The sequence below is a fragment of the Gordionus sp. m RMFG-2023 genome, chromosome 2, assembly GCF_954871325.1.
Source record: "Gordionus sp. m RMFG-2023 chromosome 2, tfGorSpeb1-WG-v2, whole genome shotgun sequence".
Lineage (NCBI taxonomy): Eukaryota > Metazoa > Nematomorpha > Gordioida > Chordodea > Parachordodidae > Gordionus > Gordionus sp. m RMFG-2023.
The window spans coordinates 10,838,751-10,973,775 of NC_088776.1; the positions used below are offsets into that span (position 1 = coordinate 10,838,751).

At 27.4% G+C, this 135,025-nt stretch overlaps 5 protein-coding genes and 1 long non-coding RNA gene across 12 annotated transcripts; 4 read left to right on the forward strand and 2 right to left on the reverse strand.

Annotated features, from left to right (window-relative positions):
• Positions 1–19,891: 19,891 nt before the first annotated feature.
• Positions 19,892–39,991, forward strand: LOC135925083 (uncharacterized). Its single transcript, XM_065460247.1, has 8 exons — positions 19,892–20,037; positions 24,199–25,032; positions 26,675–26,881; positions 35,904–35,960; positions 37,654–37,746; positions 38,051–38,152; positions 38,404–38,490; positions 39,322–39,991. Exons 2-8 carry the CDS (start codon positions 24,250–24,252, stop codon positions 39,454–39,456), a joined length of 1,464 nt encoding a protein of 487 aa, XP_065316319.1. The 5' UTR covers positions 19,892–20,037; positions 24,199–24,249; the 3' UTR covers positions 39,457–39,991.
• Positions 39,992–44,296: 4,305 nt separating this feature from the next.
• Positions 44,297–50,328, forward strand: LOC135923616 (uncharacterized). Its single transcript, XR_010571254.1, has 5 exons — positions 44,297–44,475; positions 44,519–44,694; positions 49,586–49,676; positions 49,714–49,758; positions 49,803–50,328. It is a non-coding gene; the product is annotated as an uncharacterized LOC135923616 (long non-coding RNA).
• Positions 50,329–59,794: 9,466 nt separating this feature from the next.
• LOC135923893 (uncharacterized) lies at positions 59,795–61,648 on the reverse strand. Its single transcript, XM_065458884.1, has 2 exons — positions 60,339–61,648; positions 59,795–60,288 (listed from the first exon to the last, which is right to left on the reverse strand). Exons 1-2 carry the CDS (start codon positions 61,566–61,568, stop codon positions 59,836–59,838), a joined length of 1,683 nt encoding a protein of 560 aa, XP_065314956.1. The 5' UTR covers positions 61,569–61,648; the 3' UTR covers positions 59,795–59,835.
• Positions 61,649–68,000: 6,352 nt separating this feature from the next.
• On the reverse strand, positions 68,001–68,775 carry LOC135925005 (uncharacterized). Of its 2 annotated transcripts, none has more exons than XM_065460139.1 (6): positions 68,618–68,775; positions 68,489–68,572; positions 68,381–68,446; positions 68,285–68,341; positions 68,179–68,244; positions 68,001–68,137 (listed from the first exon to the last, which is right to left on the reverse strand). In XM_065460139.1, the coding sequence occupies exons 2-6, from the start codon at positions 68,553–68,555 to the stop codon at positions 68,043–68,045; spliced, it is 351 nt and encodes a 116-aa protein (XP_065316211.1). In that variant the 5' UTR covers positions 68,556–68,572; positions 68,618–68,775; the 3' UTR covers positions 68,001–68,042. The 2 variants fall into 2 exon arrangements, with proteins under 2 accessions (XP_065316211.1, XP_065316210.1); XM_065460138.1 differs by having other exon boundaries at positions 68,381–68,452.
• Positions 68,776–68,983: 208 nt separating this feature from the next.
• On the forward strand, positions 68,984–110,487 carry LOC135924070 (mitochondrial tRNA methylthiotransferase CDK5RAP1-like). The gene is made up of 11 exons (XM_065459118.1): positions 68,984–69,233; positions 69,273–69,376; positions 69,419–69,560; positions 69,610–69,862; positions 69,909–70,029; positions 92,169–92,546; positions 97,884–98,037; positions 98,193–98,323; positions 104,268–104,429; positions 105,543–105,746; positions 110,144–110,487. Exons 1-11 carry the CDS (start codon positions 68,984–68,986, stop codon positions 110,246–110,248), a joined length of 2,004 nt encoding a protein of 667 aa, XP_065315190.1. The 3' UTR covers positions 110,249–110,487.
• A 641-nt stretch (positions 110,488–111,128) lies between these two features.
• On the forward strand, positions 111,129–126,940 carry LOC135925522 (RNA cytosine-C(5)-methyltransferase NSUN2-like). 6 transcript variants are annotated; one of them, XM_065460895.1, is made up of 19 exons: positions 111,143–111,197; positions 111,244–111,278; positions 115,433–115,555; positions 115,597–115,691; positions 115,828–115,917; positions 115,964–116,069; positions 117,453–117,524; positions 120,403–120,496; positions 121,219–121,570; positions 121,772–121,846; positions 122,049–122,179; positions 122,660–122,733; positions 122,853–122,977; positions 123,580–123,746; positions 124,588–124,834; positions 125,353–125,656; positions 126,274–126,412; positions 126,467–126,557; positions 126,698–126,940. In XM_065460895.1, exons 1-19 carry the CDS (start codon positions 111,158–111,160, stop codon positions 126,873–126,875), a joined length of 2,538 nt encoding a protein of 845 aa, XP_065316967.1. In that variant the 5' UTR covers positions 111,143–111,157; the 3' UTR covers positions 126,876–126,940. The 6 variants fall into 6 exon arrangements, with proteins under 6 accessions (XP_065316970.1, XP_065316967.1, XP_065316969.1 ...); XM_065460897.1 differs by having other exon boundaries at positions 126,719–126,940; XM_065460896.1 differs by having other exon boundaries at positions 120,403–120,490.
• The last annotated feature ends 8,085 nt before the right edge of the window (positions 126,941–135,025 follow it).

Here is a 135,025-nt window from a genome sequence, read left to right on the forward strand (position 1 = left end):
ATAAATATTTGACAGTTTGCAAAGTAAAAAATCAGCATGATTGACGAAACCCTATACTCAAGAAAGATATTAAAAATTCACAAGTTATCATGAAGAAAGAGAAGCATATCTACCTTTTCAGGTTGAAGATTACTTTTTCTTTCTTCAAGAATTCTCCCAGTAGTGGAAAAATTCCGCTCACAGCTTGCACTTAAAGCAGGAATTGCCAATTTTGCTAAAATTGGAAATTCGCTTTGATGAGCGGCCCACCACTCTAACAAATTATCCACCTTAAATGTTTTATCTATTATTTATGTAATTATAATATTCATCATCGGGTATTGACATATTACCAGAATTACCATCGCCCCATTTGTCATAAAACGATTCAGTTTGTTTAGGAACAGTCGTATTTTGACTGGTCGATGGTATTTCATTTACTTCCTGAGTCTCTTGTAATTTAATATAATTTTTTATAAAGTTTTCCGTCATTTTGCGATCTGTCCCTGACTAGATACGTAATTTCTTGAATTTGTGACAGAGAAAAAGAGAATAAAATGATACTTGTGTATTCTAAAAATTTAGATATGAATTATAAAAAGATATATTAATAATACTTGAATATTGGGGCTTATTTAAGATATTCCTTTATTTGATTGTTTTGGTAAAATATGTTGTAAAAATTTATATATGAATTATAAAAAAATATATTAATACTTTGAATAAATTTGCAGGAAATTAATAATTAGATCGATCTGTGGGTTGTTAGGTAGTGTTAACCATCACCCAATATTATATTAATCATAACTATAATATAATATAATCTTATAACAATTAACTCATAATGTAAAAATTTTTATAATAATATTAAGGCCCGGCCCGGCCGGTTTAACTCTCCGGCCCGGCCCGGATATATTTTTAAAAAAAAATTTAGGCCCGGCCCGGATATGTTTAAAAAAATTTTTAGGCCCGGCCCGGGTATATTTAAAAAATTTAAAAGGGCCGGGCCGGGTTTAGGCCGGGCCTGCAGGTCTCTGTTATTTATATTAGCAATTGAGATAAGTATGTTTTTATATTGCCGTGAGTAGAGTTGTTAGAGTAGCAGACTACAAATATGGCGCTATTTTTTTAAGTATCGGTAGCTAATAGCACCCTACTTTCAAAAATAATAGCAATAGCGGTAGCGGTAGCGTACTTCTTTTTGGATAAGTAGTGCTCTAATTAGTTACTTTAAAATTTTATATAGAAAATATATAATTAATTTTAATATTATATTATTTAAATTTAATTTTGAAATCTGCTTTATAAATTTTATATCTAATTTATCAAGTAATTTAAAATATAAAATGCAATGGAAGAGAATTTTGAGCAGGGACGCGAACCTTTATATAACAGTTCAGTTTGGTTAGGGTTCAATATATATAAATTCATAATGGTTACGTTTAGAAAAAATCATAAAAATTCGGTTTAGCTAATTGTAAAGGTCTACAAAAGTTCATTATGGTTATTAAAATTTTTTTAAAATTATTTTTAATAAAGTTACACCATCATATATGATGATTTCAGTTATTAATTATGAATATTATTTATTTAAATTTTTCCATCATTCAAGTTAATATATTGTTTATATTATAAAATAGATAAAATTAATTAATTTTTTATTATAATCTATGAAAAATATATATAAAATATATAAGAATCCAAACTCTGTACAAGAATTTATTAATGTCTTTTTACCCATTTTCAACCTGATCATAGAGTTTAATGACCGCTCATTAGAAATATTATGGATAGATTTCGATATTGATGGCAAAATTAATTTGAAAAGTTCAAATTTTGTTATAGTTAAGAATTCATAAATGAGCCATATGGCCACCTTTAATAATGATTTTGCTGTTAGCTATATTACAGGCTGATTCATTTAAGAATTAATAAGACTCTGATGCAGACCATTTAAATTCCTTCTAAAGGAAAATAAAGTGAGTGAATTTTTATATATTATCAATGCGGCTCATTTAGTCGACTCGAGTTAAAGTCGTTTTATCCACTAGTAACTAAGCTCGAGTCGCAGCTAAGCCGACTCAGCTTAGCCGTTTAACAACACTAGACTGATCTTAAAAATTTCACAATGTAATTTGGATAATTATCGTTAACTTGTTTTCATATTAATGTTAATTTTTACATTATCAATTTTTGATATTGTTAAATAAAGGATTTGAAGGGAATTTTATAGTTAATGGGATTTACTATCAGATTAAGTATTGACAGGGTTGAGTGTAAGGGTTGTTTAATTATGTTCTTTACAGTATGAACGCTATTCTAATTGGATTTTTATGCCTAAGATAATTTTTAGCTATCTTTTATTGATTAAAAATTTAATTGTAATAAATATATATACGCTAGATGGCGTCTTACATTTATCATTAATATTTGATTATAATTTTTTTAGTCAAAGAAATACCAAAATTCACATGTGATTTAATATTTTGATTTATAAAACTAATAAAGAATAATTTAACTTCATAAGGTTTTCACTGCATGGCGATTAAAGTATTCTGACCACACTTGTGTAATTGTATAGGGTCAAAATATTATTTTTGGACTCATCCTTTTAACATTCAATAAACCGTAAATAATCATTTTTCATTATAATAATCATATCTAATGTCATTAATATATATCTTTTAATTTTTTTAAGGACACTTAATTCTTGTCCTCCATGGTTTTATGTAATTCACCAAACGTTAGGTTTCGTAAATCTTAGACCATCTCATCCTTTCCTTTTTTTTATTTGGCGGGTCGTCTTTTATGCTTACCTACAATTTCAAGTCTAGTATCCCTCCTCTCCTCTTTAACTAAACCTACGTGGCCCACTTTCCTCTAACTTAACCTTAAATGGGGCGATCGTATATGTTGTCTTATTGGAATCATTCCTCACATGCCAATATGGTTTCCATAGCATATATGAGCATTTTCATTTTGTTATGTCCAGTATCTTTTCTTCTGACTTTTGTTGAATCATTTGATTCCCAATATTAATGCCAAGCTGCGTTAACTAGACCATTCTTAGATCTTTTTAATAAGATTGGCTCATAACTCTTCATTTTTCTTAGGCTATTTTGTCCTTCTTAAATACTTATCGTTTTGTAAGTCCAATTAGAAACTTCAAGAAAACGTCTGTGCCCCACAAATGATCATGCTTAGGTATTCTTTTATGTTTATACCAAATTATATCTCCCTTTTCGTAAAATTCAAACCACCAATTCAGTTTTAATCTTAAAATAAACATTTATTAATGCACTGTTTGGAGTTAATTTTATCCCTTTTTGCTTATTCGACTCTAACAAGTTATATCGTCAGTATTTTCATTACCCGACTATTAAATCTTTGTAAGCTAGGGGCAACTGAAGAAATTCATATAATTTCTCACTGAATTATATTCCAATTGTGAAAATAACTTAGACTTTTCAGAATAACCTTTGATATTTATTTTATCAAAAAGCTTCGGATACAAATATTTCACATTCGTTTTCTTTTTTCAGTAGAAAACGTATGGTCAAACTATTTATCATTTGATCAATTATAGGAGAAATTCATAATCACCATACAAGTCTCTGATCTGTGATTACCAAGTTGATAAAAAATATAAAATTTTGATTGCATATATAATGAAGCTGCCTCGTTACTTCAAAAATTTACAAAAAAGTAGTGTTGTAGTGAACGAAATTCGTTTTTTTGAAAAAAGGTGATGAACGGCGTTCCTTTTTTTTGACGAACTTTGAACGTGAACGCGTTCCTTTTCTTTGATGAACGCGTTCAATTTTACGTTCGTTCAATTATAAAAACACTTTTTATTTTTATTTATTTGAAAAATTAATATTAATCCGCATTTTTTAACAAAAAGTCTTATATTTTTATTTATTTGAAAAATTAATATTTAATCCAATTTTTTAACAAAAAAGTCTTATATTTTTTAATCAGCTGTTTTTACTTTTTCCTCTTTCATATTGCAATTAACGTACCATAACGTGCTATTGCTAGAGAAGATAAGATTAGAGTTTATTAATTGCATGGATATAAATATTTCATCATCAGATTCTGAAAATCAAAATTCAATATTAGATGAATTAGAATTAACATGGCCCAAATATCAAAAATATTTCACTGTTTTAAAATCAAAAGGTAATTCAATAGTTTTTAGTATAGCTAACGCTGTATTAACTGCCAAGCGTTCATGCCTATCAGATGAAAATTTTGAAATGCAATTATTATTAAAAATCAATAAGAAAATTTTTTTATAAATTTATTTTTTTATCGCTCTATTATATTGTATTTATAATTATATTATCAAAATAAAACTATTATTTTTTATCATGGCTAATATATTGTGTTGAAAAATATAAGGCATTTATTTATATTAAATTAAATTTTAAAAAAAATTTATCATAAAATTTTGAACGCATGCGTTCCTTTTTTTGAATTTGAACGTGAACGTGAACGCGTTCGATTTTTGTCAATAAACGTTGAACGCGAACGCGTTCGATTTTTTAAAAATGTTTACAGCACTACAAAAAAGTAAACTAAATTTAACGTTTTAAATTTAGAGCAAATATAGGACAAGGGGTGTGCCTTCACCATATAACCATTGAGCAAATTTACGTATCCACCTTCTTGTTTCCCCTATTTTGGTACATTCGCAGCTTACTTTTCCCGGATAAATTATTTTGAAGAATAAAGCATCTATTTTGTTTGATTCGTTAAGATCAGCTGATGTCTTGTATACTATATATTTTCAAAGAAAATCATTTGCTATGATTTTCATTCTTTATATTAACTTATACTTATTTATTTTTTAAAATATGATTTATAATGATACATTGTGTTCATTTTTTTTGTGGAGAAGAGGTGGGTTAAGCGCTGTAGAAATTTTTTTATTAGATTATTAAAATGATATTTTCGAAAATTGTAAAATACTAAAGCGAATTTTATCATCCTACCTACTCCTTGGTTAATGCCATGTCCCTCAGGTTTATCACTAGCAAGTTACAATCCAAGGTCGTTTTTGATATAATTTGACGATTTTTGTGAGTCTATATTTTATTTATTTGACACAATTTATTGGCTTCCCAGAGAATTTTAAAAATTTTAATTATATATTGCTCAAACATAAAGTTTCCTATTTTCTGAGTTAATTATACCAACCTTATAAATCTATTAATAGTTAATAAGAATCTTAATTATCAAAAACTCGAAGAGAAAAAAATAATTCCTTCTAAAATTCCATTTCACCCCAAATAATTTTATATGTAAATAAATAACGAATTTATTTATAAAAGGGCTAAATCAATATTACCGATTTATTTTGAGTTTGTAGTATAAAGCAGATACAACGATAAAAAAAATTGACACTAAAATGAGAAAAATGGCGTATGTCCCCAAAGTCTAGTTTAGCATTTATAATAATATGCAATTGAGAGTATTAATTAATAAGCATGTAGATAATAAATCATAAATTCAACATAATATAAGAAAAGATGACAATATTATAAAGGACCGGATCCAGGCATAGACTTTTTATATATTTTCTTGGAACGGCAAAAAAAATTGTTATTTTTAAATGTTCTAAATCGTTAAAATGAGAAACTCGCTCATATCTCTTAGAAAATTTTTAAAAATAAAATTGGGAATATGGATGATATTTCTTCCATTTTAAGTAATTTTTTTTAAAAACTCAACTTAAATAAAAGTGTTTACTTCCTCTATTAATATTAATTTCAAAATTAGTTAAAAAAAATTTCTAGGAGATATAAGCGAGATTCCTAATTTTTAGCGATTTAAAATGGGAACCATTTAGGACTGCATTAATTTAAAAAAAAAATTAAATAGAGATTAAAATATTTTCAATTCTTTTATAACATTCTTTTAATATAAAAAAAAATGCCCGAAAATTTTATTTTGGATGCAATGTAAATCTCTGGGAAATATGGATATCGACTATATTATGTCCCTTTGATTTAGGATATAGAATTCTAATTTTAAATCGTTAGAAGGGCTAATGAACTAGAAAATTCTTTCTTTGACAGGAAATATATTCCAGCATGTATGAATCATCCACACGGTGATTTTCAGGCAATTTTGCCTAGGAAGATTTGAAGTATTTTTAATTTTTATCCATTTTTATAAAGGCTTTTTTTAAAATGTAAATCGTAAAAATGCGCGAAAAGGTTATTGGCAAAAATTGTCTGAAATATAGGGTAGGTTAACCTACACATGCTGAATTCTCATTTCTGGTGACAAAACACATTAGCCAAAGTGCAAACCATAAAATGCACTAAAGCTGACTCCCATGTATGGAATCTTTTAATTAATGAAACGTCAATTTAGCAGTATATATACACATCATTAATAAGACATATATACTGCTTTGTGAATAATTAAAATTTGAAGTCAATTATTTAAAAAAAAATGATTAAAACGAATTATTGGAATAAAATAAATTATTCGGAATTTATTTTTAAATATTAATAAAATTGTATAATTATTATTTTTAAGTAAATTTATACAGAAATATTGGAATATATTTATATTTTCATAGTTTCCTTACACCATTTTGAAACCGTTTTTGAATTTTATTATAAATTTTATCCAAAAAAACAATAATTCAATAGTATAATAAAAGCTTTTGTATAAAAAAAAAGAATGGTTGGTGAAGTAATATTCAAAAATTATATTAAGAAATATTTTCATCTAATATTTAGATCTGCTCGATTCAGGTTACCTTTTTAAGATTAACAGCCCATTTTATTGGTGAAAACTTTAAATTAAATTATATAACATGATAGTTCAAAATTTTTTTTTAACTAATCAATTAAATTTTATTATTCGTACTAATACGAATTGTAAAATAACCTTTTAACTTCTCATTTCATAGTTAGCGCGATACGCTGTATTTTTATATTCTTCGCCGCCAATTCGCGCTAGGTTACCCTGTATTCACTGTTAGCACGAATTTGTTGCGAAATATAAAAATATGCTATATTATTATGTATTTTTATATACTTCGCCGCGAATTTGCTCTACTGTGGATGCGGGGTAATGCATTTTAATGTAATCGATCTAGGTTAGTATTTGTCATTGGGTCTAATCATTTTATATAATGAAAGAGAAGAGAAGAGAAGAGAAGAGAAGAGAAGAGAAGAGAAGAGAAGAGAAGAGAAGAAGAGAAGAGAAGAGAAGAGAAGAGAAGAGAAGAGAAGAGAAGAGAAGAGAAGAGAAGAGAAGAGAAGAGAAGAGAAGAGAAGAGAAGAGAAGAGAAGAGAAGAGAAGAGAAGAGAAAGAAAGAAGAGAAGAGAAGAGCAATGAAGATACGAAAAAAACAAAAAGAGTAAGTACAGTCTATACTAAGAAGCAATAGAATAGAATTAAGTAGGACACGGCCTTAATTAATTTTTTTTGACATCCCTATTTGTCTATTTTTTGTAATAATTAAAAAACGCGATAAATCTAACATTTATTTTGTTTCACAGTAGCAGGATTTATTAATATTCCAATTTGTTTTACAAAAACGAATTACACACCATTTATAATATCATTTGTCACAGTTTTTTTAATGCTCAAATATTGCAAATATAACTGAAATATAAAAATCGTTTTATCTATTCTATCCGTTTTTTTTCAAAGAGGAACTATGAACATTTTGCTAATTATTAACTTTTAATTTTCTTCGGGAAAGATTTGGCAAATCTTTAAAAAAAAAAATCATCCTCTTTTTAAAGGTTTCTAGCGTAGCTATTTATTAATTTTTTTATCTGTGTTTTGTGAAGGGTCGAAAAATTAAAAAAAATATAATAGCTCGATTTGGGCAACACAACCAGGGACCCGAACCGTTATTTTTAACAGTTCAGTTTGGCTACAGTTCAGTATGTAAAAAATTATAATGGTTACGTTTTGGTTACGGTTCTTAAGAAGAAATTTATAATGGTTCGGTTCGGTTCATCTAATTATAAAGGTTTATAAAGGTTCATTATGGTTAGAAATTTTTCTTTATTGAAGCAACACCATCTTCTAATTTATTTTTATTACAAGCATCTATGAATTATATATAAAAAATAATATATAAGATTCAAAATAACTCATTTTTAAATATATTATTAGAACGTATAAGTAATATATTTTCTAATATAAATGAATTCCTTTGTGTTCGTTGTGACGATAACACAAATTTTTCCCCCGAAAAAGCCCTTTCTACAGAAACTTGTGTTGCGGGAATCGCCAGTACTATAAGAGCAAGTTTATATAATTCTAAATATTCAAATTATTTCCATTTCTAAAATATAAAAACTGAACCAGTTTAAACCGTCTAAACCGGTTTAACCGTTTTTTATAAAGGTTCTTTTTACTCCTTCAAAAAACAATTATATCGGTTCGGTTACGGTTATTTATAACGGTTTATAATGGTTTAAGGTTCGTTACGGTTAACCCGGGTCCCAGAACACAACACAAATCATTGTTGAAAATTTTATTTATATGATAATTTTTTTTTATTACATTATCTGTCTGTAATTTAATTCATTGCCTTAATAAATTTTTGTTTTAGCAATGATTAGCCATTATATTATTTCGAGTATTTCTTTAAATCTGAGATATTTTTGGCACAATTATTATTTTTCTGTTATATCTCACGTCATTATAAGTGGCTGAGAGCTCGAATGGGGAAGGGCAGTCCTTGTATCTTTAATAAGGACATCGGCTAGCTCAATTATAATATATGGTATTGAGGGGGCTGAAGTATAGAGAATTCGTAGGGGAGATTGTGAGCCTGGGTAAGCGGCTGATTAAAAATAGGCAGGACACACATAGTAAATAAAAACATAAATTTACCAAATTATAAATAAAAACACAAGAATGTTATAAGATAAGTGGTCATTTTACCAAAGTGTAAAAAACTGAATATTAGTTGTTGTAAACACACACAACCCCAAAAATCAAGAAGACCGGAGTTATATAAAGAGCGAAATCCAGCAGGCTCATAGTGGCTATGTCATTGGATCAAACAGGTGTGATATTTTTTATCCATTTTACAAGATTTTCCTATGGGGGGGGGGGGGGTAAGACCTATAAGGTGGGTTTTCCCGTCATAAATTCTATTGTAAGTTCTTAGGGCCCGGCCACTTATTGTAGGCCTTTGGCTATTTTATATTTTTATAAAAATAATTTTATGTTTTAACTTTTGAATATAGTTATTTGTTATATATATAGTTATTTATATTTTTATAAAAAATACTTTTTTTCTAAAAATTTTGAATTTATAGTTCGTTATTTTTAAAAGTTATGAATTACTAAATTTTTTTCAAATTCTTCTTTAGAGCTATGTAAAAAATTTTGGGGGAGAGGGGGAATGGGTGCAGGTGGAAAATTTTTATTAAAAGAGGACAGACAAATCCCCCCCCCCCTTCCCACCTCCCTTTTGTTACGCGCTTGGAACCTTGTTATAAAAAAATTTGCATTACCGGAGCCAGTTTTTTTTTAATTTAAAAATTTTTTAATGAACGAATCACAAATATTTTATTTAATTAAATTATATATTTTTTTTAAATTCTACTACTTACCAGGATGTTGTCTAGCATTTATTTTTTTGTAATTAACCCATTTATTTGTGTACAATAAAAGTGAGGCTAGATTCTAGGAGACCGGGGTAAAATGATTGACGGGGTAACAATGTTTACGCGAATAACTTTCTAACCCTTAAGTATAAATACCAATTTGGTGTGAATATTTTTATATCTAATTTCTTACCTATGTTCATTTGAAATACTATCCTGGTTTGACATATTTTGCCAAAAAAACCTATTTTTATATCTAAAAATTTGCCCTCCTAATTATTTTATTTTTGGCATAATATATTATGCCTCAGAATTTAAAATTTTGTAGAGTTCCTTAAAGCCATAGATATGAAGTAAAATTTATCGGAAGTTAATAGCTCAACTAGAAATCACGCAATAACTATTTTTACAATATATATCTCCTTGGGGTAGTTATGGGTAAGGCGGTTCAGTTTGATTTAAGCAAAAAGATCATTTTCAAATTTAAACGTCTACACCGTATAAAAAGTTAATTTTGAGCAAAAAAGAAAATTAATAAATAATTTGTGTTATTTGAAATTAAACTTTAAGTATAGTTCGCTAAGGGAAAGAATAATTGAAATGTTCGCTATACCTAAAATGGGCATATTCAAATGTGCTATTTTTGATATATTTTTTCACATTCTTATATTGTATTGATTAGTTTATATTAAAAGTGATGAATAGATGTCAAAATGGCAACTATTCAAGTAAACAATATCGTTATTTTCAAATTTATTTTAACCACTTTAACGTGATTTAGCCACTTTATTAGCCTGGGTATGAGGTAAAATGGCAAAAATGGCACAATTTACATAATTTATCATAGCTCCTAAAGTATTATAGGCAAAAAGCTACACCTATTTTTTTTATTTTGAGGAATTTGACTTAGTGATCTGCATCGGGCCTAATTTTTCAAGCCCGACCCAGCACGAAATTTTTTCTAAAAAAGTTTTGCCGGCCCGGCCCGAACCCGAAATATATTTTAAAAAAATTTACCGGGCCGGCCCGAATTTATTTAAATATAGAAATTAATTTTTATAATTACTTAAAATAAAAGACATATGTTATATAGCGTTTAGTTTCAATAAATTAAATCAAAAATTTTTATTTTACATAAAAAATTCAATATAAAATTGATAAATTTAGATATATTTAATAAAATTTCTAAAGTCCGACCCTACCCGGCCCGAAATTTTTTTAAAAATATCAGGCCCGGCCCTGCCCTGCCCAAACCCGATTATTTTAAATAGAATTAGGCCCGAGCCCGGCCCGAAGCCCGTTTTGGCCGGACCAGACTCGGGCCGGGTACGAGCCGGGCCTAATTTTGCAGATCTCTAATTTGGCTACTGTTAAAATAATTTATAATTTGTTGTTTATGTTTCAAAATTTTATGGTAAAATTTTAAAATATAAAATATCCATAAATAATGATTCATCATTTTCTTTTTTTTCTTTCTTTCTTTCTTTCCTTCTTTCTTTTCTTTCTTTCCTTCTTTCTTTCTTTTCTTTCTTTCTTTCTTTCTTTCTTTCTTTCTTTCTTTCTTTCTTTCTTTCTTTCTTTCTTTCTTTCTTTCTTTCTTTCTTTCTTTCTTTCTTTCTTTCTTTCTGGATCTGTCATAGGGCCCCGGGCCGGATATGAGGGGAAAAAAATTGTGCAGATCTCTAGAACAAACATTCCTTTATAGGATTGATTAAATAGTGTCATGTTCCTCTAACATCTTCGTTTAAAAAAAACAAAATCAAATATTGAATAAATATATCTATCGCCTTTTTCCAAACTAATTTGAATTTAAAAACTATTTTTAAATTTATAATTGTGCTTACGCACATCGTAAATAAATATTATCTTTAAATTGTTTCGATTTCGATTTTTTTATCGTGCAACAAGCGCAATTCTATAAATAACTAATTTTAAACAATTTTCTAAGGTTCATTGTGCATATAGGCATTTAAAAGGTAAATATGAGAGTATATAAAAATACTAAAAAAAATTAGCTTGATTATTTGAAACTTTTTATTTTTGAATTTATTCAACTTTCATTTTCCACTATACAATGACATCAGGAGTTTATATCTACAACATATTCCTAGGCTTGATATGCCTTGCTATCGTTGATTTAAACACCGGGCTCACCATTCAGAGAGGTTTTGAAAAATTTTGTTCATAATTTATTTAGGTAATAATATATATATAACAAAAAATTAGTCAATTTATTAAAATTTAAGAGTCATGCCATTTTCAAACATAACTAACGATCAAATGGCTTATGAAATCCTCCAGATCTTTTTTTCAAAAAAATTATAATATTATATTTAAAAGAAATTATAACGACAAATTATTATCCTTTATTTGTAAATAAAAAAAAATTACTAGAAACATGCCTTAAAAACCGTTTTGAAAAAACAAACAAACATGATGTCAAGAAATGGCTTTCTTGAACATAACTGTTTTAATCGTTTCATTGATTCTAGTGAAACAGAAGAGTATTTTTAAATTTTAAAAATTTGAATGCTTCATTATTTTGAATAAAATATATTTTTAATTATTTAAATCTTCACACCATATTGAAAATTGCAATAGAGGCACTTATACTCGAACCCAATAGCACATGCTGTGAAATGCGATATGAGTCAAAGTATGGAATAAAAAATTTAAAACTCGAGTTACATGATACTGGCGTTGATAGTACTTTCACCTATAATTTAATGGCGACATTTATAGCTCCTCTATCGTTGCTTCCTCATCACTCACTCGAAGGCTATTTTTATACATTGTACGAATATGCAAATAACGGAGTCAATCTTGTCGAAATGATTGAAAACAAACAAGTCCCATTAGAAAATATAGATGAAGTTTATTATTATTTTTTTAAATATTTAAATTAACATAACTATTATTTAGTGATATATTATATAATATAAATATATTATTTTTTTGTAATAGATCGAACAAAAATTCCTTATGAGAGATTTAGAGAAAAGCGTAAAATATTTCATAATAGTCTCCGTTCTTTATCACGGTATCAACCCTATGATACAGTTTTCAGCTATGCACACATTCAAATGTATATAATATTTATTCATTCTATATAATTTTTTCTAAAACAAAATATCACCTATATTGGTAAAAAAATATTTTTTATAAATTTTAAAAAAATATTTAAAGAATTCCACATTTTAAGAATAATAAAATTAATCTATTTTTTTTCTAAATTCCAAGGCCTTTAGAAATTCGATAAATTGCTGGTTAACAAAAAAAAAATTTAAAATTATAGGTGAGTCCTAATTTATAGAAACGCGCTCGTTATTTACTTAAGCCAATAAATAGGTATAATTTATAAATTGTTTGCGTTATTTCACAAAATACTAACGCCAATGTGTCATTGTTAACCTTATAAAGAATTATCTGTGATTTCGATAGTGTTTAAATAACGCAACGCTAACGCGTTTAATATAAATTAGGCCTAAATTACAATTGTTTGTTTTTAAAGGATTTGAATTATACGTTGTAAAAAGCAATAAGTAAATTTTATAATATATATAAATCATTCCGTTCTGGTTATACATAAATAAATTTTTTAAAAATCAATAATAGATTTCAAAACTCAAATTTAATATATTTTTCAAAATTTAATTAGAAATATTATTTTTTTTAAATTACAGATCAAAACTCACCAAATGAGATCAAAATTGGTAAATCAAAAATATTTAAATATTTTTTATATATATATACCACGTAATCACATTGTCAAATTATAAATTTCCAATATGCGTTCACCACCTCCATAGACACTTCTAAATTAATAAAACATTTTCTAAAGTGATGACCATTTATTAGAAGTAACCATAAACGAATGGCAATTAAGTAGTCACCTAATGAGGATTTAACTATTATATTACATACATAATATACGTGTGTTATTTACAGATAATTTCGCGCTTTCTCCTAAGATAGATGTCGCAGTAGTCAAATTATATCTAGGGCATAATTACAATGGACAATTGGGCATATTAGTACATTGGAGTATTAAACACTTAGAAAACAAAGACATATTCAAAAATATTGTCCGTTACCATATTGAATTGTTACCTACCCGCCCAGACATGATTTCACATAGACAAATGGAGAGTGTAGAAGACGTAAATAGCAAACTTTTATTTATAAATTACCACTAAATGTCTCTATATCACGATGTATAATATTAAACTAAATTTATTAAATTCGATTTAAAGATAGTTCCAAATATTAGCTTTTTTCAAAATTTGTAATCCTGAAATTTCACATAATTTATGAGGACATAAACTCAACATAAATTTATTACGCTTATCATTATTTATTTATTTTTTTTAACATTGAAAGAAATCTGTGACATCTTTTACATTTCCTAAAGTGACCCCACATCTCGAATACAGAATCTCTTTGGCCCTTGAATTCAAAGATCAACACAAAAATATATCCTTCCAAGACCATACCACTGACAATGTTTTCATAACCGTTCCTTAAATATTAAACCAATTTCATTTTCATTAATTAGATTTTAAACTTAAAAGAGATTATTTAATAATATATTTTTCTCGTAGTTTTTTACTTAAAAATTGTATATTTTGTTCTAAAATTATATATTTTTTTAGTATAAATACAAAATAAATAAAAATTTATATACATCATCATTCTAGACTGATAGATAACCCCGAATTTATAATGGGTTATAAAAATGTGTCTAATACGTGATAGGAATACAAAAACGTTAAGATTATAAAAGATTTAAGAAAATGAAATTGAGTATTAAAAACCGATTATTGATCCAGCAAGATAGGATGACGAAAGTTTAATAATAACTGTATGAATGTCAATCAAAGGATGGATTTATATGAACTCCAAGTAAAATTGTTTTAAAGAAGGCTGGGACATGTAATAATAATACGTTTTTTGTAAAAAAAAATTATTTAAGCTTCATTAAGAACTTATAAATAATCTAAAACTACATATATTTTCAGTGTGCATCCTTTTTTATTTTTTTTTAACATTAACTTATTGGCATGCTGAAATGGTAAAAAAAAGAAAAATACAAGGACCTCCCTATAGAGTATATCTTTCTTCTGATTAAAGCACCTCTAAAAATATTTTGGTAGAAAAGGTTGTAGGCTTTAAAAGAGCTAGTATGATTTTAAAAAAGAAGGATTCGAGAAAATCTTTTACCTAAGGTATCAAAAACAATTTGGTAAGTTTAGCTTTTCTTTACCCCCATACAAAAATGAGAGGGAAGATACATTAGTACTGGGTATTAAACAATCATATAAAATAATGTGCATTGCTAATAATAAAGAAATAATTTATAAAATAAAACCCTTTATCAAGGCAGTGCTCTTTATCGTTTTAAGCCAAAGATGCTAGAACCTCAAAGAAAGTACCCTATTATGTGGACGAGCCTTTATACTCCTCCGAGGCTAGCCCTAATTTGATTTATATTATAATCTGCCATGCGCAATCTTACTGCTAGTTAACATTTCAAACTGCAAATTCTCTAATAAATAAACGTTTATTGTATAGTATATAATGTAAAATAATAAAATTCCATTTTTATAACATACAAAACCTGTCTAATTTGGACAGCTTTTGGATCAAGAATTTTGTTCAACTTAGAAAGTACTCTAATTTGTCAAGACTTTAGTTTCTAATAGTAGTTATTAGGAATTTGATTGGGATTTAAAATTTTAATTAAATTAGTCAGTTTCCAAAATTATTAAGAGCACACAATCTTAAGCTTTTCTTAAATCACTAATAAATGTTTAAAATAAAATATAAACTTGTCTAGGTTTGGGCTCTTGGTAATTCGGGCAATTCCATAACCGACCAAAATTTTGAGTCCCAATTAAATTCCTATTAACTACTATTCGAAAGTGAAAAGTCTTGATAAATTGAGCAACTGTCTAAGTTTGGCAAAAATCTTTCTCCCAACGGTGCCTAAATTATACAAGTTTTACATAGAAATTAGCCCCAAAATAATAAACGCCATCTGTATTTTTCAATAGATATAATTTTAAATTAATTGTTTATAAAATTACATATTCAAGGAATATCAATGTAATTAAACTCAATGATAAAACAAAACCCCTTTTTATATGTACTCGTCGTAGTCTAGTAGGAAAACAACTAAAAAGTTATAAATTTATAAGATGATTTTAAATATATTAAAGATTTATAATAGATTAAAGGGGATGCAGGATAATTTTTTATGCCAAAATATTAATGATACATTCGATTAAGGGATAGGTTTCTAGACATCCACTCTATTGTCTTGTAACCAGATACAAATATGAAAGGTAAGAAAGAATAAAATTATCCATGATTCATTATTCAAAGCCTATGTCCCTACACATCTCGAACCACAAGATACTTACGTTATCAATAACTTGCGACCTAATGAACATATATTAACCTCCTGGAGGGACTTCAAATGTATAGGCATTTTCGTCTCATCAAATAATTATGTTGGAGGTGCAGTATTGGATACTGAATCCTCATTGCTGTGCAAGCTAAAACTAGTTCAAAAACGGTTCAACGTTAAGCGCTATATGAGCTGTCGAAGAAAAGATGACCATTTTGAGACAACCTCACGAGAAATATGTGTTAACAAAGGGTGAGAGAGTTCAATCTGAATAAGAAGACAATGTGATGAAATTCCTTCCATCCAAGAAATGGAGCGAATGATTTAAGAAGGTTCTAATGTTCATGGTGATCAATATGATAATTTGAATTAATGATTATGTTATGTATATATAATGGTAATATAAGGATGATTATGGTCATGATTAATGACTATTGTTAAATGTATGATTAATGATTGTTTTGCCTAAAATGATAAATCTTTAATTGGAAAATATAATCTCTATCCAAACATTCAAAATAAAATAAATAAGATATAAAATAAAGTTAAATAAAATTGCTCTTATAAAACCAAAATATATTATAACGTTAAAAAAAGCATGCCATTTATATTGAATTAATTATAGGTAAAACTCAAATAATATAAGATTATCCTCCCCATGGAGGAAATCTTTCAGTAGGCCATCTAATTTTCATAAGGTAATGTAAAAAAGGTAGTACATATGATTCCGCGAAAAGTTCGAAACTTGGGGTAGTATATTAAGGAAGTAACCCGCGTCTACATGATAAAAAATTTTTATTCGCTATAACTAAAGACCCCTCCAAAATATACTCCTATCCAACTAAATAAATTTGCGGGTTTTGGTCGCCTATTAATAAATAAATTTTATAATGAGTCATTATTTGTAAACTCCCAACTAAATCTTAATTAAAATTCTTTTAGGTATCTGTTAGCGGCAATGTGTTTTCTCAGGCAAGTGTTATTTTTTCAACTATTTTCTGTGCGCGTTTTTTTTTTAAATTTTGAAATCTGATTTTGCCGGAAATGTATTCCAGCATGTTTAGAATAACTATCTTATGAATTATAGATAATTACACCGTTAACTTTTGAATCATTTATAATTTATATGAAAAATCTATGGAAAAACTAATATGAATCGTATTAAGTTTAATTTTTCATGGTAAAATTGTCTAATATTTATATGATAGATATTGCAAACATGATGGAATACATTTCCGATAGAATCAGATTCTATCATTTAAAAAAACATGCAAAAATAATTTAAAGTTAAAAAAATAATACATTGTCGAAAAAAACACATTTCCGCCATAATTTGGGCTAGAAATAACAAATAAACATTAGTTAGAGATGATCAACTAATTGTTACTAACGGTAATCTGAACCCAATTCTGGTCGATTTAAAAAAATGGCCCGATTAAGATTATAACCAAAATAACATTATGTAAGCCTAAATATTTTGCTAGGCTTTTTAACAAAACTAACTAAAATAATATTTATGAATGAATTATTTAAAATTTAATTAACCATTAGAATTAAATTAGTTTCTATATATAATCGCCAATAAATGTCAATCAAATTTATCCAATAGAATTATTTATAGGAATATTCATTCAATAATATTAAATATACTAATATTTTATATGTTACATTTTGTAAAAAAGAACCACAATATCCAATAATTTAATCAGAATATTATGATATTTGATATAGATGTCTAAAATGGGAGGCGAATTTAAAAACTTTAAACATTAAACGGCCGTTGGGCTAGTAATTTTAAAACGATGACGGGGGTGAATTTGATTTTTCTAAAGGAACAACTGAGAGTATATATACAGGGCCATATCCACGGAGGGGGGGGGAGGGTTGGATAGCCCCCCCCCCCCAATCTCTGGCCTGTAACCTGGCTCCTCGAAAAGATTTTGACCCCCAAATTAAAAAAAATAATTTAGTTAATAATTAATTCACTATTAACGATTGGATCTAAATGAAATACAACCAAAATTTTAGAAAAATAACATATAGTTAATTTATACAAACTAATAAATAATGGAAACCTGAGCATAATTACTCGTTAAATTAATTGTGGAGAAATATAACGAAATTTAAAAGGAATAATTAATATACAATGTCTTTCTTCTGAAAACATTAACTAATTTTATGTTAAAGCAACTTAATGAATTAAATATTGTTTCATCGAATATAATAAGCCTAGCATATGAAGTGCCTACAGCATCTCTAGCCGAAATAGAGGAGTACAAACCCTCATTCAAATTAAATTAATAAAAAAAGGGCCTTATATACATTGATACAACCACAAAATGCATGTGGTTTTAAATTGATATAATAATATTATAATTTCTAATTTTTTATTTTATCAAAGCACTGGAGGTATTCATTTAGAATCATCTTCTATCATAGAATCTTAACGCTATTGGTGAAATATTATTTTAATATTCTAATAGAACTCCAAACTCAATGGTTTCCACTCATGAATCAGTAGAAGCATCTCGTCTTTTATCTCAATAGCTTAATATAAATTACATTATATTGGCCATTTTAAATGAGATATTAATAATAATAATAGATTCACTAAATAAGTATCTACAGTTAGTAGGTACTAATATATTGGATGCTAAAAATTGTATTGATTCCACAATTATATTAAAAAATAAAACAAGTGATAATTCTTTTGATTCAATAAGAATTAAGGTGAAGAACCTTCATAAAAATTTATTCTCATCCCCCAAAAATTATTAAGGGTACGTAAAACGAATACAAATCCTCAAGATATTTTAGTCAATACCAAATTGCAATTTATTGTAAAGAGGGCTTTGATTAGAGGTTTTTAAAAAAGAATAATTATAAAATTTTTGATTACTTTGTAAATCGTTTTTAAATAGATTATCGCAAGATTATTTTGATCTTCGATAGTGTTTTAATACATTGTCTCCCTTGATCCTGATTATTTTATATCAGATTAAATACCCCACTAGAATCATTATCAAACTTAAACATGGATACTCTATATCATGAAATAAAAATAGCATGGATTATTAGCTGCAGTAAAGAAGCATAATTTATAATATATCATATATATTATGCATAAAAAACATATCTTGAATTTAAATAATTGTATAAATGTACTCAGCAACCATCATCATGTATCAGCAGCTTTTTGCGAGGCCTTCTCTACACTAAAGAGAGTTCTTTTAAGCACTAGAGAATTGATGAAAGATCGAAGTAAACAAAATTTAGCATTAATGACTTATGGAAAAAATAATACAATTTATTTAATTCGTTTTTGTTAAAATTTAATGATTAAAATCATCTACTAATTTTTAATAAAAATAGATAAAATTTATATGCATGCCTAACTATTTATTTTATTTCAAAAAATATTGGCCCCCTTAAGTAAACAGTTGCCCCCACCCCAGTTAATTATTCCTGGCTATGACTATGTATATTTATTAAAATTATTTCTTTATTTCATAATATTGCTTAATTTATTATATAGATAAATAACTAAACTAGCCATACAGATAATTTTAAAAAATAATTGGGCAAGGCGGGTGAGTTAAATATATTTATTAGATGAATATGGGGAGTGTTAATTTAAAACTGTGGGCTGATGATCAAATTATAAAAATTTAAAAAAATATGTGAGCGGGCTCTTCGGTTATAAGTCGCCTATTACACCTATAATTTGATTCTAAAACTCGTCGATCATGATTCGCGACAATTGTAGCTAACATTTCAAAATTCCTATAATCTCTTTATTAAATGGATTGAATCATTTTATTTTCGTACAGTAGTATTTAGTATAAATTAAAATTTATAAGCAAATATTAGAGACTGCATTTTATTTTAAAAAATCAATAATTTGAGACATAACTCCTCTAGGGGGATTTATATGTAGAGCGATGAAAAAAAAACTTTGCCAATTCATTCAACATGTTAAATTCTTAACTGGGATAAATTTATATTAAACTTTTCCTTTTCGCCATAATGTTAATTCAATATTCACAGGTATTATTATTATTAATTGATCTAATGTAAATTTATATGGTCTATTTTTATTCTACAACCATAAATTTTATTTTAATTTTAAAAATTTAATCCAGTTTTTATCTCTTTTCCTGAGAATAACTTATGTAGTTATATTTTATATAAAGTTTTAATTCTAAAAATTCAATTCCAAATGTTCTTGAACTATAATTTACAAGTAATTATTTTCCGATATTTTTCAATCCATATATAAAAATTATATAATAATTTGTTATCACCTTGATGTCTATAATAATTAATTTTATTTATAATAAATTATTTTTTTTATTTAATTACCAAATTTTTTTACTACACAAATATAAAAATTAGATATATATATATTAGTATAATTCAAGCTTTTCAGTTTGTCTGGCTCAATGGGTGCTCAAAATCTAAAAAAAATTAAAAACAAATGCTTTTTAAAAAATTCCTGACATCAAGATATTTAATTTTTAAAGGGTTTTGATTCCCCAATCATTCCTCCCTAGTAATATCAATATTGCCATATGGTGAATATCTTGTAATATAAAAAAATGTAAATGAAAACTATATGATAATAAATCTAAAGAAATAGGTGCTAATTTTGTAAATTAAGTGTAAATTTAGAATTTTTTTTAAAAATTACATTGTTATTTTTCATATTGATTATTGGTCAATATCAATACAGTGTTAGTATTGGTTTGGGTATTAATATTGCCTAAAAATGTATGCAACTCAGAATATTTTTTTAAAATAAAAAATTGACCCAATTATGGAAATATATTACTTTTATAATATTATTTTTAAGGTCAGGTCATGATTGCTTCTATAGTGTTGTATCTTTTACTGAAAGATGTTATTATAGTAATAAAGATTTATAAATGGGTGTATTCCTGTTTAATATTATATAGGCAAATAATCTATGATTTTTCTCTTTTTGAGAAGTTTATTAATATCGAATGTAGCCTTTCTTAATATTCGCTATTATCTTGGTCTATAGTAAATGTTCAATAATAAATATTTTGACCTAGGGCTTTATATATTGAGTTTTTATATTGGTTAAGTTTCTTCTGTATTGGGTGATAGTATAAATGTCTAGATATCGCTTTCTTAAGGATAAAGCTGTACATCATCAGGTAATACCTATTTGACACATGCCAAATTTAAGGGTTCCGTATCAATTCAGCAAAACTTTTATCACAATTGACGTTTATTGCGAATAGATTTTATAGCGGAACTTTTATCACAAATCCACATTAGCAAATACTATTCCGTGAGGGCAATATTGTGAAACAAATATCGTGGATTTTTCATAATAAAACCTTTAAAGCGAATATATTACAGCCAAACGTCGCAAATCAATAATCGCGAATGTTTTATAGCGGTCATTATTGTGAAACCCAAAGGGAAGACAATATAGTAAAAACTATTTCTTGAACATATATCACTAAGATATTATGGCGAGGTCAATATCGCGAGTTGCTAATAGTTACTATTTTATTTTGAAACATTTATGAACATATTAATTGAATAATATTTTTTTAAAAATAGGTACAAGATTTATTCGATGATAGAGTTTTTAATTTTCTTATAAATTTTTGTAATGATTAATAAATTTTTTTTATTGGAATAAAATTTTTTTGCGATCCTGTCCTATGCTTTTTTTCTAAGTCTTATTAATAAGCACTTAGGAACAGGCTCATTAATATATTAGTCATTGAGTTTATCTGTTAAACCTTGATCCTTACTGGCAAAATTGATATCTAGGTTATGTTGTGACTAGGACTATGCTGATCCACATATTTTTTACCAATCCAATACTGATTTAATATTTATATTGATTTTATATCACCCCCCTTTGAACCAAATGTAGCTAAAAAATCTATATTTTTTATGCAAAAAATCGAATTATGTATTTAATTTTATTTTAATAATTTTATTTTTACAACGAAGACTATAATTAAAAAAACAATTATATTAAAATAGATAAAAAAATAATATATATTTAATAATGTATCCATTTTATTTTGAATAATATATATATCTTAGTATGAATTATAAAATTAGAATATATTAGATTTTTTAAAATAATTATGAGAGCCTCTAGATTTTCTGGCAATAAATTTCTACAATGTGGACTATCCATGTGCTTGATATTTATAAATTCATCAATCAGTTTTCTCAGTCATTTACCAAAAACAGAGGTATAAGCTAAACTCACATTACTCATCAGTCTTTATCGAACGATTTAAAAATAAATTATATTTAAGTGAAAAGGGGATTTCCCCAATTTCAAAATATTTTTGAATCTTATGATTTTACGATCTTTATATATATTTTTTTAATCTTTTCTGTTTACTTAGATAAAAAATATTAGTTATATTTTCAAAATATTTTACACAAATCTGAATCTAATATTAAGACATAGCCTTATGTAAAGTTTGCCAAACTTTGGGAAGCCTTAATTCGGAAGTTTAAAAAGATATGTAATTCCAAAAATACATGTAGGTTAGTGCTTCAATATATATTATTTTTTTCTTCATAATTACTCAGAATTAAAACTACTTAAAGTATTTTTCCCTGAATTCTCAAAAGTGATTTTGCTAAGTAAAAATTTTAATTTTCTCAGAATTGAATTTCTCATAAAATATACATTATCTCCCAGAAATACTATTTTTTTATTTTTAAGTGCATAGGCATGTTTTTTTGGGAAAATTAATCATACTCAATATTTGCTGGTTCATGAAGGGGTGGGGGTAAACCCTTTTCAAGAAAATATCTAGACAATGGTATCAAATGGAAGCCAAATTCTGAGTACTATTAAAATACCCATCACTCTATCTAGGCTAGCTCGTATCAAGGTTTGGAAAGATTTAAATTATTTTTGCAAGAACTCTCCAACAAGGACATAAAATGAAAGCGAATAAAAATATTTTTGAATGCTAATATCCCTCTAGGTTCTTTGATCTCTCATTGAAAGGGGTTAGGAGGGGGAGGCGATGTAATAACCTACTTTGAAATAAATTTCCATAGAGTATTAAATGAAAGTTAATTTTAAAAAATATATTTAATTCATAGGGGATAAAAATTATAACATAATATCTCGACGTGAATTTCAAATAAAAATATCTTTCCGCTGTTTTGTTAATCATCTCCATCACTATTAATGATAAGGAAAATCAAATTTTTTAAAACTTTTTTCATTCATGGAAGGAAGGAGTATTTTGAATGACACGCGTTTATGATTTAAGGAACTTTTGTGAGTAATTATTATTAAATATGTTGTTTTCCTTTAAATGCATTTACAATGTATTAATTTTTTTCGCGGTAATGACTTCACTCATATACATTGGCGGTAGAAAATTCGCTATAAAAGGGTTGCGCTAAAATATATTCGCTCTAGTATTTACGGTTAAGGATTCGCGATATTGTCTTCATTATAAATGTTTAGAGGAATTAGTTTTATTACCTTCACAATAAACGACATTCACGATAAAAGTTTCGCTGAATTGACCGGAGAGGAAACTTAAGACCTATAAACATAAACACCTAGGTTACATGGAAATTTGCACGCACTTCATTGCTTCATATAATATATGGTCACAAATAGACTTAGCTCTAGTTGTTAGATCGATGATATAAAGGTACTAACTACACAAGTTTACTTTTTTAACATCATTAAATAATAAAAGCCATAAGGGGTCACGCCATAAGCTTTCCACTCTTTCCCCCCCCCCCATAGTGATAGCACATATAGAACAGGATTGGTTTATAACTACATTTTTAGTTTCCGGCTAAATTCGGGTTGATATCAACAAGCTTTACAACGCTAATATACCTTATCAGGAAAGAGTTCCTCATCCGTATTTTTAAGAAGGGATTCTGGTCCCTAAGATTTTAAAAAATATGTTCCGGTTCCAAGCTGACAATCAAAAAAATTTAAACAATAGATAAATCCTCTAAAAATGGATAACACATCATTTTGAAACAATACGATAAAATAATTACTTTCACTTTTGTTAAATACGGATTTTGAGCCGGTTCCTATAAATTTTAAAATGGATTCCAGTTTTTGGTTCCTATAAATTTTTTAAAAATGGTTAATGGTTCCGGTTACAAACAGGCTGATTGCTAAACTGCTTAAAATATTTAATCGTTTTATAGAAATAATATATTCTCCTTCGAGACTCTTCATTTCCTAGTACATCTGACATCATGCCTCACAAAGAAAATCTATTTACCTCTTCTAAAGATAAAAGTAAAAAGATCTCTATGACCATCGATAAAACATCTTGTAACGGCAAAAATTTATACGAAGCAGACCGCAATGTCAAAAAAAAATTATATCATCATCTAGGAAAAAATAAAAAAATGGAGACAGATCTTAAGAATCTTGACAGCATTAACAAAACTTACGGTAAAAGAAAGAAAAAAGATTCTTTTTCCACTCCTGCGCATATTCAAAATGGCGGAGTTACCTATCTTTACAATAATAATCATGAAACTAAACCGAACTCTAATAACATGACCGATAACTTTATTAAAAATGACGGCACTCGCAGTTCTAAGATACCCAGAGAATCTCCCAATAGAAAAACGCCGTTAACCGTATCGGTCAAATTTTTCGAGACTTTAATATGTTGTGTGAAGTTCAAAAAAATAGTAGCCAGTCGACGAAATTCTTCTTCCGAAATAAAAATTAGAAACGTTACATGTAAATTCAACAATAATGAACATATTAAATCTACTGCAAATGCTCAATCACGCTCAGTTATCGTGTCCGGCTATTCAAAAAGGAACAGATCTCTACCCAATTCGAATTCCGTAAATCAAAATGTAAGTTCTGAGCATCCGGTGGATGATCGTAGTAGATATACAATCTCTAACTACAATAATGATCAAACTAATCCTCCTCGTACGATTCACATATCTTCATCTATCCCGGCAAACCAATCATATCTCATCAACTACGCCCCCGAAATTAGCCTCGATTTGAAGGTATTAATTAAACTTTTTTTAACGATTACTTTATTTAGAATATAAAAGTAGTATTTTGCAGGTACTTAATAACTATCCCCACCCCTCCTTCCAGCAACTAATAAAGTTTAAAAAAAGAAATACAAATTAGCAAAATCACACCTCCTACCCCTTCCAATTTCAATGACGATATTAGGTTATCCCTCCGCTCTTGTTAGAGATGAGATGTCTGTTTTATATACTTTAATATTCTTTCCTGAAACCCTTTAGCCATATTCTAAATTTTATTTGGTATACTATTATTATTGAATGAATGATTTCGATATCACTAAAAAAAATTTTAGTAAAACATGGCATCTTTCATTTAAATTCGCTCTTTCGTTGAAAATCTAATTTAATTTAGATACATCATAGATATAAGTATCAGAAAGTAAATTAAAATAATGGGGAAATAGATCTAAATCGAATATAAAGAATAATTTAATTAAAGCTAAAGAAAAAAATTTTTTACGAAAAAAAAACTGCCAAAACTGTTTTGGAATTATTTGATATTCTTGTGTGCCTATAATTGTGCAATTTATTTTAAATTTATCCCTCAAATTGTGTTATTTTAAAAAATATAAATTACGATTTTTCGCACCTAATCCTAAAAAAATAATTAAATTTTAAATAATCTGGTATCGTATGACACCATGCCAAAATATACTAATCTAAATTTAGTTAATATAAAATATGCTAGCCTTTTTCTAAAAAAAATTTTTTTATTATAATATAATTTATTTATTAACACTTTTTTTTGGCTTTTTAAATTATTTTTTTAAATATCGATTTTCTAGTATAACAAATAAAATACAAAATAAGCAGGGATATGAACCGTAACGACTAATATCGGTTCAGATAAAAATAACGGGTTTCGTCAAGGTCGGTTAGGATCTGATCAATTTTTTTTCTTGAATTTATTTATTTTGAAAATTTATTTATGCAAGTATGTTGATTAAAGTATAGGGGAATTATCTCGAGAAATATCGCGCTAATTATTATTTTTCTGTCTAATAAAAGTTTTGCTATCGTATTATTGTTGAAAATCTCGAGTTACCCCTCATCATTTTTTGTATTCTTCTCCGCGAATTCACGCTAACTTGAATGAGAGGCTACCCTGTATTCATAGTTAATTAACAGTTGGCGCGAATTCACGGCGAAGTATACAAAATATGCTGTATTTTTGTTTATATACTTCGCCGCGAATACGCGCTAACTGTGAATACAGGGTTAGATCTTTTTTTTAAAAAAATGGCATCAATATTGTATCCAAAAATATTGCCTAGGTCTCGAGATTTAATCAAAAGTAGTCCAAGCCTATCTACCATTATGCGAAATCTAGAAGCTTGTATAATATTTTTTGACTAAAATCTTGATTTTATTATTTTTTAAAAAAGCGCCTAAATAGAAGTTTTTGACAACATATGTTATATTTGAAAAAAAACCAACGATAACTAGTTAAAATTTTTATGATTATATGGTCTAAAATTTTTAATATCGAAATCAATGTAAAAACGCTCATAATTAGGCCCACCTCCCGTCGCCCATTATAAATTTGTATACCTTCGAAATGTAATTTCATTTACTATTTTTTATTTATTATGTATTATTTACAATACGTCAGAAAAACGATCTTATATATTCCGTTTCTGAAACTAATCAAAACAACCACCTCACGCTTAACTCAAACTACAATGGGAATGTTTATTATTACGACGATTATAAGGAAGGGCTCCAGGATAACCTATTACCAAGCGCGAACACCATGGATATCAATAAATTATGCATGGTTATCGATTTGGACGAAACGCTAGTTCATAGTTCCTTTAAAGTTTGGATCTTATAATCAAATCCCCCCCCTCCCCCCATTTTTACACAATATCCATTTTATCCAATCCATTCTATTCTCTCTTTGTGTTTTAAATTAATAATTATAATGATTGATCATTCGATGTTTTTTATAATCATTTCTAAAAAAGAAATATTGATATTTAATTATAATGTGGCTAATTAAATCATATTATGTCTTATTGGTTCTATCTACGCTCTTGTAAAGCTTTTTTTTAAATTAATTTTATTGGAGCGAATTTTAAACAACCGTATAAAAATAAAGATCAAAGGATTTATGCCTTGTGTTTTTAAACATCTTGTATTAACTTTATATAAACCTGTAGATGAGATGGGCACAGGTTATTAATTATTTAATTATATATATATATATATATGTTTTAGATGGTTATCCCAAAACTAAATATAATATATCGATAAACACATCATTAAAATGCAAATTTAAGGATGATTTCAAATATATAAATATTTCTCATATAAAAAATAAATTAATTCCAAATTATTACTCAAATAGCACAAGTATTTTTTATAAACAATGCAATTTTTTTTTTAAATAATAAAAAATAAAAGTTTTATACGAGGATGTTTAAAAACAGAAGCTCGCATAAGTCCTTTGTTTCAAAATTTCACCGTACAGAAATGTTTAACTTAACAGTATATTTATTTTTTTTTTACCCCTTTTTTTTTTTTGAATAAATTGGTTTTATTTTCTTTAAAACAATAAATATAAAAAAAAATATAATTGATAATAATAATGAATTTCCACTTTTTTTTTAGTTTATATAAGATTATTATTTTTTTTATAAATATTAAATTATTATTTATTTTTTTTTTACATAATAAATATTAAAAATATTTATATAATGACGTTCAAGATGACTGCGCGAAACAAAAAAAATATTAAAAATAAAATTTCAAACAAAAAAATATTTATATAATGACGTTCAAGATGACTGCGCGAAACTAAAAAAAAATATTAAAAATAAAATTTCAAACAAAAAAAAAATATTTCATGACTCATACAAAGAAAATAATAAAACTATTTATAACACGCCCCCATTAAATGAAAACCCTTGAACATACAAAAAAAATTAAAATTGTTGTTTAACAAAGATAAACAAGGGGGTTTTGTACATAAAATCAAAATGTAATTATTTATTATTCTCTACATATGTTAACATAAATAAAAAAAAATATATGATGTAAAATATCTTATCGTATTTTCCCCGAAAATCTATTAAGGAAAATGATATTTTAAAAAAAAAATTGTTTTATTATTACAAAATTTGTAAAATTTATTCTGGTCCCATTACATCCTCCAACAATTCCTGAATCTCAGAGGCCGACAAATCAACCATCGGCCACTCTTCAGCGTAATAGGCCCTGGGACTCGCCTCCGGCGTTTCTTCTCGAAACGGCTCAATAATCCCCACCGGTCGCCCCATCGCAGTTATGGATGGATCTTGTTGCGGCATTGCCCCTATCGTCAAAGGCGGCAAAATGGTCCTAACTGGGCGTGCGTCGCTCCTTCCCGGGCTTCGGCTTCTGTGGCTCGTCGTTTCCCTATTATCATTTAAGTCTTGCCTACGATTTGGCCCACGGGGGCACCGCATTCGCAAATGACTAGGCGAACCACACAAGTAACAAGAACGTCTCCTCCTCGAGCGCATGCTGAGGTGCCGGGGCTCCGGTAATTCGGAGTGATCTAAATTGTTCGTTATTATTCCGGACACTCCCCTTTGGACCGGGGGCGATCTACTGTTTCGGCGTATTGGAGGCGAATGGTCTATTATGCTTCGGTAATTCAAAGGCGAGATCGGTCGCCCATCCTCATTAACATATCCTCGATAAATACTTATCCTAACGGTTAAATTCTCCCAATATATGCACCGATGCCTCCCCGACATTCTTTTTTAAGGAAAAGGTATAATATATAAAAAAAAATTAATAACAGTTTTCACTCACTTTTCTTTTGGGTCAAAATGAATAAATACAGGAAAATTTTCTTTAACAAAATTAACAATTATAAAAAAAAAATTTTAATTTTGCATTTGTAAAATTCCCCTTTTAACGCCCAATTATTGGAACCTTCCTTGTTTGTGTCTCGCTTCCAACTGTCATTGCCGAAATTTTTTCCGTGTTTCAGTCCAACTTGGAACCACTTTTTATTTGTTTCCTAGTCCAATTGTCACTCCTTTTTATTCTATTCTCCAATTATATACAAGTTCTATTTCCAACTTTTGATTTACGATCCCGGCATCTCTCAAAATTATCCCTTACTTTAATTTATTACTTTGGTTAACATATCCAACATTTTTAACTTTTTGTGCATCATTTATTGGCACTCTAATTAAGTTCCCCCTTTTTTTTAAAAAAAAATACTCGCTTTATTCCCCGAATCACGAAATCATTGACTAACTGATATCATTGATATTTATTTTATTTTCTATTAAATGTGATGTAATCCCGTAATTGTGGAGGTATTAATATCTCGGGTTAATTATCATTATCGATTTTTTTTTTTAAAATTAAATTTGATTTAATCTCGGAACTGCGGAGGTATTATCATCTTGGGTTAATTATTAGTATTATTATTTTCTATGTGCTTTAACTCGAGAATCACGAAAGTTTTTTTTATATATATATATATATATATATAGCCCCTTAACCTCCAACATTATTAGCACCGGTTACCATTATTATTATTGATCCCCCTTTTTTTTTAAATTTGATTTAATCTCGGAATTGCTGAGGTATTATCATCTTGGGTTAATTATTATTATCGATTTTCTTTTTTTTTTATTAAATTTGATTTAATCTCGGAATTGCTGAGGTATTATCATCTTGGGTTAATTATCATTATTAGTATTATTATTTTCTATGTGCTTTAACTCGAGAATTGCTAAGATATCTATCCCTCTCTCCTCGCCGCATCATGGCTAGATTTCAATCTTTCAGACTCTACTCTCTTCCGTATCTGTTCTACGTGTCTAACTCCTTCCTTTCCGTCCACGAATTTTACTCTCACCATTTTATGCCCCATGTTCTGTATAATTATTCCTGACTCCCATTTTCGGGTACCTCCAAAAATTCTCGCCCATACGGTCTGACCATTCACAAATTCACACTGATTATCCATTGAATTTTCCTCCTGCGCCGGTTTGGGTCTTAAGAAATCCAACTGAATACGAGTTCTACGGCCCAAAAACTTTTCTGCTGGGGACAATTCCTCTCCCTTTCGACTATTGTTATAATACGCAATCGCTATCCAAATCTCTCCACCCCCATATTTCGACTTCCTCAACCAACTCTTTACCACCGCCACCATCCTTTCCGCCTGCCCATTCGAGCTTGGGTGGTAAGGAGGTGCCAAAATGTGTCTCGCCCCAGTTTCAGTACAAAAAACCTTAAATTGTTTACTTATAAAAGCGGGTCCTCCATCCGACACGACTATTTCCGCTACCCCAAACTTTGCCCAAAGATCTTTTAACGTCTTAATTACTACTTGCGTTGTTAACCCCTTTACTTCTTGATACTCTACCCATTTTGAGTAAGCGTCCACTACGAGGAGATATATTTTATTTTCGAAGTCGAAAAAGTCTAAGTGTACTCTTTCCCATGGTTGAGTAGCCCTAGGCCAAATACTTTTCTTGTCCTTTCGAGGCATACTTGCCCATGAATTACACATTTCACAACTTCTCACCATATTCTCGATTTCTTTATTCATGCCAGGCCACCATACGTATTCCCGCCCCCATTGTTTCATTCGTTCCATACCCTGATGTCCAGCATGGATCATTGCCTTTACTGCCTCCCGCAATCTGGACGGCACCACTCCCCGACTTCCTCGTACCACACACTCGTCCACTATCGTTAGCTCTTTCTCCACTTGCTTGAACTTCTTGTCCCCATCTCGCCATTGCTTCCGACCCAATATGCACGCTTTGATTCTCGTCAACTCGCGATCTTTTAAAGTAGCATTTTTGAGTTGTTCCCATGCAACTGGTCCTCCTTTAGATATTCCGACTATCGCTCTAATCAACCCGTGCTCATCCTCTTCATCCATATCTTTCGACCTACTCGTTTCGCAATCCTCTCCCGCTCCACATCTAGAAAGAATATCCGGTAAGTAATTTTCTCTTCCTCGTCGGTATTTCACTTGCACGTCGAAACTGCCTACCAGCAATAGCCATCGCTGCAACCTAGGCGACAACATGAGCTCCTTGTTGTCCTTCCTGAAAAGATGAACCAAGGGCTTGTGATCCGTAAATATGACAAATCGACGTCCGATCAAGTATTCCCGACATTTAGTCAATCCAAATATAACCGCTAGCGCTTCTTGCTCGATCACTGAATATCTTGTCTCGGCCTCTCTAAAGATTCTTGAGAAAAATAAAATAGGTCTCTCCAATTCGTCTATACAATGTAATAGCGCTCCACCCACACCCCTATTTGAAGCATCAACGGCCAATATCACTGGCACATCGTTATCAAAACATACTAGTACTGGTTCCCTTCCAATCCTCAATTTCAACTCCTCAAAAGCCTCCTCCTGTTCAATCTTCCATTCAAATCTTTCTCCTTTCTTTAACAATTTATACAACGGCGCCGCTATCTGCGCGAAGCCTTCCACAAAACGGTGATAATAATTCACCATTCCTAAGAAAGCTTGTACTTCCACTTTATTATTAGGCTTCAACATGCTTGTTATATTTGCCATATTTTTGTCTAAAGGTCTGACCTCTTTCCCATTGATTTTATGCCCCAAATATACGATTTCTGATACTCCCAACACACTTTTTTCAACGCTTGCCCGCAATCCTTTATCCTTGATCCTTTTGAACACCTCCTCCAATCTTCGTTCGTGTTGCTCGGGAGTCTTTCCCATCACTAATACGTCATCCATGTAGTAAAATACTCCCTCTAGTCCTTGAAAAACTGCCGCCATCGTTCGTTGAAAAATTGGAGCCGACACGCTAAGTCCAAACGGCAATCTACAGAAGGCATACAATCCCTTCGGAGTCGTGATCGTTAATAGCTTTTGTACCTCGGGTTTCACCTTCAATTGTAAGTAAGCGTTCGAAAAGTCCACCTTTGAAAAATATATGCTACCCTTTAAATTAGCTAATATTTCTTCAATCCGAGGTAACGGATATTTTATCTCCACAACCCACGGGTTTAGCGTGACCCGAAAATCAGCGCATAAACGAAGCTTTCCATTGGCCTTCTTCACGGGTACTAACGGTGTTGCCCATTCGCTATATTCCACTGGACAAACAATGCCCTTCTGCACCCACTGCTCCAATTCCTTGTCTACTTCATTTCGCCATTCGAACGGTATCCGACGTAATGCACAAAACTTGGGCACATATCCCTCCTTTAATTTGATATCCACTTCATAATCTCGGAGACAACCCAACTTCTCATCAAAAATCTCCTTGTAATTTTTCATCAAGTTTCTCACTCCCTCTTGTACTTTGATCATACCAAATTCTATCTCTCTATCCCGCAATTCCCTCTCTTCCCGTCGTCTCGTTTCCTTTCCATCCATTTCCATTTGTTGGCTATGTGTTCCCTTAGTATTTCCTTGTTCCAAATCATCATCTTCTCTAGTCTCTTCTTCTGGCAACATTATTTTCCCATCTGCCAATCTCTCCAGCTCCGCTTCAAACTTTCCTTGATCATGAATTTCTTTCTGTTCTTCAATATCATTTCTTTCTTCCTTTCTCCCAAAGTCGCGACAACTCCTAAAATTCTCTCCAATACCTCCCCTAAAATTCTCCCCAATACCTCCCCTATAGTTCCCCCCAAAACCTCCCTTATAATTTCCCCCGATACCTCCCCTATAGTTCCCCCCGAAACCTCCCTTATAATTTCCCCCGATACCTCCCCTATAGTTCCCCCCGATACCTCCCCTATAATTCTCCCCAATACCTCCCCTAAAATTCCCCCCAATATCTCCCCTATAGTTCCCCCCGATACCTCCCCTATAATTCTCCCCAATACCTCCCCTAAAATTCCCCCCAATATCTCCCCTATAGTTCCCCCCAAAACCTCCCCTACAGTCTCTAACAACCCTATTATCCTCTCTTCTCCTTTCCCCTTCCAAAAAGGTTTCAATTCCTGGCAATCTCTCTCCATACCACAAATTCATATCTCTATTTTCTTCATATCTTGCAACAGGTAAAAATACACCACACCATGCGAATACCCCCCAAAAACCACAATCTGGACCAATTCGGGTGATCCAATCCCATCCCACTACTGACTCTACTTTTCGATCTACTATCCATAAGTCCAAAATCTCCACTCTATTCTCTAATACCACCTTTAACTCCACCCTTCCCATCACTGCGACTTCTGATCCATCCAACTGACGGATCTTGATGTCCTCCCGTTTAATTATCCCTTCCGACCAAATACTCTGATATTTCTCATATCCCATCACGGATATGGCTGCCCCGGTATCAAATAACATGGATACCATATTTCCATTCAAATTTATCCAAACTCTAGGGCAAGGATCATGTATCCTTTCCTCTTGTATCATATATATGCCCTTTGATACCCAATCTTTCTCACTATAATCTAATCTTTCCATCTCTTTCGCCCAAAGCCCCCCGACCTTTGCGGCATGCTCTTTGCCATCATATAGTCACAAATACTCGCAATCTCTCGCCCCATGTCCTTCCTTCCGGCAACGGAAACAGATTCTATTCTGCTCTTTATTCACAGCCAAAAATGGTATTCCTACCTCTTTATTTTTTTCACTTTCTATAATTCTAACATTTGGAGCACTTTGCCCCATGTCCCTCTGCGGAAAACCGCCTCTAGTTTTGAAATTACCCACATTGCATTCCTCCCTATTATGACCAAATCGACCACAACCTGCACATCGTAGCTTATCACGTCTTCCTGAACAAAACGTGGCTATATGTCCATATTTTCCACATTCAAAACATTTCGTTTCTTGGCAATCTCTGACCATATGTCCCTGTCTTCCGCAATTATAACAATTCATTCTCCCCCTTACTCTTGAATCAAAGTTGGGTCTCATTTCTCCTCTCCTTCCCTGTGAACTTTCTCTAGGTCCCCTATATGTCCCCAATCTCTGATTAGTATATGAATCTCTCCTTTCAGGCCTATAGGTTAATTTATCTAATTCGCTATCCGTCCACCCATTAATTAACTCCTGCACTGGGAACCATGTTACCTTTCCCATAACATCCTCTTCCCCATTATGTCCTTCTATAGTCAATGTCTGCCCCTTTATTTTCACACTTCGACTTCTTCTCAACTTTCTTCCCCATATTAAGCTACACATCCATATTACTAATATAACCAATGCCCCAAAAATATTATACTGTATTTCCCAGTATTTTACAAATTTTAAACTTTTCATTTCGACCTTATAAAAAATTTATAATTAATTTCAAAATAAAAATTTTTGTTATTTGTAATGTTAATAGATATGATATTATTAATAGTGTAAACAACCCAATAATACACATGTACATCTACAGTTAATAAGTCTAAAGATACGACAAAAATTTGGGCAAATTTTGTGTAACAGATTTACAACTCGTAAAATTCGGACAGCACTTCCGTACGATAAGACTTTTTTTTTATTTTGAGAGAGCAGAGAAAGGAAAAAAAAATAAATGGACAGCTGATGTCGATGATGAAGACGATGTATACTTCACTTCAAGACTCAAATACCACTATATGATATTTTTCACTCGAAGACTCAAATACCACTATATGATATTTTACCGTAGATGTAGATGAAGACGATGTACAATTCACTTCAAGACTCAAATACCACTATATGATATTTTCCACTCGAAGACTCAAATACCACTATATGATATTTTACCGTAGATGTAGATGAAGACGATGTACAATTCACTTCAAGACTCAAATACCACTATATGATATTTTCCACTCGAAGACTCAAATACCACTATATGATATTTTACCGTAGATGTAGATGAAGACGATGTACACTTCACTTCAAGACTCAAATACCACTATATGATATTTTCCACTCGAAGACTCAAATACCACTATATGATATTTTACCGTAGATGTAGATGAAGACGATGTACACTTCACTTCAAGACTCAAATACCACTATATGATATTTTCCACTCGAAGACTCAAATACCACTATATGATATTTTACCGTAGATGTAGATGAAGACGATGTACACTTCACTTCAAGACTCAAATACCACTATATGATATTTTCCACTCGAAGACTCAAATACCACTATATGATATTACGACAACCGCACTAACCAGGTTGCTTTGTATAAACACGGCACCAATTTCAAAATTTCACCGTACAGAAATGTTTAACTTAACAGTATATTTATTTATTTTTTTACCCCTTTTTTTTTTTGAATAAATTGGTTTTATTTTCTTTAAAACAATAAATATAAAAAAAAATATAATTGATAATAATAATGAATTTCCACTTTTTTTTTAGTTTATATAAGATTATTATTTTTTTTATAAATATTAAATTATTATTTATTTTTTTTTTACATAATAAATATTAAAAATATTTATATAATGACGTTCAAGATGACTGCGCGAAACAAAAAAAATATTAAAAATAAAATTTCAAACAAAAAAATATTTATATAATGACGTTCAAGATGACTGCGCGAAACTAAAAAAAAATATTAAAAATAAAATTTCAAACAAAAAAAAAAATATTTCATGACTCATACAAAGAAAATAATAAAACTATTTATAACACTTTGTTCTTTATTTTTTATACAAGGTAGCTGAAAATTCCCTCGTCGCATAAATAAAAATAATAGAAAAATAAAAGTTTTATACATGAGGATGTTTAAAAAGCTCGCAAAAATCCTTTAATCTTTGTTTTTATACAAGGTAGTGCACTATGGTTTTATTAGTATTTATTATAGTAATAATTAATATCTTATTTTTTTAAAAAATATTTAATAAAACGCATGACCTATCGCGTATTAAAGCCGGTTGAGAATGCGGATTACGTGATTCCAGTCAATATAGACAATACAATTCATCAGGTATTTTTCATTATTATTTTTTAGAATATTGGATCATTTATATAATGATTTGTTTTTAAAATTTTTAAAAATATTTAATTACCTATTTTCTAGACAAATTTCTTTATAAATTGTGTTAAAGGTAGAGTTTCTAGATTCATACCAAAAAATAGGGGGAAAATTTTAGTCCCCGTGCCCTTCCCACACCTTTTTTTAAAATATTCTATATATTTTTTTAAAATCTTTTATCCCAAATTCTACATATTTTTAATTATCTCTATAATGCCTAACGACATTTGGACCGTCGAAACAGAATAGGAACTGCCGTATTATTTATAATTTGTTGATAATTATGTTAAGCATAATATATTGATCTCGATATTTTTGAAACTACTGAATTGATTTTTTTTCCCATGTGTTAAAATATTACCAGAGTTGTTTAAGTATATATAAAAATATTGTAACTGTATATTATATAGATACATAATAGTGTCTAATATATTCTTGGCTGTATCTACCTATAGATACATTTTGATACAATTTTATTTAACTTCCCAATTCAAAAGATGTTTTATTTTTCAAAATTGATGACAATATAGTATTACTAGTAATAATTTTATATTATTATAAATTTTTTCATGATTAGTATCTGTGATACTGATAAAGAAAAAACAATCAACATAGCAATCAAATTTTTTAGTGATTGGACCATGCTAAAAATGCCAGGGATAATCAAAGGAAAAAAATAATTAACTTATCACTAGTCGATGAATTTTTTAAAGTTTCTAGATGATACTAATCGCAGAAAAAATCAAAAATTTAATATTATATTTTAACACCTTAAAGAGGATATGGTTAAGGATATAAATTTTTAACACCCTACAAACTATGAATCATTATTTTAAAAATGAGTATCGTGATCTTTACTTTATTTTAATATAAAGGTGATATTCATAAAGTGTATCACTATCACTACCTCCTAGTTCATCATTTGAATTTTTAGGGTGGCCAAAAATATGTTATGCTAATAATAAAATTTATAAGCATTTAATCATATAATGTTTAGTTTAATTCTCAATTTGGGTTTTAACAATGAATTTGTAATTTTGCATTATGCCATTGTGCACATCATACGTGATTATTTTAAAAATGTGTCTATATCTAGATACATTTTTAAGTCGTGTTTATGTATCTGGATACTTTTCAGGCTATATATCTATATCTTATATATGAAAAGTATTTTTTAAACAACTCTCCAGTTCATTAATTGTAATTACTTTATCTTTTCTCTAAATATGAACATTATTTATCCTAAAATTTGTTAACTCTAACTTGAAAGAATTTTATTTATACCGAATTTTATAAGGATTTGCCACGATTGAGCCATATTATTTGTTGTTCAGTTGAATTTTTTTAAAGAAGTCACAACTAATTTGAGCATTATGATAACTTTATCTTGTCCACAGTCAATTTTTCTGACTACTTCTCGAACGATATCATTCAAAGTCATCAAATTTATAATAAGTCCAAGCGCAAATCATTTCCACTATAATTGAAACTCAAATAAAATTTAAAATTTAAAATTGGGATTTATAAAACGGGAAAAATTGCAAATGTTAAAAAATGAATTAGATGGTCTGGCAAACGTTATTTCAACCATAAGAAAAAATTTTAAAAAAATATTTAACTTTTATTTCAACAAAATAATTATTAGGTATATGTTTTAAAAAGGCCACACGTGGACACATTCCTCCTGAAAATATCTCGGTTATTCGAATGCGTATTGTTCACGGCTAGTTTAGCCAAAGTAAGTTTTATATAACCTGCAATGTAGATTTAAATTATGATTTTTTTTAAAGTCAAAGAAATAATATTTTGTTGGTTTAAATAAGATTTTGGTTTAAATTTACAATAAAGAGCCGTTAAAACAGTAAAAGTCAGAGAAACCAATTTTGTTGATTTAAATCAAGGATTTTGGTTTAAATTTACAATAAAAAGCCGTTAAAACAGTAAACAATCTCATTATTATTACAATCAATTGTAAAAATAACAATATATTCAAACCGATATAATTTGTAAATATAATAATATCGCGATATTATTTTTATTAGTACGCTGATCCGGTCGCTGATTTGCTAGACGCGGAGGGAGAATTTTTTAGAGCCCGTTTATTCAGAGATGCCTGCGTTTTTCATCAAGGAAATTATGTCAAAGTTTAAAAAATAAATTTATTTCGCGGAATTAACTCATTTATAAATATTTTATTCATAACATTCTCGATGTTTATCAATTGATAAGGCAAACTTAAAAGCAGTTGGTAACTAGTTTATTCAATTTTAAAATTTTGTTTTTTAGAGAGAAGTATAAGCCAAAGGCATTAAATCGTCAAACACAAATATTAATTTTATTAAATGGTAATCACATTATGAGCTCTATATTATGAAAATAAAAAAAAAATATAAAGGATTTGAACAGGCTTGGACGAAACACAGATAAAGTTATTATCATTGACAATTCTCCCGCTTCATATATATTTCAACCCCAAAACGCCGTAAGCAAATATTATAAATTGTATTTAAAATATAAGGTTCTGGTTCTTCTTATTTTTGAAACTTATTTAAATGGTTTGCCAAAGGTAAACAAGCTATGTTTGGAAAGTACGTACATTAAATAAATATTATTTGTTATTTTTTTTTCCCAGAAAGACTTTTTGCGTAGCTAAATAGTCTTTATCTTTTTAGGCAGTTTAGAGGAAATAGACGTCTAAATAAATAAGAAGAACCAGATCACGGCATAAGGGTTTATTTATATTTAGTAAACATTTACCCAAAATATCACTGAGATTGGATGCCCTTTGAATGATTTTGCATAGTGAATCGCTACATTTGAGCCGATTTTTAAAAATGGCTAACTCAATATTTTAAAAACGGCGAACTCAATATTTTATTTAGGAAAAATATTACCTTAGCATCGAAATTTCTCGAATAGATATCCAAACCTTTGTGCCATCTATGCGCCAAATCTTTGTGCTTGCATAATATTTTTTTGGTTTAAATACTTAGTTAGCCGTTTTTAAACCCGGCTCAAATGGAGGATTCTATAGTTTGATCTTAAGGATATAGGTTCGAATCATGACCCTCTATTTGCTTAAATTCCTGTATCACTTTAATTCCAGTGGCGTCACTAGCTTTTTCAACTGAATGAGGAGGGGGATCATTTTTTGGAGAATTTTAAATGAGCGAAGAAGAGAATTTTATTTAAAATTTTAAAAATGCGGTACTATCTAAAAAGATCTTCTAAGTTTTTACGAATCAAATGAAAACTGATTAAATCATTAAAAAATCAACTATAATTTATATTTTATGTTTTTTATACCCAACAGATTCCCATAACATCTTGGTTTGGTGACGAAAACGATCGCGAATTATTGGAACTTATTCCTTTGCTCGAAAGAATCGTCAAAGAAAAAGAAGCTCTGAAAGTTATAAGTGAACACAAAAAACAATTACTTTGTTGAGTATTTATAAAAAGATTTTTTTAAAATGAAGCCATTTAATAAGAGATTATATCAATTTACTATTATATCCTATATTTATTTATCTATTACCTCATAGTTATTTATTTCCTTATAAAAAAAGTATTTAGTATTTAAAAAATTATTTATTTGTGCCTTAGAGAAAAAAGTGTAATTTTGTAATTAAAAAATTTTTTTAAACAAAAATCATATATGCAATAATTTACATCAATTATTATCAAAACGTTAATATTTAATAATGAGATTAATATACCTGTTAATTGTATTCCTTTTTACTAGTTTTTTAAAAATATCTAGATAAAAATCCCCTATGCTATACTTGTATTTAATTTTTAACACGCTTGCTTTAAAGTATATATGATTAAATTTGAACTATGCAATTTTTATATGTTTTTAAAAGAGTCATTTATTTATATCAAATTCAAACACAAAGTTTTATTATAAATTATTTATTTTTTGAAAAGAAATATTCCTCGATATATGCAAAATATTATCATTTCAATATATATAAAAAATCAAAAAAATTTAATTATAATATAGATCATTTATATAGGAGTTTGATCACTATATTTTTTTTGGTAATTATATTTTATAATATATTATATTTAAAAAAAAATAATCAAATTTTTTTATACTATTATATGAATTTATATTTAATATATTGATCTTATTTTTTTTAAATAAAATCTTGATAATTGATTATCCATAAGTCAAAAAATAAATATGTTTTAGGTATATATAAAATGAGGAAAAGATTATACCACTCTGATATAAAAAAAACCACATCTTAACTTGGCTTGATTTTAGATTCTATCCATAAAAGAAGCTTAGTTTTTTATTAAATTAATATGACTTGATTTTAGATTCTATTCATAAAAGAAGCTTAGTTTTTTTTATTAAATTATATATTTTGATATAAGGTGATGATATCTTTAAAATACACTTAATCTTATATTGATTCCTATTTTTTAAATCTAAAAATCATTAGTTATTTAGAATTTTAAAAAGAAAAAAGAAGATGACTACATGAGCGGGAGGGGTAGGAACAGTTTGCATCCTATTTTTTTAAGGGGGTAGCCTGCTTTAATGGGGGTAGGATAAATTTTTTGGGGGGTTATCTATTAAATTTTGAGATGAAATAGGACAAAATTTATTGCTGTAAAAATTAATACTTTTATTATAGAAATATTATAATACAATTATCGACCATTCTATATATTGCAAACAATCATACACATTATTTTCCAAATAAAACTTTCTGCTATCCTTTTTAATCTAAAAGGTTTAGATATATCAGCAAGCTCATAATGCCAATAATTAATTCATTGTAAATAATGGAGGTTTTAATTGAATTTATTATCTAAAAAATAAATTCTTTATATTTACAAAATATTGATAGTTGGTAGTAGAGATAGATTAATTTAAGTTATCCTTATAAATTCTCTGAAAAGAGTATTAATAAAATTATAAAAGTGAAAATAATAATAGGGGGGTAGGCAAAGGTTTTTGAAGGGGGTTTGCATCCAGTGAAAATCCTGTCATGTAGACGCGGGAGCACATTATTTAATTTTGAAAATAATGAATTGTAAATATTCTTAAGTATTCAACATACTTTATCAAACCTTTTATTTTTTTTAAACTTTATTTCCATTTAATCATTTAATCCATTTTCCCACAAAAATATTTATAAAAAATTTAATTTTAAGAATCAAATTGAGAGGACTATGGTTGCTAACCCATATCTACACATAATCTATATGATTACTTTCTTCATAACCCAATCTTTTAATTTGGCACCTACCCCTTAATAGGATAACTAATTTATTAAAATATTCAAGGATTATGGTTGATAACCCATGTCCCCAACTCAATCTATAATTATTTCCATGGTGACTAGGACCTTCACATTTCGATCAAGTCCGGACTAGGGCCGCAGTACAGCGTATCTAATATCAAATAAAAATCCCAGGCCAAAGTTTCAAAAATTTTTCGAAGCCCATATCCAAGAATTCAATAAATTATATTTCACGAAAATAAACAATTTTAGTGTATTAAAGCATTAACAACATAATTATCTTACAATAAATTTGTTTACGATATTGAATTATATTTTTATTAGAAAAAAAAATTGCGAACTGTTTTAAATAGCTAATTTAAAATAATTTAGATCCATGCCAATTGAATAGCAATTTCAAAAACCCAGACCGTTGGAAAATAGAATATTAGGTCCGGCTCAAGAAGATCCGCTACTTTTAAAATAATTAATGGTCATTATTATATTCAGAGGAATTGAAATATGGTTGCTAAAATATATCCTCGTGGAGATCTCTAATTATTACCCTAGAAACCAATAATTTAATTTAGGATACACCCCTTAACCAATTTTGATTTGGAAAATACCTATCAAACATCATATTCACTTAATACTTACTAAAATGGTTTCCTCATTAATTTATTTGTTTGTAATAGTTTATTTTAACACAAACAAAATAACTGTTGCCAAATGAAATTTTAAATTACTACTTAATTCATAATATAATTTATTTGCAAGTCAACCTAACATTTATAATCACCAATCAATAATATTCAACAGCCATAAAGAGCAAACATCCATCATAGGGGAACATTTTGAAATCAACTACAAATTGTCTTGGATGGACGGCATACCCTGTGTTCACAGTTAGCCGCGAATTCGCGGGCAAGTACCAAAATATTATATATTTTTAGATTCAGTTTCCATATTTCACAGCAAATTGGCTTATTATGAATGCAGATATAGGGGCTTTTAGATACCCAATCGATTTACCATTTTGGGATGGCAAAACGTCTAGATGACAGGACAGGATATTTACTCTATTCAAATCCCCCTCAAAGACATTACTAATTTTTAATCTGGTAGACCAAAATTTAAAAAGAATAAGTTAAATTAATAATTCTTTACACTATCAAAATATTGTAAATGTAAAAGTTATTTTTTAGAACATGAATTCAATTTAAAAATACAATGAATGAATTATTATAGTAATTTGATTGGCATGAATATGAGTTTGCTGATAGAATGTATAATCCTTTTAAATGTAGAAAATTATCCAAAAATAGTTTTATTTGACAATTATTGTTTATAATTGTTTGCAATATATATATTTGGTCAATGTTTAGCAATATCATTGAATATATAAAAAAATTATTAATTTTTATATCAATACATTTGCCGTATTTCATTTAAAAATTTAATAAATAAACCTCCAATAAATTCATCTTAACTCTAGCCAGTCTCCCTCAAATGCCTATCCTCACTCATCCTTAAAAAATTAGAAGCAAACCCCCCTCCCCTCTTATGTAGACCATGCTTAAGAAAATTCATTATATTTCCGTCATCTCCACAATAAAAATAATATTACACTTGTCAAATGAGGAAAAGCAATGACAATAATATTATAAACGGCTGTTAAAATAATTTAATGTTTAATTATTTTATTTAAAAAAGCAAAGCATCTAGTGAATTAACCTTATATAGAAAAAACATCAATTTTATAATGGCAGTTTTTATTTGGAATTTTAGAAATAAGAATGATAAAGAATGACCAGTAGTTTTCTCATCAAGAACATTTCTTTTAAAATTAAGATGTCGCAAGACAATTGGGTAGTATTAATATAGAAAAAAATATTTGGTCGTTATTAAGTAAATTTATGATAACGTTATGAAAAGATTCATTCTTTAAAATAAACGCAAAGAATGCGTGCAAACTTCTTTTTTTTCACGTCTACGTGTTTTCAATTCCACCATCATCCCAATTCCCCTTTATGGCGGTGATATATGGGAGATTACGAAAACAGAGATCAGGAGATTACAGGTGTTGTCAACAAATGTCTTAGGATAATAAATGGTATTTTTTACCCCAACATTATCTCTAATGTTAACCTTTGGCGGAGGTCACGTCACACTCTAGTGCAAGTGACTTTGAAAAAGAAACGTCTTACTTTTTTTGCACACATTCTGCGGAATCACACAAATAATAGCCTGGTCCTGGAGGCAATAAATTGGTTATACTCATTCAACGGCAAAGTCTATGGGAAATATAAAACTTTATGGTTTTATAGGGCAGTGAAGGATATCTTGGATTTAAACCTTAACATGAATCAGTTTTTAAGGTTGAATAAAGATAAGAAATCAATAAATAAACTGTTGAAGATCAAATCAAATTATTTGAATCTCTCATAAACTCCTCCCTGACACAGGTTATTTTTACTTTTGTTTTATCTTCTTTATTTTACTTTTGCTCCCTTTTCTCTCTCCTTATTCTGTATCGAACTTTTCCTTTCATCTATTATTTGCTATCAATTTTCTCATTCCTTTCATTTATTATTTGCTATCAATTTTCTCATCTTAAAGTTAGGTCCCCCTTTGCCTTTAAAATCTATTATGTATATAAGCATCTTATGGGTGTGGGCTGTGCTTATTTTGTCCATTCCTTATCAGCCCATAGACGTTTAAGTAATAGTCCTTGGACTATTACGCGTACATGTACGTGCGGCTAGTGTTGTTAAACGGCTAAGTCGAGTCGACTTAGCCTAAAATCTAGTCAAGTTTTGAGTCGCAAAACTCATTTCACGGCTCGATAAGTCGGCTTCAGAGTCGGCTCGATGAGTCGGCTTTAAGTAAACAACTTTAATGAGTATAATATATAGAGGGACTCTGAAGCTGACTCATCGAGCCGACTCATGCAGCTCATTGAGCCGCTCAAATTGAAATGAGTTTTGCGACTCCGACTTGAGTTTAGAGTCGTAAAAACTCGACTATTTAACAACACTACGTGCGGCTTGCTCATAAACGTGTGAAGGGCTCCTCATTTTTATCCCCTTTTTAATTTGTCCAGTCAGATGGATTATGAGGAAAACCTAACGTAGCTCTGTTGTATTCACAACTAGAGGGCGAAAACGTTCTATATCACGTATCACGTAATTAAAAACATACAAATTCAACCATTATTCTTTCAGACGGTAAAATAATATTTTTAAATAAAATTATATATATTTAAAATAGTTTCACCACTATATATCTTGAAAATATCAAAATTATTCTAGATACAAAATTAGGCTTCAAATAAATAATATTTTTAAATAAAATAATATTATATTAAATAGATTCACCACTCTATATCCAATATCAAAATTATTCAAGATACAAACTTGGCTTCAAATAATTTATTAAAATTAAAGGTAAATAAATAAAATTATATGATATTTAAAATAAATTCACCACTGTATATCCTGAAAGTATCAAAATTATTCAAGATACAAACTTGGCTTCAAATAATTTAATAAAATTAAAGTAAAAATAATATTTTTAAATAAAATTATATGATATTTTAAATAAATTCACCACTGTATAACCTTAAATTATCAAAATTATTTAAGATACAAACTTGGCTTCAAATAATTTAATAAAATTATATGATATTTAAAATAGAATCAATGCTACATTTCAATCCTTAGATATTTAAAAAGTCAATTATTTATGAAAAGGAAAACTTCATAATATATCCATATATAAATCCAAATTATTTAAGCATCCATTTAGTAGTGATTTAATGGCCAAGGATAGGAGCATCCAGGGTTGCAAATATATTTGTTGCTATTGACAATCTTTTGGATGGCAAATATAATTGCGGATAGGTGCATCCAGGTTTTAAATAAAAATGATGATAATGATAATCTTTTAGATGGCAAATATAATTGCGGATAGCTGCATCCAATTTGCAAAAAATTCATGCTATTGACAATCTTTTAGATAATATAAATAATGTTATTAACAATATTAAAAAAAATACTAATTCTCTATGTGTAAATTTAAAAAATGATAAGCATATAGCTACTTTTAAAATGAGTATATATATATAATATATAACACCTTTGATTTAACTAATTTCTTATAGTATCAAATCTTCAGTCGCTTCTTTATTTTATCTTTAAATCAATTAATATCTAAAAATATTGACAGCTTATTTCCAATTTTTATATTAATTATGATCTTTCTGAAATTTTACTATGAATTCCTTATATCAAATCTTCAATAGCCTCTTTATTTTATTTTTAAATTTTAGATACATATCTAATTGTGTCATGATTTAAAATAGGCAGTTGATATAATGTGATCCTTCACTTATAATTTCAAAATTTTCCTAGTATCTTTTTTGGCAAAATTTTTATGCAAATTTAATGAAGATAAAATTATAAAAAAATATTAGAATTAATTATTATGGTTATAAGAAAATGTTTTTATCCTATAAAAAAAACTTTTTATAATGAGATAACAAGTATACAAATTGATTTGAAATAATTTTATTCAATAAAAATATTCACTTCATTTACAACTGTAATGCTAATAAAAACATAAATAATTACAATCATTTTATAATTAAAATATATGCGAATAAAATAAGATTTAACAATTTTCACAAAACCAATTAATTTTAGAAGGTTTTTTAAAAATTTTTTGGCATTTGAAGTAAAACCAGGACAAACAAGTATCACACGAAATGAAAGCATCATCATCTAAAGAGAGGTAGCATTTCTGACAAATCCAGGACTCTGCCATTATCTTTTCTTTTAAATCCTGAACCTGTACCCATGCATCACTTGTTAAATATGATTTTATTATTTTAAAATCCACTTCATCATTTTTTAGACATTGCATATCTTTTTTATAAGTAAGAATGTCATCAAAATCAATCATCTCATTATTATGAATTTTCAATGCAGATTCTATACAAATTTAATTTATGATCCATTCTGCCTTGTTTTCTTTTGATCAAGTTGTAAAAAGTTTAGATAAATGTTATTTTAAAAATAATAACTATGACTTATATGACCGATTGCCCAAATTTTTGAGTTGTGTATCAGCTAATTTTAAGTATTAAAATATTGATATTTTTAAATATTAAATGTAAACTGCATTTCTTTTTTCATTGATTATGAAATTTATAAATTCCATTTGAGAATTGGTTATAATTGGTGTTCCTATTTAAAATAATAACATAAATAAATTATGATATATACCTTTTCCTATGTCATCAGCCAAATTAGGTATACTTTTAATACCAAAATTACATTTGTCATCTTTAATTGCTTTTTCTTTATTAACATTATAAATATCAAAATATTTCTTTTTACTTTTATTTCCTTTTTTAGATAATCCTATTACAGATATATCAGATTTCTTTGGCTTGCCTTGCCTTTTCATTCGAACTGGTAATTTTAGACTAAGAATTTTATCAAAATCAATATTTTCTTTGTCTGAAAAGAAATTATTTATTTACATAAGAAAATAATCATTAATACTGTCTTGTTTTTCTTCCAAAATAGTTTTTTCTAATTCATTATTCATAATGAGATCATCAGGATCTATAAAATAAAAATGTTATAGTATTGCAAAGGTGAGAAATATAAAAACATTATTTTTATTAGAAATATACAATTACTTCTTAAGCTAGGAGATAATAAAACACTGGTTATATTCTCATGCATTTCTTTATTTAATAGAATATTTATATTAAGAAATTAAATTTTTACCACTATCTTCTAAGGTAGATACAGAAACAATATCTCCCATTTCATCTTTGTCATCAGGATCTTATAATTATTATTAAATAAAAATATATTATTAATTGTTTACTACTAATCAGAGAATGAATCTCCATACTTTCATCTGATGGTATGACAAATAATAATTTACCATCCCTAAAACAACCTTCAATTTTTTGAATTTGGTCAAATACAAGGTCAAAATTGTCTTAGGGTAGATTAGATATATAGCCAGCACTTGATACCATTTGTTTTAATATCTTGTTATATTTTTGTTGCTGTGATAATTTTTTTTTAATATTCATGGATACAGATGATGTGATTGATATGTCTGTAGTATATGTTTGTGGTTGTTCAAGATTACATATCTTTGAATAGGCCCTAGTCCATCTAACATTACAAAGTTCAGGATAGTATTTATCCATATTATAAGCAGCCCTTAATGCCATTAGATGGCGACATGGTAATAGCATTGTGGTAAGATAACCACAAGAGCACTTTTCAATAGATACATTGTAGATATTACCCAAATCATTTATTTCTATGGCCGTGAACATGTCATTAGCTAATACTGGTAATCTGATTGAATTACTCAGATTTATTTCACTGAGTATAATTTTAAAGGCATAAGTTGTCAACAAATTTCTATATTTGCTCTCAGCTGATAGTGGACTATATGGAAATAATGAGCTTTTTTCATTGCTCATAGTGTTTCTATAATCTTTCTCAAATGCCATTGAATTAACTATAGATACTATATCCTTAAACAGCCCTTTAAGAGTTGAAAATTTTGTGATGACTGCTTTAAATTTTTGATTCATTGACTCAACTCTGTTATTTGTTGAATTAAAAAAATGTGGAACATTAGATCTTAGTCCAATAACCCATTCAGTTTTTATATTATGCCAATTTTTATTATAATATGATGTTACTTTTAGCAATATTCGAGGAAGATTATAGAAACATTATGAACAATGAAAAAAGCTCATTATTTCCATATAGTCCTCTATCTGCTGAGAACAAATATAGGAATTTGTAGAAAACTTATTCATTTAAAATTATACTCAATGAAATAAATCTAAGTAATTCAATCAGCTTACCAGTATTAGCCAATGACATGTTCACAGCTATAAAAATAAATTATTTCGGTAATATCTACAATGTATCTATGAAAAAGTGCTCTTGTGGTTATCTTACCACAATGCTTTTACCATGCCGCCATTTAATGGCATTAAGGGCTGCTTATAATATAAATAAATACTATCCTGAACTTTGTAATATGGAAAATACATATGTTTATCTCTGCCTTTGGAATATAAAGCCTGCCGATCTGCAAAATCTTTATCCCCAATTATCACTTGAATTTTATCTATCCGATTATATTTCCCCAAAATATCACATAAATTACACAATTATAAGTTTCACCTTTAACTAGCCACAATGCTGCAATTTGGGATTGGCGATGCCCATCAATTACCAATAAAATGAATAAGGGCATGCCAAGATTATTTTATAGGTGGCATCTATAAATAGGACCTCAGGATAGCATTTTACATTATGTCGCATAGCTATGTCCTGAAAAAAGATGCCCATAAGATCATTGTTTTCTTCGTGTAATTCTACAATGGCACCCTTGTCCTCATTTATCTAGTTAACAACCTCCAACAACATGTTGCTATGAGGCATTTAGTCTTGTATTTTAACCTTATTAGCCTGTATTTTAACCTTATTAGCCTTAAAAGCTAAGACTTGCTCAACAAGCTTTTTTTTTGATTGGAGAAAGTTTCCTTTGTTTGGGCAATAGCATATAGGTGTTTTTATCTATATAATATAAATATTAAAATAAATTATTTTCCTACTTAGATCATGATTTTTATGTTCGTTTATAAATTTTAGAATCACTAAATAAGGCCCTATTGGATCGTGCTTATATCTAACTGTAAAGTTAAATGTACATTGGTTTCTAAAACTGGATATCTTTTTTAATCCAGAAGATCTTGACCTTTTTTTAAGGAATATTTGCATACATAACATATTCTTTTGTATTTAATAATTTAATTAAATCACTACTAAATGGATGCTTCAATAATTTGGATTTATATATGGATATATTTATGAAGTTTTCCTTTGCATAAATAATTATTGACTTTTTTAAATTATCTAAAGATTGAAATGTAGCATTTTGATATTACTATACAGTGATGATTCTATTTTAAATATCATAATTTTATTTAAAAATATTATTTTAACTTTAATTTTATTAAATTATTTGAAGCCAAGTTTGTATCTTGAATAATTTTGATATTTTTAGATTATAGAGTAATGAATCTATTTTAATAATCATATAATTTTATTTTAAAATATTATTTTACCTTTAATTTTATCAAATTATTTAAGCCAAGTTTGTATCTTGAATAATTTTGATATTTTCAGGATATACAGAGGTGATATTTTAAATATCATATATAATTTTATTTAAAAATATTATTTTACCATCTGAATAATTATATTTGTATTTATTTGGCAGGAAAAAAAGGTTGCTTGCATCCTTTGCATAAAGATGATAAGTATAATATTGATATTAAAAGTATACCGAAATTTTCTGGACATATGAAGAGGTATATATCATAATATAATTTTTATATTTAAAATTAGGTGATACACAAATAAAAAATTTGGGCAATCTTCAAACAACTCATAGTAGCTTTTAAAAAAAATAATATTAATGCATTTATTTTTCTCAGAAAAGTTATTAAACCTTCAACTTTATCAAAAGAAAAGGCTGAATGGATCATAAATAAAATATGTAAACAGTCTGCATTGAATAAAGTTTTTAATAATGAGATGATTAATTCTGACGACATTCTTACCAAAAAAAATGATATGCAATCTTTAAAAAATGATGAAGTGGATTTTAAAATAATATTTCACAAATGATGCATGGGTACAAGTTTCAGGATTTAAATGAATAAATTATGGCGGAGTCATGGATTTGTCAGAAATGTTACCTCTCTTTAGATGATGATGCATCCATTTCATGTGATTCTTGCTTGTCCTGGTTTCATTTCAAAAGTTAAACATTTTAAAAAAAACCATATAAAATTCATTGGTTTTGTGAAAATTGTTAAATTTATTTTTATTCTCATTTTATGTTTTAGTTATAATAATATAATTATATATGTATTTATTAGAATTACAGTTGTAAATGAAATCTTATTGAATAAGATTATTGCAATTGAATTTGTTTACTTGATTTTATCTCATTTCTTATTTGAGCTATAGAATTATATCAAAATAAAGCCTTTTTGAAGGATAATAAATAATTTTCCTATACAATACCCTATATAATTATTTCTAGTAATTTTAATTTCTATTGCTTCATTAAATTTACTGAAATATGATTTCACACAAATATAAGAGCACTTTTTAAATTCTAATTATTAACGCCAAATTTCAAAAAATTTTGCCTAAAAAACTTGAAACAATTGGAGTCATATAAAAGTAGGAATAATTTGAAATTATAAGTGAAGGATCATATATTTTTATTAGAATAATATCAGCTCTCTATTTTAAACGGTAATAGGAAAAAAAACGCCAGAAAAAAAAACCACTTGAGATTATTTTTATACACTCTCATATTTAAGTATATTCTAGCAATAATTTATATTGAATTGGTATATATACAATTGCAAGTTAATAATTTGTTAAAAATATTATGACCTCATCAAATTTTTGCTTATAGACCATTCATGCTTCCTCCACCCCCACCTCCTCCTACTGTCATGGGCCTTGTTGGAGTTGGTATGCCTCCTATGAATATGATGCACCATCCAAATTTACCCCCCCCCCCCAATATGATGGGTTATTTATATTTACTATTGATACTTAAAACGTAATGTATATATTCTAAATTTTAGAAGTAACTGCTTCCATAAATAGGCCAATCCAAACAGATTTTTTTAAAATACAAATTTATTTAAGCAGATAATCAATTTTTAGAAATACATCTGTATATAACCTGATTGGTTGTTAGCAGCCAGTATATAAAGAAATAGAAACTTAATTCATTGCATATTTAAAAGATGAATATTGAAATAAATTCATGCATGATTTATTATAATAGAAACAAATATATATTCACCCATTATACAATTTAATTCAGTTGAAACCATTAAAATGCAAATGGAAAATACTCGATTTTTTTGCATTTGGTATTTTGAATAAATGTGATAATTTTAATTTATTCATGATTTCTCACCTCATTGATATGCAACTACCTTTAGTTTTTAGCTTATTAAAAGTTTTAAAATGTATTTTTAATCAAAAGATTAAAAAATTTTTATTAATTAAAAACGCTATGATTGATATTTAGACAATTGCAAGTTAATAATTTGTTAAAAATATTATTGTTCAGCAACTAGTTAAATGAACAGATATTAAAATGTATATTTAATCAAAAGAATAAAAATTGTTTATAAATTAAAAACGCTATAATTGGTATTTAGACAATTGCAAGTTAATAATTTGTTAAAAATATTATTGTTCAGCAACTAGTTAAATGAACAGATATTAAAATGTATTATGATCATTATGTTTTAAAATGTATTTTTAATCAAAAGAATAAAAATTGTTTATAAATTAAAAACGCTATAATTGGTATTTATAAAATTAAACAATAATAATTTGGATCTTTATGCCGTATATAAAAGACAAAAAAAAATTTAAATTTACAAAAATATTTTATTCATAAAATTTATATGTTATAAAAAAAAATTAATGGATCTTATTCATCCTGGAAAGCTCATATTTGAAGGTTATTCTTATACCATACATAAAAAATGCTCAAACAAGATTAGATGGCGCTGCTCAAAGTATTCTTCTTTTAAATGCCGAGCAATACTTTTTTCAACACTCGATAATCAAGACCCGGTTTGATACAGCTCATAATCATCCATCAAATATTAATGGACTAATAGCAATAAAATCCATTGCTAACATGAAGAAGCGTGTGCAGACTCTTTGGCAAAACCTCTTCAAATTTATGCAGAGGAAATTGTAAAATTAGACTAAAGAGTTCAGTCGCATATGTTATCGGAAGATTCTATAAAAAGAACTCTAAGGAATCACAAAGCAATGCAACACCCTTCAAATCTTGAGAATTTGGAAGACCTAGTTTTTGAAGGTATTAGTTTAAATATAATTATATTTTCATAAAAATTTAAATATTATAGGTGGTTGGGCAAATTGTGGCTCCCAGAACTCAAAACGATTTTTATTATTTGATAATGGCCCACAAGCTGAAGAACGCATAATAATGTTCGCAACAGATGATTCCTTGAATCAAATATCTAATAGGACAGAGTGGTATATGGATGGTAATTTTGCCATGTCCCCAAAAATTTTCTACAATTATATGTGATTAGAGTAGCAATAAACAATATTTTTATTACAGCGGTTTATTGTGGACTCCAGAAAAAAACTCAAAGTACATATGAAATAATATTTCAAACAATAATGTCTAAATGTCAGGAAAGGGATTTATTTCCTGATCCATTATATATATACATGGATTTCGAAAAGTCTGCTATGACCGCTGTTAAGAGTATCATTGGTATGATTATTAATATGTTTAATAATTTATATTTATTTTTTCAATTAGGGGATCACATCGTAATTAGAGGATGTTTTTACCATTTGTGTCAAAGAAGCTGGGTCTGGAAAGCGAATACAGGACCGATGAAACTCTAAGTTTTTTTTGTGGCATGATGGACGGCTTAGCATTCGTTCCGTTATGTTATATGGATAATGCAATGACATTCCTGAGATCAGTTACTCCGAGCAATGGTAAAGACATTCTTGATTATTTCGATAAAAATTATGTCAATGGAGTATCAAGGGATGTCATGAGAAGCAATTCTCAATCCCAAACCGTCGAATTGAGCCTCGATTTCCTCCAGAAACCTGGAACGTGAATCAGAGTACTCTCTCAGATGAAGAACGAACAAATAATCAATGCGAAGGTTGGAATCATCGTTTTTCTAGTCTGGTTGGGAATAAACACCCATCAATCTGGGTACTCATTAAAAAAATGAAATGCGAGGTGGCTGCCGACGAAACCAAACTTGAAAGATGGCGCGTAGGTAGTTGGACATCTAAAACAAAATCGCAGAGTTCTAACAACCAGATTCGGCTAAAGAAACTTTGCGAAGAATACCGTGATGGGGTGCGAAGCCTTCCGGATTTTATAAGAGCGATATCCTTCAATATTCGATGTCAACCAATATAATTATTATTATAAATTATAAAATTTTTATATACATAATCATGATTTACCAATAAAATAAACATTTCTTATTTCTAAGTTTTGTCAAATTTAGTCTATTTAATATCATATTTAAAGATGGTATTGTATTTTTACTATAGCAAATTTTTTTTACAATACATAGTGTTTTTACTGAGACATTTTTTCCCAGTACCAATTTAAACATCAGTTTTTCTTATTTAAGCATTTTTTTATGGAGAGTAGGTCAAATAAAAATATACCTTCTATAAAAATGAAAAAAAATTCCTGAGGGTTTTTTTTCCAGGGGTTTTTTTTCCTGGGGGTTTATTTTCCGGGGGGTTTTTTCCGGGGGTTTTTTTTCTGGGGGTTTATTTTCCGGGGGTTTTTTTCCTGGGGGTTTATTTTCCTGGGGTTTTTTTCCTAGGGGTTTATTTTCCGGGCGGTTTATTTTCCGGGGTTTTTTTTCGAGGGCTTTTTTTCCGGGATTCATTTTAAACCATAACACAATTTTAGGTATGTATCTATTATTTAAAAATAAAATAAAGAATTTACTGAAGATTTGATATGATAAGGTAGAGTTTCAGTTAGATCCCAAATAATATAAAAGTAAGAAAAATTTGAAATTATAAGTGAAGGGTCATATATTTTTATTAAAATATCGTAGAAGAATTTCAGTTAGATCCCAATTCACAAGGTGTTATATTATATATTATTAATTTTTATTACTCATTTTAAAATTTTATGCTTATCATTTGATAAATTTCTAACATTGAAAATTAGCATATTTTTGTATTATTTATATTTGAAATTAGGATGCAACTATCCGTTATTATATTTGCTATCTAATCTCAATAGTATCAATTATATTTACAACTAGAATCCACCTATCCACCATTATATTTGCCATCTAAAAGATTGTCAATCAGAGTTGTACATTTGCTCAAAATAAAAACATCGTCAAATATCTAGATATATGAAGATCGTAAAATCTGAAGATCTTTTATTTTTAAAAATTTTGAGGAAGGATATTCAGGCTGCATTCAAAGTGGATACGGATCCAATTTCACGTCAAAACATCTGAATTGATGGCGTCCGACAAGGCTTTATTTATTATCTCTTATTGAAAGGAAAAAATATAATTAATTATTACTTATATTTATTTATTCAATATTTTGTATTATAAAATTTATATGTATTAAATTCCTCTATACTTTATTGGTACATATTTTATTTTAATAAAAAATATCATTAGTACTCCAAAAATTTGTTCATAAATCAATATTTGGTACCAATTAACCATGTTTTTGATTAAGAAAATTCTTAAAATAAATTTTTACATATTAATAAATTTTGTCTGCTATTGTATTCAAATTAAATACTTGGTGAATGGCTAATAATAAGATTTATTAGAAATTAATACTCTGATTTTTTAATGTGTCATTTTTAAAAAATTTTGTATAAGAAGAGCATTTGCCTGAATTGATACTTAAAATGATATAATTATAGGTCAAGCTAAAGATCACAAAGCAAATATAAAATTTTTTTATTTGACTTTTATATAAAAAAAACACTTGTATAATATTCATTTTGACTTTATCCTTTTGGTTTTCTGGTAAAGATGATATTTTGTAATTTTCATCTGCTTTGTGGTATATAAATTTGGCTTCTCTAATAGAATCAATAAAATCTAATATATTGATTTTCATTTTTAAAAAATTATAAGTAACGTTATAACGCTCTAAAATTTGCCGGATCAAAAAGTCAAAATGTTTTGACTTCAAAATTTGCCAGATCCGTTTTTGTCGGAAGGTATCGGAACGGATGCACTGTGAACATATATATCATTTTTAATGAGATTGACTTTTGACGGAACGGATGTAAAAAACAAATCCGTCTCCACTTTGAATACAGCCTCAAAGATCGAGATCTTTGAAGATCGTAAAATTTAAGATCTTTTATTTTTAAAAAATTTTGAGCAGCGATCTTCATATTTTATAATGTTATAGTAAATTATTATTTTTTGAAGTAAATGGGTTAGTAAGCATGTTACATTAAAATAAATTTTCAATAAAGATGTACCGACAATTTTCATAATCGTTATTTTTTTTTCAAAACTTTTATTGACATATATGGGTAAAAATTTATATTTAAAAAAAATTGATATTAATATTTCATTGAAGATGTAATGTAAGTAATACAGAAAAGTGACAATTGTAATATTCGTTATTTTATAATTTATTTCATTTATTGTGTCCTAAATAGGTTATAATTTATATTATTAAGATGTAAAAATAAAATTTTAAAGATGTACAATAGAAAAATGACAATTGTCATAATCGTTATTTTTGAACTTTTTTGAATTTTTTAAAGCATAGATATTGTTAACATGATTTCAGTGAAGATGTATCACAGGAAAGTGACAATTGTCATAATCGTTATTTTTGAAATTTTTTAAGACAAATGGGTAAAATTAGCATCAATTATATTCAGAGTTGTACATTTGCTCAAAATAAAAAGATCTTATCGTAAAATTTGAAGATCTTTTACTTTTAAAAAATTTTGAGTAACGATCTTCAAAGATCGAGATCTTTTGAAGATCTTTTATTTTTAAAAAATTTTTAACAGCGATTAGATCTTTGAAGATCTTTTATTTAAAAATATTTTTGATCAACGATCTTCAAAGATCTTCATATTTTATAATGTTTTATTTTTTTGATATTATTTTTTGAAGTAAATGGATTAGTAAGCATAAGCATGTTAAATTAAAATAAAAATTTAATAAAGATGTACCGACAATTTTCATAATCGTTATTTTAAACTTTTTTCGACATATATGGGTAAAAAAAAATTTATATAAAAAAAAATTTATATTATAATTTCAATGAAGATGTAATGTATTAAAAAGTGGAAATTGTAATAATCGTTATTTTTAACTTATTTGATTTATTATATCCTAAATTAAATAGGTTATAATTTTTAATATTAAGATGTAAAAATAAAATTTCAATGAAGATGTACCATAGAAAAGTGACAATTGTTATAATCGTTATTTTTGAAAATTTTTTTAAAGCATAGCATAGATATTATATTGTTAACATGTTAAATTAAAATTTCTGTGAAGATGAACCACAGGAAAGTGACAATTATCATAATCGTTATTATTGAACTTTTTTAAATTTTTTTAAAGCAAATGGGTAAAAATAGATATTGTTAATGTTTTAAATTAAAATTTCAGTGAAGATGTACCACAGGAAAATGACAATTGTCATAATCGTTATTTTTGAACCTTTTTAAAAATTTTTTAAAGCAAATGTATAAAATAGATATTGTTAACATGTTAAATTAAAATTTCAGTGAAGATGTACTACAGGAAAGTAACAATTGTCATAATCGTTATTATTGAACCTTTTTAAATTTTTTTAAAGCAAATGGGTAAATGAAGATATTGTTAACATGTTAAATTAAAATTTCAGTGAAGATGTACTACAGGAAAGTGACAATTGTCAATCGTTATTTTTAAATTTTTTTAAAGCAAATAGGTAAAAATAGATATTGTTAACATGTTAAATTAAAATTTCAGTGAAGATGTACTACAGGAAAGTGACAATTGTCATAATCGTTATTTTTGAACCTTTTTAAATTTTTTTAAAGCAAATGGGTAAATGAAGATATTATTAACATGTTAAATTAAAATTTCAGTGAAGATGTACTACAGGAAAGTGACGATTGTCATAATCGTTATTTTTGAACTTTTTTGAATTTTTTTAAAGCAAATGGGTAAAAATAGATATTGTTAACATGTTAAATTAAAATTTCAGTGAAGATGTACTACAGGAAAGTGACAATTATCATAATCGTTATTATTGAAATTTTTTAAATTTTTTTAAAGCAAATGAGTAAAAATAGATATTATTAATATGTTAAATTAAAATTTCAGTGAAGATATACCATAAATAATCTTTATTTTTGATTTTTTTATATATAAAATTGAAAACTGATAATTGTCATATGTAATATTTTTAAACTCTTTTTATTAAACAAGGTTAGAATAAAGATATTTTGAAAATTATTTATTATTTCAAAATTATTAAAAAAATATATTGTTAACCAGGTTTGTTGTTAATAAGGTCCTATCCCATTTAATTTAAAAAAATAACCGATCTAATTTTATTTTAATAAAAAATATTGGCTCATTATGTTTCTTAAATTTTTGATGGCTTTTAGATTGTAAAATATTAAAAAGTGGTGCCTTCTAACTTCTATAATTTGAGCGTTATTTAAGTAAAGTCGTGCTTTTACAATGTACAACGACATTGCAGGAACTCAAATTTATATTACGAGCCAAATATATTTATGGATTGTCAAATTCTTGGTTTTTTAGTTTTGACAAAATAATAAACCTGACCTAACTTATTCAATTGGATAGATTTAGTTTTTTTTTATACTGAAAATATTTTATATTTTTTTTATTTTAGTCTATCAATTCGAGTCGCGAAAGGCAGTTTTAAATATGAATATTTATTGTAAACCTAGCATATAAATATTTCTCCTTTTAAAATTCAACCCATACTTTTTGATCCTTCACTACAAAGGTGGAAAAAAATCCCTTAACTACAAAGGTGGGGTCTATTTTATCCCAAATTTTGATTAATATCTCAGAACATATTAAAACTTGAGATCTACAAATACAATTTTGAATATATATTCAAATATTATTGGAAATAATAAATACAAAATCTTAGATTAATAGTTACTTCTAAAAACAGTTATGCAAATTTTACTAAAGTTACTAAAATAAAAATTTTTTTCTGAGACCTTTCTTTAATTATATTTTGATCACCATAAAGTATTTAAAAAAATGCAAATTTTATTATATATTTTATTAAATGAATGTCGAATATAGATAATTATATAAATTTTATAAAAAGATATCAAATATTAAATAAAATACTAATCATCAAATATCATGTAAATTTTTGTACTAACATTCACGACAAAATGTATGCATATGATCTAATGAATTTTTAACAATTTAAACAAATAAATGTTGTTTTTACCTCCTTCACTCTTGGACAATCTTTACATACTCCCTTTTTATTAGTTGGAATATGTTTTTCATCAGTTATATTGAGAATATCCCCAATGTTGTTACGTATTAATCTACATATACTACTCTCTAATTGTCCCATACATAATATTTCTCTATAAAATCAAGATCTACAAAATAATTCTCTACAAAATAATTCTCTACATTCATTTTAAAATCATTCTCTATAAACGACATTCTCTATAAAACCATTTGTTATAAATGCATTCTCTATAATTGTTTTCTTCTCTATAAATGTTTCTCTATAAAATACATTCTCTATAATGGTTTCTCTATAAAGACGTAAAACCACATTATTATTATTAAAAAAAATTTTATATATAATTCTTTTTATAATAAAAATAAAAACTTCACCCTTCGCCTTCTATTTTATTTGAAAAAAAATTAGTTTTAAAATTTTGGGTTATATTGATGGGGGATTTCTTAACATGTGATGTGTTAGTGAAATGGGGGATTTATTAAAAAAAATTTTAAGATTATATAAAAATCTCTCTAAAATTCTTTCTTTTTTATTAGTTATTCAGAGTCAGATAAAATATAACATTATATATTTTTTTTTAAATATATAATTCTTTATATTAATAAAAAGAAAAACTTCTAACGTTTCCTCGCCTTCTATTTTTTTTCCTTAAAAAAATTTTAAATACCCCTTTATTATAAATCATAATCATAATTTTCTTTTTCATTTTATTTTTTCTTTCAGATTCAGATATATTTGAAAAAAAATTAGTTTTAAAATTTTGGGTTATATTGATGGGGGATTTCTTAACATGTGTTAGTGAAATGGGGGATTTATTAAAAAAAAAATTTAAGATTATATAAAAATCTCTCTAAAAATCTTTCTTTTTTATTCGTTATTCAGAGTCAGATAAAATATAACATTAAAATATATTTTTTTTTTAAATATTTTTTTTATTAATAAAAACTTCAAACGTTACCTCGTCATGTAAGCCTTAAGATTGTGGTCATAGATGGCACAAAAGTTTGGACATTTATCAGCGAAATGTCAAGGTTTAGGTAAGTTAAAAATATTTAATTCCCCTCAAATATATTTAGTATTTTTCTTTATTAAATTTAGCCCTTTTTGAAAATCTATAGCAGTTTAGCACTTATATTTATATAAAATTCCCAAAAACATGATTTAATAAAACAAATTTATCTTTCATCAAAAGAAAGGTGGGACTATAAAGACCTCAATTTTAAAAATTTCAGCACTTAAAACAAGTATTTGTGAATTTAGATTTTTTTCAGTACTTCAAGAGTTTGGGTAACAATTTTATTTTGTATTTCAATTATTCGTATTTTAATTAGTAAAATGATTATATATAATTAAATTATACATGATATAATATATACAAATAAAAATTTTATATAAATATAATAAAAATCAAAATATAACGTTATTTAATACACTTTTATTAAGTTTAATTAATAAAATATCATTTAATATAGATTTCTCTAATCTTGTTCGTAGCGGTGTAAGGACCAATCCCAGAGCACTGAATGATCTCTCAACAGATACTTGAGAGCAAGGAGCGGCTAGAACTACTCGCGATAGGGCATATAATTCCGGATCCTGAAATTTTTTGGATTGCCAATATTGCAAAATATTTTGATCAGATGGCAATTTTTGACCATATATTAAAGCATTAATTTTGGTCTTCATATCAAGGATTTCAATATTTTGGTATATTGGAGCATTAGCGCTTTCTCGCTCCAAATATACATCTAATCTGGTTTTTTTACAACTTACAGGGATTAAAGGAGAGCCACTCAGAGCTGGATTATCTTTTGGCTTATTAAAAATTTGTATTTGTCTCCACGTAGACATCAGATGTTCCTAAAATAAAATAAATTTATTTAATTTAAAGTTATATATTATAAATTTACCCTGGCCAGCAATTTATCACTTTCGGATAGATAGATTCCATTCTGATAATTAAATCTGGGATCCATGTAGATCCCACTTCTAAAAACATTATTATCAAAAAGATATTTTTGACGATAATCCAGACAATTAATCAAATTATTCGAGGATTCATTATTTATTTCCTCTAAATCTAATTTGCATTCAAGCCATAATTTAAAAAAATCTCCGATTGTACAAGATTTTTCTTGCAGTTTAATGGTACATAAATTAACAGAAGATAAGACGGTGAGATATGCGTCAATTCTATCCCAGAGTCTTGAATTTATAAAAGTTTCTAAATATATATGGCCCATTTTTAAGTAAAATATTTTATTATCCTTTAGGTTTTTTAGCATTCTATAGGTGCTATTCCACCTAGTAACAGTGTCCAGCACTGGTTTGTTAATTTTTTCTAATGAATATAAACTTTTATATTTTTGTGACTTGCATATTTTTAGAATAGATCTTATATCTTCTAAATCCTCCTTTAGAAATTTTTTTATATAATCATTAACTCCTAATTGAATAGTATGGGCACAACATCGCACACAAATCAGCCCAAATGATTTTCTTAGATCATTTAATAAATTTTCCATATCATCATTTATTTGTTCTTGATTATCATGTTGAAAATGTATGTTATCATCTTGATTTAGATTATTTATTATATACTCCCCAGAGGAATCATTATCATGTATATTTGAAATATCACTGTTATTTTCCTGGGTGATCTCTATATTATTATAATCGTTATTTGGTTGAGAAGAGTCGTTATATTCCTGCGAGGACTCATTATCGCTATTTTGTAACAAATATTCTGAGAATGCATCTTCAGAAAGATCGATATGAGTAATTAGCTGTTCTTCAGCTATCATTTCCACGGTTTTTATCATATTGGCACCATTGTCAACAGTGATACTGTATATTTGGCTCAAACATATATTATACTTTTTTAATAAATTTTCTATTTCTTCCTTTAAATTAGACGCCGTGTGCGCCTTTACAATTTCTAACATGCCTAAAGTTCGTATTTCAATCTTATCATCTATAATAAATTGGGCATTAACCCCCAACACTGATTTTTGAAATCTTGTGGCTGTATCTATCTTCAAAGAAATGAGCTTATTTTTTACTTGTTGCATTATTAGGCATCTTATTTCTGATGCCGCATATTTTATTTTATCATTTACGATGTGTTTGTTTAAAGTCATATTCAATGATTGGACTATTGGATCTAATAATAGCTTGAATGATTCATATGTAACTAAATTGACTGGCAAGTTGTTAATAGCAATTAATCCCACAACCGATTCGTAAACCAAATTTTTTTTAAAAATTATTTAGATTTAAGATAAGATTAATAATTAAAGTCCTGCAAAATTCAACTTTCATATCAAATCAGATTAAAAAATACCTTTTAATTTTATTTTGTTATCAATCAGTTAATTTTTTATCTGAACGTAAATCTGAGTCAAATAGCATTTAAAAAATTAAAATATACGATACCAGAGTTGTTAAAATATCTAGATATAAATATGAGATATCTGTATTTAGATATTATTTAAGAAGTAACTGTATCTGATTTGAAATTCATTCTAAGATACATTTTGATACACTTTTTAATAATAAATAAAAAATAATTTAATGCAAAATTTATTTTATTTCATTAAATGGCTCGTTTTGAGCCGATTTTAAAAATGGCTAATTAGTTTTTTATTCAGAAAAATATTATGCAAACCTGAAAATTTTGCTCAAAGAAGGAGCAGAGGTCTGGACATATAGTTTCAAAATTTCGAGGCATAGTTTAATATTGAGTTAGCCGTTTTTAAAAATGGCACAAAACGAGCCGTTTAACAACATTAGCTAATATGCATATTAAATGATAATACTCGCCGAAAAATATGATAAAATACCGAATAGGTAAATTTTTGTATATGTCAGGTCGAATATGATTTTAAAAAATTCCGAACAGGGCCCAAAAATTTTTTTAAAAAAAAACCGGCCGGGCCGGATCTTAAAATTTTTTTTAAAAAAAATCCTGACGGGGCCGTGCAAATGGTATTTCTGCAGGTGTCTGATATATATTAAAAAAAATTAAAACTACTTTAATAAAAAATATATATATAAAATATTAAAACTTATTAAGTGCCATAATTGATGTTTATGGTTTATCAAGCCCCATATAAATTAAGAAATCATGATCGAAATAATATGTAGATATAATAAATACTCATAACTTTCCCAAATTATAGAAGAGTGTTTAAAATTTGCTATAAATCTTAATTTAATATAAAATCTGGCTTACCAGGATAAACCTGCAAATTACCATGAAGAACAATAAAAAGTAATATTCTGTCATGCTAAAATCCTTTGAAAATTTCAGTATTTAAGAAGTAACTGTATCTGATTTGAAATTCATTCTAAGATACATTTTGATACACTTTTTAATAATAAATAAAAAATAATTTAATGCAAAATTTATTTTATTTCATTAAATGGCTCGTTTTGAGCCGATTTTAAAAATGGCTAATTAGTTTTTTATTCAGAAAAATATTATGCAAACCTGAAAATTTTGCTCAAAGAAGGAGCAGAGGTCTGGACATATAGTTTCAAAATTTCGAGGCATAGTTTAATATTGAGTTAGCCGTTTTTAAAAATGGCACAAAACGAGCCGTTTAACAACATTAGCTAATATGCATATTAAATGATAATACTCGCCGAAAAATATGATAAAATACCGAATAGGTAAATTTTTGTATATGTCAGGTCGAATATGATTTTAAAAAATTCCGAACAGGGCCCAAAAATTTTTTTAAAAAAAAACCGGCCGGGCCGGATCTTAAAATTTTTTTTAAAAAAAATCCTGACGGGGCCGTGCAAATGGTATTTCTGCAGGTGTCTGATATATATTAAAAAAAATTAAAACTACTTTAATAAAAAATATATATATAAAATATTAAAACTTATTAAGTGCCATAATTGATGTTTATGGTTTATCAAGCCCCATATAAATTAAGAAATCATGATCGAAATAATATGTAGATATAATAAATACTCATAACTTTCCCAAATTATAGAAGAGTGTTTAAAATTTGCTATAAATCTTAATTTAATATAAAATCTGGCTTACCAGGATAAACCTGCAAATTACCATGAAGAACAATAAAAAGTAATATTCTGTCATGCTAAAATCCTTTGAAAATTTCAGTATATCATTAATAGTGATCTGCATAATGTATAGTATCTCAATCTCGGCCCGAAATATTTTGCAGGACCGGCCCGGTATAAATTTATTTAAATATTGAAATTAATTTTTATAATTACTCAAAATATAAGACATATGTTATATGGCGTCTAGTTTCTATAAATAAAATATAAATAATTAAATTTTACATAAAAATCAAATAATTTAAAATTACATAAAAAATTCATTATAAAATTGATAAATTTAGGTGTATTTAAAAAAATTACATGGTCCGACCCCACCCAGTTTAAAAAAAATTAGGTCCTAGTCTGGCTTGATTCCCATTTTTTTTTAAAATATTCCCGTACACGGCCCGAATACTGCTTGTGCGAGGCCGGTAAACTTTTGCAGGTCTCTAATTATTAAGATCAATTGAATTGGATAATTGTAATAGTTAAATTAGATAATTATATAAAAAGCATATATAATTTTTTTAAAAACATAATCGATACAACAATCTTGATAATTGTTTAAATTGTATCTGTACAAGATACATTTTAAAAATTGTATTTGTATCTATAACTTTTTAGACTAATATTTATTTCTCTACCTAGATCCATTTAAAAAGTATATTTTAACAACTCTGCGATTTACCAACAATAATCATAATTGTAGTGTTTTATTGTTTAATAATGTATGTAATAAAAAATACTTTCGATTTGCTCATGACAATTTTAATTGTTTGAGATGTCTTCTCGTTTGACTGCGAACTTGATGTTGATATATCTAAATTGTTAACTTCATTTGAATTTAAATTAGCTGCAATATTAGGATGTTGACTGAAAATATGTCTTTTAAGATTCGCTTTAAAATGCATATAATTAGTAGGTTATTAAGTCATTTTTAAACTAGGTAGGCCAATAAAATTTGCATTTTTTTAAATACTTTATGGTGATCAAAATATAATTAAAGAAAGGTCTCAGAAAAAAATTTTTATTTTAGTAACTTTAGTAAAATTTGCATAACTGTTTTTAGAAGTAACTATTAATCTAAGATTTTGTATTTATTATTTCCAATAATATTTGAATATATATTCAAAATTGTATTTGTAGATCTCAAGTTTTAATATGTTCTGAGATATTAATCAAAATTTGGGATAAAATAGACCCCACCTTTGTAGTTAAGGGATTTTTTTCCACCTTTGTAGTGAAGGATCAAAAAGTATGGGTTGAATTTTAAAAGGAGAAATATTTATATGCTAGGTTTACAATAAATATTCATATTTAAAACTGCCTTTCGCGACTCGAATTGATAGACTAAAATAAAAAAAATATAAAATATTTTCAGTATAAAAAAAAACTAAATCTATCCAATTGAATAAGTTAGGTCAGGTTTATTATTTTGTCAAAACTAAAAAACCAAGAATTTGACAATCCATAAATATATTTGGCTCGTAATATAAATTTGAGTTCCTGCAATGTCGTTGTACATTGTAAAAGCACGACTTTACTTAAATAACGCTCAAATTATAGAAGTTAGAAGGCACCACTTTTTAATATTTTACAATCTAAAAGCCATCAAAAATTTAAGAAACATAATGAGCCAATATTTTTTATTAAAATAAAATTAGATCGGTTATTTTTTTAAATTAAATGGGATAGGACCTTATTAACAACAAACCTGGTTAACAATATATTTTTTTAATAATTTTGAAATAATAAATAATTTTCAAAATATCTTTATTCTAACCTTGTTTAATAAAAAGAGTTTAAAAATATTACATATGACAATTATCAGTTTTCAATTTTATATATAAAAAAATCAAAAATAAAGATTATTTATGGTATATCTTCACTGAAATTTTAATTTAACATATTAATAATATCTATTTTTACTCATTTGCTTTAAAAAAATTTAAAAAATTTCAATAATAACGATTATGATAATTGTCACTTTCCTGTAGTACATCTTCACTGAAATTTTAATTTATATTGTTAACAATATCTTCATTTACCCATTTGCTTTAAAAAATTTAAAAAGGTTCAAAAATAACGATTATGACAATTGTCACTTTCCTGTAGTACATCTTCACTGATATTTTAATTTAACATGTTAACAATATCTATTTTACCCATTTGCTTTAAAAAAAATTAAAAAAGTTCAAAAATAAGGATTATGACAATTGTCACTTTCCTGTAGTACATCTTCACTGAAATTTTAATTTAACATGTTAACAATATCTTCTTTTATCCATTTGCTTTAAAAAAATTCAAAAAAGTTCAAAAATAACGATTATGACAATTGTCACTTCCCTGTAGTATATCTTCACTGAAATTTTAATTTAACATGTTAACAATATCTATTTTTATCCAAATGCTTTAAAAAAATTCAAAAAAGTTCAAAAATAACGATTATGACAATTGTCACTTTCCTGTAGTACATCTTCACTGAAATTTTAATTTAACATGTTAACAATATCTATTTTTACCTATTTGCTTTAAAAAATTTCAAAAAAGTTCAAAAATAACGATTATGACAATTGTCACTTTCCTGTAGTACATCTTCACTGAAATTTTAATTTAAAACATATTAACAATATCTATTTTTACCCATTTGCTTTAAAAAAATTTAAAAAAGTTCAATAATAACGATTATGATAATTGTCACTTTCCTGTGGTTCATCTTCACTGAAATTTTAATTTAACATGTTAACAATATCTATGCTATAAAAAAATTTTCAAAAATAACGATTATAACAATTGTCACTTTTCTATGGTACATCTTCATTGAAATTTTATTTTTACATCTTAATATTAATAATTATAACCTATTTAATTTAGGATATAATAAATCAAATAAGTTAAAAATAACGATTATTACAATTTCCACTTTTTAATACATTACATCTTCATTGAAATTATAATATAAATTTTTTTTTATATAAATTTTTTTTTATATAAATTTTTTTTTACCCATATATGTCGAAAAAAGTTAAAAAAATAACGATTATGAAAATTGTCGGTACATCTTTATTAAATTTTTATTTTAATTTAACATGCAGTTCAAAAAAGAATATCAAAAAAATAAAACATTATAAAATATGAAGATCTTTGAAGATCGTTGCTCAAAATTTTTTAAAAGTAAAAGATCTTCAAATTTTACGATCTTCAAAGATCTTGCTCAAATTTTTGGCTCAAAAATCTTCAAAGAAGATCTTTTGTACAACTCTGATTATATTTGTAACCTGGTTACACCTATCCTCGGCCTAAAATAAACGGTAGGGATGCCTTTGATCGTAAGACACTTCATCGTATTTTTCGTCCAACTCGTCCAATTCGTTCAAAATGGAGATTAATAGATTTGAAATGGTAAAAATTAAATTTTTACCATAATCTTACGTTAAATGTTAATAATTCTTTTGGAATGGTAAAATTTAATATATATTATTCAAATATAGAATATTTAGCAGGTTTCAAATGGTAAAAATTTATCTTAGCTCTTACACAATATCAAAAGAAAAACCTAGGATATAATTTCTACAGCAAATTAAGAAGATTAATAGGTTTAAAATGGTAAAATTTAATATATATTATTATTCAAATATAGAATATTTAGCAGATTTCAAATGGTAAAAATTTATCTTAGCTCTTACACAATATCAAAAGAAAAACCTAGGATATAATTTCTACAGCAAATTAAGAAGATTAATAGGTTTAAAATGGTAAAATTTAATATATATTATTATTCAAGTATATAATATTTAGCAGGTTTCAAATGGTAAAAATTTATCTTAGCTCTTACACAATATCAAAAGAAAAACCTAGGATATAATTTCTACAGCAAATTAAGAAGATTAATAGGTTTAAAATGGTAAAATTTAATATATATTATTATTCAAATATAGAATATTTAGCAGGTTTCAAATGGCAAAAATTTATCTTTTTATCTTAGCTCTTACACAATATCAAAAGAACAACCTAGGATATAATTTATACAGCAAATTAAGAAGATTAATAGGTTTAAAATGGTAAAATTTAATATATATTATTATTCAAATATAGAATATTTAGCAGGTTTCAAATGGTAAAAATTTATCTTAGCTCTTACACAATATCAAAAGAACAACCTAGGATACAATTTTTACAGCAAATTAAGAAGCTTATTTTATTATTCAAATTTATAATGTATATGATATATGTTAATTTTTTCAAATGTATAAATCGAATACAAAAATATAAACAACTAATATTTATTTAGCATGTATAAGACAAATATTTATTATTTATAATGTATAAGACAAATATTTATTATTTATAATGTATAAGACAAATATTTATTATTTAAAATGTATAAAACAAAGAAACATGATTAAAATAAATATAAATTATTCAACATGTATAAAACAAATATAAATTAAATATTATCAAATACATTTGAATTGTATACTAATTTAATATAAGCTGATGATTTATCAGCAAACTCCAAATTAATAATATGATTATTATATTGTGTAGTCAGCTTTTCTAAATTTCTTTCTTTTAGGATATATTTGGAATTTGTTTTTTTTAGAGTCATTCCTATGAGGTAATATAATGCCTAAAAATTAAATGATTATAAAATTTGATAACTTGTTAAACTTGATGTGGCATTAAGAGGTTGCATGTTAGGTGTTACTAGGGGTTGAGATTGAGAAAATATATTAACTAAAAGTAATGAATATAAAAAGATAATAATTGATGATACTAGTTAAAGTTGGTTGAGAGTTTGTAACAAAGAACTGAGACTGAGTAAACATATTGCCTAAAAAAAATTGATTATAAAAATTTTATTTTGTGAAACTTGATATGGTATTAGCAGACTGCATGTTGGGCATTGCTAGAATTTGAGATTGAGTAAGCTGATAGTCTAAAACTATATTGATTTTAAAAATCTAATATTTTATGAAACTTGATAATGAAAGTTGTATAATTTGTTGAGATAATTGAAATTGAGTTATTGGTTGACTATCAGACATAAGAAGAAGGTTATTGACTAAATAATAGGTGTTATAGTGAATTATCTATAAAAAAAACTTACCAATAGGGGATTTACATTGTTCTAAGGTATGATCCTGAGTTTCTGTGAACTTACTGATTGAAAAATACCCCGCCCAGAACAACTTCTTCTACATAGATAATATGATTTCGAATTAATTACTCTATGCAATGTATATTCCAAATCATTAAAACATAGAATATCATGTCCTCTTTTGGATTTTTTATTAGCAATTTTGTTTTCTAAAATTACATTACCAAATTGATTATATCTAGATTGTTAACATTGAATTATATTGGGATTAATTCTTTTCTCAAGAAGAATTTCGATTATAAATAAAAATATTTTTAAACTATTACTTTTCCCGCACTTTAATGAACCAATCACAGAATTGGACGAAACTTTACGATGAAGTGTCCATACGATCATAGGCACGGAAATCAAATAAACATGCTTGAAAAAATTAAAAAAATTTTGCTAATTAATAATGTTTTAAGAAATATTGTAAGATCCAATCAAAATACTAAATTAAATACCGAGGAAAAGTTATCAAATGATCCTTCTTTATTTGATTTTTTGGCTAAAACTAAGTCACCTATTAAATTTGAAAAGATTCCATACATAAATTATGACATATTGAAAGGGCAGAAGTTAAAAGGTTTTTCTACATTAATTATATTAAAATAATATTTTAAAGTATATTTTGAGATTCATGGTTGCCAAATGAACTTTAATGATGCCGAAATTGCTTGGAGTATTTTGAAAAATAATAATTATATTAAGATTGATAAATTACTAGAAGTATAGTATATTGAATAAGAAAATACTATTTATGTTATTTAGGCTGATATTATTCTTATTGTTACTTGTGCCATCCGTGAAAGTGCAGAACTCAAGATATGGAATAAATTACACAGCCTAAAATATTTGAAAATTCAACGTGAAAAACAAAATCTTTATCCACCAATTAAAATAGGGATATTAGGTTTTATATACCAAGTAAAAGATTTATTTAAATTAAACATAAATTTAAGGTTGTATGGCAGCAAGATTGAAAGAAAAAATATTTGAATATGACAATATGATAGATTTTATAGCAGGACCTGATGCCTATAGAGATCTACCTATTTTGTTGGCTTCTGCATATCTTAAATCCTTGGATAAAAATGAGTCAATTAATGATAATTATCAGCCACAAAATTTAGCTAATGTGTTATTATCATTAGATGAAACATATGCTGATATTATCCCTGAGAGATTTAATTCTCTATCCCCAAGTGCATTTGTGTAATTATTTTATTTTTTCTAGATTTACTTTAAAAATTTAATATAGGTCTATCATGAGAGGATGTAATAATATGTGTTCATTTTGTATAGTGCCATTTACACGAGGGAGAGAGAAAAATAGATCAATCCAATCAATAACCAATGAGATTTTGTGCATGACAGAGCAGGTAATATTAATTCTAATTTATTATAAAAGTGATAATCAATCTGTTATAAAATTTAATGCTAAATTTGGACTTTGGCAATATTAATTCTTGATCAGAGAGGCATCAATACTTGTTATATCTGTATTGAGCTAATACTAAAGGTATCAGTCAATATGGGCATGACTAAAGTATGTGCCTTGGAAATATATGCTTTCTATCAAAGAAGCGTAATTTAAATTATATTAATATAGAATCGTATTTAATAAGATGATTATATTTTTTTTTAATTAAAAAAAAATGGTGATATAATAAAATTTTTAATCGTTAAAAAATAATTTTTTTACATGATTAAAAAACGCGCTCTCAATAAATATGTACTATTTATCATATATAGCAATATAGTTCATTAAAAGAATTCTGAAATTAAATAAAACACTTTTTACTAAATTACGCGCTCTCGGTAAATATAAGCTTTTTTTAAAAAATGACCGCAGAATTATTTAGCTCATTAAAGGGATTTAGAAAATGTTAATATTAAGTTTATAAATTTTTAATAACTTATTAGTGGGTTTTGAAAAAACACTTTTTTCTTTTTTTTGACTAAATTATTCGCTTTGCTATTTTTAAAAATAAAAGCAGCATCATGTTTAGCTCTTTGAGGAGATTCAGAAAATAGTGGCATTTTTTTTTTTAAAAAAATTTAAAATACGCGCTCTCAATAAATATACCCTATTTTTAAAAAAATGAATGCAGAATCATGTTTAGCCCCTCGAGGATATTCAGATAATGATAGTATTCATTTTTTTAAAAAATACTTAATTATCAAAAAAATAATTTTTTGACTTAAATACGTGCTCTCGGTTAATATACGCTATTTCTAAAAATGAATTCAGAATCATGTTTAGCTTATTCAGATATTATAGAAAATGTTATTTTACATTTATAAAAAATAGGGTAAATTATTTAAATATCAAAAAGAAAACATCTAAAAAGCCCTACGCTAAATATACTCTCTTTATAAAAAATGAATGCAGAATAATGTTTACCTTTTTGGGGAGATTCATAAAATGGTAATATATCATTAAAAATAATTTTGAATATTAAAATTAGTAGACCCCCTTAATTAGTAACTTAAAAGATTACGTAAAGCATCTAAGGTCTAGTTTATATAAGCTTGGCTTGTCAATCTGATAGTCCTGAGTTCGAATCCAGTAAGTACTAAATTTTTTTAAGACAACTTGTGAATCCATCTTAGGTATGTGTTATATAATAGATTGGAGGCGAGCGTGTGATTCCAGTTATAAAATATATTTTAAAAATGGAAGTTATTTTTAAAAAACATAGGTTTATATTTTACAAATTAGGAGATAATTTCATTATGCTTGATAGTATTACTAACCTTTTAATAAAAGCTAAAGCACAACTTTTAGTTTAAACATCCGGTTATATAAATTATAATTTTGTTATGAGTTAATTTGTGTAACACTAATTATCATTTATTCTCTATATTCTAATAAAGCATAGTTATACATTTTAATATAAATTAAATATTTTTTAACAAAGATACACTAATAAAATATCGGCAAATATTATGTTAAAATAAACTACAATTAAAATAGGTTCTTGCTGCTTTATTCCGGTTTTTCTAAACTTTGTTTTTAATTAAGCAATATACAAATTTAATTAATGGTGTATTTTGAAATGTTTATATTTTTAAAAAAATATATCCGATTATCATAGAATTTTAATGTTATATATGATCTAAGAATAAAATTTAGTGATTATATCTTTATATATAATCCTCAAAAACGTCAATCAAATTTAGCCAATGGTATTCTTTTAAAAAATATTCTTCCAATAATAATCTAAGTCAATAGTAATTCTATCATGTGATTTACAGATTGTATATTTTATTTAATGGCTATGATTTTATATACTTACTTAACCCAAGATGCCTTATCAGAAGATATTTAGATATTATTGGTAATTTATGTTAGAAATGATTTTCTATTAATAAATATTTCACATTAGATCTCAAAATGATATGAAATTAATGATTTTTCTATAAAAACTATATTGAAAATTTTACAAAATGATATGGAATATAGTAGCATTATAATCATCCTCATTCATAAATTTTATCAAAATCTCTTCCTACTGCAAAAAATGACAAGTCAGCTGGGGGTGAAATATTAATTTATTAAAAGTATAATTTTAAAAAAAATTTATTTAGATAAATAAAAAGAAATTTCAAACTAAGATATATAACCACAATTTTTGTTATTTTTTTGTCATTTTTCATCAAAAATTGTGATTTATGGATCCATTGAGAAGATGCTTCAAACTTACTCAAAACTGGAGAACATTTTACAAGGAGTGCTTTATGCCTTCTGTTAAGCTCTGACTAAAATCGCAACAAAAATTTATTTTCTTCTCATCAGAATATATATAATAATTTTTATATGAAAATAAAAAACAAAATCAAACACAAAATGCATGATTGTCGTTCCTTAAAATATATTATAATTTGCAGTATTTCATTGTAAATTTGAACAACTGCGACACGCCCACCCCTCATAAGCTAGGAGTCTATACCCTTTATGAATTCGAAACTTATCAATCTTCAGATTTATTCCATTATTATAATTTCGGCATGGTTGTTTCCTTTATCATTGATCGAATCGTACCTTTGAATTGATTTTGCCCTGTTTTCCAAGTATATATCAAACTATATAGTTGAAATTTATTGATTTACAATATATATTTTTCCAATTGAAATTTGACATATGAAATATAATAAATGCATTTATATAGAAATTATACTTTATGGGATAGACTTATTAATGCCACATATTAGGTGATTTGCAATTATATCCACTAATTAAATTAAATCATTGTTGTCACAGGTTTTTTTTTGTTAAATAAGATTTGACTTTTTAGAATAAGGATTTTGTGTAGTGATTTTTATTTAATATTTTTAAAGTAATGATAAAGGTGGTAAACAATTTTTTTTTAACCCTTTCTAAATGGGAAAAATGGAAAATTTTTTTATTGTTACTTTTTAACTTAAAATGAATTATTTTGGTTGAAATTTGGAAATGCTAATATTTTTTAACGATTATTGAGGTAACTTAAAGAAATAAGAATATTGGGACATATATTTATGATTAAATATTTATCATCATTTTAAAGAAGGTTGTAATCAAATAAATTTTAGTATCTTAAAAATGAACTAAAAATAAAATAAAGAAATTTAAATTTTAAAAGGCGAGTTGGATTTATAGAATATATTAAATAAATTTTAACCTTGTTTTAAAGGAGGTTGTAAGCAAATGAATTTAGTATCATATGATGAACTAAAAATAAAATAAGAAGTTTAAACTTTAAGGGCGAGTTGGATTCATAAAATATATAATTAATTTGGTAATTTAGAAGGTTAGGTGGAAAGTGCTTTTATGTTAATTTTGATAATGAACATAATATTTTTGATAAAATTTACATTTATAAAGATTTTTGTCATAGAGTTTTGCGATAAAATTGATTATTTGTTTACGATATTATTAGTAATAATATATGTGCTATTCATTAAATAAATTCTATAAGGAAATGTACCAATGTATAGTGTTCAAGGTAAAAAATAATTTTGATAAAAACACAGTGGTGTTAAATAATTATTTTAAAAGAATATCTGACTTGGTTAAAAGAAGTTTTAAATGAAATGAAGAAGGATAAACCAGAAGTGGTTATTATAAAGGATAGCCAGTGCGATTTTCCGAAATGTGTGGAGAGATTGGTGGTTATTCTTCATTAATCAAAGGACATGAAAGATATAATCAAAGTTCTGGATATATATAAATTGATTATGAATAATTATAATAAAAGCCAGATAGTAGTTGTTAAAAATGGTCCAAATGAAAAAAAAAGTTTTTCAAAAGAAAAAAGAATTTGATGCTAAGAAAAATTTGGTGAAAATATATGTAATCGTTGTGGTTATAAAGGACACAGAGTGAAACTTGTATGGTAAATTAACAAAATTTTCGTCATGATTTATATTGTAAAAAGATAGTACTTAATGAGAAAGTAATATTCATTAAATATTTCCGTCTAATTTAAACAAGTTCATATTTTTATGAATATAAATATTCCCACAATCTAATAAAAAATTTACATTTTATACAATTATATACCATAGTTACAATCTTCAAATTGCTAGATCTTTAAATAAAATTAAAATATTTAACTCAATAATATTTATCCGCAAGTGGGCGTTTTTTGTTTTTAAAAAAATACTTTATTTAAATATAATTATTAGTTATAAATTTTTTATTATTTTAAATTATAAGGGATTTAATAAAGTAATATTTACATTAGGGATCTGCAAAAGTAGGCCCGGTCTGGATCGCGTTCGGGCTTGGTCGGGCCCAGTGTTGTTAAAATAGCGTAGCTTTTTCAGTAGCGGTAGCTATATCGCGCTACTTTTTTTAAAAAATAGCGATAGCGGTAGCTCGCTACTTTCAATTTTACATAATAAATACATCTAAAAATTATTAAAATAAATTTTTTATAAAATCTAAAATTATAATCCTTTTATTTAATTTAATTTTGAAAATGAAATTTATTTTTAAAAATATACATTATTGTTATAAATTAGATATAAACAGTTGTTAAATAGCAATCTGTATTTAATTTATATTTCGCGCATTCATTAAATTATATATTTTTGAAATTCCGTTATTGGTATGTCCTTGCTTTTATCTTATTTTATATTTCTTTTACATTTTATATTAAGCATTATAAATCTTGTTATATGTGAGATTGTTGAAGATATTGAAATTTCTTTGGAAAATGAGCAAAATATAGATGATCCTTTCCCAAAATTCAAGAAATACTTTAACCTTGAAGAAAAAATTAATACTGGATATCGGTTTCGGTGCAAGATGTGCAGCAAAATTATCTCTTCAAATCATACGAGCAGCTTTAATTTGAAAAAACATTTAAAGGTAATATATTAAACAAATTTAATATCAATGTGTAGGCTAATCTTTAATTTTTAAAATAAATTAAAATCAAAAACCAATCATTTTTTTTATATATTCATAAATTTTATCTAAATTATTTAAAACATTTTAAAATAGTTATTTCAATCATTTTTATGTATACTTATCTCCTACATAATTTTTATTCTAAGTATTTAATAACTTTAGACTGTGCACACTTCAAATTATAAAGAGATTGAAAAATATCTCAAAAGTTTTGGGGTAATGAAGAAGATAAACCCACTTCCAAATCAAATTTAATACAAACAAAATTAACCAATTTGGATTCATCAACACCTGGTGTATCCCAAAAATTGGCTGACAAAGTCATTATGAACTTTATAATAGATACAGTTCAACCATTATCCTTGATGGATAATGATTCTTTTATAAAGATGATAAACACTTTTTCTCTACGGACCAAGATATTTTGCCGGCAGACATTGATGGCAAGAATTTTGGAGAGCTTTAAGGAAATGAAAGAATCTTTGATATTAAATCTATCAGATGTCTCCTACGTCTGTACGGCAGATTGCTGGGCTCACAATAGAAGGAAAAATGTTTATTTTCTGATTTATAATATGTCATATTTTTAGAGCTTATTTAGGAGTAACTGCACATTGAATTGATTCTAAAAATCTTAACGAAAATCTGTAGCGTTAGCTCTAAAGAGAATAATTGGCTGTCAGACTTATGACATTCTAGCCAATATAATTGCAGAAATCCATAGGTCTTACAAAATTCAAAACAAGGTTTGTAAGATGATTACGGATAATGGGTCTAATTTCCTGAAGGCCTTCAGGTTTTAAATTAATTATAATTTTTTTATAATATGATATAAATAATATAGAATATTTGGGGAAGATAATAATAATAACAATACTAGTAATATTCCTGACAAAAATATTGAAGATGGAGAACAAGAAGAGGATGATGAAATGGAGTTTGAGATAATTGATGTTCATGACATCCTTGGTTTTAAATTATTTTATATTTAATTTTTCACCAATATAAAATAAAATTTATAATATTAAGAATCTTCAATAAAGTCTTTTATGTTACCTAGCCATCATCGTTGTTCCTGCCACAACCTAAATTTAGTTGCGACAGTGGATGCTGAAGAAGCATTATTAAATGAGGATTTTAAAAGAGTATCAAGATCTACATTTTCTAAATGCCAAGCTCTTTGGAATAAACAAAATAAGTCATCAAAGACATCTGATATTTTCAAAAAAAAATTAGGACTTTATTTAATGACACCAAACACTACAAGATGGAATAGTGGTTACAATGCTATGAAACTTTTAGCAATGTTTCTAGATGAGAAAAAAATGGAAATGAATTATATATTGGATCATTAGTTTTATGATTTGGATTGGTCGTTTATACTCAAGTGCAATAATAAATAAATTATATATATATATGTAACAAATTATAGTCATGTTTTTATATCAATATTTTATTTGTGGAAATAAAGTTACGTAAAAAAAATATATTTAAAAAAAAATCAAAGTAGCGTAAAAAGTAGCTAATAGCACGCTACTCATTTAAAAACGATAGCGATAGCCGGTAGCGATAGCGCGCTACTTTTAAAAGTAGCGTTTAACAACACTGGTCGGGCCTAATATTTTTTAAGAAAATTCGGGCCGGGTCGGGTCGGACCTTAGAAATTTATTTAAACATCGAAATTTATAAATTTTATGTTGAATTTTTAATGTAAAATAAAAATATTTGATTTTATTTTTAGAAACTAGACGCCATATAACATATATCGTTTATTTTGAGTAATTAAAAAATTAATTTCTATATTTAAATATTAATCGGGCCAGGCCGGTAAATTTTTTCAAAAAAAATTTCGGGTTCGAGCCAGGCCGGGCAAAACTCTTTAAAAAAAATTCGGACCGGGCCGGGCTTGAAAAATTAGGCCCGATGCAGATCACTAATTTACATATCAATAAAATAAGATTTTAATAAAACAGATTAAATTAATAACGTTCAATGTTTTTATATCATTGCCCGTAAAAAAAAAGTAAGATGAATGAATGTTTTTTATTGTTTGCGAACTATTTATATTAATATGATTCTAACGAATGGCATATTTTATAAATTTATATAAGGAATTTATTAAAATACTTTTAGTATATCATGATCAAATAATAGTCGTAATTAAAGGTTCACGATTACCGACGAATGAACTTATTTTATATTTAACTTTTATGATAATTTAGAAAAATGTTATAATAATTTTTTTTAACATATTTATCATCTTCCGGTTATTATGCTATAAATGCACAGGTTTCTTAAAACTTCAAGGCACTAAGTTTACTTTAAAAAATATATATTCATTTTTGCACGGATATAATAAAATCTTAAATGTATATGTATAAAAAAATAGTAATTTTACTCTATTAGCAATAACTTATAAAATTTTAAAATAACTATAAAATAAGATTTAATAAAAAATAAGCTTAAAATTTTCTGAAAGTATCCTAGATATGTTTCAACTTTTTAAAAAACTAAGTACATTATAACGAGGGCTCGGATGAATTTATAGCATGATTGGAAAAAATAATTAAAATGACTAGATCATTGATAAACTAAACATGATTCTACATAATTAGCGTATATTAACCGGAACGCATATAGTCAAAAAAATTTTATTTTGATAATTAAATTTAAAAAAAAAATGAATACTACCATTTCCTGAATCTCCTCAAAGAGCTAAACATGATTCTGCATTCATTTTTTAAAAATAGGGTATATTCACCGAGAGCGCATATTTAGTCAAAAACATTTGTTTTTTCGATTTAAAAAAAATACTACTATTTTCTGAATCTTCTCAAAGAGCTAAACAGGATGCTGATTTTATTTTTTTTAAAATAGAGTATATTTACCGAGAGCGCATTGGAGCGCGTATTTTAGTCATGTAAAAAAAAAAATTAATTTTATTGACACCATTTTTTTTTTAATTAAAAAAAACTTTTCTAAATCATTTTATAAAGCTAAATACGATTCTATATTAATATAATTTAAATTATGCTTGTTTGATAGAGAGCGCGTAGTTCCTGAGGGCGCGTATTCTAGACATGTCCGTCAATATGATAGTTGATACTTTATACTTTTAATTTGATACCATACTTAAAGATGTTAATTAAACTTTATAAATTTAAAAAAACTAAAATTAGTCAACATTAACTTTTTTAAACTCAAAACAGGAAGAAAGGGGCTTTTAATCTTTATTTCTTTTAATTTGCTTTTATAAATTTCATAAATTATTATATATAATTTTGATTAATATCTACCTTTTTTCAATAAATAGATACATTAATATTTATTGGTATTGATCATTAGTGATATTTGCTGATACCATGTTAGTATTGGTCATGTCTGTTTGGGTATTCGTATTGGCTGAAAATAGGGTATTGGCCCATCTCTATAATTGATCCTCCTTTTCATTCAATTATTATCTTAAGGTATGTAAAAAAAGACAATATTTTAATTATTTTTTTTAAAAAAACATTCAATTATTAATATTTTCTCACAAACGATAAAAGACTGTTTCAAAGATTTTCAATAAAAAATAATCCTCGGATCTCAATGAGAGCCTTTTTTGCTACCCCCCCCCCCCCACCATTTATATGTTTTTTAAAAAAAATATAATATCTTATATTTATGCATGTTTTTTTAATATAGTTCTATATATTATACTATATTTTAATCAGGGACCCGGAACAACGGTATTTTTGTTTTTCCGTTCCAGTTCCGGTCAAATAATTGTTCCATATTCTAAATATATTTTTTTAAATCTATAAATTTTATTTAATCTTTATTTAACCATTAAATGAAAATGAAACAATTATTACATCGAAGAAATAATATATTATCTAAAATGTCATTTAAATTGGTTCTTTGTGGTTTTAGTATAAATTTGAGTTTCGAAAAACAACGTTCAACACTTACCTGGCTACATTGAGATGTTACTATTTGGGTCAATTTATACAGGATATAATTTTATTTTATTGGATACCCACCACCTATTTTAGCAAATTTTTTGATTTATCCAGACGATCAGCTCATATTTATTTATAGTTGATAAAATGTCATTTTTTTGTAAGTTTTGCTATGTTTTTTATTTTTTGTCCTTGTACCTTAGAAACATTTCTAATTCAATATATTCTTGTCCTTCTTCAAAAGATTTATCCGAATTACTTATTATATTTCTTCATCCTTAAAATTTTCAATATGTTCCCATGATTAATGATTTATAGCGATATTATTTTCCTCATCTATTGAAAGAAATTTAAACCTAGGATCTAGATATAAGGCAGAACAAAGTATTCATTGGCATTTTTCCCTTTTTGTTAAGAGCTGAAATCAAGTCTTGTGATAACAGGGAATTAATTTTTCAAAATCTTATTTTACATTTGGTCCTTTATCCTATAAAGTCATCTGAGAAAATGTACTCTTATTGGAACATTAAGCTTGCTTCCTGTAACTGTTCTTCCACCATTCTTCTGCGGTTTTCAAATCTTCTACGGATATAAAAATTTCAGGGTGTACCATTTTTTAGTATTAGAAAATGAAAAGAACTTAATATATACACCTATTAGATGGATTAAAAAAAATAGAAATTAATGCATATATTTATAGAATAAGCAATATATTAAAAATGAATAATTTTTAAATTTAAAAAAAAATCTAATTTCTTATTAGATTATTAGATTTTTTCCTTAACTTAATTTATAATGAATAAAAGTTGTGTCATTAAGGAGGAGGGGGGGGGGGCGCAGGGACTCGGGCCCTCTAAAAAAATTGACGAACCCTCTCAAAAATTTGAAATTTTTGTAAATTTGATGTTACCTAAAAAAAGGTAATTTTAGATAATGTTAGCTAAAAAAAATATGAAAATAATTTTAAAAAATTTTTTTTGAGCCCTGAGATTGTAAAGGCTAGTGACGCCCCTGATTTGTGTTGTTAAACGGCTCGTTTTGAGGCGATTTTTAAAAACAACTAATTCAATATTTTAGCCAGATAAATATTGCCTAAGCCTTGAGATTTGGCTAATTGATGTCTAGACCTTTGTGCCATATATGAGCAAAATCTTCAGGCTTGCGTAATATTATTTTAGATAAAATATTGAGTTAGTCGTTTTTAAAAATCGGCTCAAATCGAGCCGTTTAACAACACTACCCCTGATAAAAAACATTTTTGGTATAATTTTTAACTATAAGCACAATAAAAAAATATATTAAAAAAGAAAGACAACTATAACTATTGTTGCTAAATAAAAGAATATAAATTTGCACATAGCTTCAATTGTTCATTGGCTTTCTTTAAACCAATAAGTAATTCATTCTCTATACGGGGACAAATAATTCTATCGCATACCCAATTATCTAATTCCTTTTACATTTCTGCTCGCTATTTAAATGGAACTCTGCATACTGCACAGTATTGCAATGCATGTATTCACTTCATAATCTACTAAACTACCTAATTTTTCATCAAAAATTTATTCTTTAAATATATCAATCCCTTTTAATGTTTCCAAAACTTCACTTAGTTCCTTCTCATTTATCACAATTTTATCTTTTAATTTTTTTTTCTCACAAATTTATTTGATATATTTTTTAATGCCAACAATTTATCTCTCAAAAATTTTAATTCTATTTAAGATTTATAATTGCCCTTTTTATTCCCCCATTATTTCCTTTCCTTATTATTTTATTGACCTCTATAATATTATCCATTTTATTATTTTTATATTTTTCAGTGACCTGCAGAGGTACCATTTGCACGATATATTTCACTTTTTATCCTTTTATATATATTAGCGTCAATGTGTTTTTTCCGGTTATGAGTTATTTTTTCAACTTTAAATCAGCATGTTTAGTATACCTATCTTATGAATTGGTAGATAATTTTGCCGTTAACCTTTGAGTCATTTATAATTTATAAAAAGAAATAAGAAAAACTAATATAAATTGTTTTAAGCTCGAAAGTTAATGCCGAAATTGTCTGAAAATTATACAGGTATTTCAAACATGATAGATTACATTTCCTGTAAAATCAAATATTTATGGTTGTGGATACAACAGAGCTACGCTGGATTTTCCTCAAATCCATCAAACTGGATATTTAGGGGGAGAAAAATGAGGAGCCCTTCACACGTTTACAGGCAAAAACGTCTGTGGGCTGATTAAAAGGGAATGGGCAGAAAAACACAGTCCACACCCATGAATTGCATATGTATTTAATTACTTTATAGACCAGGGAGGGACCGATTTAATTTTGAAGTACATTGTATCTATGATAAGTTAAAATAAAAATTAGTGAAGTGTCAATGAAATATAAGTCAGAGAATAAGTGAAATATAAAGATTAAAACCTATATAAAGGAAGAGTTTAAGATAGATTTAGATAATTTGATTTATAGTAGTTTCCTTATAGACCTTTTGCTTTTATTCAATTTCAGGAACTGCTTCATATCAGGTTTAAATCCATTATGTCTTATACTTGCGATATGTTTTCCCACTAAATGAGTACAACCAACTAATGGCATCGATAAGGAGACTATTGTTACTATGGTTCCTCAAAATGTGGGCAAAGAAGTTAAGGCGCTTCTTTTTTAATGTCACATGTAATTGAGTGTGGTTTGACCTGTTCCAGAGGTTTTCATTCGAAATAATATTTAAGTAGAAGATGCCGTTTATTATTCCTCAACATTTATTTACGAACGTTTGCAATTTTCTGGTCCCTGTTGTGGTAATCTCCCATATGTCCCCAACATAGGGGAGAATAGGAATGATGGTTGAATTAAAAATTCGGAGTTTTGTAAAGACCGATATCTCTCTAACTTTCCACAGTTTGAAAAATTTATATAAAGCTGCCCTGGCATTTTGTATATGGTTTTTAAGTTCTTTGCAACTGCCTCTATTGTCAATGGTTACACCAAGATATTTAAAGGATATCACCACCTTGGCCATCTTGCCCCCCTCCCACTACAAAGTCACTCTTTTATCAAAATTTATATGAATTTAGTATAAATATCAAATTTTGAGTTTCTTCCAAACTTTTTGTAATCATAATTATGTCTCCGCGTAGCTATCACTCTATTCACTAAGTAATACAAATGATTAGACCTTAGTTCTTAAATATTCGCTATTATAACGTGTCTTTTATAATTTTGTTCATGACAATATTAAACAGCAACGGAGAAACAACACCCCTTTTTTGTTCTGAAGGATGGAGAAACTTTTTTGTTAATTTTGAAAGTGGCATACAGTAGTTCGTCTTGAGTATATGGTGTTAATGTCGATACCGCAGTCAGCTAAGATATTCCACAGAGAATCATGACTAAAAAAGGGAGCCTTTCACTTCTGCTTGGCGGGTCATATACATTAATTAAATTTTTTCTCTTAAAACAGGTGTTCAGGTATAACAGACCACCTCTCTCCTAAATGGGCACAAATTTATCCACTTATTTACATATTCTCTTGCTGATAAAGAACGCAACCCCCGACCAATTATTCGAAGTGGTGCCAAAACTATACATTGTAAATTTACGTGGGTCTCTTGTATCGCAATCACGTCCATTTTTCATCGGCCATAAATCTAAGAAAAATCGTCAACTTACTCATTAAACCATTTATTTTAAGCGAGGACATGAGTAAATTTCTTTTCAAACCACTCGGGCGCTATCAATTTTACATACAGATAATATATAATATTTGTAATTTGCTTCAAATGATCATAATATAAAATTATTTTGCTTACTGTTCTGTTTAAAATTTAGAAAAATAATAAAGATGCCTATATGTACTAACCCACGCTAGAAGAGGAGTAGAAACAGGGTAAGAAAATTCAAAAACAATACATAGACGAGGGGGAAGGTCAAATGCAAATATATCTACAGGCTGTGCGCTATGGAATAAAGAAGAATACAAAAGGCGAGAAGAATTTCTTAAACGTATATGAAGGTAAGGAAGACAGAGAGATTTCGGTATTTGTCAGATTGTCGACACAACAATAATTCCTCTATTAGTCTATAGAGGGGACATGATAAAAAAAAACTAAAAAAAAAATAGGCGACTTCAAACAATATATGCCTCGTAAACAAAAGAAGATATCTTCTACCTAGGAAACATTATACTCAAATCTTTGGAAAAGACAAAACATACCCAAAATAAACATAACATTAAAAAGAGCCGAAATTAATTCAAGCCCACATAAGAAACACAAATGAGAAGAAAAGCTAGTGTCAGTGAAGAAAGTTGAAAGAAAATGTGAAAGACAAAGTCAAAAAGTAAAGTGAAAAATAAAAAGAATAAATAACCTGAATCCAGGAAAATATTATTAGAGATTTAGGTAGTTCGCATTAATTTTTAGTAATTTCTTTATAGACTTTTTGTTTTTATTCAGCTTCAGGAACTGTTTCATATTTAAGTTTAAATCCATTATGTCCTTCAAAGCTCTTGCAATATGTTTTCTCATTAAAGGAGTATAACCAATTAATTGCATCAATAATGAGACTGTTATTACTATGGTTTCTCAAAATATGGGCAAAGAAAGTAAGACGCTTCAGGCACGTGAACTTGGGCATGGTTAGACCTCTTCCAAAAGTTTTCATTCGAAATAATATTAGGGTAGAAGATGCCATTTATTATTCTTAGACATTTATTTACAAACGTTTGTAATTTCCTGATTTCGGTCTTGGTAATATCTCATCGCCATAAAAGAGAATTGGAATGATGGTTGAGTTGAAAATACGAAGTCTTGTAAAAACGGTTATCTCCCTAGCTTTCCACAGTTTGAAAATTTATAGAAAGCTGCTTTAATATTTTGAATACGGATTTTGAGTTCCTCTTTATAGCTACCTTTATTGTCAATGGCTACACCCAGATATTTATAGGATTACCACCTTGACCAATTTCCTCTTAACCAAATTATTCAGCGGGGGCACCTGAGACGAGGCCACTATCACTGTTTTATCAAAGTTTATATCCAAGCCAACCTTTAGACTAAAGGAATTCAGTATAAAGATCAAATTTTGGGTTTCTCTCAAACTTTTAGTTATCTACACTATGTCACCATAACATATCACCATATTTTCCAAGAAACACGACTGATTGGACCTTAATTCTAAAAGATTCGCAGTTCTCAGCATATCTATTAAGATTTTGTTAATGACTATATTAAACAATAGCGGGGAAAGAACAAACCCGTTTTACCCCTTTTTTTGTCCTAAAGGATGTAGAAATCTTATTGTTGATTTTGTTTTAAGGATCCTCATGATACTAGTTTCAATGCCGCATTCGATTAAAATCTTCCATATCTCATCATGGTTAAAATTATCAAAAGCACGTTTAAAATCGATAAAATTTAGTAAAAAGGTAATTTATAAGAACCATAAAAACTTTTTATGTAATAGACGTGAGAGCAATGTCTCTATAATCCTTGAATTTGGATGGATTTGGGATTTTCGGGAAGTTGCAAAAGATCATATTCCAATCCGCTGGCATCATCCAACTAAGCCTATCTTGTTAAACAAAGGCAGTAAGAACCGAGAGATCTCTAAGGGAGCTGCTTTCAGATGTTATCCGTACCCGGAGATTTATTATTCCTAAGCTTCCTAATAGCGGCCACAATTTCAGCCAATGAAAAGTTTGCGTCCAATTGTCCAACACTTTGACTAGTGGATGGGATTAAGATAGGCTTCCTAGAATCAAAGACTCCCATATAGTGATCCAGCCTTAACGCCATCTGTTCATCGGGGTCAGTAATTAACTTATTATTATCCAGCCTTATAGTTGGAAGTGTCTTGAACACTTTGGCTTTACAAAAGTAATTTAGTTTCTTGTAGGCGTCGAAAGTTCTATTCTCCCTCATATCCCTGTCTATCTCAAAGGCTTTTTTAGTAATAAAAATCCTTCTATCTCTCCTTAGGAGTCTATGAATTGAGGTCCATAAGTGATCATCGCGCTCTCCTTGTAGCTTGACTATCTTACGAATGGTGTCATCGGATAGCCATTCCTGTCTTGGTGGAGAATTGTTGATGTTAGGGAGATGGTTGCAGGCATCAAACAGGTTATTTTTGAAAGACGCCCAACATTCTTCAACAGACTGAGACTCCGATGAGGATAAGAAAGTTGCCTCCCTATCATTTAAGATTAGATCCAGCTGTAGCTTGACTTCAGGACGTTGCAGGTGTGTTGCATTCCTTTCCCAGAAAAGGTATCTAGGCTGGGGTTGGAGAGAAGGACGCCGAGAGTTTACCCATAAATTTCTTACGGTAATACTAGCTCTGATTAAGTTATGATCAGAAATATTAATATTAGGCATTGCTTTTACATCAATGAATCAGCTAAGAGTTATATATGAAAATAACGATCTATGATTTGATATTATTTCTTCTAAAAGTTAGAGTGATATATTCGCTGTGGGAGAAGAAAGTATTCTCAACTTTAAGGTTCATACTTCTATACATCTCCAAAACCTTCCTACTGTCATCACTATTTAATTGAGAGATAGCTGCATTGCCAATTACCCCATCTCTAATAAAGGAGTCCTCCTTTCCAATCCAGATGTTACAAGTCCCCAAAGATTATCAAATTTCTACTCCTAGGAAGAGAGTTAACGATATTTTCATGGTCATCTAGGAAAGGGAGCCTTTCACTTCTGCTTGGAGAGTCATATACATTTATTAGAATTGTTCGACTGAAACCTAGAATTGGGAAGGAGGACTCCTTTATTAGAGACAGGGTAATTGGAAATGCAGCCATCTCACAATAATATAGAGATGATAGTAGGAAGGTCTTGTTAATGTGTAGAAGTATTAACCTTAAAGTTGGGAACACCATCTTCTCCCACAACGAAAATACCACTCTAACCTCTAGAAGAAATATCAAATCACAAATCGATTTTATCTCTAAAATTCATGGTTGGTTTAAAGATGTGAAAGCAATGCCTAGCATTAAAATTTCTGATCATAACCTAATAAGAGCGAGCATCACAGTGAGGAATTTATGGGGAAACTCTCAACGTTTCTCTATCCAAACCCAGCCTAGTTATCTTTCCTGGAAAAGAAATGTAAAATACCTGCAGCGACCGAAAGTTAAGCTGCAGTTAGATCAAAACTTAAGTGATAGGGTGAAAATTTTCCTACTTTTATCGGAGTCTTTTTTTGTAGAGGAATGCTGGGTGTCTTTCAAAAACAATTTGTTTGGTGCCTGCAACGATCTCCCAAATATTAACAATTCTCCTCCGAGACATGGATGGTTATCCGAAAACACCGTTCGTGAGCGGAACTGAAGTTACATGAAAGACGCGATGAATACCTATGGACTATAATTCATAGACTCCTTAGGAGGGACAGAGGGATTTGTATTACAAAAAAAGCTTTCGAGATAGTCAAGGATATGAGGGAAAATAGAATATTTGACGCTTACAAAAAGCTCAAATACTTCTGTAAGCTAAGGTGTTCAAGACACTCCCATCGATATGACTAGAAAGCAACAAATTTAATCCCTGGCCCAGATGAACAGATAGCGTTGTGGTTAGATTATTAAATGGGTGTCTTTGAATCTAGGAGGACAACCTTGATACCATCCACTATCCATAGCGTTGAATAATCTGATGCAAACTTTTCATTGGCCGAAATAGCTGCCGCCATAAATAAGCTCAGGAATAACAAATCTCCTAGTACTGATAAAATTACTGGAGAACATCTGAAAGCCGTCCTCTTAGCGATTTCTCAGTTCTTACTAAAATTGTTTAATAAGATATAGTTCACTGGGACGATGCCTGCGGATTGGAATATGACTATCTTCTACAACTTCCTTAAAATTCCTAATCTAAAAATAAAGTATAGATAGCAATTGCTCTTACGTCTATTGCATCAAAAGTTTTTATGGCCCTTTTAAAACCGCATTACTCTTCTACACCTAATCTTTTATCCAAATTTATTTACGCCTACCGTTCTGGAAGTAATATAAATAAACCAATATTAGCTTTGAAGATTAAATGCAGAAATGTGAATAGTTGTCTTTTTATTTTATTTTATTGGTTTTAAACGCGCTATTGATAACATTAGTCATGATTCTCTATGGAATATCTTAGCAGACTGCGGTATCGACATTAACATCATATACTCAAGACGAACTACTGTATGCCACTTTCAAAATTAACAAAAAGTTTCTCCATCCTTCAGAACAAAAAAGGGGTGTTGTTTCTCCGTTGCTGTTTAATATTGTCATGAACAAAGTTATAAAAGACACGTTAGAAATTGCGAATCTATAAGAACTAAGGTCTAATCATTTGTATTACTTAGTGAATAGAGTGATAGCTACGCGGAGACATAATTATGATTACAAAAAGTTTGGAAGAAACTCAAAATTTGATATTTATACGAAATTCCTTCGTCTTATGGCTGGTTGGATATAAATTTTGATAAAACAGTGACTTTGTAGTGGAAGGGGGGGGCAAGATGGCCAAGGTGGTGATATCCTTTAAATATCTTGGTGTAACCATTGACAATAGAGGCAGTTGCAAAGAACTTAAAAACCATATACAAAATGCCAGGGCAGCTTTATATAAATTTTTCAAACTGTGGAAAGTTAGTGAGATATCGGTCTTTACAAAACTCCGAATTTTTAATTCAACCATCATTCCTATTCTCCCCTATGTTGGGGACATATGGGAGATTACCACAACAGAGACCAGCAAATTGCAAACGTTCGTAAATAAATGTCTAGGAATCATAAACGGCATCTTCTACCCAAATATTATTTCGAATGAAAACCTTTGGAAGAGGTCAAACCACACTCAATTACATGTGACATTAAAAAAGAAGCGCCTTAACTTCTTTGCCCACATTTTGAGGAACCATAGTAACAATAGTCTCCTTATCGATGCCATTAGTTGGTTGCACTCATTTAGTGGGAAAACATATCGCAAGTATAAGACATAATGGATTTAAACCTGATATGAAGCAGTTCCTGAAATTGAATAAAAGCAAAAGGTCTATAAGGAAACTACTATAAATCAAATTATCTAAATCTATCTTAAACTCTTCCTTTATATAGGTTTTAATCTTTATATTTCACTTATTCTCTGACTTATATTTCATTGACACTTCACTAATTTTTATTTTAACTTATCATAAATACAATGTACTTCAAAATTAAAATCGGTCCCTCCCTGGTCTATAAAGTAATTAAATACATATGCAATTCATGGGTGTGGAATGTGTTTTTCTGCCCATTCCCTTTTAATCAGCCCACAGACTTTTAAGCAATAATCCTAGTACTATTGCGCGTACAAGTACGTGTGGCTTGCCTATAAACGTGTGAAGGGTTCCTCATTTTTCTCCCCCTAAATTAAATATCCAGTTTGATGGATTTGAGGAAAACCTAGCGTAGCGCTGTTGTATCCACAACCAGAGGGTTAAAACGTTTTTATTACGTATCAATAAAAAACGCGCTCAAAAAATGATTTAAAGTTGAAAAAATACATTGGCGCTAACATATATACACTTTTTAATTTTTTTTATAAATAACATTATCTCCCTTTTTTCTTTTAGACAATTTTTTTTTTATTATAAGAAATAAGAATCCTTCGGCTAAAAAATGGGAGTTTGGTTTCTGGTTCAGAGATAAAAATTTAATTCTTTTCTCTTGTTTTCAGGGTTTGGAGTTTTTTTTTTTCATTTACTTGTTTTTTAATATAATCTACTAGCAATAAATCTAAATTTTAATTTTAAATGTTTTATTCAATAAAATAATCTTAAATTGTGTCTTGTTGAAAAGTCGAGTTTTTAAGACTCCGAACTCGAGGTAGAGCCCTAAAATACGAATTTAAATTTAGCGGCTCAATGTCGGCTTCAGAATAGGCTCAAATTTATTTTAAATTGATCTGATATTATTCATTCCACGACGAAAATATTTATATAATATCGAGCCCACTCATGTTGTTCATTGAACCCCTCAATTTGAACTGAGTTTTAAGAATCAAGATTTGAATGGAATTTAGGATAAATCGATCCGGCTTAGCTGATTAACACACCAATCTTATCACGTTCCCAATATGTTTTTTTACAAGAAAAAACCTTCACGAGGTTCGTCCGTAAGTTTGCGAATGTGAGAATCAAGTTTGACTCTAAAACTAATGTTAAAAACTAGATAAGCAAATATATTCCTATTTATAGCATATTAAATTATCATTTATAATTTTCAAAATTGAAAAATGTTTCCGTAAAAAATCTTTTTTTTTCATGAATTTATTTATTTATGAAATTTATATATTTTATTTTTTGGATACCCTGAACCTTAAACTTTTAAAAAGGGTTTTGGTTCAGCAAAATCACGAGGGTTCGGGTTCTAACCCCTGTTTGCGACAACTATTTTTACTATAATTTTCTTCATTTTTTTAAACATTTAGTGGCCCAGCATATGTTAGATAAGGTATTAGGCTCATTTAGTCATTTCCAAAGTCGGTAGATATAAAAACATTTAATTTCATCATTTTTCAAAAAAAGGAAAGTTTTAATTTTAAAATAAATATTAGAAATAGATTAAAAATATTATATTTCTAGTCCAATAATTATTTATTTTTTTATTATATAAAATATATTTTACCATATCATTTTGGAAACCTTTTTTCCTTGAATTATATGCCCTTATTTTTTATTTTTCTTTCATTTAGTAATTTATCAATTGATTTATCTTCCAAAAAATAAAAAAACCTTTACATGAATTTTGAAATAATCATATTTTATATTATAAAATGTATATTCATATTTTGTAAGTTAAATTGCTATTTTTATTATATAATAAAAAATTACAAATTAAATTTTTTTAAAAAGTCTCCATCTTGCGGAAATTTTTTTAATACTATATTTTCCTTATAATAGTTTATTATAAAAATTGTTTAATATATATAGGACTGTGCCGATTTTAAATATTAGATCGGATCGGCACCGATATTTGGATTTTTTCAAAAAAATCCGATCACACCGATACCTGTAAAAACGATTCAATCCGATCTTTTTACCTTTTTTTGTTATTTTATTTAATGTTATATATATATTTATATAGTTTATTTTGCATTATTATAATATTTCGAAAGAAACGATTCTAAATAATTTTTTATATTAAACAATGCAAATGCACAACATTCCTTAAATTTTTAAAAAAAATAGATTTAAGTATTTATAAAGATTTTTTATAAAAATGGAAAGGAACACCTAAAAGTTTTATTTATTTTAAATCTTATTAAATAATAACGCCAATTTTATTATTTATACTAGTAATCTGCATCGGGCCTAATTTTTCAAGTCCGGCCCGGCCCGAAAATTTTTTAAAAAAATATACCGGCCAGGCCCGATTTTATTTGAATATAGAAATTAATTTTTATAATTATTTAAAATAAAAGATATATGTTATATGGCATCTAGTTCTAATAAAATCAAATATTTTTATTTTACTTAAAAAATTCAATATTAAATCTAAAAATATTTTAAAAAATTTCCAAGGCCCGAACCGACACTGTCCGAATTTTTTTTAAAAATATTAGACCCGACCCCGCTCAAATCCGATTTTTTTTTAAAAAAAATTAGCGGGCCGGGTTTACTTGCAGATCTCTAATTTATAATTTAAATAAAGGAGTTTTTTTTAAATATAGCACCTGAATTATGGAAGTATTTCACAAAAGACAATGATAATTTGCAAAATGTGTTTTCTGCGGAATTCTAATTTTACGGGAAAAATAATTAATAATTCATCTAATACTACCAATATCCGTAAACATTTAAAGCGATTCCATCAAACGGCCTTCGAAGAGCTAATGCAAAAAGAACGAAAAATATTTGAAAAAAAAATCAAATTTAAAAAAAGAAGAGCCCTGAAAGTCAGCCAACAATATTAGCCATTCTTAATAAAACCAATATTTAGAAAAATTATGATCCTAAATCCATAATATTTCTAAATTTATGGGGAAAATGATGGCCTGTGACCACCAGACTATTTTTATCTTGGAGGATGACGGCCTTAAAAGGCTTTTACATCATTTATGTCCAAATTATAAAATAAAAAATATTTTTCGCAAGGAGTTATTCCTGATGTGTATATATAATATATATGAAATACTCTCTGAAAAAACGTAAAGAAATTTTGGTTGAAGATTCTTATTTTTCCTTTATCATAGATATATGGACTAAATTCAGGTGGCGATTCTCATATCTCATTAACATGCCATTTTATAACCAAAACTTTAAACTTTGAATGTTAAAACATTTAATGAGCCTCATAAGCAATAAAGATTGCTCATATTTTAGATGAAATGATTAATTATTGGGGGATAAAAAAAATGCACATATAATCATTACAGATGCACCCAATATAGCTTTGGCCATGAAAAACGGGAAATCTCAAAGCGTTTCCTGTTTTGCTTATAGTTTCTAAAAAAAATTCAATTCGTTTGAGTCTAACTAGGTACAAATTAATCCAGGACGTGCCTACATTTTACCTATTACATGCTCGAACTATTGATAGAACAAAAAAGAGCGGTACAGCTGTTCGTTTATTTTGAAAATCTCTCATTATAGACAATTAACAGAAATGGTAATTGATGTTCTGGAACCAATTTTGAGGGTAACAAAAGAAATAAGTGCGGAATAACCGTTATAAAAAAAACTACTCTGTTTGTTCATATTCACATTTTATAATAAAATAAAATATAAAACTCATTTTTGTTTAATTTTTTTTGATCCTAGAGTTTTTATAATATTTTTATTTGGTTTTTATTTCTAAATTTTTAAAATATTATTTTTTCAGTATTTTGTTGGGTTTAATATAAATATATAATACTCTATGCATGAAAATAAATATATTCAAAACAAGCCGAAAAGAACCAATATGAATTGCTAAAACTGAAATGAATCTTTGTAAATCGTTTTAAAAATCTTAAAGTTAAACGCAGGAATAGAACTTTCGATTATAAGATACTTAGATTTGAATCACTTTTATTTAATATTCACGAAAAATCTCACCTTAAAATGACAATTTTTATAATAAATAATTATTTTTAAAATTCGTTATATAAACATATTTATAATTATAAAAAAAACAAGGGAGTTAAAGAAATAATACTACTAGGGCAAAATGTCAATAGCTATTTCGATCCAGTGTCTTACCATGAACAGTCTCATAATATTGAAAAAGGCGAAATGAGTCCCAACCAAACTACTAAACTTTACTCTAACACTACTCCCTACATGAGCAAAGGTTTCACCCTCAATTATAAGAAAAAAACTGACTATTCAATCACCGGGGACTCATCGTATCAAAACTTCCATTATCAAAATGAAGCAACGCTTAATTGCATTCGTGTTACGAATAGTGCTGATAAAATTTCAAGGTTTCCCCATTTAATTGCAGCAGTCGCGGAAAAATTTCCGGAAGTTAGAATTCGTTTTACGTCACCACACCCTAAAGATTTTCCCGACGAAGTTATATTTATTTGCCAAATTCGCCCATTTTTATTTTAAAATAAACTATTTCTACTAATGACGTTAATATAGTGTACTACACCGCATTGTTATATTATGTACCTTTAAAAAAAATATTATATTAGTATAATATCAGATTTTATTTAAGTTTTAATAAATATTTATAAGAACATTTAAAGATTTATTTTAAAAATTTTCAGTTTTCGCAACCTTAGTATATTTTAAAAAAAATTTCCTTATAATCAATAATAATTATTATATATATATATTATATAAAAATCAACCAATGAAAAATATACTAAGGCGATTGATTGCCATTAATACAAATTATATATTTTTAAATATTCAAAATTTTCCATACCTATGATAGTAATATATTTTAAATCCAATCAGATATAAGCAAGGCAAATTCATTATCAAGTACGATATATATTACATAGATAGAACTTTTTTTTAACTATATGATGTAGATAGATTAAGTTCAAGAGTGCCTACTCTTAAAGAAGACAACGCGTTAAACAATGTTGAAATTATGGTTGAGGAATGAGAAGTTATGCTTGATAAAATCCACTTATTCCTTTTATAAATATTTGATGCCTATCATTTTCTTTATTATACATGGAGTTCTTTATTATACATGGTGATCTTTAAAAACGTTTTATTGGTATATGGATTTGTAAAGTTCGAAAAAAAAAACATCTGTCATTACAATGGGCATAAATACATTCGTATAATTTTGATATAGATTTCATAGATAGACATGCTGGAAGAAAGGGATTTCCTGAATTAGAAATTAGTTTATTTCATGTGTTCCAAGCACTCGATCTGGAAAATAACCGTAAATAAGAGGAATATATGTAGTGAAGCAAATTAAATTCGTAAAAACACTATTAAAATCGATAGTATTATGCTAAAAGCCTTGAAAAATATTTGGATTTAATTGGCTGAAATTCCGTATTATTTTTGTTTTGCATGAACCTCACAACATATTTTATTAAAAATCAGACAATGGAATAAATAGGCCCCTTAAAACAGTTATTGAAAAGTATTATACCATTTTTAATATCTATAAAAAAATTTTATCGTCTGCATTAAAGTAAAATGAATGAACAATAAAACTATTACAGGAATAGTAATACCATTAAATAAAGCACCGAATTTTTAATAAAACATGAATGAATATAAATATGAGATAATACTACTGACAACTAAATAGCATACTCGGGGAATTAAAAATAACAATCCGTGAAAGCTTGAATAAAAATATATTTTAGGCTGTGTCCAAAATAAATAATTTTAAAAAAAATCGAAAGTTTTAAAAAGTTGCGTAACTTTCGAAATTAATCTCTACAAATCTTCCAATTCAATGTAATTTGATATGGATTTATCGAATTTTTCAAATCTCAATTCCATCGAACATGAGAAATACATTTTAATAAACATTGCATTTTGATTTGAATTTTGTATTATATTTCAGCTATATACGTAAAAATTTATATATTACACCAATTTTTTAAATAATGCTTATATTTACATGGGTAGCATAAGAATGGGTCTTATAAATGGCGAAGCTCCCAACCTTAAAAGTGGAGAAAAGGGATCAGAGCGGGAACTAACTTACCCGTTGGAACTGGAATGACGATGCTATAGCTTAATGGGCTTTTTCTCGCGCTCTCATTTTTATGGGGACTTTGCCCTCATGCCCCCATTTTGCCTTGCCTGCCATGGCCCTTTGATTTACAATTGCAAAATTATCTTTGTCTTTTGTAAATTATTTCCATAATTCAGATACCATATTTAAAAAAATTCTTTTATTTATAGTATAAAAGCGTTATTTAAAAATTAAAATAAATAAAACTTTGGGTGTTCCTTTCTATTTTCATAAAAAAAACTTTTAAAATACTATAAATCTATTTTAAAAAAGAAATAGAATTTTAAAATATTATTTAGAAAATATTATAATGTAAAATAAATATACATAACATAAAATAAAATAACAAATAAAAGAAAAGTAAAGTAAAAAGATCGGATCGGTTTTTTACAGGTATCGGCCTGATCCGATATTTTCGGAAAACGCTAAATATCGGTACCGATCCGATATTTAATATCGGCACAGCCCTAGTAAATAGTTACAAGTATGTAAATAAAAGAATTTTTAAAAAATATATTTTTTATGTTTTTGATCTCGCATTAACCTTGAACTTGTGCTTAAATAAACAAGAATATCTTCTAGTTTAATCTGCGACAATAATTCTCTTTCAACCACTAAAAATACCTCCAATTTATCTTGACCTGTGCCAGTTCTAGCCTATTTTTTTTTATAATTTTCAATTTACTGAATGTTCTCCCGCTATTAACGAGAGTAAATGATAAAGTTAAAATATTCATTTACAAAATTAATTAGTGTGTGCTCTTGTACACATATATCATGATTTAAGAATTTCATAGACGCATATTAAACACTTGTTGCACTTATTATTGCACTCTGAGTTGTTTTTATTATCACATTGTGTTATTTCGTGACTCCATACTTGTACACCGATATAGCGAGTTTCATAACCCTATTATTAAATCATTGAATACAAGAGAAAATGAAAATAATTCGTCTGTAATTTAATTCTTGAAATATTTGACGTGACACTTTTTAGAAGGCCTCTTCCGAAATATCTTTACTATTTATATAATCAAAATGCCTTGGGTGCAAATATTGTCACCTGCTCCCTATTCGCAAAAAAGTTCCCAGCTGTTTATAATTTGATCAATTGGCGAATCCATTTTTTAAAGGTCAATCGAATCTCTGGGACGTTAGACTTGGCATTCTTTAATATATATCCTCATTGCTCGCCCTGTTCTATTTTTTTGGTAGAGCATTCTGTATCCAGATGCTCTATGGGAGCTTTAAATGTGAAAGTGTTTCTTTTAAATTAGAAGCCATTTTATTGCTTTATTTTGAATCGATGTATTAGTTATCGATGATACAGAAGACTTGGCATCTTTTCCATGCTGACAAAATATCTAAATTTTTAGTTTAAAGATAGAATGTCAGTGGCCCCATTATTTCAAAAATTTCCAGATAAATTATAACTCTACTTAGAGTCTTAAATTTACATAAATTATCGATCAAAGACTGTGCTTCCGATGAGGTTTTTGCCTCAAATGATTTATTATCTATTATAAATTGAAGTGCACTTATCGTTATTGGGAGCAAATTCATCTAATTACTTTATTACGTCTCCACCACCTTGTCTCACTTAATTTTTGTAGCTTTGCAACTTATTTTCTCCAGTTGAATTATTTTATAGGGCCCAAGCATCCAGCCTTTTATGATTAGCCAAAGAAGGTTACAAGTTTTTAACCAACATATAAGTTTTAAATATTTTCACATGAATCACATATGCAAAGATTTAGTGTGACTATAACCCCAAATATACACACTATCTAGAGCCTCTTGTTTAATAAGAGATTTTATAACAAATTCACCGTACATATTTGCAGCACCATCAAATGACTCTCCAATTATTTTTTTTTTGAATCCCATGTTTTAAAAAACATTCGGTCAAGATATCGAAAATCCTTTTCCAGAAGAGTTACTTTTATCAGTGCGAAAAACCTTTCTATTATTTTGCCAATGTACCGTAAGCATATGGTTGCTTGATCATAAACACTAATGTCATGCATACTATCCATTTCTAAACTAAACCATTTCTCCCAATCTCCTTTTTTAAAAATATTAAATTCTTGATTTTTGAACAGCACTAATAACTCTGTTAATGTTATTCTTCTTGACAACAAAGTTATGAGCGAACCTCTTCCCTTCGATTTTGATTTGTCAGAAAGTTTAAGCTTTTCTTTATGTTTGCTCTTTAAAATAGCCTTCTCTAAATGATCTCTGATTATTTGATCATTCATTAATATAAATCGCTTCATTGCAGGAATTTCCCAAAGTAACTAAGTGTTTCAGTAACCTTTGATCCTCTGGAAAATAAATTTTCATCTTGACTGAATGTTTTTAAAACACGAGATGATAGTGAAAAAATATAATTGGATAGTTATTTGATGGTGCCTCATAAATGCGCGGTAAATTTGTTGGTTTCCACGCTCTCATTTGTCAAGAGGCCCCAGATAGTGTGTGTATTTGGTGTTATAGATACATACTAAATCTTATCATATGTGAATTATTTGATAATATTGGAGGAAAAAATTTATTTGGATTAATGAATTGACTAACTTCTTTGGGAATCTTATAAAAGGATGGATGCATGGGTCCTACAAAATAATTCATTTGGCTAAAATTAATTGTGGAGGCTGCAAAAAATATGTGAGATGGTGGGCACGTGGAAAAACCATAGATTGATATATGGTGAAGAAATCTTGCTCCCGATCACTATAAGCGCACTTCAATATATAATATAATAAATCGTTTAAGGCAGAAACATAATCAGAAACTCAGTTTTGATGCTGTATACACCTGTAATATTTGTGAAAATTTTTGAAATAATGACTGCTGTCATTACATCTTCAAAAATGTTTTCAAAATTATATTCCCTTGAAGAATTTTTAGGAAATAAAATGGGCAATACTTAAATACGAAAATATATTATCAGCGCGGAATTTTTCCTCACAACTCGAATATTTTCGAAATATATAGATATTTTGTCAGCATGGAAAATGATAGAAGATGCCAAATCTTCTATGTCATTGATAACTTTTACATCCTTTCAAATAAAGCTTAAAGCCAATAGAAAAAAAATATCCACAAGGACACACCATCACCAGTCCGCCCCTGGTTAAAATATATCTTTATGTATTATTAAATACCCTTATATTTTGTTATCTTTACTATGGGGCTAGAATAGAAATATTTATGTATATAAGAAAGTAGTGTCTAGAAAAGAAGGATAACCTAGGTCTTCTAAAAATCCTCCCCCTTAAATTATTCCAAAGCCAATGTCTCTTAGATCTATTAGAAAATAGATATGTTGACTATGAGGTTAAGCCTCGAAAGTTTAATTATGCTATTTAATGCTGTTAAACGGCTCGATTCGAGCAGATTTTTAAAACCGGCTAATTCAATCAGAAAAGTATTACTCAAGTCCGAAGATTTTGCTCATAGATGGCACATAGATTTAGATATCTATTAGCGAAATTTTGAGCTCAGGTAATATTTTTCTGTCTAAAATATGGTGTTAGCCGTTTTAAAAATCGGCTCAAAACTAGCCCTTTAGCAATATTAATGCCATTTAATCATAGCCACTCCCTCCCCACTCGATGCTAGATCGCCTGCCTAGAATTGAATAGCATTTGAAGTGCTAAATTAATTTAAATTTAAAATTACAGCTGTTGCACATCATCAATCACTATCCAAATATTTGTAAACAAATCCATCTGCCCCTTCAAAGTGGGAGTACCCGTGTTTTGCAACTTATGAAACGTGGTTATACCAAAGAAGCATATCTGGAACTGGTACAAAACATCAGATCTATCATCAAAGGTTCTAATCTAATTATAATTATTTAAATTTATTTATATAATTTTTTTACAAATAGGGAAAAGATGGTAAGTATGAAATTAAAAGATAAAAAGGGAAAGGTCCAAGTTTAATAGATTTTTTTTCTTCTATCAACGTCAAATTCCTTTATTTTCTAGACGTCTCATTGACTACCGATGTAATAGCTGGGTTTTGCGGGGAAAGCGAATCCGATCACTTAGATACTTTGGATGTCCTTTCTCAAGTCCGATTCGATTACGTATATAATTTTGCCTACAGCATGAGAGAAGTTTATATTATACACATTTTTTTACGATCACGATATTTTAGTGCTGTGAATTTTTTTTAAAAAAACGCATTACTCGTTACGTTTGAAATAATAGGAACACGTTACTCTTTACCTTGTGAAAAAAGAAAGGCATTCGCTATTCAAAAAATAAACGCGTTACTCGTTAATTAAACAATACAAAATATTAAGTAATTATTTATTTCCAAATTCAATATTAAAAAAGATTACAATAAGATTAAAATTTTGATTTTAAATATTAATATACCAATGAATTATATGAAAATATAATAATTGTTTATACTTCAAGACTTGACGATTATCGGGTTCCACACATATGCATTTGTAGTCGTATAAAAAAAAATATAATATAAAAAAAATAATACTATCAAAATTTTATCAAAAAAGAAGGTTTAAGATATTTTCAAAATTGAGAGGAATGTAAGATTTTTAAGCATTAGTTTGGTATATCACCATATGTTGCCTTTTTATTTGATGATGTTTTTCCTTTGATCGAAGTTTGCCATAAATAAAGGGTGTAAATTGAAAATATAAAATAGAATTTACTGTTGTTGATGAAGTTGGTGAAGAAGCTGTCTTTTCTTTGCTCTTAGTTTGCCGTAAATAACCTGAAATAAAGCGTGTAAATTGAAAATAAAAGTTACTGTTGTTAATGATGAAGAGGATGGAAATAAAAGTTGGTGATTTGATGGTGAATAACAAAAGTTGGTGACTCTTTAAAATTTCTTACAAATTATGAATTAAAGATTTCATTATATACGATATTTTGTGTGAAAGTTTTATCATTTTTTAAAATTTTGCCTTTCAACTCTGATGGCAAAATCATGATTTTCATATTATATTGAGATTTACTTTTAGTAAGAGCCATATATAGTTGTCCATTGGCAAAGACGGGCTCAGGGTGGAATACGCCTACATGTTCTAAGGTTTGTCCTTGACTTTTATTTATTATAATCACAAAAGCGGGAATGGAAACTGGTGTCTTTTTAAAGTAAATGGCAACTTAGAGTCACTTGGAGCTAGATCTATCAATGGAAGGAAAACTCTAAAACCCTTATTAGTGCTTCTCAACACGCCAGCATCGATAAAATTAATATGCAAATGTATGATTAAGCTGGTACCATTACAAAGTCCTTTGTTTGGGCTCAAGTTGCATAAAAACATAACAATTGCACCAACCTTAAGTGTTAGCTTGTGAGGTGGCATACCGGATGAAGTTTGTGAATGCCAAATTTCTATTGGAAAATTCATTATATCATCCTGATTATCGCTTTCAATGGAATCAGCACTATAATAATTGGTGGGACCTGAAATTATATTAATGATGTCGTTGTTGAGGGTAAGTGCAATTTTATTTTTGGTGGTTAATATTATTTTAGTAGAAAGACTATCTATATCAGCAATTTCGATAGAATTACCATACACATATTTTATTAATAAATCATTTTCAAAAATAAGGTGGGATTTCAACACTAGGGAAGATTAAAATTGCTGCTTTAAAGCCATCTCCAAATTTAAGTAACTAACATTCTCTGATGGAATGCGCATATTATCAATCAAATGTATTATTTTAAAATGAATCCATAAATCTGAACTTTTTATAGCAACTTTATAATATCGACTTTGGAGCGTTTATACACTACTGGTAAAGTCTATCTAAAATCACCACCTAATAAAATAACTTTTCCTCAAAATCGGTGGGAATTTTTCATAATGTCCTTAAGTAATCGGTCAATGCATCGCAAAGCGGTTTAGTCATCATTATGACCTCATCATTAATAATCAATTTGCTATTTTTTAGATCTAGAGCTTGTGAACAATGTAAATTAATATGGGATGTAGAGGTTTCAATGATAGACAAAGGTGATTTAAATTCATCAGATTGCTCTTCCCCCCTTTAAAAGAATAGAGGATATTTCGGTGGTTGCAAAAGGCAATATAATTTGATTATTTGCTCTTATATAACACATTAAGGTATTGTAAAGATACGTTTTGCCTGAACCCCCAGGGCCATCCACGATGAAATATTTTCTAATTCAGTTGCTTGTATAATTAAGTCAAAAACATATTTTTGTAATCGGTTTAATTTCGATATTCGTTCGATTGAATCGGCAGTTTCAGAGTTTCAGCATGTGCATCATAATGTTGTTTATGGGGAATTTTTGTAGGTGAGGGAAGAACAAAACTTTTACAGCATAAACCATAATCAAGATAAACGTTTTTAATGTCCATTAAAGTCACGTTTATTACAATTATTTCTGAATATCAACGCAAATAATCTTCAATCATCGTAAATCTGAACTTATTCCAAAGAAAGCAAGATTTTCAGGCTGACAAAAATGCAGATAAAGGCAAAAGTACTCCGAAGTTGTGAAGGCATTTGATACACTAATCCTTCTCTAAGCATGATTCTCACTCTTTATCATCTGATAACAAATTTCTTTTAATAGCTGCCTCTTTAAAAGTACTCATTAAAATTCCATTAATAGTTTTTAAATTATCAAAACTCGTAGCCCGGCAAACATGAAGTAGTAATAATCGAAGGAAGAATTGTTCAGCAGAATTAGGATGAACAGAATACATTCTCGAAATGACATTTAATCTGGTAATTAAACACATAATGATAAGGAATTTCCCCATAAAGATATTGTCTAGCATTTAGATCTGTCTGATTTAACTCAAACCATGCCGTTAAAGTAGTATGTATGTTTTCTCATGTCCATCCGCGAAATATTTAAATGAATTCCTAAGCAAATAACAGCGTGCGAGCGGTCATGTTCTAATAATCTCCACATCGATTCACATGCACTCACATATCGCCCATTTAAATATGATTTAATTTCATCATGAATATTTATATCTGAAGCAACATTAGTAAGTCATAGCACTTATAAATATACTTAAAGATATATTTTACCGATATAATAGATGTATAAATTTCTACGTTTTAAATTTTAACATTAGATATCGATTCTATAAACGATTAATGTCATTTCGAGAATGTATTCTGTTCATCCTAATTCTGGTGAACGATTCTTCCTTCGATTATTACTACTTCATGTTTGCGATACTACGTGTTTTGATAATTTAAAAACTATTATTGGAATTTTAATGAGTACTTTTAAGAGGTGGCTATTAAAAGAAATTTGTTATCAGGTGATAAAGAGTGGGAATCATGCTTAGAAGAAGTAAGTGTATTAAATGCCTTCACAACTAAGTGTTTGTCTTTATCTGCATTTTCTGTCAGCTTGAAATTCTGCTTATCTTTAGAATAAGTTTAGATTCACGATGATTAATTGCGTCAATATTCAGAAATAATTGCAATAAATATATCCAATATTATCAAGACACAACAATATATTCAAATTTCATGATGAAAATTAATAATTATGAATGAATGCGTTTTTTATATCTTTTTCGATAGTCGTTTTTGTTTTTCTCTTTTTCTAATTGTCACCTCATATCTTTCCATATATGAAAATCACGATCCTCAATTTAACAGAAAATCATAAATCCGTGAAAATTGCCTAAATTAGGATCGAATACAGGATCGTCGACACACTGATCTCGATCCTTTAAAAACTCTAATGAAAGCCTTCCTTTGAATCACCTATGAGTAACCTTTACTCTATAAGAAAAATAATTAGCGGTGTACCGATTCCACTTTTTGGAGGCCAATCTGATACGATATTGCTGATATTAATTGATATCGGTTGATTACCCATCCGATATCACTAATCTAATTTTGTCCATTATACATAATTAATATATATTAATCTTTACTATACTATTATTTAAGTCATTTTAAAAAATATACTTTTATCAAATTTTAATTAATTTATAATTTTAGGCCTATTTATTTAGCTATATTCATCAGAGACCTGCAGCGTTACCCATTGCTCCCTGGGCCGAATTTGATTCAAAAAACTTTTTCAGCCCAGCCCGGATTTTTTAATAATATATTATATTTATTTTTATAGCTAATAATGGCGATTTAAAATATACGTACCAGCCCGGAAATTAAAACATTACCCGGCCCATGTACCCGGGCTGGTCTCAAGGCCTGGCTTGCAGATCTCTGATTCATCAATGTAAAGATAAATATAAACATTTACAAATCATTTATTATATAATCAAATCTTTGTAATCTTCTTTCCAAAAGTTTTTCTATCGTAGAAAGTAGGATCCAATCTAGTTCTATTCTTGATCAATATAAATTGTTGGATTTTTTTAAAAATTTGAATTTATATAATCATAAATATTATTTTAAAAATAAATTATGTGTTTTATTATATTTTTAATTATTTTGTTATTTTTAAAAAATATTTATATATTAAAATTTTTTTTTAATTAAGATGCAATTTTATCAGATCTAATCTGTAAATTGTATAATATTTGACTGTAAACCGATATTATAAAAAAAGACGAAAAATAGCCCCCATTCGATCCGATAAATATCGGTGCATCTTAAAAAATAATATATTATAAGATATGATCTTTTCGTAAGAATCTTTAATTTATTTGTAACAATTGAATTTCAAAATTTTGATCATGTAAAAAAGAGCGCTTAGTGCTTAACCCAGCTTTCGCTGGGCTAAACATACCAACTGGCGCAGAGAATGGGGATATTTCATAGTAGAGTTAAGTGCTCAGCACTTTATTGGTGTAAAAAAATGTTTCATACTGGGGCCTAGGCAGAGTTAAATCATCTTCATCTGAAGATATAAATATACTGCCCCATATATTCTTTATAAAATAAATTCTTTAGAGAATCACCTTGATTGATTCAATATTAATTAGATTAACAATCTTGATTGTATAAAATTTAACAACAAAAATATAATAAAATAAAATTTAATGAAGGACTTTGGCGGTTGATCTGAATTAAAACTCGACTTAAATTATTTATAAAATTTGAAAAAATTATAATACATAATAAGTTTTTTTTTAATAGAAATTTAAAATTACGTTTTGCTTTATCGTTACAATAAACGCGCCATTCGTTACCTTTTGAAACAAGTAACGAATAGTGTTCCTTTTCTTCAAAAAACTAGCGGCGTTAGTAACGACGTTATTTACAACCCTACTAAATTTTAAATAAAACTTTTTACACGGCTATTAATAAAGTTTCACTTGATTTATGAAAATGTTTAGAACTTTATAATTTAAAAATTTCTTAGAGATTTGATTGATAGAAAATGTTGTCAGATTCATAACAGATAAATATCAATTTTCTATTGCTTTGAAATAGCTTCTCACGGTGTTATTATTTCCTTAATATCACAACCCTACAAATATCTTAACATGATAACAAGTTAACATTTCAATTTATTCATACTGCAAACATAACACGGCGAGAAGCTATTAGTTCAGTATTTTAAGTCAATAGAATTAACTCATTAATATAGATATACAATAAATAAAAATGATCTCTTCCCTTGCCTTTAAAATAATTAAATATATCTGCAAATCTTGGTATGGGCTTAGATCTTGGCCCATTCCTTTTTTAGTCGGTCCTCCACAGACGTTTGGATAATAAATAGTCTTCTGACTATTAGGCGTACAAACATACGGCTTGCCCACAAACGTGTAAAGGGCTCCTCACATTTCTTTTTCCCTAAATTTTTCTTAACACACAATTAGATTGAAATGAATACCTAGCCTAGCTCTATTATATCTACAAAGTTTAAAGGGTGATATGCTTAATTACATAGAGGAACACTGTAGATTAATGAAATAAATGTGGCAAGCCTTATGAGAATCTTTTATATATTACCTCCCGACATAATATTGCTCACATAGCTAATATTTGCGATTCGAATAATGATTTATTTTAAAAGGCCATAAATTTTGCTATTTAAAAAAATATGCTTAATTGATCAATCAACCCCGCAGAGTATAGAACACATTTAAATAATTTCACAAGAAAACCAGGGCACATAGGACCATGATAGACGATGTGCCCGCCGAAGTCAAGAATGAACGTTTAGAAGAGATTATAGCTCTGAGTCGAACTATCAGTTTGCAAAATTTCCAAAACAAATTTGTAAACTCCCCTCAAGATACTCAATTAGTGCTTGTTGAAAAGGTTAAATAAATTATGTTTTCATTCTATTTAATCAATTAAAATTGTAACCATTTCCGCTATCGATCTATTTCAAAACATCTGACCTGTTTTTTAGGTCCGATCCTGATAAATCGAAATTTTGAAATTAAAAATTGTCGTTATTTTTTGAAATATTCATGAAAACATTAGTTGAAGTCTGGTACAAAATAAATTCTAATATCTAGGTCCCAATCTGACCAAGCCCTTGAGAATGTCTGTCCTTTCTAGTCGGTCTCGGATCGGTTCATGTGTTGATAATATTTACATCTATAACAAATTAAGATAACTCTTTTAGAAATATGGATAATTTTACAAATTTTTCTCGTGGATTGTCTTCAATATCAAAAGTGTTTTTTATATATATACCGGTAATAGGAAAAAAAACCCCTGGAAAAAAAACCCCCAGGAAATAAAACCCCCGGAAAAAAAACCCCTTGAGATTATTTTTATACACTCTCATATTTAAGTATATTCTAGCAATAATTTATATTGAATTGGTATATATACAATTGCAAGTTAATAATTTGTTAAAAATATTATGACCTCATCAAATTTTTGCTTATAGACCATTCATGCTTCCTCCACCCCCACCTCCTCTTACTGTCATGGATCTTGCTGGAGTTGGTGTGTCTCCTATGAATATGATGCACCATCCAAATTTACCCCCAATATGATGGGTTATTTATATTTACTATTGATACTTAAAACGTAATGTATTTTTATTAAAATACAAATTTATTTAAGCAGATAATCAATTTTTAGAAATACATCTATATATAACCTGATTGGTTGTTAGCAGCCAGTATATAAAGAAATTGAAACTTAATTCATGCATATTTAAAAGATGAATATTGAAATAAATTCGTGATTTATTATAATAGAAACAAATATACATTCACCCAATATACAATTTAATTCAGTTGAAACCATTAAAATGCAAATGGAAAATACTCAATTTTTTTGCATTTGGTAAAATCTAATTTATTATTTTAATTTTTTATAAAATAAGTTATTTTGTTGTAATAAAAAAATAAAAAATTGTAAACAAACTAAATTTAAATCCCTACTTTTTTTTATCTTCTCTCTCTCTTATAGGCAAGCAAACGATCCGACAACCATTTATGCGGCAGATGTGACTCCGGGATCAACGTGATTTTCCCTAAAATTAAAGTCGCCTCCGAATTTGAAGATCATTTTGATGCTTCGCAGAGAGATAGGCCAACCTTAAGTGGAGATGGGGGTGAAATAAATGGAAATGCCTTCAAATATCCAGAGATAGGAAAATACGTTGCTGTTAAGGTAGATATTTTAAAATTGACTTTTAAAAAAATGACGTAATTTAGTTTTTTTTTAAAGAAACTATTTCCCCAAAAGCTAATTATTTTACATAAATTATGATGTATTAGGCAACTGCATAGACAGAAAATCTTCAAATATTTGATCTTAAAAGATTTTTTTGATAAATGCTCAAAAAGGTTTTTCGATCGTATTTTACCAATTTTTTGTAAAACAAAAGAAACCTTTTTAAGTAAATCACTTGTAATTTTTATTCATAAAAAATCTTAAATTTTTGTTATTTTAAAGCAGGGTTGGCGAGTCGGTCAATTGACCGGTCAAATTCAGTAAATTGACCAGATGATTATTTAACCTGTTCACAGTTGGGCAGTACCGCGAATACTTGTATCTAAAATACAAGATACAAGATCCTTTTGTATCTTGTACTCAGTATCTTATTGACATTTTTAATAAAATACTAGTATCTGTATCTAAGATCCTTTATTTTGAAAAGAATCTTGTATCTTTTTCATTTTCTTTAAAAAGGTACAGATACAGATTCTTTTTAATATTCATGTTTAAAACATTTACATATCACACAATGTTACTATATTTTCTTCGTGAAATCTTGTATTATTTTCTTTATTTTTTCCTGCTATATTTTAAATATTTTGATAACCAAAATTAGTTGGAAATTTTACAGATCACAAAAATAGCAACACCAAAACTAAATAAGCAAAGGTTATATTTTATATATAATTTTATAATTTGTAGAATGTTTAACATTTATAGTAGTGAAGATGAAATTATGGAGATAGGTTCTCCTGAGTCAAATCTGAATCTTGAAATTTTAGATGGAAAATTTTATATAGTAATTCATGTGAAAAAGGAAAGGGTGCAAGCCGAATATTAAAATTACACAAGTAAAAAAGTTATTAAAGATTGAACATACTCCTCACAAACTTTGTTAAACATATTAAAGTATAATATACATTTTTATTTTATAATATGACATAAGTTATGGTATAGTTAAATTATAGATGTTATACTAATAAAAAGTATATTAAAAATTAAAACTATTGTTATCTTTACAGAATACAAAATTAGATATGATATTGGATCGGTAATCGGCAGATATCAATTTAATATCGAGAATATCGGATCGGATCGACCTCTAAAAAGTAGTATCGGTACACCCCTAAAAAACATATATCCAAAATGATTTTAATTTGATAATCAACTATCTTCTATAAAAAAATTTTAATAATAATTATCTAAGAAGGACTTAAGTATTATAGGTATTATTATGTTAATAATTTAAATGATCAGTTATTGTTTATATTCAATTCAATTACAATTCTAAAAGTATATAAAATATTTTTATTGTAAAATCACTTTTATATAATAAGTAATAACATTAATCTATATACATATTAAGTAATAAACAATTATATTATGAAATTTGAAATAAATATTTAAAATAATATTTAACATTAATATAGCGAAGATTTCTTTTTAGAAATACCAATATTTCCAATTTATCAAAGGTCAGCTTGCGGCGATAGTAACTGTCAATATCATCAGCTTCACTAAAAACAGATTCTGTAGTGATTATCGCACACTTTTATAAAAAAAAAATAACAATATGATAGAATGTTTATTAATTAATTATTATTACTAAAAAAATATACATAAAAATGGATTTCAATTTTATTTATAAAAATAAATGATTTTAGATATAACTATTTTTTTTTCATTTTATAACATTTTATTTTTTTAAAGAAGCCATTTTTATATCGGATCAAATTTTATAATATTGACCGATAATTGATATTTTAAAATGGGTGAAATATCGGCCCTATCCGATTCGATAAAAAATATCGGCACATCCCTAATATATTTTATATTTAATTATTTTAGCAAGTTCTTATTAAAGGAAATATTTAAGCTACAATTGATATATAATATTAGATAATTTTAAAAGGCTCTTAATAAAATAATTATAATAAGGTAAAATTTAACTTTATTAGTTACTTTTATTTATTTATGATAATAAATAAAATTACATTACAGTATTTATTTATGAAATTTAATTAATTTAAAATGCATTAAAGAAAATTGCTATGTAATTAACAATTAAATAATTTAATTTTGTACATTATTTTCATATTTTTTATATATAATTAATAATTTTCAAGAAATATATAAAAAAAATATGAAAAAAGATTTAAATGATATTTATATACATGATATTACAAATGTAATAAGTCATATTAGAAAATAAAACTAATTAAAAAATACATAAATATCACAAACAAGTAATGATAAATACTTATTAAAGAAATGAATAAAATAAAACTAGTATATTTTTTTAGAGATGCCATTTATCCATATACTCCGAATATCTATATTTAAAACAACACAGAAAATAACCTGCAAATTCTAATAAATCATTTGATTTAATTTTTTTTCTTATTTGCACACTTTTAACTCCCATTAAATATACTACTCTCCCTTCCCTGTTTAAGCTATTAATGGGTAAAAATTAATATTATCCTGGTTATTATGATTAATTCATCAATAAATATTTTATTAATTATTGCAAATATTCATTCTCATATGTGTATGCTATGTTCTTCACAAATAAATAATAAAAACTGTATTTTATAAACTATTCTAATTTAATTGGTAATGATAATTTAAAAGTATCTTGTATTTAAGATACTCTAATTTAGTAAAAGATACAAGTATCTTTTATCTTGTATCTTTTTGATATTTTGAAAAAGATACTAGTATCTGTATCTAGATTCATTTTTTTAAAAAGAATCTGTATTTGTATCTAGATTCTTTTTCCGGAGGACCTGCCCAACTCTGAACCTGTTCAAATACGGACAAATACTCTAAAAAATCTGAAGAAAAAGAAATTCAAAATATGTTTGAAAAAACGATATAAATACATGTGATCAGAATGCTGCCTATATATTTGTGCCCCCAATCTCAAAGGGAACATCTAGTAGTGAATTAATGAAGTATATAATATAATACAAAATTAGGCATTTTACAATGTGGTAATGATCAAAGTATTTCAAGTGATATCATATAAGGAGTAAAAGCGGTATATTTGATAGCAAATTTTGTGGAAAGCATTAACTTCCACCAAAAACAAGAGATTCCGCTTCAAGTTACTGGAGCGGGGAATTTGCCCAACATGTCCATTAAGAGAAATGATATTATAATTATACTAACAATTCTTAATTCTTCTTCAGAAAGAAATTGGTCAATGTGCGGTAATATTCTTACTAAAACGAATCGATTGAAGATCTTAATAACAGAAAAATCGATTTAAAAATATTAAAGAAAATGATCGTATTTATTATGAATCAGAACTAGACTGCGACGATGAGTTAAACATTAGTTATTGAATGACAATGAATTTTAAAAAATATTATAAAAATAATATAGATTCATTTACTATTATATACAAAATAAAGTTAATATTGACTTAGAAAGCATACATTTGAATATGACCATAGTTGACCTGTCAAATACACAACCTCCTTTAAAAGTATTTTTTGCTCAAAAATTTAAAAAAAATTTTTTCATACGAAAAGTAAAAAATCATCTTTGGACGTACCAATAGCAGAGTTGGACACTAATGAATAAAATAGCAGATAACTTTAAAATGATGAAAGATGCTCTAATAGTAGAGTTATATCATATATATGTACCACGGAAGATAGTTGGACACATAACAGAAGGTAAAAATTTATTTATATTTATAAATTGATTTGATTAAATAATTTTGAGCTTGTTTGGGAATCACAGGCCATTGGCTAGACCCTAGGACTTTAAAAAGAAGATCTATGGCATTGGCCCTCAAAATGATAATAGGATGCCAGACATACGATGTACTTGCAAATAAAATTATTGATAATCTATCTTATATTAAAAATATGTATATAACCTTACCCTCAAGTGCTAGTGTCTAGAGATTATTTAGTAAGGCAAAACTTATACTTTCTGATCGTCGTTCTAGACTTGGGGATGATTTTATTATTAAAATGCAACAAATTACCATAAATATTTATTTTTATTACATAAATTTTTTTATAATCAAAACTAACTATATTTTAATATTTATAAATGTTGATTTTTATATATTTACTATACAATTAACGTTATAAATAAAAAATTTGATTGTAAATTTTTTTTATAAAAAGTAGTTAATAGCGAGCTAGTTTTTTTTACAAAGATAGCGGTAGCACGCTTCTTTTTTTAACAAATAGCGGTAGCGCGCTACTTTTAAAAGTAGCGTTTAACATCTCTGACCAATAGTTTACATTAGTTTTAATTCTTTATTTTAACGAAAATTATTTATAATTTATAAAATGATTCGTGTTTTTTTTATATATATAACGAAGATTACCGGATGTACCTCGCAAACCCTTAAGGGCTTTCCTTTGTTCAATACAACCTTAAAAGATTTTGAAGCAGTTAAGAAAAATACGAGCTCCCGAATAACTTGATAATAAAAAATCATTCTTTTAATGGCTTGAAAAATTCTTTGCCTTGTGTATTATTTTAATTTAATGAAGGCTAATTTTTATCAAATCCCTCATCATGTTTAAATATGTTGCGCCTTTTTTTTCTCACCCAATTACAAATGTATTTAAAAGATAAATAGTGATAAATATATTTAGAGTATTATTGTATTTTTTACCGCAATAGCAAGATGGGCTTTTATGCCCTAATTTAAACAACGATTAAAGAAAACTTAATAATAAATTCTTTATAGGGTATATTATATGCGATGAAGTTTATATTATATATGAACATATTTGTATGATATTATTATTCGAATAAAAAATAATATTTCAAAGTTTCACCGTTACCATTTGGTTATATTAAATTTATATACAACTAATTCTTTCTATTTATTTTTTTATGTTTCGTTTCCTATCAAGGAATCGAAGAATATTCGAATATGAAATTGAAGAAAATAATATATTATATTTTTTGGTGCGATTTAAATTTTTTTTAAAAGATAGTTTTAAACGTAAATTCCTTTTAAAAACAGCCCGAAATTTATCAAGTAAAAGTGTTTTCGAGAATTCTTTTCTATTATATTTAATAATATTTTTAAAATTAAATTTAATGATTATAATATGAAAAACATTCAAATGCTTTTAAAGCAAAATTCATTCTCAAATTTTAGAAATGCCAACTATATAATCAACGTCTTGACCAAAGATAAATAAATGGAAGCCACAATATACGTAAGTGATAAACTAATCAAAAAATCTCGTGATGCTAAATTTGTATTTCTCTAATTTTGCACCTGCTCAAAATGTTTTACAAGATTTTTATACAAAATTCTGATAAAATAAAGGATTTATAAGCAAGATCTAATTGGCAATTGTAACTGAATAGATGAAATGATCATTAGAAAACACATTTGTAATGGCCAGTACTATGGTTGAATATTATTTTTAAATCATTGAAAACTTGTATCTATTATCAGTAGCGTCTCTGGAGAACCTCCTGAAAATTTTAAAGGTAATTTTATAAATGTTTCCTTTAAAAATAATCCTGTTTTTAAAGTTGAGCTCCTTACACTTATGCTTCTCTATTAAATATTTGGACCTTGAATATGAAATAAAGAAATCTAATATTTTAACAATTTCATATCTTAAAATCTATTTTTTTTTGTGGTTGAAAGTTTGAATTAATTTATATTTTGGCAACTTTCTTCTTCCATAATTAAGACTAAAAAATATATTAGTTTAATGTATCAATTTATTAAAATATGAATTAACAAATATTCAGCGTAATGTTTTATAGTTTTTAGATATAAATTATTGTAAATTTATGTAATAAAATTATCTTTGGGGAATAAATTTTTTGAGAAAAGGGTTAACCCCAAATTCAACCTCCCCCTCTCCCCGCCTGTGGTTACGGCCCTATTACAAATATTTAAGTGATTATAATTATTAAATATTTGATTCTTTCACATATCACATTTATTTATCCATGTACATTCATATAAATAAAACCATACATATTATTAAAATGAGGGGAACTACCCCCCATCCAATTTGTCTATTTCTTCCAAATACAAAATACTTATTATTTAATTAGTTAAAATTTGCGTTTAGGTATTGTAAGTATCTTTATAAACAGTAAAAGAAGTTACAAAATAGCTATTATTTAATTTGTTGAATTTTCTGTTTAGGTATTGTAGTAATTTTAAAATATTTAGTAAAAATTATGTAATCAGTAAAAGATATATAATGGCGTAATAGGATATCCTACGTTATATTTTAATTTCACTTTGTAATCGGAAAAATTTATTTTTAAGTTTCATTTGCTTCTCATTGTTTATTTCTAACTAATAATCAATTTATATCCCTTTATCTACTCTATTTGGGGCTATATTGTCCCTAGTCATGATGAATTTTATACTACGGATGAAAAATAACATCATAAACTACAAAATTATAGGCAAGATATAGTTAATTTGGAACTAGATAAAAGTTATTTAGAAACTAAACATCAATAGAGTATTAGATATATTTTCTTTAAAAATTTCTTCACAGCAGTCATCATTCATTTAGAAAACTATTTTGATCTCCTAGAGCCTCAATGTATATCTTGGATATCTTTCTATTTAATTTCCCCATTTCTTTTTTCTCTTATGCCATTTTTGGATCAATCATTATGTAACAAATAAGAAGTTTGTGGTCAGAATTTTACATAACTTGATGGAGTACATTAATATTTTTTATCCAAGAGTCGAACTAGAACAAATGAAATAGCCAATTTGAGATCATGATTGTATGAAGGGCTATAATAAGTATATTTCTCTGACGTCGGGGTGTTCAAAAAAGTATTAGCGGCACGAAGATCCAGATTTCGACATAGTTCTAGAAGTTGTTTTAAATTGGATATCCAAAATATAATAGATGCAATAGGTGTTAGGTATTTAACCTTACAAATTATTATAATCATCACAAATATATATAATCATATAGTAAATTCCTAGTTGCTACAATATTTAATGTATTATTTATTATACTTTATTTAATAACCATATTTATCATTAATGTCATTAAATAATTCAATCAACTAATCTGTTATTACAGTAGCGCTCTACATTTATAAAAAAATAGTTAAATTAAATTTGCGGTTCTCTTAAAAATGTTAGAAGTGGAGAAAGTTAGATATTCAAAAAAGTCACGGTTCAGGGTTACTCGGGAAAATTTTTATTATTATTTTTTTTTAATTTATTTATTTAAGAGCGAATAATGGCTCGAAGAGCTACTTATAGAAAAACATGCAAAGATTATTACGGAGTGGTAGACTGATTTACATAGTAAAAATAGGACCCAGATCGATAAAGACATGAAAGAAAATAGAATTTATAAAAGATTAAAATATTTCTGTAAACCTTGCAGTTATAGAAAACTACCTTCTATCGTTTTAGGAAACGGAAAAATAATCATTGACCAGGATGAACAAATGACATTATGTCTTGATTATTATAAGAGGGTCTTCGACTCACGGAAAGCAACTCTACCAACTAATATAAATTCAAACCTCGCCCCCCCCCCATCTGATTTCTCCATAAATGAAATATCAAATATAGTCATAAACTACGCAAAAACAAAGCTCAAGGATGAATAATATCTCAGCGGAATATCTAAAAATTGCACCTATTACAATATCTTTCTTCCAATTAGCCCTCTTCTATAAAATATGGAAGAGCGAAAATACTCTAGTGGAATGGAACAAATTTTTCCTATATAATTTCTATAAAATCAAAAACCCACAAAAATTTACAGATTACCGAGCTGTAGCCCTCATATCCTGCCTTTCAAAAATTTTTTATGGACCTTAAAAAATAAAATCATATCATCCACACCTCACCTTCTTCTCAAATACATATACGCGTACAGACCAAACAAAATTATACTGCAGCCAATATTAGCCCTAAAAATAATTAAGCAAAAATGCTGCCAAAATACCCTCATACTTTGCTTTCGTATTTCAGTAGAGCCTTTTACAATGTTAACCATGAAACTCTATGAGCAACTCTGTCAGAATGTAGCATAGAATCCTACTCACTATTTTAAAAAATCACAATTTTAAACTGTTTGCATGCTTCAAAATCAATAATAAATATTCAAAAAAAGGTGTAAAACAAGGTTAGATATCGCTTCTTTTTTTATATATCATAATAAATAAAATCATAAAAGATGGTCTGTGTTTGGACGATCTAATAGATATAGGATCAAACGAGATTAAGAAAATAACATAATATCCTTATCGTTATGATCTCATAGAAGAAACCAAAAACTTATTACTCTACCTATTAGAAACCTTGAGCCATAGAGGTGGAGTAACGATATATCAAAGTAGTTATTCTCGCCTCCCCAAAAGCGCCACCGCTTCAAAATTTAATTGTTGAAAATAATGAAATAAAAATAGCAGACAAAATTAAGTACTTAGTAGTCACTCTTGATAATACAGGTAGTTGCAAAGGAGAAATGAAAACAAGAATACAAAAAAAGCTAGTTGCGCCTTTCATGAAAATATAAAAAACAAAAGAGATTTCGGTAGTTACCAGACTACATATCTTCAAATAATTCCTATATTAATCTATGAAGGCGACTTATGGGACATAAATAAAACAGAAAATAGACGTCTCCAATCCTTTATTAGTAATTGCCTCCGAATCAAAATGCTATCTTCTATCCAAAAATCATCTCAAATACCAATCTTTGGAAACCGCTATATCACACGCCAATATTCTTAGCATTAATAAAAGGCAAAATTTAGATTCTAGCCCACAAAGAAAATCTGATCACAATCTAGTACATGATGACATAACATGGTTTATTTATACATACAAAGGAAATCTGTAAACAAAGTAAAAATCACATGGTACTATAAAACTACAAAAGATGTGATATAATTATATCTAGGAAAAAATTTACTAAACTAAATAACTGCAAGAAATCTATCAAAAAATTATTTCATATCAAAGAGTGATACAATGAAAGCTCACTATCCAAAATCTTGCTCGATCAAACAAAAAACAATATTATTATCAAATATAAAACAAATTTATATAAGATATGGAATTCAATGATGCAATATATTAAATTCTTATTTTCATGATATTAATTATCTTAATTTTTTATGAAAATAAAAAATTCTTTCAATTAAAGTATTTAAATATACTAATTTTCCAAATTTCTTTTTAATTAACTAATACTCACAGAAAGATATATTAAACTTAAAATTATCCATCCCCTACCATTAAACTAATTAAATTATACTGTAGTTCTTGGACATCAGCTCCTTTTTTTGCCCTGTTTTTTTTATTAAGCCTATAGACGTTTAGGCAACATTTTTCAAAATTTTGCGCATACAAATACCTGTGACTTGCTGACAAATTTGTAGAGGGCTCCTCATTTTTACTTTTTACCCAAAAATTTGTTCCAATCATATGGAAATGAGGAAAACCTAGCGTAGCTCTGTTTAACTTCCAACGACAGGGCGCAAAAGGGCTATATATTACGTATCATGTAAAATTTAAAATCGAAATGATAATATCTTATTTTTAATTCGGAATTAATATTAAAAAACTTTCCTAATTGTGCTCTGTCTGATAAAAACAGAAAACCTTTAAATTTAACTTTTAAAAGTGCGTTTTCAAAAACGTGATGGGCAAAAGAAAATGTAAACGAAATTTCTCAAATAATAAGAAAAGATACGAAAAATTTAATGAGATTCTTAAAGAAAACAAATCTTTTGATGAATATTATAAAGTATAATATTTTTTTCGTCATATTTTATATTTAATATTTAGAAAAATTTAAATTTTAAAGATGATGAATGGCTGAATTTTATTCAAAGTGCACAATCAGATTTATTAGCAACGTTTCATTTAACTGCAAATGATTTGTAATGACTTCTATATTACAATATTTTTCTTGTATTGTTAAATAATTTTTAATATTTAAGTTTTTCAACTAAAATGCCTTATAAACTTGATTATCCATAAGACATATTACTATATATATAAATTTTATTTGTACAGTGAGGCAAAATTGATTTGGGAACAATTGAAAGAAAAATTTATTAAAAAAATTGAAAATGAACAGATGGAAATTTTCACAAAGCTAGAATGGTTTTAAAAAAATTTTATAAATCTTTCTTAATTAATTTTTTATAAGGTATACACTGAGTGAAGCATGGCAAATATCAGCTTCTCGAAAAAATATTAGAAAATCTGAAGAATTTTCAAATTTCCATAAAATTCTTGTTGCTGAAACTGAAATTGTATATTTATAAATTTTTCAATACTTGTTATTAAGTTTGATATTTAAAGGCTATATAATTTCCTTTTAAAATTCTACAAATATGCCATCAATTTTTAAAATATATAAGCATAGCTAAAGGCAAAATTAAATAATATTTGGAACTAAATCGAGGGCAGATCTAGCTACAAACAGGGGTAACGCAAATAAATTTTTCCCTTATGGTGAAAAAGCATTTTATATTAAAATAGAGAAATTTTAATTTAAAAAATTTTGTAAATTTAATAAGCTCTATTTTATTAAAATTATAATTTGTATTATATATAATATAGTATAATATAATTTATTGATTATCATTCAAATCATTGATTTATTCATTGCCACTCTAAAAATATACTAACTATAGCCAAAATATTATAAATGCTAATTGTAATCCAGATTTTTATGGGAATTTTGCTATTTTTACTCATTTTTTAATTGAAGATATGGGACCAGGGTACTGACCATGTATTATGATTACAATCACTCATCACATATTATTGATATAAGATAGTTTTTATCATGCTTTAATATACTTAAAATGTTCAGTTGTTCAAGTAGTAATTGGTAGAGGCAAAGCAAATAATGTTTTTAGAAAATGATGAGATATTTTATGTTATTGAGTTTGAAATATTTTCTTCATATTATCTATATTATTTTCATAACTTTCTATTAGTTGTAGTATTAATAAACAGCTTGCTCATAGAAGGTAGAAAGTTTGAACATCTGTTTACAAAATCTTGAGGCTTGTGTAATTTTTTTGACTAAAATATTGGATTTGCCTTTTTTAAAAATTGAACTGTTTAACAACACTAATTATTTCGTATAAGATTAATAAAGAATTTAATTATAAATGTGTTAAAATTTGCGAATTGGTCTAGATACTACCCTAAAATGCTTATGATTTTATTATAATTTAATCTAATTGCCCTTATCATGTGGGACTTTACCTGCATAGATACATTGGCCCAATCAAACATGAAGGAAAACTGTCTCATTGGCTGAACACTCAAACTAAATATTGTTATTTATGTTCTTGGCTACTTTTGAGCATGAATCCAACTTTCCTCTATAAAAATAATAGGGGAATATCAGCTATCTCTGCTGATTCGAAGGAATTTTTTTTTACTTGAAACAAAACATAGGGTTATGAATTCAACCCTACTTTCTATCCACACAGTTCTTAGTAGTATTTTTTAAAAAAAATTCCATTTTTCAATTATAATAGGGCACTATTTTTACTTTTTTATATAACATATATATATCTTATTTTTAAATATTTTATATTCGATAATTTGTTTTTTTTTAATATTATAAAAATTGAATTATTTATTTGTATTTTTTTTATATTTAATTTATTAATTAGGGTCACTTCAATAGGCAAGAAGCTGTTAGCCTAATTCCAGTTCAGCTAATGGATATTCACTCGCACCATATAGTAATTTGAATTATATTTAGCATTATTCTCGATTTTTAACATTATTAATATTATTTACCTCCAAAAAATAGGATTTTTGGATGACCCTCTTTAAAATAAATAAAACTTGGCATGATGATGATCTAAATTTTGTTAAAATTTAAAAGATCAAAAGATATTTCAAATCATGATTTTATTAAATCATTTATTCTTAAGTCACAAATTATAAATCATTTTATAGTCCTTAGAATTTTATCTTAACAATCTTTTATAAATATTAGTATACCAAAGCAAATACATTACAATTATTTATAAAGTTTTTTTTAATTAAGTTAAATATCAATGTAATAAACATTCCCAGGGAGTTTCATTACCTAAAATAAATTATCTTCTCAAATTTTACAAAAATAAAAAACACTGAATATTTCTATTCAAAAAAAAATTATTAAGTAGATTGAAGGGCTACAAATATATATAATTAGTGACTGTCAAAAAATTATTGAATTTTAAGCTTACCCTGCATTCACAGTTAACGCAAAATCACGGCTAAAAAAAATAAACAAAAATACAGCATAAGCCATGAATTCGTCCCCTAATTATGAATGAGAGGTTACATATATTTTTCTAGATTTGGTATAGCTAGCCTTCTAAAATTCGAATTTTATTTAAATTGACAAAATATATGTAACGAAACACAAACATTTGTTCATTTCATATATGGAAAAGGAATTATAATTTATAACTTAAATATTTTTTTACGTAAAAACAAATGGGCTATTCCAATTTTAAAATAATAGTTACACCTAATCCATGCAGATAGGCAGGTTTAAAGTTATAATCCGTTAGCCGAATGATCAGGCTCATACATTATAGCCCTGTCAAAATTTTTAGCCCAATGCCCAGACCTAAATTTTTAAGTTAAAAAAATAATAATTTTAAATCTATTTTTTATGAAGTTAAATGAAGAAGTAATAAGAATCACCTTGTCTTTATAACCAATATCTTTTTTATTTTGATATAAAAACAGGAGAAAACATCCTTTTTCGAGCCAAATTTCATGGCTCTCATAAATAAGATCAGATCCTTGTAAAAATCTTTATTGACATTTTTGTAAGTATATGTAACATTGTACTTTGTTCTTTTATGATTATGATATGCAAATTGTTTTTTTTATTAAAAGTACTTGAAAAGTTAATTTTATTATGTTTTCACTATATAATTATGCAATAAAGTGATGGTTATATATATATTTAATTTAATTATTTTATTTTATTTTTCTTTAAGGGACCTTCCATTTATTACAATGATGAATATTGGAAAAAATAATAAATTAACTTTTCATGTACTTTTTATAAAAAAACAATTTTGATATCATAATCATAAAAGAACAAAGTACAATTTTACATAAACTTACAACAGGAGTGATTGATCTTGCCCCTTTTAATACGCTATCCTGGATTACCCCTTAACGTTGAATCTTCTTCCTGTACCGCTAGTATATTATTATTCAACCCAATTGTGGCACCTCCGTATTAAGTGATCATCTCCACAATACCAGCATGACATTCTTCTTCTGGCATCCCAATTTCTCTTCTTTGATTATACACCCAACTTGTTGGTCTTTCTATTATCGTCTCTCTGTACCTAGCTTTTACTTCCTCTCATGCTGCATTTATCCATCTTCGAGTTTCCACTGAACCATCGACCACTCTAATTTCTATCTTTATAATGTAGTTGCCTACTCTAGCCTAAGAGGCCATCTAATATATTTCTTACTACTTCTACTATATACTTCTTAATTCTAAATCATTATGACTATTTCTCATAAACACTTATAATTCTCTTAACTTTCTACTAATTTATGATTCTCATAACTTTCGCAGACTTGTTAAAACAAATTAATTAAGGCTATTGTACACAAAATTACGATTCTCATAACTCTCGCAGATTTGTTAAAAAAACAAATCAATTATGTCTATCATCAATACTTAAAATTATGATTCTCATAATTGTCACTTGTTTATTCATAAATCGATTATGTTTATCATCAATTTTAAACCGGTTGTTATTCCTAACCTACACATCTAGGTCTTAATTGTTTAACTTGTCTGGAATATATCCCTTCTTGTCCTTCAATTTACCTCTACCTTTTTTTCTTACTATATTCTTCCTTACTATACTCTTCCCCCATTTAATTGGACCATCAAACAATAAAATCCTAGCAGAAGCTAGGTACGGAGAGACGATAATAGAAAGACCAACAAGTTCGTTGTATAATCAAAGAAGAGAACGAAATTGGGATGCCAGAAGAAGAATGTCATGCAGTATTGTGGGGGTGATCACGTAATGCGGAGGTGTTCCATAATTGGGTTGAATAATAATATACTAGCGGTACAGGAAGAAGATTCAACGGTAAGGGATAATCCAAGATAAAAGATTAAAAGGGACAAGATCAATCTTAAGTGGGGGGGGGGGAGGGTTTAAGTTTATGTAAAATTGTACTTTGTTCTTTTATGATTCTGATATTCAAATTGTTTTTTTTATAAAAACACATGAAAACTTAATTTATTATTTTTTCAATATTCATCATTTTAATAATAATTATATAGCGAAAACAAAATAAAATTAAAGTTAAAAAATCAAATTTTAAAAGAAAAGGATTAAAATTTAAGGAATTTATAACTAAAAAAATAAAAGTCAATAACTCCAATTGTTAAACCCTTAAAGTATGAAAAATCTACAATTATCACGCGTTTTTATCTCATTTGCAAAGTCTAAGACTTAATTTTAATAATACATTATCTTTGTTTGAATATTATCACAATTTGAATAATAATAATTGAATATTACAACAGACACCACTCTTTATAAAAAAATTAAACTTATTATTCATGAAAAGATCCTTGACATGTGCGCCTCTCCAGGTTCAAAGACGACCCAAATTTTGGAAATTCTTAATGCCAAATCAAACCTCAAGAAACACTTATGTAAAAGTTTGCATTTTTATTAATGTAAAATTGAAAAAGGCAAAGAAAAAATAATTATTTTAAATAGAATAAATAAGAATTTGAACATAATATAAATTCTAGCATAAATATATAAGCAATAATCGTAGACAATCTAATTTATATTAATGTATCGAACATATCAGGTCAATTCAGCGAAACTTTTATCATGAATGTCATTTACCGCAAAGGAATTTTATAGTGAAGATAATATCGTGAAACCAATTTCGCGAATATATTTACGTTAAATCTTAACCGCGAATACTTTATAGTGAATACATTTTAGCGAAACTTTATCGCGAACCCTTTATAAAATATTTTCTACCGCGAATATATTTGCGTTATGTTATTATCGCGAAACAATAAATATATTGCTAATACATTTATTTAAAGGAAAACGACATATTCAATTTCCTTAAATCATAAACGCTTTATTGTTTATTAAGTAAGCATGTTACCTTTATCTGTTGTCAAATTTCTTTCTGGTTTGGTTGTAAATACGGCTGGAACATTTTGGTTCAGCTCCCACTAACATAAATTTTAAAAATGTGCTTTGCTATTATAAGTAAATGTTATCAAATTTCTGAAATTTTTAGAATTTTTTTCCAATAAAGATAAAAAATAGTGAAAGCTAAAATTTTTTTACTGATATTTCCACCTGAATCATAAATTTTTCTATACCTTCCCCGACGAACCAAATAAAAATGTAGATACTAAATCCCCTCAAGATTCTATCACCGATGACCAGGCCCACTTCGCAAAAGGGTTTGTAGTTGCCAATGATTCTGATAGCAAACGTTGCTATCTGCTGGTTCATCAGACCAAGCGGCTCCGATGCCCCAACCTTTTGATAGTTAATCAGGATGCCTGTTTCATGCCCAACTTAAGATATTTATCTAACAATTGTGCTGATAAAGTGGATACTAAAAAGGGTGAAAGTAATGAGAAGGATGACAAATCTCATCAAGTAACTACCCTTTCAAACGAGGAGGGGAAAAATCAAGGGCCCTTGATGTACACCAACCTGGCTTACGATAGGATTCTTTGCGACGTTCCTTGCACGTAAATAATAAAATTAATTTACCTTAAAGCTTTTATAAGGATGTGACGATATATCTATTGGTTGACACCTCTAAAAAGGTAGGCGTCATTTTATTATATCGTCTTACTTGAAAGTTTTATTATAAGTAATTGATTTGGACTATAATTTATTTTAAGTTTTATTTCTTTGAGAAATTATATGTCTAAAATATAATTTCACAGGGGAGACGGTACATTGCGCAAAAATCCTTTGATATGGTCAAAATGGACTTCCACACAAGCTAACAGCATACACCAGTTAATATTTATTTTAATATATTATTGATATAATATTATATCTATTATGTTTATGGGGTTTTATTTCCAGATTTTAATGAGCAAATAATTAAAAATATTTAATCAAGTTAGCATTATATTCTAAATTCAATTAGATATCTTCACTTTTTTGTTTGGGTAATATTAAATGTTTATTTTAAAAAACAAATCTTGTCTACCCAAGATTACAACTAAGAATATTGAAAAGAGGTCTAGAGCTTCTGAAAATAGGGGGGTATTTGGTTTATTCAACTTGTTCTCTCAATCCCGTCGAAAATGAAGCTGTTATAAGCTCCATGTTGAAGGAAGCCCAGGGTAAGCGGCTTAAAACTTTTTTGTTTCGATTTACTAAAATAATATATTTATTTTTTATATCTTCTCAATAACAATTTAAGGTTAAAATATTTTTATAATATAATATTAGTAATTTCTAAAGTAATTTTTTGAGTCTATGATTGCACTATCAATTAGGGAAAAACATAAAAATTAACAAATTTTTTATCTCTTGTATTTTTTTTATCAATATATATTATGCCTCTCCCAATGATATAATAACACCTCATAATGACGATTAATTTATTATAATATTTGTTTCAATATAAATCAGTTGGTGACACGCTATTTTGTTACTTTGTAGAAAAAAAAATTCATTTATTTATAAAAATTCTTATATGAGAAACAAAAATGACGCGTTACCAGCTGATTTGTAGTCTTCGACGCTTCAAAATTCATTTTAATAAATGAATCGTTATTATGCCATTAGTCTCTTTCACATACATTTCAAAATTTATACAGACGCGATAGAAATCATCGACGCGTCGGAAAAGTTATCTGGGTTGTTATACGTCCCCGGTTTGACTGATTGGAAAGTAGACAATCCTTTGAACTATCAAAAAAATAAATAAATCTTATTTAATTTTTTTTTCCAAATTTTTAATTTCAGATTAATCGATACATTTTTCTAAAATTTTTAATTTGTATCCTCCAGGTTATGTCCAAAAATGGAGTATTTTACGATACTTTTAAAGACGTGCCTGTGAATATGCAAGATCAGTTAAAAGAAACTTTGTTTCCTCCAAATGATATACCAATATCGGATCAACTTAAAAAATGGTAAATTATGTTATGTGTTGTTATAATAATATACGGAGGGATTAATAAATAAAAGAAATCGATTTAATTTTTAGCGTATTACATTAGAGGCTCATTGAGTTGAGAAATTCATATCACTTTTATTTAATAATGTTATTTTTATATCTTCATTTAGCTTGTTATATGTAAAATAAATAATAATAATTAACTGCAATTACTTAGCTTTAAAATAATTAGATGGATATATGAAATTGATATTCAAATTTGCAATATAGCTAAAAAAAATTGTTTGTCATATTAAAATAAATTTTAGATCCGTGTTTTTATTTACATTATAAATTTTGATTAATAATTTATTTTTAAATGTTGTATATATAAATTTAGGTGCCAAATATGATTTTAAATCAATTCAATTTAAAAAAAATATTGCTCGATATAAATCATTGATTTTTATTTGTACACATAAAATCGTATTTTCTTTTGGACATGTTTTTATTTTTTTTTATGAGATTAATTTTATGATAGAATACTAATCTTAAATTTATTATATGTATTTTTTTTTTCAAAAATCTTGTATATCAATCCATTTATTGTTCTAATACAAATTAATTAAATACATTAAGTATCAGAATATATCCTCACCTTCAAAACAGTGGAGGGTTTTTCGTGACGCTTATTAGAAAGAACAAAAATATGCCCTGGCTTAATCAATCGAAAATACATTCTACTTTCGGAAATCATCAGTGGCGTGTTCGGGATCTGCATTTTCCCGAAAAGGACATTATTTTAGGTTTCTTTGAGTTTTAATTTTAAAAAAAATCAACTTTTTTTATACATTAATTATGGGCAGAGCAGAATTGCCAGATTTTTTTCAAAATTATTTGGAGTCGAACATCGTAAAAATGAGGAAAATTACATTTTTAAATATTGTATTTTCAAAATTTAATTTTTCAAAAAAATTAAATTATAGATTTAAAAGTAAATTTTTCTATATTCAGAAAATTGTTTAGCACTAAACTGAATATACATTGCTACACAGTTATATTTGAAGACATGAGAATATTAATTTGCACATTATTGTGAGATTTGGAATATAAAAAAATATATAATTCGCTTTCTTCATGACTATATTCAATTTTTGATGAATATTATTTATTAACCAGCGGATTCATCAAATAATTTATTTATGTTATATATTATCAATTTCGGGGTATTTCACAGTAACAAATTTGTCTGTAATATCATTACATTTCGGCTTCAAGATATTTGTTTTAATTTGAAAATTATATATTTTTTTTAATTTTTAACAAAAATATTTTTAAAAATAAATGACGAATTGAGCTTTAAATATAATTAACAATCTTGAAAAATAACTTATGCTGATTGATATCTTAATCAATGTTACTTATTCACAATGTTATATTTAGATAACCTATATTTTTTACCTTTTTTTTAAATGAAATCAATATAATAAAATGAATTGAGAGTAATATAAAAAAATATCCAACATGTACATTGATTGTATCATCAAAATACTTTCTAACAATGTTATGACAGAAAAATCGCGTATAAAATTAAATGATTATAACTATTTTTAATTTACTAATAAAAAATATTTGAATTTTTTAAAGCCGATTATTTTGAAAATCAAGTTGGGAAAGAAGGCGAAATCATTTCAACATCGAACGAAAATTCTCTTAACGACGAAAGCACATTGGAAACTAAGTTATATGCCAATGGTGATAATATAGGGATCGTTGAGGAGAAGGTAACTACCCAAAAATTTTCGCGAAAATCTTCTCACAATAAACATTGTTACAAAGAAAATCCGTTTTTGTTTATGAAACAGAACGGCAATGCTCTTTGGGACGATATAAGGTGATTTATTTATTATTTCCGACTAATACTATTCATCTCTAATTTATGATTAAACTTAAAAGCCATTTATCAGATTACGATATATTTATTATATTACTAGTGTATATAGACAAAACCCATTTGCACAAATAATAATATGATTTTTTTGTAATAAAAATGTGATTACAGGATCTAATCCCGTGTCTTGGTTCTCTTATTTCTAAACAGTCATCTGTTTAGTCTTCTTTATTGTTTCATCTAAACAGTCTAAAAAAAGAAAGATGCTATTTAGAATTTACGTCAAAAGATCAGTTATTTTATCGAAAAAAAATATATATAAATAACATATATTATAATGCCCAAACTTAAAACAAACCAAAAATAGGATGTCTTAGTTCAATATCTGTTTGTGGGCTACGCTGAAATATGACGAGTCAGGACACAATCTAATTTCTTTTTTTTTGCGTTATTTACTCATTTATATTAGCTTAATTTAATTGTCATAATTTCTTATATGTTATTTCTTTTTTTAAACTTAGAAAGTTCTTCGATTTTTCTCCTCTCTTTCCCGTCCAAAATGTGAGTTACCGCAGCGAAGATAAAGCCATTCCCACTTCCAAACCTATTCTTAATCCCGATGACAATCTAAACGGTGGTAATACCGTTATTCGTGAGGAAAATGAAAACGAAACCATAAAACATAATCTTTACTTTGTCCACCCTACCGTGCGTCAAATCATTCTATTAAATATGGATAGGCTGAAAATTATTAATACTGGAGTAAGGATATTAGCTTATAATCGATCATTGAAATGCGATCACCCTTATCGACTCTGTCAAGATGTAAAGAATTTTTTTTATAAACGTTTTTTGCAGAGTTTGAAAAATTTTACAAAATTTTTGAAGAACACCAAATTTTACCTAAAAAATAATAACATAGATTTTTTAAAAAAATATTTATCTTTTGTAATTTTCATACATAATAAAATTTTCTAGATGAAATCATAATTTAAAACTTTTCTTATTTGCTTATACTGTAAAATTTAGGACTAAAAGGGCAAATTATTTCTGACTAATCTTTATGAATAAAGATAATTAAAGATAGAGGATTTTATTTTTAATAATTTCGATCATCTAATTTTTAGTCATTTTTGATCTTATTAACCATTTTTTGAAAATTGATAAGAATACTAATCTGAATCTCCAGTGTTATTCACATAAATTAGAAATGTTTAGAAATAAATTTGATAATGAATGAATAAAAGTTATAATACTTGTTAATGGTAGTTAATTGACCATATTTCATATAAAATTTTATTCAAAAACCTTCATCACTTTCTTTAGATAGAATAAATTTAGTATTTTTAAAAAAAAAATTAAAAGATTATATTAAAATTCCTGTTCTAAATAATATACTTTTTCGTTTTCTATTTTATATATATATAATATTTTAAATCAAGGGTATTTCATTAACCAGTAACTATATTGGAGCTCGTAAAATCTATATAAAATTTTTCGATTTTATCAAATTGATAACTCACGAAAACGTGAAAATGGAAGAATTAAGTGAAGATACGCGTAAACAAACCAAAGATATGGGTAGATATTTATATACTGAATTGCATTCTTATACGATTTAAAAAAATTTTTTAGGATTAGGTAGTATATGTTTAGTATTGCAATACAATTCAAAAACTTTGACGGAGTCCGAAATGACCAATGTGGAAGTGAACAAAAAAATTAAGTTTGCTTCATTAATTATCAACATTTTATGTGTATTAATTCTGATTTTCTAATATAAAAAGAGACAGATATGCAAAAATAACTTTTGGATTATTTTGCATTGTGAAATATTTTATTTAAAATTGTAAATAAAAAATATAGAGAAATAATCTTGAATTTTAGTGCCTGGCTAGCACCGACGTCTATACGCTTATTTCTTAATAAAATGGAAATACATCATTATGCTTTTATGTTTGGCGTGCCTCTTATTCAAAAAGATCGCGAGGATAAGATGAGCAATACTCCTGATACTCTTGAAACGATAAAAGAAATTGAATAAAATAAGATATATTGATTTCATGCACACATTTTGATAAATATAGTGTACTGTAAATAAAGAATATATATACCTGTCACGTGATGATTAATAATATATATTTGTACGTAATACTTAAAATTATATTTTTAAATAAGATAATTCGTTACGCCTCGTTTATAGTAAGCACGATTCACACCTCAAGTGACGCAGAATTTATTGCTAGCGAAATCACAGCTGATATGTCACAGCTATAATACTTTTTGAAATATAGGTAAACAGCTCCCGCGTTTCATCATATCTCTCCGTATTTATAAATTATCTATTATTGGCATGCTTTTGTAAATTACAAATTAATTTCTCATCACTTGATAAAATCGTGCTTACTATAAATGAAATGAGACCTTATTTAGAGATGACTATTATGTAGGAAACTCGACAATTAAAAAAATTTTATTAATTTTTTCTTCTATTTTTAAAAAAAGGAACTTGTTTGGTTTTTTTATAAAAAATGAGGATTATGACCAAGGATCCAGACCATAACAATATCAGTTCATAAAAAATAATATAGGTTCTATTTTTAAGATCCGATTATAATTTTTTTACATGCAAACTGATAAGAATTATCTAAAAAAATGCATTTTTTCAAAATTTATTATTTTCAAAATTTTTCAAATATCTATGATGAAAAATAACATTATACTCTAACTTTAGCTGGCACCATCAAATTTTATCAACTTCTCTTTTTTTAAAATAGCACGCTATTAGATATACCAAAAGTGTGCTACTTTAACAACTCTATGAATTAGTAATGTAAAATTTCAATTTCGAGGACTGGGGTAATTTCATCATTTAGTTAGATGTTGATTATAATGGATAAAACCAATTTTATCACTCTTTCATGGTATAATCGATCTTATTTTAGGCAGATCATATTAGAGGTCTGCATTGGGCGGGGTTTCGACCCGCCCGCCCACTCGAATAAAAAATTTTCGAGAATGGGCAGTCGGGTGGGAACTATGGGCCTGGGTGGGTGGGGGAGGGTTAAAAAATTTAAACAATGGGCGGGCAGGTTAAAGAAATTTAAAATTTTTGTTCAAAAACAACCTAAAGAAAAATTATAAATAATTAAATGATCAATAACAATATTTCTTTTTTTTATTGTACCAATCGTTTTTTTAAGTGAAGAACACTTTACTAGTTTTCCGACATCTTTATCTAATTGTTCCTACCATATATTATGTCTCATAATGGCTTTCATTGATGTAATACCCGGATGTCTCGTCATCATTTTCTATTTCATCTAATATTGTTCTAAAAGTTTAATTCGGTGCTTGATTTTGTATATTTGTACCATTTATTATTATTTTTACTTTTCTTAAAATTGGATTTTTTACGGTTTCCTCTCTAAGTTCTTTTCCTGATAGAGTTAATGTGTCATAAGTAAGATTTCTTATATATTTCACTGTTTTATTTTCGCTTGTTATTCTATCATTTTTCTCTATTGGGTTTCGCGATAAAGCATTTGCAATTATATTATTATCGCCATTCTTGTACATTATATCATAATCATATGCAGATAATTTATAAGCCCAACGTAATAATCTTTGATTTGTTAATGAGCTTAAATCTCTGCTATTACCAGGTTTGTGGTCTGTTCGTATTTTAGATTTTGGTCCATACAAATAGTTATCTACGCTGTTTATTATTGCTTTTGCTTCTTTGTCTATTGTAGAATAATTCTTTTCAGCGTCTTGTAAAGTTATTGAGGTGTAAGCTATTGGAATTCGTTACCATTATCATATTTTTGTATGAGTACAGCTCCAAATCCTTGGTTAGATGCATCTGTTTCTAATATTAGCTCGAGGCCCGGTTTATAAAACTATAGTTTCCGATTAGCATGAAAACGATTACAAAAATAGCATGGTATTTTATTTTGGAATGGCAGATTAATCATTCCGTACTCACTTCAAAAAAGAGTTTTACATATATTGCATAGGAGACATCCGGATCTCACTTGAGGAAGAGGATATACTTCAAAAGGATATCCTACTCTAGTAACGACCAGAAAGAGATTTGCCAAAGCTATCATGATTAGCAAGAAATATATTGGCAATTCCTGCAACTAGTGCTTCTTCTGAACGAGGATTTAGCATTGCTTGAAGGTTTTCAGAACAAAGAAGAACGTGTTTGAATCCAGAAAATGTCGACTCATTATTATTTTTGCATTATAATTACATATAATATTATATATTTTTTCATAATTCTATTTGATCAAATAAATTGTCCATAATTTAAATTGATTATTTTTTTTATTAAATTTATTTCCTAAATTATAAATTTTTTGAAGTGTAATGCTGAAATATTTTTTATTAGATGCTTAAAAAATTTAAAGAATGACCATAATTAAATTTTATAAGCGGGCTTGGGTTGAAAATTTTTATAAATAATGGGCGGGCGGGTAAAAAATTTTAGACTAATGGGCGGGCGGGTAAGGAATTTTAGACAAATGGGCGGAGCGAGCGAGTATATATTTTATTGAAAACTATGGGCGAGCGGGTTAAATTTATTTTAAACATTGGGTAGGCTGGCTTTTGGTCCAAAAACCCGCCCGATGCAGACCTCTAGGTCATATACATTTTGAGGTTATTGGATGGAAGATTGAGAATAATTTTGCTGCTAATATACAGATTGTTTGATTTGTACAAACCTCTTTTCACCAGATTGCCGAAAAATTTGCAATACCTTTCCTTATGCCACGTCTTTTCTAAAAATCTTCTTAACACTAATATTCATCTAGATTTGTCATTATTGTATCCAAATTTAGATTTCAACTATTTCTTAACCTATGTAGAATGGTAAAGGTTGAAAGTATATGTGTAAAAGAGGTTTTGCCAAGATAAGATTGGACGAAAAATTTACTGCAATAAAAACTATAGGTATTTACCTTATGCTTCACTACTAATCCTCCTTAAAAAATGATCTCTCACGTGTTATTTTATTAAAAATAACGCGTTTTGAGAAAATTCATTTCCCAGATTTCTAATACCTACTCATTCGCAAAAATATCTTCATTACCAGGGTCTTGCTTAAATTTTTTCTGCCTTTAAATTTTTTAGTTTGCCCCAGTTTATATCGAAATTTTTCCGATATTTTATACAAAAAAAATATATGTACCGAGTTTGAATATAAGGCCATCTATTATAATCAGGAATCCAATTACGAATATCAATTCAGGTTTCTTTCGATTCCTAAATATAATAATATCGGTTCGGGTTGAATCTTTAAAAACTAGTCAAATCTTTTTGCATACAAGCATGTTAGTAAGGAAAATATTCACATTTTTTTAAATTTTATTACTAAATATTCTCTAAATATTTTCAAGATTCTTCTGTCAAATTATAATTAAGAGGAAAAATAAATTTTATGGCTGAGAACACTTCTATATACTCACCTAGCTAGCTGGTGCCGTCAAATAGCAATATCTAAAAACAATTACTGATATCTATCAGTCTCTCAAAATCAAAACTGATTATTAATCATATCAAAAAGTTCAAATTTCAAGCCAATTCACAGCTATTTTTAGAGATTCGGGTGACAAATTTTTTAACGGCTCATGTTCGGTAATACAGATTCAGTTTGAATCCCTATTTATAATAAAATAGAGTTCTTTCATGATAAAACCCTTACCGCTCGAATTTATAAACCATCATAATTAATATTTGTATATAAATTTTGGGTCTTTTCCACTATTGTAAAAAAAGCCAGAAGGCTTTAAACATTATTTAAAGGTTACGTGAAAATTTAAACTTCATATTAAATAATATAAATTCTGATGAAGATATGGAAAAGAAAAGAGGGGGATGAGTAAAGCCTGGCGACGCCTATTAAAGAGCCTAGAATTTTGTATAGCCTGCCAGATGGTCCAAGAAATATTAATGCTATATTTCCTTCCTATTCTTGTTTTTTGTCTAATTGAATATCACAAATATAAAAAGGTGCTATTTATTTCTCCAATATTTAATTTCGAAAATTACAGTATTTATAAAAATATTTTTTTAGTAATAATAACAATTTTTGCCAGAATTTTATTAATTTTACCAGTATAAATAATAATATGTCAATATATTAGGGTTCAGTAAATATATACATTTTTTTCAGGATTTTAATAGATTTGTCAGTAAATATATAATTTTCCAATATATTAATTGAATATTTAGTAGATATATTATCATTTTCCCATCATTTTAATACTATCATACGAATAAAATACATTATATTAAATTGATTCACCATTTAAATAAATTATTATTTTTAAAAAAATTTTGATCCCAAATATAAAATTAACTATAAAATGTCTAATTTTTTAAAATTGACACATATTTCTTAGCTTCTTATATTGCTTTATGTCAAAATATAAAACGCCATCTTGCGAATTTACATTTTATTATCATTTTTATATTGTATTAAAATTAAATATATTCAGTTTAAATTTAATACTTTTTTATATAATTTTAATAAAAGTTAAAACTTATTAATAAAGTATAAACTTTAATGAAGAATCGAGTATTGGTAGTCTGTATTCCGATGAATTGCTTTGTAGAATGGATGTTAGTAGTAGGAATTTAGCTCAATTTAAATATAAGAATTTAATTAATCAAGTGAAAAAAGTTTCCTTATTTGATAAAATAATATGAAAAAAATCCATCATAAGTAAAATAAAACTGATTTCTTTTTTTAAATAACAAATTTTTATAATGTAAAAATAACTGATTAAAATGTATTTTTCTCATGAGCTTTATATATAAAAAAATATATCTTTATTTATAAAATTTAAATCAATTACGGTTATAAAACATAGCTGCAAACTCATATTAACAATTTAAAATTAATATAAATTGAGAAGTGGGGAAAATCTTGTCCTGAGAATGTATTCGCTAATAGTCTGTCTTGTCGTCGGTAGTATGATAATAATATTTTAGAATGTGAATAAAGTCTTTTATTAAATAACAAATTTAATAATGTAAAAATAACTGATTAAAGTATAATTTTCTCATGAGCTTTATATATAAAAAAAATTTATCTTTATTTATAAAATGTAAATCAATTAGGGTTATAAAACATAGCTGCAAACTCATATTAACAATTTAAAAGTAATATAAATTGAGTAATAATAAAAATAAAAGTTAATATAGAACACACTTTGTTACAAATATGTAACAAACTTAATTAATAAAGTATATAGATATATGGCAAAATTTACAGATTACCTAGGCATTTACAGTTGAATCAAACGTAGTGCAATTTCATTTTAATTTTTTTAAATATACCGGGGAAGAGCATCAAAATTTTTTCCGGCTGACCCTAAAAATTTTTTATAAAATGTAACAGGGCGGCTGTATATTTTAAAACCGAATATTTTAAATCGCCATTATTAGCTAAAAAAAAGTTAAAAATAAATGTAACATATTTTAAAAAAATCCGGGCCTTGCAAATGGCACCTCTACAGGTCTCTGATTATATTTGAAGATTTTTAGTATGCAAATTTTAATTGTTACAGTTAGTAGAATTGAAAATATAAGATTTTGATAAAAAAAAATTTAATTACTTTTTTTTGCAATAAAATTTTAAAAGATTTAATTTTCTCTTTGAACAAAGTTAATTAAATAATATTCCTTCCTGCTACAATTTCTTATTATAACAGTGGCAACAATAGAGGATTTAAAGTTTTTTTAAAAAAAATAAAATAATTAAGGACTTCCTTATTCAGTCTAATTCCAAAATCTTCTTCTTTATCAATGATATGGTCCCACAGTCGTGGGGATTGTTTTGATAAGTTTCTTCCATCTTGATCGAGTAAGGGCCATGTCCTGATTTATCTTCCTAGTCATCATAACTTTGTCTACTTGACCTTTCCACGTAACACGAGGTCGTCCTCTTCCTCTCTTCCCCGACACCTCCATTTCCAATACTTTTCGATTTACATCATTCTTCTCCCTTCTTAGTATATGACCATACCATCTTAACCGATATTCGTTTACCAAGCCCGCCATAGGTTGAATACCCATTTTTGCTCTGAGACAGTCATTCGTCATATGGTCGAGTTTAGTATACACCAAGCTCCACCGTGTCATTCTCATCTCCGTGGCTTGTAATAACTTTTCTTCCGTAGAGTTTAATGCCCATGTTTCACTTCCATAGAGTAACACCGGTCTTACGATGGATTTGTAAGCTTTACTTTTCAACCATATTGGCATCTTCTTGTCGCACATTACTGACTATTTTAAGGACTTTGACATCGCGACTTTTCTTCTCCCTTATCTTGGCCAATTTGTACATAAACCTGTCGCCCCCTTTATGATCCAGTTTGTTTGCCATCTTGGTGGACGCAGCATTCTTCGCTTTTACAACGGTCTTCTTCCCAGCTCTCTTTGCCTCCCTATAATCTTTGTAATCCTCCGACTTTTTAGATTTATGCCACCGTCTATATAGAATTTTCTTTCTCGATGAAATCCCTAACCGATTGATCCCACCATAATAGTTCCCTATTCAAAGCCTTGCCTTCTTTGTTCTGTCCTAGAATCTGAATCGCCGTTTCCTTCGTCTCTCAATCTTCGTCTACGTTTCTTTCTAACTTCCTGGCACCCAAGAGTGTGGAGGCTTTCGGGTGGTATTTATCGTTCGTTGGCATGTCCTTTAGCATTTCATACCTAATTTGAGGTTCTTAAACCTTTCTTCTTTCCGGAAACCCTTTTTTTCAAGATCCATGACAAGTAGACGATGTTGCCTGGTGATTTCTTCTCCCTGTATTACCTTGCAATCTTTGATCCTCTATTAATCCTTTCGCCCTATAAGCAGATAGTCAATTTGACTAAAATGCTTTCCACGTCTATAAGTCACAATATGATCTTCACTCTTTTGAAAATAAGTGTTAACGATCGCCATGTCAAATGCTTGAGATACTTGGATAAGTTATTCCCTTTCCCTGTTCTTCAGACCATGCCCATAACCTCCATGATTTCATTTATACCCGAGACGATCTTTTCCTATGAGGGCGTTGAAGTCCGCCCCAATAATTAGCTTTTCTTCCTGTCGTATTCCTTGAATCTCTTTTTCCAATGAATCGAAGAATATATCTTTCTCTAATTCCATACACCCAATTTGAGAAGCATATACGTGCACATAACGGTTAGGAGGCCTCCTTGATCTGCAATCTTCACCCACATTAACCTGTCTGAACATCGTTTGACTTCCACCACCTTGTCCTTGTATGATTCGCTTAGAACGATACCGACCCCGTTTCTACGATTTGGTGACCCACTGTAAAATAACTTGTATCCCTCTCCTAACTCCCGAGCTTTAGTTCCATTTCATCTCGTCTCTTGTAGGCAGGCGATGAGTACCTTTCTTCTTTTTAGCATTTGTGCGACCTCGAATCTTTCCCGTCAACATACCCACATTCCAGTATGTTATTCGCATTCTATTCACAACTAACTTCCTTAACCGCCTTCGTTGTGAGTCAGGCGATAACCCTAGCGTATTATTCGCATTGCACGGGCGGGAGATGCAGTGCGCGTCGTTTGTGGAGGACGCCCTAGCTTTCTGTTGTAGAGTTTTATTTGAAACTATCATCATTTGGAGTGGGTTTTTACAGCCGGTTTTCTACCTGACGCTAACCCTCCACTTTTTGAACACGGACTTGGGACCGTCGTCTGTAATGTTAGTCTAATTCCAAAATAATATTTTAAATGGATAACGGTAAATAAAAAAGTAAATATTATATTGTTATTGTTGATTATTTAGTATATAATTTTAGAAAGATTAAAATTTTTTAATAAGTACATCTTAAGGAATATGTATTTAACACAAATTGATTCGAGTTTTTTGGGTGAAAATTGGTTTTTGATATTAATGTTATGTATCCCTCTGAGTTTTACTGTAGGGTTAAATGTAAATAGATATACTGGATATATAAAATAGAGAGAAAGATGATAGAAGAAATGAGAAAAATAGTTTATTACGTTGTGCCGTATAAGTCCGAATAGAAAGCAAAACTCCGAGTATAATAATTTTATTGAATTTCCCACACAAAAAAAATGAATAATTTTATTTCAAAATTTATATATACTATTACAACCAAAAAAAAATATATTAAAAACAAAAATAAAATAGTT

What these genes read in the sequence shown, in the direction of transcription:
- LOC135925083 (XM_065460247.1), top strand. Translation starts at nt 24,250, where the DNA reads ATGCCTCACAAAGAAAATCTATTTACCTCTTCTAAAGATAAAAGTAAA. An exon ending in AAATTAGCCTCGATTTGAAG is followed by an intron (nt 25,033 to 26,674) that starts GTATTAATTAAA and finishes ACAATACGTCAG; the next exon opens with AAAAACGATCTTATATATTC. An exon ending in TAGACAATACAATTCATCAG is followed by an intron (nt 35,961 to 37,653) that starts GTATTTTTCATT and finishes AATAATTATTAG; the next exon opens with GTATATGTTTTAAAAAGGCC.
- LOC135923893 (XM_065458884.1), bottom strand. Translation starts at nt 61,568, where the DNA reads ATGACTTTAAACAAACACATCGTAAATGATAAAATAAAATATGCGGCA. An exon ending in GTGATAAATTGCTGGCCAGG is followed by an intron (nt 60,289 to 60,338) that starts GTAAATTTATAA and finishes ATTTTATTTTAG; the next exon opens with GAACATCTGATGTCTACGTG.
- LOC135925005 (XM_065460138.1), bottom strand. Translation starts at nt 68,555, where the DNA reads ATGTCTGATAGTCAACCAATAACTCAATTTCAATTATCTCAACAAATT. An exon ending in TATACAACTTTCATTATCAA is followed by an intron (nt 68,453 to 68,488) that starts GTTTCATAAAAT and finishes AAATCAATATAG; the next exon opens with TTTTAGACTATCAGCTTACT. An exon ending in GTCTGCTAATACCATATCAA is followed by an intron (nt 68,342 to 68,380) that starts GTTTCACAAAAT and finishes AATTTTTTTTAG; the next exon opens with GCAATATGTTTACTCAGTCT.
- LOC135924070 (XM_065459118.1), top strand. Translation starts at nt 68,984, where the DNA reads ATGAAGTGTCCATACGATCATAGGCACGGAAATCAAATAAACATGCTT. An exon ending in TTGCCTACAGCATGAGAGAA is followed by an intron (nt 98,324 to 104,267) that starts GTTTATATTATA and finishes TAATTTCACAAG; the next exon opens with AAAACCAGGGCACATAGGAC. An exon ending in AATTAGTGCTTGTTGAAAAG is followed by an intron (nt 104,430 to 105,542) that starts GTTAAATAAATT and finishes TCTCTCTTATAG; the next exon opens with GCAAGCAAACGATCCGACAA.
- LOC135925522 (XM_065460895.1), top strand. Translation starts at nt 111,158, where the DNA reads ATGATCATTAGAAAACACATTTGTAATGGCCAGTACTATG. An exon ending in TTGTTGCTGAAACTGAAATT is followed by an intron (nt 116,070 to 117,452) that starts GTATATTTATAA and finishes TTTATTAATTAG; the next exon opens with GGTCACTTCAATAGGCAAGA. An exon ending in CCGGTTTGACTGATTGGAAA is followed by an intron (nt 122,734 to 122,852) that starts GTAGACAATCCT and finishes TGTATCCTCCAG; the next exon opens with GTTATGTCCAAAAATGGAGT.